Source organism: Eurosta solidaginis, chromosome 3 (assembly GCF_040869045.1).
Source record: "Eurosta solidaginis isolate ZX-2024a chromosome 3, ASM4086904v1, whole genome shotgun sequence".
NCBI lineage: Eukaryota > Metazoa > Arthropoda > Insecta > Diptera > Tephritidae > Eurosta > Eurosta solidaginis.
In genome coordinates, this window is record NC_090321.1 from 95993240 (window position 1) to 96112270 (window position 119031).

A 119031-nucleotide genomic window follows, 5' to 3' on the forward strand; every position below is an offset into this window, starting at 1 on the left:
CATATTTATGTACATATAAAAATCTTGTGTGTGTCTATATGGTTAGGACTACGGATTGTGATAGGGGTAGATATATGAATGAAGATAGAAAAAGTTAAGATAAAAAAGTGAAGGACGATATGAGAAGGTAAAAGCGAACGATTCAAGGTTCGATTCGAGCTCAAGGCCAGAACAATAATTTTTTTCCAATGATAATTATTGTTATTTTTTAATTTTTCTAAATTTGAAAAATTGTATTTTGTTTTTGGAATAGTAAGTAGACAATTTTTCAGACAACCTGCCATAGCTGTGCAGATAGATCCATTTCGAAAGGTGCTAAGCCTTCATCATCAGTACGCTTTAGGCATGCTGTGCTAACCATTTAGCTATACAGCGGTGGTTTGTTTGACTGGCAAATTTGCTACTTCTATTCCTTTTTACCAGCTTTATTTATTCAGTGTTGCGCCATCTGGTGCAAATCACTGATAATGCTGGATTTTTGTTTATTGTCAATTACTTTGTTTGACATTATTGACAAAAACAATTGGTAAAAGCGAACAAAAAAGAAAAAAGGAGTGGTGAAGGGGCAAAATAATAAGGAGCTGAAATGATTAGGGATTGACCCCTTCCCCTTCGATAGATACACGCAAGTAAATTTTTTAAATATAAACGTCCTTTAATTAAGGGCTATGCACGCCCATAAGGTTTTGTTTTTGTGTTCTTTAGAGACGTCCAAATTTCTTCTACACTGGAGTAACATTTGCAAACCATGAACCTAAAGCTCTCGGTGATTGTATCCCTACTTTCAAAAATATAGAGTCGAAAAGGACATTTTTAGCTATGAGTAATATTATGCTTTTTATTTGGGAAATGAAATATTTACATGTGCAGTTTTTTAAAGAGTTGATATGTATCTAGACCGTGTTCTCTCTCCCTCGCGGGTGTACTGAGTAGAGTCATTTGGATCTCTTTCGAATTCATGATCATCTTCAACGATATCTACGTCCTCTGCCATACCAGCTTTTGCCATGATGTTGTGCAATATGACGCAGCTCGTAATAATAGCAGCAGCTGTTTCGTGAGAATAATGTAGCACTCGATGCTTAAGCAAGCACCTAAAACGCGACTTCACAACACCAAATCCTCTTTCTATACAATTTCTTCCAGATGCATGTATCTTATTAAACTTCCGTTCTTTCGTGGTACTTGGGTTTGCAACTGGTGTGAGAAGCCATGGTTCCAAAGGGTATCCTTGATCTCCAATGAGCCATGATTCCCTTTGGTTGGAAGTAGAACTGGCGTTATGCTTGCGTATCAAATACTCGCGTAGGTCAGACGTTGCCCATATGCCTGAGTCATGTGTCGCTCCTGGAAAGTTGGCATTTAGAAATGTAAAACGCAAGCGATGATCGCATACCTTAAAATAATTAAATTTAATAAATTGTAAATATTTTTAACAAAAGCAGAAAATACCGCTTCAACATTAATGCTGTAGTAGCCTTTTCGGTTTAGGTATTGGCTTAACGGACGCTCCACATTGTTTGAAGGCGGAGCAACAATGGCAATGTGGGTGCAATCAATTGCACCTATTGTACTTTTTATGCCGAATTTCCGGAAAAACCTTAAATAGTACAAAGATTTTCGTTATAGATTTATCTGAAAAATTTCATTAGCACGCATACCCTGTTTTAACAATATTCTCTTCTTCGACTGTGCGGGGAAACTCGATTTCACTGCCCTTAACTCTCACAATTAGGTTTGCCACAGATTTCAAACTTCTGGAAAAAGAAGCCTGGCTCATAGGCATAGTGTAATTGTTGCCCACGCATGTTTGGTACGATCCATTAGCAAAGAAGTTCAATACCGATAGAATACGGATCGTTATTGGCAAGGAGGTTTGTTGATCATCGTGCGGTTCCAAGTCATCAATAAGGCGACGGCACAAAGAACGGGTCAAACGGAAATGTTGAACGAACACATTTTCACTTAAGGCAAATGGATTGCTGGCATCTCTCAGGGATTTTAAGTACCTCGAGCGATCTCTATTTTCCTCATTTTCCTCATCTTCACACAATAACAGCAAAAGTAATAAGTCTTCTTCCATTTTAATTCAGACACAAACACGCAATAATGCAATTTTTAGCGCAAATTTGAATTGTCAAGAGGGTTTAAGATATTGACAACTTGTCAATCAAAGAGCTTTTTATATTTGACACAGAATAGAAAATACTTGATAAATAATCAAACTTGACAAATAAGCAAGATGGTGAATTTGTCAAGTGCACAGAATAGGCCTGTTAGTCTTATGTAGTGCTTATGCGCTTATGCCCACAGAACTATTAAGCGAGGTGGGAAATGCCTTTTTACAGAAAAAAGGGCTAAATCTATAAAATGTGTTTGATTCACAGTATAAAAGCCTTCCGCGATTTACAACCAGATTGACTGAATTTTGTGTGTGTTAGTGCAGTCGGGTGGCTTCGTGACACACGTATTTGTTGTCGGCTACACGTTGATGAAAATCAAAAATTTTTGATTTTTTCATTTGACGCTAGCTTATTTGATAGTCGCGGGGTGTGATTGACAAAACGCAGAGTTGTATTTAGTTTGTGTCGACATTCAAAATGAACAAGTGCGCGGAAGAACAGCAATTCATATTACAATGTATTGAAAATTATCAATGTTTGGCAGCTTTATGGAATATAAAGCTTTTATTATTATTTAATAAAATTTTTATTAATTTTTTTATTATTTAATAAAACTGCTGTAGTTGCAAGTAAAAAAAGTCATCATCCGATGACGACATATTCATGTCCGAACGCTACGGTTTCTCAATGCAAATGTTGATTGATGGCTTTTTATTTGATAGTTGCGGGGCAAGCGTCAAATACCCGACACGCACACATACAAAAATTCAGTCAATCTGGTTGTAAATCGCGGAAGGCTTTAATATTTGCATAAACACCAAAAAGGTTCGTTGAGTTCGGAATTCCGTCTACATTGTTTCAGAAGAAAAGGTTTGTAAAGAATCGAAGTTCGCGAGGAAACAATAAATTTCAGTTTGTTCAGAAGAAATGGACCTGCAATCGGCCCATGCCCTTAATTGAAAGTCGATGCTTCAGTTAGTATAGGAAAACGAGATCTTTGTTAACTCAAAGGTAATTGGCTAACTGAAGACGGTGAAAACTTCAGACAAAATTCTCAAAAGATGGTATAAGAATCGCAATAAACAAGGAAACAAGGCTAGAAACTGTAGTATGTCATCTATATTTCATTACCTGTTTCGCACATATCATTTTATGGATTCAGTATATTTGAGTGCACCTTATAATTTGTTTAAAGATTTTTTGACAGCAGCTGCAAAATACAACTCTGTGCTCATTCTCTTTGTTCTTTTCATCTTCTCTGCAGACGAGAATTTGTTAAGAAGCGTACGTTTTGGTAACATGTATATTAATGAATATCGTAGTTGAAAATCATTACTAATCCCGTGAATAATTTGATAAAAAGGTAGAATTTAGTGATCCCAATCTTGTAATATGAAGAAATGTTGTGTTAAATAGTAACCTCCTCAAAATCGTGATAGTTTTTGAGTTTTCGCATGATTGTGAAATGAGTAACAGATGGGGGAATCTAATAGTAAAAGGAGCACAGGCGTTCTAGTTTTTCTCAGATACTATTAAACATGCGTCGGTGTGGTATCGACTACCAGAAACAACCATAAACTATACCATCGTAATAGCATTTATTTGCAATGTGTAGAAAATTACAGTTTATAAAAAGACTCTTACTAAGCGCTCATAAAAAAATACAATTATAGAAGAATGTCAATTGTTTCTATATATTAACTAAGAATTTTATTTGTTTCCTTTGTAGTTTTTGCACATGTTAATACTTAATTTTGACGTTGAATTCAATCATCACAAGTGCATATCACAACTGCCATTAATGCTCTTACAAACGTCGGTTTCTTATTGAAACACAGGAAGTCATTTACATTAGCAAAAAAGTTCTTGGGCGTATAATTACTCGCTATAACATAAAGAATTTGTTCTATAAAAACTGTGTTGACGCCAGCCTCATGATGTCTTCTAGTTCACAAACAGCTGAACAAAACTCAGCAGATCCACCAGCAGCTAAGAAACGTAAGCTGCTTGAGTCTATCGGCGGGGTTACAAACCAAAGCACCCCCACCAAGGGCTCCAAAAATAACAATAAAAACAACGCGGACAACGGTGACGGTGATAGTCACAATAACGAATGTGGTGTAGAAGGAAACGACGTTGACGTCTCCATTGATGAAGCCGGTGAAACGGCGTTAACACCAAAAGTAAACGTGCCATCTCACTCGATTTCAATAAATGATGGCGATGGTAATGGTAATAGAGTTGGCTCTTTTACTTCTAATCGCGGTTTCACTGGTGGGAAAAGTAGCAATGGCAATAACATTGTTAAAGATAGCGGCAGCAGTACGTTGCCAGCAGTGAAGAAAGGAAGCGGTCAAAGTAGTCACCAAAGCGAAGTTCCTGCTTCTGAATTGTGTGAAAGCGTAGTGACCAAAAAAGTTAAAACTGAAGAGTCAGAAAATTTGGTAAAGTTGCAAGAAAATTCGAAAGTGAGTATTTTGGCAACAACTTCAGCATCAGTTAGTGCAGCAAACGCCAACGTTAATAAAGCAAACTCAAACGTTAGTCGGACAAGTACGGGAGTTGTGCACGAAGGAAGTAATCAAATGGCTGGCGGTAATCAAACTACCAATTTTGGTTCGCGCGGCGCATCAGATATAGATGAATCGCTATACTCCCGCCAACTGTATGTACTTGGTCATGATGCAATGCGTCGCATGGCAAACTCGGACATATTGTTGTCTGGCCTTGGCGGTTTGGGCCTGGAAATAGCCAAGAACGTAATTTTGGGCGGCGTGAAATCGATCACACTGCATGACAAAGCAAATTGCACTGTGAGTACAAATAAAAAAATATGTAGATATATGTAATTGGTTAACGTGAGTTATGTATGTATAATTAAACTGTTTTTCTATTTTGATATTGAGTTGCCTTAAAAAAACGATATTGACGTTGAAAAATCAATAGCAACTTCTCCATTTTGCCTTTTCCATCCATTGCAAAGAAATAATTCACTTTTGATTATTGTTATTTATTCTTGGCCTATTAATTTGTTTATGATAACTGATATACATGCCTGAAATTTCTGAAGCATTTTCGCTTCTTTAAAAAGGGGGTGATTCTTTACTTTAGCTCACAAAAAAAAAGGCTTTACTTTTCCGCAGTTCACTGCTTTGCTTGAAATCGTAGAAAGATATATCTGTATATATCTCCAGTTTTACCGTCGAAACTCCAAAAATATATCCCTTAAAAGAAATTTAGGTTGTTTTAAAATATATATACATAAGCACATATGCACGCACATGCATGTAGAAGGGTGCAATGGCTTTTTGAAGAATTGGAAGTAAAAATAAAGCTTTTTATTTGTAAATGAATTGCTTAAAATGTAAAGAATGACCTCTATTTACGTCTACTTGTTTGGCATTGGGCAAAATTAATCAAATTATCTGCTTATATGAAGTTTTCTACAATTTAACTAAATGAAATTTAGCAAAAGCGAAAAATAAACGAAAGGCAATCTGATGATTCATTGCTACCAACGTTGTGATGGTTGCCAATCAGGTTAGAATGAGATGAACAGGCGGATTAACAGAGTCATCCATCTTGTCTAATATGCAAGAGTGATGCAGATGCTCCCATGTTTTGCTGATGGTTTTTTTTACGCGGGTTGCTAAATAGACTGGTGTATGAGATATTAGCCGCGTTTTTTTACACGTATATACGTCTACGTTTACGCGTAAAAAACGCTTTGTCATTGGTGATGTTTGTCGTATCGCTGTAGTCGTATCCCTAACGTAACCCTATACGATACATTGTGATCGATTAATGGAAAACGCAAAAAATTACGAACATATTCCACAAAAAATAAGTCTCTTAGTCATAACGTAGCCAAAATAATGAATAAAATCTACAAAAAGTTATTAAATTAACCAACTCAAATATTTTTAGGTTATGGATATGGCGAAAAACCAATTGGTTGGCTACGACACGGTTAAGACCTTAGCGTTACAATATGGCACCAATAATCGATTACATTGATTCCCATAAGGTTGGTCGAATCAGCTGTTATAAGGTTACCGATACGGTTACCGATAACGCACCAATGTCCACACTTAGGTATTGCTTAGGAGCCCCATGTGGAGGCAACTAGCTATAGAACATGTACCGAAAAACGGAGATACAAACCTCTGTAGGACATAGTTTATAAGCTATAGCTGAATCGGTTGCGGTGAATAGTGGACACACACCATTTGTAGAGGTGAAACATATGTAGGCATATATTTCATTTGCATCTGAGTATAATGCGTATTGAAATTTAGGAGTACTAATTTCCTGCGCAGCAATTTCAGAATAGTAGATAAAGTGGCTTAGCAGTCCATATAAAGATTAAGCGTAAGCGTATATAGGAGTAAAAAAACACAGCCAATTTTTTGTTTATAAATCATTTGCAAGGAAGGGAACGTACCCATACTACGTGACCCATTTTCTACAACTTTTTATCCCCTTCCCCCCTTCGGTGACCTACGATAGTATATTTAAGATCCCTCCCCCTTTAGTTTTCAGTATGATTTGAAATTATTTTTTTGCTAATTTGAAAAAAAAAAAAAAAAAAAAATTATTTGATTTATATTTGTTTTTATTAATTCGGCACCCGCGGGTTACGCGAAGCGTGCGTGCATAATATTAAGAAGAAACAAGTAAATGTGTCTAAGTTCGGGTGTAAACGAACATTATATTCTCAGCGTGAGCTTCAATTGTACATTTCATTTCAGATAAATAACCATTCTACATAACACGTGGCACCGCCCAGCTTTTCGTTGTGGTTTCCAGTTGATAATTTGTTTTTTAATTTACTTTTGTATTCTAGTCTGTAAGGTTATTCTAATCATAGACTGAATATATTATACATTATACATTATAAAAGAAAAATGTCTCCCCATTTCACCTTACAGTAAAACTTGACAAGTGAAATATCATTGATTCAAAACTATTTTTTTGCTAATTTATAGCACCCTCTTAAACTTGTTTTTTATCTTAGTTGCCGTGATCTTTAACCGATCCCGTCCAATTTTACTAAAAATATTTTCTGTTATAAGGAAAATATGTGTACACAATTTCATTACGATGTGTTATGCCCCTATTACCGTTTACAACTCAACTCTTGTTGGGTGGAAATTTCTCAACCTCTCAAAAAAAAAAAAAATGTCGGTTGAGTTGTCTAGTCTAACAACTTTTTGTGGCATTACCGTTTACAACCTTGTGTTGGTGTAGTTGTCAAAGACGTCGAAATCTTACAACTGATTACTAGCAGTTGTCTCATACAATTTTGCAGTTGCTTTGAAAAAATGTTACGTTTTAGAAGACGGCTCACCACCTAATTTTTAGCAAAAATTTTCAAAGTTGGTAACAAAAGACACGTTTCGACCTCCGATTTAAGAATCCGAAAACAAAAATTAAAAATTTTTTTTCTGTCATATCAATCCGGTTCAAATTTCCATGTGGTTGTATTTTGCCAGACTTTTTGTACACACTAATGCAGAAAGGCGTTGGATCCACCCAGGGTTATTTTTACAAATCACGGCCAAAGACCGCCAACGCAGAAAAATATTCTGTGCAAAAAATCGGGCCTCATATTTCGGACCCTCGGGCCATTTTGTGGGTTTTTGTAAATATTTTTCGACAGAAATAAAATTTTTAATTTCCGCTTTCGGATCCTAAAAATGGAGACCAAAACGCGCCTTTTGATACCACCTTTGATAAGAGTTAGATGGTACATGGGCTCAAAAAAAGTTACCAAAAAAAAAAAACAAAAAATTTAAAGCCGGTATTTAAACTTTTTTAATCAAAAAATAATCAACAATTCTGTACACATTTATAGAAAAAACAACGTTTAAACGAAGGATTACATTGAATAACTTTTTGACTTTATGGAGCGATATTCCGAAGTCGGACGAGGCTGGCCGCAGTTCGCATGCAGCCAATATAGGTGAAATTATGCGAACGTGACTCCCATTGATACTAATCACTACTCCTGCGATCCCCCAGCGTACGGGGTCCGAATATACCCACGGTAGGTATGCCTGTCGTAAGAGGCGACTAAAATACCAGATTCAAGGGGCTGTGTAGCGCAACCCTTCAGGTTGCCAGCGCAATATATAGCTTCTCCAAACCCAATTGTCAACCTCACCTATCCGCGGCGAATCCTGTTTCACTAACAGACGAGGCTCTGGCGACCCCAAGCTCCTCATGGAACTTGGGGGTAGGGAGGAGGGATGGCCTGAAGGTTTAATGTGGCCACATAAATCGTTCCCGAGATGGTCGGGCTAGCACCTTAATGGTGCTGTGTTACCGGAGCTTGCCAGATCTGTATCCGGCAAAGGACCATCACATCGATAACACTCCCCAAAGCCTTCGGGGAGCAACCTTATCGCTACAACAACACTACTCCTGGGAATCCTCTTTTAGAGTAAAATACAATTTTTCCTCTTTGGGTTTTAATCCCCTTCGCACAAATATGCTCCTCAATAATATGTAAAACCAATCCAACTCCAAAATCATTTTTGATAGCTGCCATCACCAAGAAGTATGAGTGTGGCGCATAATTTTAAAATAGGGGTTCAGCCTTCCCTCGAAAGCGTTTGCGGAAATGGCCCTTAATTTTGTTTAGTAATGAGCAAAATGCTTCCTTTCAAATCTGCAAAATAACTTCATTTGAAGCTCATCTTTTGTCAAATTAAACATTTTCTTACTTGGTGCTTGGTAGTTCCAAGGGATTGGAATGAATGTTTTCCGTATTAGCGGCATGTCAATTGCCAACATTTTCGCTATTATAAAATAGATTTCATATCATTTAATATCTTGTAATACAAAATCACTTTTGCAAATGCTTATATTTCCGCCACAAATTGATCAGCTGTTCATTTATCTGTCAAATCATCACTTTCCTAGGTTGCCAACACCAATTCAACTTCAACTGAAATAAGTTGTAATTCGTAACACCAAACAGGAGTTGAGTTCTCTGAAAGTTGAGTTGTTTTGATTACAACCCAACTAAGTTGAGTTGTACACCGTAATAGAGGCATTAATTTTTTTTTTTATAACTCCCGAAACATAGAAAATTGCTTAGTCATAAACACACATTAGTGTTATAATTCAATTTACAAAGTAAAATTATATTGATACAAAGCTCTTTTTCGCTACGATATAACTTATTATTTTCGTCTACGACCCTTTTAAAAATCGTTTATATAAAAGTGGGTGTGGTCTTAAACCCATCGTCCATTTTTTCTAAAAATTATTCTTGCTATAGGAAAAATTTGTGAACCCAATTTTAATACGATCCGTTAATTTTTCTTCGAGTTATGATTCCCGAAACATAGAAAATTACTTAGTCATAAAATGGGCGGTGATTATTCTTCCAATACCCTTTTGAAAATCTTTTATATAAAAGTGGGCGTGGTCCTTAACCGATTTCGTTAATTTTTCTTCAAAGCATTCCTTATAGTAAAGGAAACCTCTCTGCCGAATTTTGTTACGATAGGTTTAACCATTTTTGATTTATGATTTATAATATTTGTAAATCTGGTTTTATCACAAGTGGGCGGTGCCACGCCCATTTAACAACTTTTTTTCAAATTTTTATCAAGAGTCTCAATATCAGTCCACACGGCAAATTTCAACATTCTAGGTGTATTATTTACTAAATATCAGGTTTTTTGTGTTTTCCAAAATGTTATGTATATAAAAAGTGGGCGTGGTTATCAGATTTCGCTCATTTTCAACACCAATCTATCCTGGGTCCAGGTAAGCTCGTGTATCAAATTTGGTGAAGATATATCAATATTTACTCAAGTTATCGTGTTAACGGACAGACGGACGGACATGGCTCAATCAAATTTTTTTTTTCGATGCTGATGATTTTGATATATGCAAGTCTATATCTATCTCGATTCCTTTATACCTGGACAGCCAACCGTTATCTAATCAAATTTAATATACTCTGTGTGCAAAGCACGCTGAGTATAAAAATGTATTTAAAAAAATATTCGAACAACTAAATTTAGAAAGTCGTTTTCTGTTTGATTTCATTTCATCTAACTCAAATTAAACGAATACGCTTCCAGCATCAAGCCACTGGGATACATCGTAGATTACGGGAGCAGTAGCATCAGGAGTTTCCTCAGACGTGAATATTTTTTCTTCGTCGTCCACTTCATTACCGTGCATGTTTTTCTGATGATTTTTCATGGAAATTTTTGACTAGTGCTAACTATTACAATAAAAAGATTTCAAAAATATTAGAAAATAACACTTTTACTTTAAATAAAATGCACACTTAAACTGATAGGCGCATAGTCATAGTCATAATAAAATAAGTTTTTAATTTAATTGCAGGTTTTTGGCATAATTTTCTATGAGAGAAAAAGCTGCACCTAAATTTAAAACCTATTTTATTTTGACTATGAGTATGCGCCATTGAGTACAAAACCTGTCAGCTTTAAGTCAGCTGATATCACAACACATGTGCGTCACTATTGCCACCTGTGAGTTAGAATCGCAGAACGCCGCGCGCTATAATTTAAATGTTTTTGGAAAAATTGCAAGATTTTCTAGACTGCGTGACAAAGTCTAAATCCCTCCCCTCCCCCTTGTGACCAGCTGTAATACTTAAAGACATCCCCACTCCCCCCTAAAGGGGTCACGTAGTTTGGGTACGTTCCCTAAACGTAATATAATCGATACTGCCCTTGCTTAAAAACTTCAATGTAAGCTTATAACAAATTGGTTATAACAAAATTGCTTTTTTAAACGATTATTTTTATTATTTAAATAATTTATGCATATAATATATGTACACAGTTACACTACAAACGGAAATTGATAGTGAGACCTATCATAGTGTATGGAGCAGTTGCGTGGGCATCAAGGACAACCATGGTGGCCGTACGAAAATCACTCACGAAGCTTCAACGCTTAGCATGTATCTGCATTACGGGAGCCATGCGAACATTCCCGACGGCGGCAATAGAGGTGCTGCTTGAGTTAACGCCTCTACATATAATAATTGAGCAGACAGCCAGGAGTACTTTAGTAAACATAGCTAAAGAGGGATGTGGTAGGGGCAAAGTGATACAGTCACGGAGCATGGCGAAGCTGCAGGAGCAGATCCCACTTATCCAACTTCCCAGAGATGATACGAGGAAGATAATTAAGTTTGAGAAGTGCTTCAAAATAGAGCTGGGGAACAAATGTACGTGGGACACCTCCAGGATTGAGCGCTTTACCAGGAAGACACTATAATATGGTACATCGGTGGCCCTAAGACACCGGAGGGCATAGGGCGGGAATCTTGGGCCCCGAACCAAAATATCCCCACCACTCGGAAAATATCCCAACATTTTCCAAGCCGAAGTTGTCGCCATAAGCCGGTGTGCAGAGATAAATTTACAGCGGGGATATACCAATTGAAAATCGCTATACTCAGCGACAGTCAAGATGCGCTCAAGGCATTATCTTCAGTTGAGATTAAATAATCAACAGTCCTTGAGTGCGTAGAGAGGTTAAACAGTTTAGGAGTTAATAACACCATCCGTCTAGCATGGGTACCTGGACACAGAGGAGTAGATGGTAACGAGCGAGCGGACGAGCTTGCCAAGTTGGCAGTGGCCGAAAAGCCAATAGGACCCGAGCCTACGGTGCCAATAGGGTCACATACAATAAGGGACGAGTTTAGACAAAAGGAGGCGTGCCTTAGAGAACAACGCTGGCGCGAAAGTCCAGGACTTCGGCACGCAAAGGCAATAATAGGAGGGTACAACTCAAAGCGATATAAGGCTATGATTAACCTCCAAAAAAGTAGCCTTAGGATTTTAACAGGTATACTCATAGGTCACTGTAGGCTAAAGAGCCATATGCATAAATTGGGCATATCTCTGTCGATTCTGTGATTTTGAAAATGAGTCTGCAGAACACATCCTGAAGGATGCAGTCGCGAGACGAAGACTTAGGATCCTAGGATCATCGAAATTAGAAAATAGTCACATACACTCTCTGATGCCGAGAACCATTCTGGATTTTCTCAGAGAACTCGGGTTGGATGAGGTGTTGTAAAGATAATGAGGTCACAATAGACCAATAGGTCGCATCTATTTATCTATCTATCTACAGTCGGAAATTATTAGAACAAGATGAAAAAAGTTGTTTTTGTCAGTTTATCGTATCATTTATTAAAATATTATCATCAACATATTCGCAGCAGTTTTGCACACTCAACTTAGTTCTATGATCCGAAGACATTTTTAATGAATTTTACTGAAAGTTTCATAAAAATTTATAAGAAATCACTGAATATTTTACTTTACGCACTTTTCATGAAAATGTCCAACTTTTGCTTTGATTACTGCAGCGCACAATTTCAGCATTCTTTCGAAGAGTCTTTGAAGTGTTTCATGTGGAATATTATTCCACGCTCCGTTTAAACAATCCCAGAGGTCAGGAAGGCTTGTTGGCTTTAGATTTCTCAAACGACGATCCGACTCTTCCCACAATAGCTCGATGGGATTTTGGTGGCCACTCCATTGTATCAAGAGGGGCGTTCCATTGAGTTATCGAGCTCTGGCTCACGATCACATCTCATTTGAACGATCTGGATCAACTTATTGAGAGCTGGTAGCACTTATATAAAACATCTGGGCGCGTATTACGTGTTATGATCAGTGAATGAAACTCATTTTCACACTTTTCCTAAAACGAGTACTATTTGTTACTAGTTTAAATATGCCATTAATTCGATCCACCATTTCAGAGCTATTGGGATTTAAAAATGAGTTTCGATCACGGATCTTAACACGTAATGCGGGCCCAGTTTTGTTGAAAATAAAAAGAAACGTACACAAAAATTTAAGATACTGATAGAATTATTAACATTTAAATAGTTTCGCACGTAAACAAATTATTTATTTTCCTTACACTTTCTTCAAGTTGGAAGAAATAACCGTGTTATTGCTTTTAATTATGGCGAAACCTTTTATGCATACACATATGTACACATATTTATTTCAGTGCTACCATGGCTCAACTATATGGTTGGCTCATCTCATGAGCTGATTTTATTTATGTCAGAAGGACATGGCAAACTCAAAATGAAACCAACACATCGACAACATTTTTTTCGCTTCCCAAGGCAGTCGGTTCTATGTACCGGAGCGACTCGGGATTTTTCCTGACCAAGGACTATCATTTCAGTGTAACCCCATTTAATTTGTTGCGTCCCTCCCACAAATTGTCATCCTCCCAGCAACTCCTCGCAGCGGGACTGCGCCATACTCTATTGCTCCAAGAAGGTATCGAACCCAATCCGGGTCCGTCTCCTGATTCCGGTCCTGAGAAATGGTTTGGCTGCGTTTGCTGGAAAAGAATCTTTTTAGGACGGTCATACTCTTGTGAGTGTGTCACGTGCAAGGGATGGTTACATCGGACAGGTTGTTCTGGGCTAGATCCCAAAACCAGACGTCCTCGTAACTTTTATAAATCTTTCGTGGCTCCTTGCTGTTCACGCCCAAGGGCGTCCCGTAGGCTGCGCCTTAGGGCACCCCCACTACCTTCCAGCAGCTCTGCTGCTCAGCAAGCCACAGCAAGTACCCGCTGCTGCTCGCGTCCTACGGCGCCACCAACTCATACGGCCGCTCCCACTCATAACTACAATGTCCGTAGTAGAGCGGGTAGCTACGCCGAGTATCAGCCCCCGCCCGTCTTGTTGTTGTTGTTGTTGTTGTTGTAGCGATTAGTTACTCCCCGAAGGCTTTGGGGAGTGTTATCGATGTGATGGTCCTTTGTCGGATACAGATCCGATACGCTCCGGTAACACAGCACCATTAAGGTGCTGGCCCGACCATCTCGGGAACGATTTATATGGCCACATTAAACCTTCAGGCCATCCCTCCCTCCCCACCCCCCCAAGTTCCATGAGGAGCTTGGGGTCGCCAGAGCCTCGTCTGTTAGTGAAACGGGATTCGCCGCTAGAAGGTGAGGTTGACAATTGGGTTGGAGAAGCTATATATTGCGCTACACAACCCCTTGAATCCCAACCCCGCCCCGTCTTCTTCCCCTTCTTTTCCGGCAACAATCGTGTAGGTCAGGGAAACAGAATCTTAGTCCCTACCACCTTTTGCACCGTTTGCCAGCACAGAATATATATGTTTGCCACTTTCCTAGATGTTCTGGTCTCCGCGACGGGAACCCCCCGACGGGCTTCATTGCGCCATGTTGCCAGGCCGCAAACCCAAATACACCGGGTACCCCAGGGCCACCACAGCAATTGCATCCTAGCCTTTCACAACCCAGGCGTAGTCACCCGTCACTCCTGGAGTGACGACGTCTCTCCGCTGCACTTCAGAATTCTGCAGTTAAACTAATGGATTAACTGGCAAGATCACGGAGATAGTCGATTCCAACAGACATGCACATAAACATAAATTCAGCGCGTCACCAATTACCATCACCACCAAAGAGGTTGAGGATGCCATCGGTCATGCTATACCATCCAAAGCAGTGTGCCCAGACGGCATAGCCATGCCGATGCTTAAAAGCCTAGGGAAAGAGGGTTTCAAATATTTAGCGCATGTCTTCAACCTGTCTCTTTCCACCTTTGTCATTCCCGAAAAATGGAAAATGGCCGAGGTGGTCCCGCTACTAAAGCCTGGGGAACCAGCTAACATAGGAGAGTTGTTGTTGTTGTTGTAGCAAATAACCCCGACCGATCGCAAATTGTCATCAATATCCTCTAACGGGAGTCCAAGGAAACTTGCCGTTTCAACAGGGGTGGACCATAAGGAAAGGGGTGTTAGAGGCGTTGGTTCCACATTACAATTGAAGAGATGGTTGGTGTCATGTGGGGACACATTGCAAGCGGGGCATACATTTTGTATGTCGGGGTTGATTCTGGATAGGTAAGAGTTTAACCTGTTACAGTATCCAGAACGAAGTTGCGCAAGAGTGACACGCGTTTCCCTGGGGAGTATGCGTTCCTCTTCCGCGAGTTTTGGATAATTTTCGTTAAGTACTGGATTCACCGAGCAATTCCCGACATAAAGGTCCGACGCCTGTTTATGGAGTTCACCAAGGACCTGCTTGTGTTTTTTCACTTCATACGGCTGGGTTCTCAGGTGCCGTATTTCCTCAAAATGCTCACGGAGATGACTCCTTAAGCCCCTAGGAGGTGCTGGTTCATCAATCAGATGTCTGTTGGGATGCCCAGGTTTCTGGGTATTCAACAGGAACTGTTTGGTCAGCATCTCATTTCTCTCCCTGGTGGGGATAATTCTCGCCTCATTATGCAGATGGTGTTCTGGGGACATAAGAAGACAGCCCGTGGCAATTCTGAGAGCAGTATTTTGGCAGGCCTGTGTTGTTGTTGTTGTTGTAGCAATGCTCGCCCCACCTAATAGCCGCGACCGATCACAAATTGTCATCAATATCCTCTAACGGGAGTCAAAGGAAACTTGCCGTTTCAACAGGGGTGGACCATAAGGAAAGGGGTGTTAGAGGCGTTGGTTCCACATTACAATTAAAGAGATGGTTGGTGTCATGTGGGGACACATTGCAAGCAGGGCATACATTTTGTATGTCGGGGTTGATTCTGGATAGGTAAGAGTTCAACCTGTTACAGTATCCAGAACGAAGTTGAGCAAGAGTGACACGCGTTTCCCTGGGGAGTATGCGTTCCTCTTCTGCGAGTTCTGGATATTTTTCTTCAAGTACTGGATTCACCGGGCAATTCCCGACATAAAGGTCCGACGCCTGTCTATGGAGTTCACCAAGGACCTGCTTGTGTTTTTCCGCTTCATACGGCTGGGTTCTCAGGTGCCGTATTTCCTCAAAATGCTTACGGAGATGACTCCTTAGGCCCCTAGGCGGTGCTGGTTCGTCAATCAGATGTCTGTTGGGATTCCCAGGTTTCTGGGTATTCAACAGAAACTGTTTGGTCAGCATCTCATTTCTTTCCCTGATGGGGAGTATTCTCGCCTCATTATGCAGATGGTGTTCTGGGGACATAAGAAGACAGCCCGTGGCGATTCTGAGAGCAGTATTTTGGCAGGCCTGTAGTTTCTTCCAGTGGGTGGTTTTTAGGCTTGGCGACCATATGGGTGACGCGTAGCACGTAATCGGCTGGCTAATTGCTTTGTATGTGGTCAAGAGCGTTTCTTTATCTTTTCCCCAGGTACTGCCAGCAAGGGATTTGAGGATTTTATTACGGCTCTGAATTCTTGGAACAATTGCGGTTGCGTGCGCACCAAAATGTAGATCCTGATCAAACGTCACACCCAATGTGCGTGTCTATTGGCTCTCCGTCTATCTTTGTCGACCGTAGGATGCATTATATATTGACGGCAGAAAGCGCTCGCGCATTTTTTCGCATCCGACAGCACCTTATCGCCAAAGGCGATGGAAACTTTGTCTTTGTGCTTAGTCGGATTCGATAGGGACTTTACGGTGGACCAAAGTTTACCTACACCGGTAGAGAGGTTACAACCTCTTAGGTGCTCTTCCCATTTCGCCCGCTTGTGTTCGTCCACAAGCAATCTGATGCGTTGGTTTATATCCCCTATTTGGGGGTCGCCTGGATCAAGCTGTCTTATAAGGTCGCGTTCCCTCGCTAAGCCCGCGGCCTCCCCCGGGAAGTGGGCCGGATTTCGGGAATTCTCCCGGCGGGAATGAAATGTGCCGAGGCGGATTCAATGACCTTACGGAAGGCACGCTCCCCTTGGCGGGCATCAGTCGGGATAGGGAGGGCAGCAAAGCTGCTGTCTGTTGCAGATTTATATTCTTTCCACTTTCCTTTTTTGAAGTTTATGAAAGTGCGTTTTTCGGTGACGATGAAGTCGGCGGTACGCTCGAACGAAATAAGTATGGGCAGGTGGTCGGATGCCAATGTTACCATCGGCTGCCAGTTGACGCAGTTTACGAGTTCTGCGCTCACGATTGAGATATCTGGCGAGCTATGACAGCTTCCTACCATACGTGTGGGGGCGTCTCCGTTTATTGTGCAGAACGTCGTTTCGTCTATTTGATCCGCCAACATCTCACCCCTACTGTCCGCCCGCAAGTTTGAATGCCATAGGTCGTGATGGGCATTGAAATCGCCTAAGATAATGCGATTGTTGCCAGTGAGTAAGGCCTCGATATTAGGGCGGTATCCACTGGGGCAACAGGTGACAGGAGGGATGTAGATGTTGATGATTTCTAGATTTGCATCGCCTGACCGGACAGATAGGCCTTGACGTTCTAAGACATTGTCACTGCGGTCGATGCCAGGATCAAATATATGATATTGCACAGAGTGGTGTATAATAAACGCTAGGCCGCCTCCATTTCCGCTCTCGGGGTCTTTCCTGTGGACATTATAACCAGAGCAGGTCTGCAATGCAGATCTTGCTGTGAGTTTAGTCTCTTGAATCGCAGCAATGCGGATGTTGTGCCGCTTCATGAAATCGACTATCTCCATAATCTTCCCAGTTAGTCCATTACAGTTGAACTGCAGAATTCTGAAGTGCATGAGGGGTGACGCCGCCACTAGGGGTAAGTGAGGGGTGACTACGCCTAGGTTGTGGAAGGCCAGGACGCAATTGCTGTTGTGGCCTTGGGACTGGGCGCCCTTGGGCAAGCATTGGGGTACCCGGATGATTTGGGTTTGAGACCTGGCAACATGGCGCGATGAAACCCGTCGAGGGGTTGCCGTCGCGGAGACCAGAACATCTAGGAAAGTGGCACCACCCAAGGCAGGAGCTGCATTGAGCGGATGTCGCAAACCTATATAATCTGTGCTGGCAGACGGTGCAAACGGAGGCAGGGACTAAGAGTCTGTTTCCCTGACCTGCACGATTGCTGCCAGAAAAGAGGGGGGGAGAAGACGGGGGCAGGGGCTGATGCTCAGCATTGCTACCAGCTCTACTACGAAGGTAGTAGTTATGAGTGGTATCAGCTGTTTGAGTTGTTGGCGCCGTGGGGCGCGAGCAGCAGCGGGTACTTGTTGTGGCTTGCTGAGCAGCGAAGCTGCTGGAAGGTAGTGGGGATACGCTTAGGCGTAGACTACGGGACGCCCTTGGGCGTGAGCAGCAAGGAGCCACAAAAGATTTATAAAAGTTACGTGGACGTCGGGTTTTGGGATCAAGCCCAGAACAACTTGTCCGATGCAACCATCCCTTGCACGAGACACACTGAACAGAGTATGACCGTCCTAAAAAGATTCTTTTCTGGCAAATGCAGGAAAACCATTTCTCAGGACCGGGGTCAGGAGACGGACCCGGATTGGGTTCGATACCTTCCCGGAGTAAGAGAATATGTAGCAGTCCTGCTGCAAGGAGCTGCTGAGAGGATGACAATTTGTGGGAGGGACGAAACAAATTAAATGGGGTCACACTGAAATGACAGTCCTTGGTCGGGAAAAATCCCGAGTCGCTCCGGTACATAGAACCGACTGCCTTGGGAAGCGTTGGCAGGCCTGTAGTTTCTTCCAGTGGGTGATTTTTAGGCTTGGCGACCATATGGGTGACGCGTAGCACGTAATCGGCTGGCTAACTGCTTTGTATGTAGTCATGAGCGTTTCTTTATCTTTTCCCCAAGTACTGCCAGCAAGGGATTTGAGGATTTTGTTACGGCTCTGAATTCTCGGAACAATTGCGGCTGCGTGCTCACCAAAATGTAGATCCTGATCAAACGTCACACCCAAGATTTTGGGGTGTAGGACAGTCGGTAGCGTAGTGCCATCGACGTGGATGTTCAAAATGGTCGACATTTGGGGCGTCCATGTTGTAAATAAGGTCGCGGAAGATTTAGTCGGTGATAATGCCAGGTTTCGCGAGGTTAAAAAACTCGAGAGATCAGGAAGGTATCCGTTTATTTCATTGCATAGCGCATCGATCTTTGGGCCTGGGCCTGTGGCCATTATTGTGCAGTCATCGGCGTAGGAAACGATTGTGACTCCTTCCGGTGGTGAAGGTAGCTTAGATATGTAGAAATTAAACAAAAGTGGGGATAGGACACCACCCTGTGGCACCCCTTGTTTAATTCTCCTTGGTTTTGATGTTTCGTTTCTAAATTGCACCAATGACTGCCGACCACCCAGATAATTTGCGGCCGCCCTTTTAAGACATGGGGGAAGGGTAGACCCTTCCAGGTCTTGCAGTAATGAGCCATGGTTGACCGTATCAAAAGCTTTTGATAGGTCTAGCGCTACGAGTACTGTTCTGTGGTGGGGGTATTGATTTAAACCGCAATTTATCTGGGTGCTAATGGCATTTAGCGTGGTGGTAGTGCTATGGAGTTTTCTGAAGCCATGCTGATGAGGGGCTAGCTGCAAATTTGCTTGGAAATAAGAGAGCAAAATGGCTTCAAGCGTCTTTGCCACTGGCGATAGGAGAGATATCGGACGATACGACTCACCTATGTTAGCTGGTTTCCCAGGCTTTAGTAGCGGGACCACCTTGGCCATTTTCCATTTCTCAGGTATGACAAAGGTGGAAAGAGACAGGTTGAAGACATGCGCCAAATATTTGAAACCCTCTTTCCCTAGGCTTTTAAGCATCGGCATGGCTATGCCGTCTGGGCCCACTGCTTTGGATGGTTTAGCACGACCAATGGCGTCCTCAACCTCTTTAGCGGTGATGGTGATTGGTGACGCGCTGAATTTGTGTTTATGTGCGCGTCTATCGGCTCTCCGTCTATCTTTGTCGACCGTAGGATGCATTATATATTGTCGGCAGAAAGCGCTCGCGCATTTTTTCGCGTCCGACAGCACTTTGTCGCCAAAGGCGATGGAAACTTTGTCTTTGTGCTTAGTCGGATTCGATAGGGACTTTACGGTGGACCAAAGTTTACCCACACCGGTAGAGAGGTTACTACCTCTTAGGTGCTCCTCCCATTTCGCCCGCTTGTGTTCATCCACAAGCAATCTGATGCGTTGGTTTATATCCCTTATTTGGGGGTCGCTTGGGTCAAGCTGTCTTATAAGGTCACGTTCTCTCGCTAAGTTTGCGGCCTCCGCGGGGAAGTGGGGCCGGATTTCGGGAATTCTCCCGGCGGGAATGAAATGTGCCGAGGCGGATTTAATGACCTTACGGAAGGCACGATCCCCTTGGCGGGCATCAGCCGGGATAGGAAAGGCAGCAAAGCGGCTGTCTGTAAAGGATTTATATTCTTCCCACTTTCCTTTTTTGAAGTTTATGAAAGTGCGTTTTTCAGTGACGATGAAGTCGGCGGTACGCTCAAGCGAAATAAGTATTGGCAGGTGGTCGGATGCCAATGTTACCATCGGCTGCCAGTTGACGCAGTTTACGAGTTCTGCGCTCACGATTGAGATATCTGGCGAGCTGTGACAGCTTCCTAACATACGCGTGGGGGCGTCTCCGTTTATTGTGCAGAACGTCGTTTCTTCTATTTGATCCGCCAACATCTCACCCCTACTGTCCGCCCGCAAGTTTGAATGCCATAGATCATGATGGGCATTGAAATCGCCTAAGATAATGCGATTGTTGCCAGTGAGTAAGGCCCTGATATTAGGGTGGTATCCACTGGGGCAACAGGTGGCAGGAGGGATGTAGATGTTGATGATTTCTAGGGTTGCATCGCCTGACCGGACAGATAGGCCTTGACGTTCTAAGACATTGTCCCTGCGGTCGATGCCAGGATCAAATATATAATATTGCACAGAGTGGTGTATGATAAACGCGAGACCGCCTCCATTTCCGCTCTTGCGGTCTTTCCTGTGGACATTATACCCAGAGCAGGTCTGCAATGCAGATCTTGCTGTGAGTTTAGTCTCTTGAATCGCAGCAATGCGGATGTTGTGCCGCTTCATGAAATCGACTATCTCCGTAATCTTCCCAGTTAGTCCATTACAGTTTAACTGCAGAATTCTGAAGTGCATAAGGGGAGACGTCGCCACTCTGGGGGTAAGTGACGGGTGACTACGCCTGGGTTGTGGAAGGCCAGGACGCAATTGCTGTTGTAGCCTTGGGACTGGGCGTCCTTGGACAAGCATTGGGGTACCCGGATGATTTGGATTTGCGACCTGGCAACATGTCGCGATGAAACCCGTCGGGGGGTTGCCGTCGCGGAGACCAGAACATCTAGGAAAGTGGCACCACCCAAGGCAGGAGCTGCATTGGGCGGATGTCGCAAACCTATATATTCTGTGCTGGCAGACGGTGCAAACGGAGGTAGGGACTAAGAGTCTGTTTCCCTGAAAGAGGGGGAGGGGGGGAAGACGGGGGCGGGGGCTGATGCTCAGCATTGCTACCAACTCTACTACGAAGGTAGTAGTTATGAGTGGTATCAGCTGTTTGAGTTGTTGGCGCCGTGGGGCGCGCGCAGCAGCGGGTACTTGTTGTGGCTTGCTGAGCAGCGGGGCTGCTGGAAGGTAGTGGGGGGGGGCGCTTAGGCGTAGACTAGATGCCCTTGGGCGTGAACAGCAAGGAGCCACAAAAGATTTATAAAAGTTACGTGGACGTCAAGCCCAGAACAACCTGTCCGATGCAACCATCCCTTGCACGAGACACACTGAACAGAGTATGACCGTCCTAAAAAGATTCTTTTCCGGCAGATGCAGCAAAACCATTTCTCAGGACCGGGGTCAGGAGACGGACCCGGATTGGATTCGATGCCTTCCCGGAGTAAGAGAATATGGAGCAGTCCTGCTGCAAGGAGCTGCTGGGGGGATGACAATTTGTGGGAGGGACGAAACAAATTAGATGGGGTCACACTGAAATGACAGTCCTTGGTCGGGAAAAATCCCGAGTCGCTCCGGTACATAGAACCGACTGCCTTGGGAATGCGAACATAGGAGAGTCATATCGCCCGATATTTCTCCCACCGCCAGTAGCCAAGACGCTTGAAGCCATTTTGCTTCCCTACTTCAAAGCTAATTTGCAGCTAGCCTGTCATCAGCATGGCTTTAGAAAACTCCATAGTACCACCACCGCGCTAAATGCCATTAGCACCCAGATAAATTGTGGTTTAAATCAAAAGCCCCACAATAGAACAGTACTCGTTGCGCTAGACCTATCAAAAGCTTTTGATACGGTCAACCATGGCACGTTACTGCAAGACCTGGAAGGGTCTACCGTTCCCCCATGTCTTAAAAGGTGGACCGGAAGTTATCTGGGTGGTCGGGCGGCATCGCACAGTGGGGGATTTTGGCCATAAATAAATTTAAAATTAAAGTGTTAGTAAATCTAAATTTTTTTTACAGTGATCGACCGGCTACTATAGGATAAGAAAAAAAAATTGTAGAGCATTTCAAATTGCTTAAGGATAAGCGCCACCAGGATCTCAAAGTTGGGCAAAAATGATGCCGTTTTATTTATGACATATAAAACCCCCTCTCTATCTAATTTGTTTGTTAACATAAATATTTTCTTTTTATTATCTATTAGAAAAAGGATCATTCTTGTTGTTATCAATTCAATCTGAATTTCTATGATTTTTCAAAAATTGATAAAAAAATTATGAACATTTTTTTTTAACTTTAAAATCCAAAAAAAAAAAACAAAAAAAAACCTTTCCAAATTTTTTTTATGTTTTGAAACAACATCTTCTTTATAAAATTCCATAATCAGCAAGGAAATCCACTTGCCCGACTTGCTTTAATAAGTTCTCTCCCATTAGACTTAAATTGCATTTGTGTAAGCCCATTTTTTATGCATTATTTGTCATAAAAAAATTTATATATAAAATAAAAGTGTGTACTTCACTATTTCCGTATATTATAGAAAATAGCATGTTTTATGAAGTTCAGAAAAGAAATTGTAAATAACTTTACAACTTTAACTTATTATATTTTTTTACGGAGTAAAAAAAAATTACGAAAAAATGGTAAATTTTTGGCATCAAATAAAAAAAAAATAACAAAAAACACCTCTCCAATTTTTTGATATTTGATAGCCCCAAGTATGGTTTATAAGAAATGAAAGTAAGTTTTAACATTCACTTGCCCGATTGATTTTGGTAGATTTTTTTCGAATGGTGTATTAGCGCGTGTATTCATTAGGCATAGCTTTGGGAAAGAGACATTTCATGTGCAATTGTTTGTTTTTTTTTAACAGCTTACTTATTAACTAATGAAATATTTAATAGAATATGTGCATACATATATTCATACTGACTTTTCTATGTATATTTGTAAGAAAACAAAACAACATCCCAGTAAGCACAATAGAAATAGAAATTTCCGGAGGAGCTACAATAAATTACACAAGTAAAAAAAACTAATTAAAATTTTTGTTAGACATTGTTTTGAAGGTTGCGTTAGAGCAAGTATTTTTTAATATAACCTACCTCAGTGTTTGTTGGGTTGCGGCTAAAAAGAATTTGTGCATTCTACTGTTACTTCATAGGCACAAAATGCATTAGCCAGGGTCGTAAAAAAGTGGGGGCTGTGTTTGGGGGTCAAAACCACTAATGGTTAGTATGTAAAAATAAAGCATTACAATGAGTATCGATGTATAACCGTATACCGCTATCATGATTATTGTTAAGAAGTTGAACAGTAAAGAAAAAATATGAAGGTTTCGTATTTGTATGTTCGTTACTTTTTTGTTCCATCACTTTTATTGTCTTACCCCCCTTTTATTATAAAAAATTCTGTGCTTCTGTCTTATTTTGGTTTTTAGAACGATGTGAAGTGATAAAAGAAAATTTAAAGTGAACGTGTTTATAAAAAGCATATATGTAATACTCCTATATTGCTACAAAAGACTAGGTACATTCCCAAACATCAGAGTGCCGATATATTGCTTTTTAAACGTTTTTGTTTTTGTATTCAATAACCGAATGTACCTAAATTTAAATTTTTTCTTGTCACACTTATGCTGCTACAATCCCAAAAATTTTATAGGCTGTCTTGTTTTGATTTCTAATTCAAAACACATTGCGACCATTTTCTATTAGCAATATAGGAGTATTACATATATGAGTAAAAAGTATAAATTTAATATTATCAAAGCCTTAAACTTGTTAAAAGTAAGTCATTATTATTTTATTTTATTTGTACTTCATAATTTTATTATTTAGTGATTACTTCTGGCTAGCTTGAAAAAATGAAAAGCAATGTGAAGTGAAAATGATGACAAATCATATTAAAAACAAGGCTGCTATTTTACCAAACTTGGAAAAGTTAAATAGTGAAATGAAGTTACTTCATTTCAAGTTAAAAAATATGTGGATTGCTGCTAATAGGGACAAATCAAATTTTTTAAAAAAGTATACTGGCTTTCTCAACACCGACTTTAATTTAACCAAATATGCTATGTTACAATACATTTTACATAGTCACAAAGTGAAGTGAAAGAAAATAAATCTTATACATACATATGTACATATGTATGTATGTATACAGTGCTGTGCAAAACGGAAATTATCCCATGAGCGATTTAGTACATCTCTGACTAAAAATATACAACCAATTTCAAAAAAATTACTACAAAATCATTTTAATTAAATTATAAAAGCAAGTATTTAGAACAGCACTGTACATACGTATATATGTAATTCCAATTTATTGATAATTTTAAACTCGTTTTTTTGCTTTCGTTGTTTAGTTAATCTGTAATTTAACAACGTGAAATTAATAATTTACGGCCACCGTGGTGTGATGGTAGCGTGCTCCGCCTATCACACCGTATGCCCTGGGTTCGCACCCCGGGCAAAGCAACATCAAAATTTTAGAAATAAGGTTTTTCAATTAGAAGAAAATTATTCTAAGCGGGGTCGCCCCTCGGCAGTGTTTGGCAAGCGCTCCGGGTGTATTTCTACCATAAAAAGCTCTCAGTGAAAACTCATCTGCTTCGCAGATGCCGTTCGGAGTCGGCATAAAACATGTAGGTTCCGTCCGGCCAATTTGTAGGGAAAATCAAGAGGAGCACGACGCAAATTGGAAGAGAACCTCGGCGCTAGATCGCCTTACATTTATTTTTATTTTTTAATTGTTTAGTTTATGTTTGATTTCACTTTTTCAGAGTTTATAGTTAAAAGTTTATGTACAGATTGTTACTATTAAATCTTAGGAACCAATGGCAACAGATAATGAAGCTTCCACTTCTAAGCGCGGTCGCCCACATTCGAGCAGTGAATCAGAACGTAAAAAACGAAGACGAGTTGCGGAGCTATGTAGCAATTACAGTTCCGATGTATTGGCAAAAGCTGCTACTCAAAAGTGCCAACTGAAATGCCAATTAAATAATATAGAAATATCCTTTATAAACGGGACTTTAGCCATCCATGTATATCGATTTAGGTTACAGCAGATCAAAATATATGGACATGCGTTTATATAACCTTAAGATGCTGGGTGACAAATTTTACCCAAGTTACGATAAATTAAGGGAAACTAAGACTGACTGTTACCCACCCAACATATCAGTGAGTGAAATCGGCGCAGAAGTAAAGTTACAATCTCTTCTGAACCACACTGTCCAACGTATAATTGAAGGGCAGCGACGTTGAATTGAGATAATTAAGGTTAATGTAAATTACTTATTGTAAATTCTGGGTAAATGCGTTTGATTCCTGTCTAAATGAATGCAGGTTAGTCAACTAATTCAAAGGATGTTTACTGCAGATGGAAAATAACTGTAAATTTCAAAAATTTATGGCTAAAATTTCCAAAAATTATTGCAATAAAAATTCGAACGTTGATTGCTCGGCCAAAAGAACATGTAGAATTTTTTCGAGTATGCAGTCTTGTAACCCGTTTAATTTTAGTATAATAAAGTGCTAAACTTAAGTTCGTAGGAAGTCTCGCTGATTTTTGGCAATTTTTTTTCTGGATCCAAGCGCACTTAGACCCTTTTGGCTCCAAAAATTGTTGCAATAAAATTTCGAACGTTGATTGCTCGGCCAAAGAACATGCAGAATTTTTTCAAGTACGCAGTTTTGTAGCCCGTTTAATTTTAGTATAATAAAGTGTTAAACTTAAGTTCGTAGGAAGTCTCGCTGATTTTTGGCAATTTTTTTTCTGGATCCAAGCGCACTTAGACCCTTTTGGCTCCAAAAATTGTTGCAATAAAATTTCGAACGTTGATTGCTCGGCCAAAATAACAAATTTTCGCGAATTTGGCATACATTAGGCATAGTGACATTATATTCAGTATTTACAGAAAATATACAACGTACAGTTCCAGTTGAGAAAAATTTCCCTATTTTTAACCCAGATATGCCTAAAGACTTATTAATAGAAGAAATCTTTAAATTTTTCTTTAATTACGATACTTAAATAGATATTAGAGGAAATCCGGAAAGAAACTTAAAAAAGGATAATTTAAATCGGTTTTATAGGCCGTCCTTTTTTACAGGACACCAATAATTTTTTCGTGTAATTTTGCAAAACTTTAATCACTATCATAATATTTTGTTTATAAACCATTCTATCTTGTCAAAAGAAGTAGTTCTTGTTGAAATTTGCATATTTCATGGTGGACGATTTGGGCTGTGAACCACCGTGTGTCAGCTGACTAAACGTCAGTTTCATTTTATTTTATTTTGTCACTGCTATACGATGATGTATTTTCATGTAAGCCTGCTTTTACATTAGTCAAGTATTGAACCCAAGTCCGCGGCACAGACGAGAGAGGGGAGTGGCTTCTTCACCTCTTTCATATCAGCGAGACTTCCTACGAACTTAAGTTTAGCACTTTATTATACTAAAATTAAACGAGCTACAAAACTGCATACTTGAAAAAATTCTGCATGTTCTTTTGGCCGAGCAATTAAATTTTATTGCTTAGAGGAGCGCACTTAGATCCTTTTGGCTCCAATCATTAATGCAATAAAATTTAGTACGTTTTTGGCCTGGCAAATATATGGTACTAAAATGTCCAAAATGGCTTGGATCGCATTGTCAACAAATAGACACTATATTAAATATATAAAATATGGGTATAACTCAATTTAAAAAAAATGTCACTTAGATTCTTTTGGTTCTGAGCCCATTAATTGGTTCGTTGGAAATTGAAAAATTAAACATGGCTAATGGAAAGGAACTTACTTTATATGGTAAATGGGGAATGGAAGGATCTTCAGGCCAGCAAACGTTTAGGCAAAGGTGGAGTGGTACTGTAACTGAACCATCCACATCTGCTCAAGCAAAGCTTTTAAATGATCAACAAAACTTGACGGATAGTAGCGTTTTTATTATAAGTTGTGTGCCCCTTCAACTCACTTTAAATGAAAATAACTATAAGTTATGGGAAAATGAACGACCATCATCAACACGCTTATGCCGTCCAATAAAATTTCAATTCAAGAAAGAGACAGTGGAAGATACGTTAAGAGAGTTCAATTTTTACTCCGAAGAAATAACAAATTTAGAGTCAATATGTATTTTAAGAGAAGCGTTAGCATTTACAGTTACATTCAAATTACAGTGCTCTATTTATGTATGTTTGTTTAATGGTGTGTTCAGTTTATGCTTATATTTAAGAATTCATGAGCTTAACACCGGCTTATAATAATTGAATTTCAATTATTATATTTTCCAAGAGAAACTGAAAAGAAACATTTACTGGCATATTACGATGGAACCATTTCGAAAATCGCCAACGTAATCATCATCAGGCAATTTTGTAATGTTATCAAAAGTTTCACCGGGATTCGAACCGTGAATCACATGATGAAACTGCAGTTACCTTTACCCACTAGGCTATCCTGCTGGTATTTGTTTTCATGCTTAATTCAGTTTTTCTCATTTCTACACTAACAACACAATTGAGAAATTTTTTCTCTATATTAATTTGTGTGCCATGTTGATTTGTTTTTGTAAAGTTCTTCTTCGTTGCGAATGAGAAGCTTTGTAAACTCGGGCTCAGTTTTACATATTTATGTATGTTTGTTTAATGGTGTGTTCAGTTTATACTTCTATTTAAGAATTCATGAGCTTAACACCGGCTTATAATAATTGAATTTCAATTATTATGTTTTCTAAGAGAAACTGAAAAGAAAGAAACATTTACTGGCATATTGCGATGGAACCATTTCGAAAACCGCCAACGTAATCATCAGGCAATTTTGTAATGTTATCAAAGGTTTCACTGGGATTCGAACCGTGAATCACATGGTGAAACTGCAGTTGCCTTTACCCACTAGGCTATCCTGCTGGTATTTGTTTTCATGCTTAATTCAGTTTTTCTCATTTCTACACTAACAACACAATTGTCTCTATATTTTGCCTCTATATTAATTTGTGTGCCATGTAGATTTGTTTTCGTAAAATTCTTCTTCGTTGCCAATGAGAAGCTTTGTAAACTCGGGCTCAGTTTTACATATTTATGTATGTTTGTTTAATGGTGTGTTCAGTTTATACTTCTATTTAAGAATTCATGAGCTTAATATAGGATAATTATAATAAAATATTTATTCTATAAATATTTTATTGAATTATTTGAATTTGTTTAACAAAATTTTATATTCTAACAAAATTTTCTTATTTTGATAACTTCCAAAATTTTCATTTAAAAAAGGTAACTTAATTATTTTAAAAAAATTGAAAAATTACAAGTAAGAAACAAGTAAAAGTATTAATATAAATAAAATAAACAACTTATTCTATAATGGCGATCTTGTCACAATAAAATAAATAAATAACAATAGATCTGTACTATATTAAGCAGCTGTCGAGCGCTACATTAGTCAAAAAAGTTAACTCTATATCAACGCTTTTCAAACAAACTGCTACAACTAATATTTGCAAATAAATTAAACTTGAAAATAAATTAACATAAAATTATAAATATATATGTATATATACTTTCAATAATGACATTTTGGAAAGAAGAACTTTTACATCAATAAAATATAAATTTTGCTCTGTTTCCTACAACTATCCTCCTGTATATATAAGTGCAACACCATTGTGAACAGCGTGTTATCTAAAATGTGCATACTTTCAAAATTAAATGAATGAAGTGGAACACCTACATACCTACTTTATTATTATGTGACAAAAAGTCAAAATCTGTATATCTTTATATATAAAAATGTGCAATTTTCGATCGTGTGCAAAGATACAGATATAAAATATATATATTTATATAGATAAATAAATAATATGCATATATAAATACCTTACTTATATATTAAATAGAAGAAAATCTGCTTTTTGCCGGAATAATAAACGCATTATAGTGGCTACTTTTAAAATAATTTCCACATAAGAGTGGTACCAACAATGAAGTATAGCAGTAACACTACGTCACTCTCAAATACTTTGTGTCTATAAACGTCTTATTTATTATATTAGAATATTATTATTTTTACTGTTGCTGTTACTACGTTTATTATAATTATTCTATAATGGAAATGTGGAGTTATATACTTTACTTAGATATACTATATTTTTATAAATTATTTTTGAATTAATTTATTTTGAATAACATTAAATGTAGGGTTTTCTACTTGAGTTAAATATACTTTATTTTTGTAAATTATTTTTGAATTATTTTATTTTGTATATTATTTCAAAATGAAAATTTTATTGATAGTTATATATATAGTAATTTAAATTAATTTAAATATCTTTACATTTTAAAATTTTTAAAATAAGTATCAATACAATTTTCATTTTGAAATAATATACAAAATAAAATAATTCAAAAATAATTTACAAAAATAAAGTATATTTAACTCAAGTAGAAAACCCTACATTTACCAATATATATAGTAATAACTATATATTTTAATAAATCTTTATTTATTACTTAATTTAAATATCTTTACATTTTTAAATTTTTAAAATAACTATCAATAAGATTTTCATTTTGAAATAATATACAAAATAAAATAATTCAAAAATAATTTACAAAAATAAAGTATATTTAACTCAAGTAGAAAACCCAACACTTAACACCGGCTTATAATAATTGAATTTCAATTATTATGTTTTCTAAGAGAAACTGAAAAGAAAGAAACATTTACTGGCATATTGCTCTATGGTGGATGGAAAAGTTTGCAATGCCCTGACTGGCCAAAAGTCAACGGCATCATGCAACATTTGTGGAGCAAAGCCATCTGAAATGAATAATTTAGAAAAAATTAAACAGTTAAAGGTAATTAGAAAAATTAAAACAATCCAGTTTAAATGGTTTGGTTAATTAAATTTTTAAAGGTAAACACTGCAAATTTTCAATTTGGTCTTTCAACTTTACATTGTTGGATACGTTTTATGGAGTGCGTTTTGCATATATCCTATAATCTGGAATTTAAAAAGGGATTTGCATCAGGAGAAAACAAAGTGAAAAAAGAGGAACGAAAGCGACAGATTCAGAATAAACTTAAACAAAATCTATCGATTTGTGTAGATTCTGTAAAGCCTGGTTATGGAAGCACAAATGATGGCAATACTGCCCGACGTTTTTTTTTTTTTTTCAGAAGCGGAAATTGTTTCGCATTGCACTGATATTGATGTAAACAAAACGATTTAGGAATATTTTACAAGTTATATGTTGCGGGAGAGAATTGACACGGAAAAGTTTGAATCCTACACCAAAGAAACAGCAGAGATGTTTGTTCAACTTTATGGCTGGTATAATATGCCTCCATCTGTCCATAAAGTTTTACTACATGGAAGGCAAATAATAGAAGCTATAACAATTCCAATTGGGCGATTATCTGAAGAGGCCCAGGAAGCGTCGAATAAAGTATTTAAAAATGCCCGGCATGATTACGCTAGATGCTCGTCTAGAGTCGAAAATAATGAAGATGTATTTCATTATCTTTTGATTTCATCAGACCCCCTTATTAGTAGCTTACGCATTAAAGGAGATAAGCCATCTAAAGAACTGGCACCAGAAGCGCTGGAAATGCTTATAAATTGAATATGTAGCTTTAAGCATATTTTAAAAAATATATATGAATGAAACTAACTTATATATGTAAGTAATGGTGCAGATAACCAAATTTCGGTAATTTTTGTAAAGGACATCTTGAAAAAAAAAAATATGAAATGGGTGTAACCCCTTTCAAAATATGATAATAAAACTTTTCTTTAATTTCATATGCTATATGTGCTTATATATCAATTTTGAGCATTCCAACTTCATTGGTTTTGAATATATTGCAATTTGAACGTTTTTCAAAATTACCGTTATATGGGGAGGGGGAGTATTTCTGGACGGATTAAGCTCATTTTAGCAGGATTTACTATTATTCATCAAAGAAGCATGTGTGCCAACTTTGAAGTATGTAGGTCGACTTTTACTGTTTATGGCCAACTTTTGTATGAACTGCCCCCACTGTGCATCGGTGCAATTCAGAAACGAAACATCAAAGCCAAGAAGAATTAAACAAGGGGTGCCACAGGGTGGTGTCCTATCCCCATATTTGTTTAATTTCTACATATCAAAACTACCTTCGCCACCGGAAGGAGTTACTATCGTTTCTTACGCCGACGACTGCACAATAATGGCCACAGACCCGGGCCCACAGATCGATGAGCTTTGCAACAGAATAAACGGCTACCTCCCTGATCTCCAGTTTTTTCGCCTCGCGAAACGTGGCAATATCACCGACTAAATCATCCGCGACCTTATTTATAATTTGGACGTCCCAAATGTGGACCATTTTGAACATCCACGTCGATGGCACTACGCTACCGACTGTCCTACACCCCAAAATCTTGGGTGTGACGTTTGATCAGGATCTACATTTTGGTGAGCATGCAGCCGCAATTGTACCGATAATCCAGAGCCGTAATAAAATCCTCAAATCTCTTGCTGGCAGTACTTGGGGAAAAGATAAAGAAACGCTCATTACTACTTACAAAGCAATTGGCCAGCGGATTGCATGCAAGACTACTCACTGGAAGAAGCTACAGGCCTGCCAAAATACTGCTCTCATAATCGCCACGGGCTGTCTTCTTATATCCCCAGAGCACCATCTACATAATGAGGCGCGAATACTCCCTATCAGGGAGAGAAATGAGATGCTAACCAAACAGTTCCTGTTGAATACCCAATACCCAGAAACCTGGGCATCCCAACAGACAACTAACTGATTGATGAGCCAACACCGCCCAGGGGCTTAAGGAGTCATCTCCGTAAGCATTATGAGGAAACCTGAGAACACAGCCGTATGAAGCCAAAAAACATAAGCAGGTCCTCAGTGATATCCACAAACAGGCGTCGGACCTCTATGCCAGAAATTGCCTGGCGAATCCGGTACTCAAAGAAAAATACCCAGAACTAGCAGAGGGGGAACGCACTCTCCCTAGAGAAACGCGCTTCACTCTAGCTCAACTTCGATCTGGGTATTGTAATAGGTTAAACTCTTACCTATCCAGAATCAACGCCGACATACAAAATGTATGCCCTGCTTGCAATATGTCCCCACATGACACCAACCATCTCTTCAATTGTAATGTGGAACCAAAGCCTCTAACACCCCTCTCATTCTGGTCTGCCCCTATTGAAACAGCAAGGTTCCTTGGACTCCCGTTAGAGGATATTGATGACAATTTGTGATCGGTCACACCTATTGGATGGGGCGAAGCACATCTACAACCACAACAACAACATTTTCTTACTACACATAAAAGCTGCTAAGTTTTATGTTTTTATTTCATTACTCAGCCAGAATTTTTTGAAAATTTTCATCAAAACATTTAAATATCATACCCCAATATGACTAAATCCGTTAAAATTTAAAAGCATTTTCTGTTCGAAAATGAATGTATCGTCGGGAGTACCATGTGGGAGTAAATGTACCTTAAATGTGATTATTCTTGAATAATCATTTATGGTTCCTATTTCGAAATGCTTTTTATTTATATTTGATATCATTGTAAAATTGAGCTTTAATTGTTTTACAGTAATATTTAACTGCTTTTCACAGTAATTTTCTGATCATATTCGTGAACATATTTCAATCGTTTTGGTTGAGATTTTTGAAACATTTTTGAATGTGATTATGATGCATATATCGTTAGCTTAATGTGAAAATTTGCTAAGTCAACTTTTACGAATTTTACAGGAGACGAAAAAAACTGAATAATTTTTGAAATAACCTTTTTTCAAAACTGTGAATTAGGATACCTTAATTGCAATGCTTTTGAGTGGAGAAGCTCTGAAAAAGATAAATAAAAATCATATATGCCAACCCAGCAGCTATTTTATGACTAAGCACAATTTCCGCACTCAAAACTAATTTTTTCCCCTGACTTAGCACTTTTTGCTCAATATGTTTCCCCAACACTCCTCCCCTTTAATGATTGAAACATAACACTAAAACTATATATTTCACAAAAAATACTATTTATTTGTCAAACTATTTCCAACGGTTCTGAGCTGGACTCTTTTGCCGGATGGCAAAATACAATAATTTATATTTAAACTCAAACATATACTGTGTTGTGTCCTAATCCATAAAAAAAACTGCCACATACTTTATCTACAAACTAAATGTTAAATCTCTTAATCGTTGTCCAGAGAGTAAACACTTGGGTGTAATTTTTGACTCCAAACTCTCTTTTAGTAGTCACATTTGTAGGGTTTATAATTTTACTGTATTTAAACTTTGTTAAAATTAAAAAAAATACATTTAAGTTGTTTTTGAATTGTTGCATCAAACAAAGAAAATTTTTGATTATTAATATTAATATTTTTCGTATTTAAATAAATGGATTCAATATTTATAAAATCTAAGAATACAAATTAGAGTCTATAAATAAGTACACCACAATTGGCGATCCTGCCAGGAGGATATAACTAAACATCAACCTTTAAACAAACAAGTAAGGAAGGCTAAGTTCGGGTGTAACCGAACATTACATACTCAGTTGAGAGCTATGGAGACAAAATAAGGAAAATCACCATGTAGGAAAATGAACCTAGGGTAACCCTGGAATGTGGTTGTATGGCATGTGTATCAAATGGAAGGTATTAAAGAGTATTTTAAGAGAGAGTAGGCCATAGTTCTATGGATGGACGCCATTTAGGGATATCGCCATAAAGGTGGACCAGGGCTGACTCTAGAATGTGTCTGTACGATATGAGTATCAAATGAAAGGTGATAATGAGTATTTTAAAAGGGAATGGGCTTTAGTTCTATAGGTGAACGCCTTTTCGAGAAATCGCCATAAAGGTGGACCAGGGGTGACTCTAGAATATGTTTGTACGATATGGGTATCAAATGAAAGCTGTTAATGAGTATTTTGAAAGGGAGTGATCCTTAGTTCCATAGGTGGACGCCGTTTCGAGATATCGCCATAAAGGTGGACCAGGGGTGTCTCTAGTTGTACGATATGGGAATCAAATGGAAGGTGTTACTGAGCATTTTAAGAGGGAGTGGGCATTAGGTCTATAGGTGGACGCCTTTTCGAAATGTCGCCATTAGGGTGGGCCAGGGGTGACTCTAGAATGTGTTTGTATGATATGGGTATCAAATGAAAGATGGTAATGAGTATTTTAAAAGGGAGTAATCCTTAGTTCTATAGGTGGACGCCTTTTCGAGATATCGCCATAAAGGTGGACCAGGGGTGACTCTAGAATGTTTGTACGATATGGGTATCAAACGAAAGGTTCTACTGAGCATTTTAAGAGGGAGTGGGCATGATGTCTATTGGTGGACGCCTTTTCGAGATATCGTCATTAGGGTGGGCCAGGGGTGACTCTAGAATGTGTTTGTACGATATGGGTATCAAACGAAAGGTGTTACTGAGCATTTTAAGAGGGAGTGGGCATTAGGTCTATAGGTGGACGCCTTTTCGAGATATCGCCATTAGGGTGGGCCAGGGGTGACTCTAGAATGTTTGTACGATATGGGTATCAAACGAAAGGTGTTACTGAGCATTTTAAGAGGGAGTGGGCATTAGGTCTATAGGTGGACGCCTTTTCGAGATATCGCCATTAGGGTGGGCCAGGGGTGACTCTAGAATGTGTTTGTATGATATGGGTATCAAATGAAAGATGGTAATGAGTATTTTAAAAGGGAGTAATCCTTAGTTCTATAGGTGGACGCCTTTTCGAGATATCGCCATAAAGGTGGACCAGGGGTGGCTCTAGAATGTTTGTACGATATGGGTATCAAACGAAAGGTGTTACTGAGCATTTTAAGAGGGAGTGGACATTAGGTATATAGGTGGACGCCTTTTCGAGATATCGCCATTAGGGTGGGCCAGGGTGAGACTAGAATGTGTTTGTACGATATGGATATCAAATTAAAAGTATTTATGAGGGTTTTAAAAGCGAGTGGCCCTTAGACGTATATGTGAAGGCGTTCTCGCGATATCGACCAAAATGTGGACCAGGTGATCCAGAAAATCATCTGTCGGGTACTGCTAATTTATTTATATATGCAATACCACTAACAGTATTCCTGCCAAGATTCCAAGGGCTGTTGATTTCGCCTTGTAGAACTTTATCATTTTCTTCTACTTAATATGGTAGGTGTCACACCCATTTTACAAAGTTTTTTCCAAAGTTATATTTTGCGTCAATAAATCAATCCAGTTACCATGTTTCATCCCTTTTTTCGTAGTTGGTATAAAATTATGGCATTTTTTTCATTTTTCGTAATTTTCGATATCGATAAAGTGGGCGTGGTTATGGTCGGATTTCGGCCATTTTTCATACCAAGATAAAGTGAGTTCAGATAAGTACGTGGGCTAAGTTTAGTAAAGATATATCGGTTTTTGTTCAAGTTATTGTGTTAATGGCCGAGCGGAAGGACAGACGGTGGACTGTGTATAAAAACTGGGCGTGGCTTTCACCGATTTCGCCCATTTTCACAGAGAACAGTTATCGTCACAGAATCTATGCTCCTACCAAATTTGAGAAGGATTGGTACATTTTTGTTCGACTTATGGTATAAGTATTCTAGACAAACTAAATGAAAATGGGCGGAGCCACGCCCATTTTGAAATTTTCTTTTATTTTTGTATTTTGTTGCATGATATCATTACTAGAGTTGAATTTTGACTTAATTTACTTATATACAGTAAAGATATTAAATTTTTTGTTAAAATTTGAATTTAAAAAAAATTTTTTTTAAAAAGTGGGCGTGTTCTTCATCCAATTTTGCTAATTTTTATTTAGCACATATATAGTAATAGTAGTAACGTTCCTGCCAAATTTCATCATGACATCTTCAACGACTGCCAAATTACAGCTTGCAAAACTTTTAAATTACCTTCTTGTAGAAGTGGGCGGTGCCACGCCCATTGTCCAAAATCTTACTAATTTTCTATTCTGCGTCATAACGTCAACCCATCTACCAAGTTTCATCGCTTTAACCGCCTTAGGCAATGAATTATCGCATTTTTTCGGTTTTTCGAAATTTTCGATATCGAAAAAGTGGGCGTGGTTATAGTCCGATATCGTTCATTTTAAATAGCGATCTGAGATGAGTGCTCAGGAACCTACATACCAAATTTCATCAAGATATCTCAAAATTTACTCAAGTTATCGTGTTAACGGACGGACGGACGGACGGACATGGCTCAATCAAATTTTTTTTCGATCCTGAATATTTTGATATATGGAAGTCTATATCTATCTCGATTCCTTTATATATGTACAACCAACCGTTATCCAATCAAACTTAATATACTCTGTGAGCTCTGCTCAACTGAGTATAAAAAGAATGTGATATATTAAATATTTATTGTACGCATAAAGATGTACTACCACAAACAAACATAATTTATTAGTGCGCCTAAAATCAGGCAGAAATTCGAAAAGACCAAAAATTGGTGTGACCATCAGTTTAAATTCAGTTCTATAATTTTTTAATTTACAATATATAATTTTTATCAGTTACGCCATATTGTTGAACGACACCGGGAAAATAAGAATTGGAAATAAGTATTTAAACTAGAACTACAAAACAAAAGCAATATCAAAGCAGAAATTATAAAAGAAAAGAATATTAAAAACAAAAGCAACTACAACCAAATTGTGTAAATTGATTTGAGTGTTTCTAACAAACAAAATTAATTGATAGATAATATATAAAACTGCAAAACCACCCCGTTTTAAATCTTAAATTGATTACCCAATTTCATCAACTAAGCCCCACGCCCTTTTAAAATACTCATTAACACCTCTCATTTGATACTCATATCGTACAAACAAAGTCTAGAGTCACCCCTGGTCCACCTTTATGGCGATATCTGGAAAAGGCGACCACCTATAGAACGAAGGCCCACTCCCTTTTAAAAATACTCATTAACACCTTTCATTTGATACTCATATCGTACAAACAAAGTCTAGAGTCACCCCTGGTCTTCCTTTATTGCGATACCTGGAAAAGGCGTCCACCTATAGAAGGCCCACTCCCTTTTAAAATACTCATTAACACCTTTCGTTTGATACCCATATTGTACAAACGTATTCTACGAGTCACCCCTGGTCCACCTATAAGGCGATATTTCGAAACGGCGTACACCTATACGATTAAGGCCCACTCCCTTTTAAAATACTCATTAACACCTTTCGTTTGATATCAATATTGTACAAACGCATACTAGAGTCACCCCTGGTCCACCTTTATGGCGATATCTCGAAAAGGCGACCACCTATACAACTACCACCACTCCTTTTAAAAACCCTCATTAATACCTTTAATTTGATACCCATATCGTACAAACAAATTCTAGGTCCACCCCTGGTCCACCTTTATGGCGATATCTCGAAACGGCGTCCACCTATGGAACTAAGGATCACTCCCTTTTAAAATACTCATTAACACCTTTCTTTTGATACCCATATTGTACAAACAAATTCTAGGGTCACCCCAGGCCCACCTTTATGGAGATATCCCGAAACGGCGTCCACCTATGGAACTTAGGATTACTCCCTTTTAAAATACTCATTAGCACCTTTCATTTGATACCCATATCGTACAAACAAATTCTAGAGTCAACCCTGATCCACCTTTATGGCGATATCCCTAAATGGCGTCCACCTATAGAACTATGGCCCACTCCCTCATAAAATACTCTTCAATGCCTTTCATTTGATACACATGGGGTTTCCCTCGGTTCATTTTCCTACATGGTTATTTTCCCTTATGTTGTCACCATAGCTCTCAACTGAGTATGTAATGTTCGGTTACACCCGAACTTAACCTTCCTTACTTGTTAAATTCTTGAATTTTTTAAGGCTCTCATTCTCTGCTAAAGCTCTAAATTCACAATTAATTTGCTCTATTTTATCAAATGCAGATTTCGGAAACAAGTCCATAACTAAAGCCACAATACTATTTGTTTTACCGCTTAAAATACTTTCTAGTGAAAGCTTTGCAGCCCACAACAAAGTTTTGTCATTAAAATTTATTTGCTTTAATAAAGTACTACAAAATAGTATATAACATTGTTTATCACAGCTCTTAAATATGTGTACGTCATCTTTTTCGAAAAGGTTGTTTGATAGAATAATATCCACATTAACACAGCAGTAAACTTCATTTGGGGTTAAGTGATTTTCGTCTGAATCAATATTTAATAGCCAAATAGGCCTGAAGTCTAAATAAGATTTTTTTATAAAATGTTTAATTTGATAATAAGTAAATGTATGGAACATCTTCAGAGTGCATTTCTATATTCACATTATTCATTGAATTCAAACTATAAGAAAGAAATGTAAAGTATACTTTTTAAATAGGACTTTGAAAATTTTCAGATATAAGATTAATATTTTGATTACAGCTTCTAAAGATTTAAATAATACTTGAGGGCATCCCATTGCTCAAGAATTCTATCTATGACTGCTTGTCTAGAAAGCCACTTTGTGGGGGCGTACTTTAGTATAATATGCATTTCTGTACCGAAATGTTATTGAAAACTCTGAAAGTTTGCCCTCCTAAGGGGGCTGTTACAAAAGTGATAGTTTACGTCTATTAAAAATGTATCAATTGTGTTGGGAAATACATCACAAGCGGCCATTGAAGCTAAATTTAAAATGTGACAAATATATCCATTAACATGCAGATTTGGAAGAAATTGCTTGCACTCCGCTTTTTGCTCCCATCATAACCGAGCAATTGTCGGCAGTGAAACCTATTAGTTTTTCAAGTGGTATTGAATGGTTTTTCAAAGATTTAATAATGGCATTAAAAATACCCTTCGTGCTACTATCGGTCAAAGGTATCAAATCTAAAAATCTATTAATGCACTTTTTATCAAAAATTCGAATCGAAACTGCCAAATTTTTTGATATACATATCAGACTGGGTCAATTTATTGACCGATATCGCGACATCGATTTTTCGATAGGATTTGGACTCAGGAAAAAAGTTCCACTACGCATACCCAAAACTGTTATCACCAACGTTTTTACAACCGTTTTTTGAAAAAAAAAATAATATTTTTTGGGTTTTGGGGAGTGTTTTGGTCGAAAAATTTACCCTTTCGCCATTTTTTTTCGCAGGCTCGAAAATAATTTTTTTTGGGTATACGTAGTGGAACTTTTTTTCCTGAGCCCAAATCCTATCGAAAAATCGATGGCGCGATATCGGTTAACTCTCGTCCATACAAATCGACCCAGGTTAACACATATATCAGTCGTTTCATATACTATTAGAGAGTAATAATTCTTCTGACAAAATGCAATTATGGATTTATAATTTTCTGGCCCTGCTATTTGAGTTATTATTTTCTGTGCTTTAATTCTATTGATGCAAAATTTGTTTACAATTTTAGAATCAGTTATGCTATTTTTCATAAGCATATTTAAATGATCCCTAATTGCAAATGGCAAATTGTGCTCGGCAACAAAACAACTTAACTATATATTTTCTTCGAAAAATTTAAATTTTTTTTTTTGTACATTCAGAGCTGCTTTGCAAATGACGTGAAGTGTAGTGCTGTATTTTACAAAAATCTACCAAATATATCAATGTAGTACCAACGTACTTTCGGGAAGCGAAATGTACCAAAAAAGTACAAATGTACCATGATTATCATCACTGATCTGCAGCATTGATTATTGTATTTGTATTTTATTAAATTTTCCTAGCACAACAATTTGGCAAAATTATTTTATGGTGCTAGTCAGGACAGTGACAGAAAATAAAAACGAAAATTCAATAACGTAGATAAACGATAGATAATTTGCAAACTAAGACATAATGGTTACATTTTAAATTTATAGAGCTTAGCCTAGGGACGCAGAAATAGAAATAAGAATAGAGGAGACTTTGTAATGGCAGTACGGGAATAATTATTATGTTCTAACCTTAGAGAAAATAGGAAGATGGCGAGAAAAACGGATAGAAGATCAGTAAAGAGAGTCAGTTGAAGAAGGAGAGGTGAGTCATTTATAAAACAAGATTAATTATTTTTTGAAATGCAGTGCATTACTTATTTGTCCTATTCTAGCTGGAAGGGAGTTCCAAAGACGGATCGAAGTAACGAAGAATTGTCGTTCAGAAATTAGCATAACGACAATTCTTCGTATTCCAGTATCATAAAAAATACTACATTAATGCCGCTCTGAAATATGAAATAACATGCAGGAAAACAACGCCTGCGGTCTGTATTTGCTTTTGTGGGAGGGTTTATTTTCTTTTCCTGTCAACGCAACTGAATAGGTGAACCTTCAGATTATCCCATTGTCCACTACTAAGGAATATGGATACGGAAATGAAATGATTGACGGCCTGGAACAATGTCATGAAATCGCGGAATAGTATCTAGGAGGCTTATAATACGAAAGCTAGGGATCGGCGGTACACGGTCCCGAGACCCAACATTTATCTATGTAAACGAAGCGTTAAGAGGTAGGTTCATTGAGCAGAAAATGGTGGCTGGCGTAAAAATATAAAGCGGTAGAGGTTTTACGGCAACGATGCTTAAAAAAATCATAGCTTATAGAAATTAATTGTTGGAAAAAAAGAAGGCCTATCAAAACTTTATTTTAAACAGCTCTGGCTGACCCTGGAAACGTTTTGACAAGCATGAAATGGCCGTATGATCAACCTCTCCTCTGGCTAACCCTTTTTATACTCTCTTATTTCCTATCCACACTGCATTTTCTAGTTTAACTTAATCGGCCCATTTAAATTCCCTATTCCTTTCATTCTTCCGTAAATCTTCTCGTTTTACTTCTTACTCTTCCTTCTCTTGCTAAACAAATTAAATAGGATTACACTGAAATTATAGCCTTTGGTCGGCCAAAATCCCGAGTCGATCCGGTACATAGAACCGAATGCCTTGGGAACCGTCCTTTTCTTGCTCTTATCCAAGTCTAACTATCACTATTACTCTTAATCTTATATTATTCTTACTCTTCCTGTAAACATCGTTTTTTTTACTAGTTTATCTCAAACCATTATTCTTATCCATAGTGGCATAGTGTCCATGTTTTTAGGCCCCTTCATGCTCCTGATCTTCAAACGGCTGAATTCTTAAGTGACTTAAGATGAATTCTATGTTCATGGGAGGCGGGGTCTCTTCAATAAGATGTCAGTTGGGACGCTCAGGTTTCTGTGTTTGTTTTAGGCTCGGCGACCATATTGGGGCGCGTAGCATAGACTTGAGATTTTGGTTACGGCTCTGAACTTTGGATACAAGTGCGGCTGCATACTAGCCAAAATGGCGATTCTGATCGAATGTTACACCCAGTATTTTTTGGATGTAAGACAGTTGGTAGCGTTATCCATCGACGTGGATGTGCAATATGGTCGACATTTCCTTTGTATATTTTGTAAATTAGGTGTCCGAGGATTTGGTCGTTGACAGTGTCATTCTTTGGAAGCTCGGCCTAAAATGCAATTCCAAATATAATATTATTACTACAATCAGGATTAAACAGACTTTACTTACAGTATTCCATTTTGCGTCAGAAATACTTCGAATTGAATAAAAAGTCTTATAAAACTTACATCTGTAAGACGAGAAAGAATATTTTCTCCAACCCAAAGTCTTTTTATCGTTTCGTAAATTCTAAACGTAAAGTGCAAGGATTTCCTTCAATCAGGAACGTACATCTAGCGATAACCTTAGTATTTCAAACTCCTTTGCCAATATTTTCAAATCCCAACTGTTCTGCTAAGATTAATTCACAACCCCACAATTATCGATGATGTTTTACTTTATCTTAAAACGTGAGAATAATGTTTTAATATGGTCCTGATTGTATTCCTACATGTACACTTAAAAAATGTGCTGTCCACATCTATGAGCCACTATCTGACTTGTACAATCTTTCTGTAAAGCAAGTCGTTTTTCCACCGGCATGGAAAAAGTCTTCCATACCTCTTCATAAGAGTGCAGGTCTGACATTGAAAACTATCTGAGCATTGCAATACTTTCCGGTATTCCAAAATTGTTCGAAGCTATCGTTACCGATCAGCTTACTATAGTTAAATAACTCGCTACAAAACGAGTTGTGCTTAATACCGGAGACACGAACCTCTGTGCTACGGCGTGTTGTTTAGTTTGTGTAAACTATATTTATGTTATTTATACTGATTTCAGTAAGGCGTTGTTAACAAGCTTATTTTCAACACCAGATATGCTTAACAAACTATTCAAGTCTATTTCGTTTCGTTAAAGCGCAAAGTAATTGTTTTCGTTTAATAACTAAATGAACGAAACGAAATTCAACCATTAACGCAGAAAACGAAATGAATCAACGTAATAAATCTGTGTTTGTTGCTGTTGTAGCAGCCGAGCGCGTTCGTATGTATGTATTTGTGCTTGATGCAAGCGGATAAATTATTGTGACGAATACTAGCAACACTAAGGGGTACTATCATCTCTAAACCGATACTGAGCAGTGACTTGTATGCACATAACCAAATTAATCATTATGTCTACACATATGTTCATACAAGCAGCGGAGAGCAACGAAAAAACACATGCATATATCTGAGATACTCCCAAAAGTAGGCAATAATGTTTGCAAGTATCACTCACATATACACGCGCATATGAGAAGCTATACACGTGCATCTGTAGTTATAATTTTATAGCTAGTAACTAAGTAAATTCTGGAAACGCCTAGAAATATGTCAACGAGGAAACCAAAAAGTATAAAAGAGCGCAATCTGAGCAATCAGATTCAGTTTGATTTAAGCACGTTATCTGTTGAGCAGTAAAAGTGTTATTGTGAAGTACTTTAATAAAGACCATTTTGCATTATTAAATAGTGGAGTTATTTATTCAACATTTTAGTGATTCGAACATTAGTAGAAGGTTGCAGATAAGCGGAATTTCCCAAAATTCGTTACATTATAATAAGAGCCACCAGTTTGCTACGAGTGGCGAGTAGCTCGCTGGAAATCAAAAAATTTATGCCGAATCTTTTCTATGTGGGACATTTTTGAATCGTCTCCTATACAAGACGTTGCTAGTGGAGACAATGTTGTGAGCATGGTTCGACTATATGGTTGGCTCATCTCTACAGCAACAAGATAACTTTGTGCAGATTGTCAAAATCTGCGTGTTAGGCGAATAGAATAGAGAGCAAACATAAAACTTTGCAATTCCGGTGTGTGTAAAAAATAACTTAAAGCTACCTGCTACTGCTGCTCGTGTATTGAAAATCAACGATTGGATCTCGTATATGTTAAAAAAACGAAATGATATTATTTCGTTTATTACATAAACGTTTATAATCTGAATCGTCCAAACAGAAACGATTGCTTTTTTGGTTAACGTTAATATTAGTGTTACAATGCATCCTTGGTTTCAACCTTCATATTAATGAATGAATAAATAATTTGTGTTCTTGCATTTACAATCCGCGTTATCAAGGTCATGTAGATAGGTTACAATTAATTCAAAAACGGTTTTTACTTTTTGTCTTTAGGGACTTTCTATGGGATTCCTTGTATAACCTTCCCCCTTATATCAATCGGCTAAAACTTATTAATCTTCCTACCCTTGCAAGTCGTATAGAGCTGCTTGGAGTAAATTTATGATCAAATTAGTAAACAGCTTGGTTTCTATTCCTAATTGATGCCTAATGTTTTCTAAGAGGGATATTTTTAATTGTCTCGCATTTATCCACGCCGTGTGGGTACCGTGTGCAACTGTGATTTTTGGAAAGAGAATTAATTAATTAAATACAGTTGGAAAAATAAACAAAAATACCCCACGAAAATGTATAGAAGACATTTTATGCACATCTCGCCAAAAAAAAAACCAGCGACTACCTCGAAGAAAACATTTAGCAAATGGCTACATATAACGAGTGACGTCTCTTATTATATTGTGACGAATATTCACATCACTAAGCTATACTATCATCCCTAATCCGATACTAAGCAGCCACTTATATGTACGTAAACAAATCAACCATCATTTACACATGTACATACAAGGCAACGGAGAGATACTCATAAACACATGTAATCATCAGCCAAAGTAGTACTCACATATACACACGCATATGGCTATGCGAGAGACTATAAACTAAAAATTCACACGCATATAGCTGGTAAGCAAGTAGAAGATTCTAGAAGGAGAAACGTCTAGACATTTGGAGCAATATGCCGTCAAGGCAACAGAGAGTATAAAAGCAGAGCAAGCTGAGTAGTCAGTAAGCAGTTTGATTTAAACACGCAATTGGTTGTGAAGTAAGAGTTATTGTGAAGTACTCTCAAAGTAGTATAATAAAGACCATTTTGCATTACTGAATATTGGAGTTATTTATTCAACATTTTAGCGATTCGAACGTTTGCAGAAGGTGCAAAATAACCGGAGTTTCCCAAAATTCATTACAATATTTATCTTCTTTGTCAGTAGTACTTAATCTACCTTATTAGTGTTTTACTTAGCTGATAAGTCTAACAATTCTCTGTAGCTAAGTAATTTTAGATCTCGACGCTTAACAAATCCCTGCCTTTCAACCACTCGGCAAACAAAACTTACAAATCCGTGCGTCTTGCAGATACGCCCCTCGTGTCGGTTTGACGGGCTTTGGAGGCTAAAACCGTTGGGAACTATTATTATTATAAGAAGAAGATTACTAGTAAATTATTCAATTTATTTATATTTAATACTGTGTTAATTCCAGATTCGCGATTTGTCGTCCCAGTTTTATTTGAGCGAAGCAGATATAGGCCGAAACCGTGCTGAGGCATCATGCAATCAGTTGGCTGAGTTGAATAGTTACGTACGTACGACAGCCTATACTGGGGAACTAAGCGATGATTTTTTGCGTAAATTTCGTGTTATTGTTCTTACTGATTCCGATAATGCTGAACAACATCGTATTGCGGAATTCGCTCATGCTAATGGCATTGCATTGATTATAGCTGAAACTCATGGCTTATTTGCAAAAATCTTTTGTGATTTTGGTGAAAATTTCACCATTTACGATCAGGATGGCGCTCAACCAATATCCACCATGATCGCAAGTATTACTCACGATGCCCAAGGTGTTATTACTTGTTTAGATGAAACGCGTCATGGCTTGAATGATGGCGATTATGTTACATTTAGCGAAGTTCAAGGGATGACAGAGCTGAATGGTTCTGAACCAATCAAAATTAGTGTTTTGGGCCCATATACATTTAGTATTGGCGATACAAGCCAATTTAGTGAATATATTTCTGGTGGTATTGCTACGCAAGTAAAAATGCCTAAAACGGTTAACTTCAAATCACTTGAAGAATCTGAAAAAGAACCAGAATTCTTAGTGTCTGACTTTGCTAAATTTGATCATCCAACTTCATTGCATATTGCGTTTGCTGCTTTACATAAGTATATTGAACAGATTGGCCAGCCTCCACGTCCTTGGAATGAAGAAGATGCTCAAAATTTTTTACAAATGTGCAAGTCTGTAAACGCCAACATAAATGATAACGTAGTATTGCTGTTTGCTAAAACGTGTGCTGGAAATACTTGCCCTATAGATGCAGCGATCGGTGGCTTTGTTGCTCAAGAAGTTCTAAAGGCCTGCACTGGCAAGTTCACACCAATCTATCAATGGTTATATTATGATGCTATTGAATGTTTGCCTGCCGAAGGCGTTGAAGAAGCGGATGCTCAGCCAGTGGGCTCACGTTATGATGCACAGATTGCGATTTTCGGAAAAAATTTCCAGGAGAAATTGGGCGATGTGAGGTATAAACACCTATCAAATTTCGTGTAGTATCTAATAATTGAATTTAAACTAAAATTTAATAGGTATTTTATTGTTGGTGCTGGCGCTATCGGTTGCGAATTGCTTAAAAATTTCGCAATGATTGGTGTTGGGGCTGGAAATGGAGAAATAGTGATAACTGATATGGATCTGATTGAAAAATCAAATTTGAATCGCCAATTTTTGTTCCGACCACATGATGTTCAAAAGCCAAAGGCGAAAACAGCTGCCAAGGCTATTAAGAAAATGAATCCAGGCATCAAAGTCACAGCATATGAATTGCGTGTTGGACCTGAAACAGAAAGAGTATTTTCTGAAGAATTCTTTGGAAAACTGAATGGCGTTGCCAATGCATTAGACAATGTGGATGCACGTATTTATATGGATAGGAAATGCGTATTCAATCGTTTGCCTTTAGTAGAGTCTGGAACTCTAGGCACAATGGGAAATGTACAAGTGATTGTACCATTTTTAACTGAATCTTATAGTTCATCTCAAGATCCACCAGAAAAGAGTATCCCTATTTGTACATTGAAGAATTTCCCAAATGCAATTGAACATACATTGCAGTGGGCTCGCGATATGTTTGAAGGTGTATTTACCCAATCAGCGGAAAATGCTGCACAATATTTATCAGACCCAAATTTCATTGAACGCATTATAAAATTACAGGGTATTCGACCCTTAGAGGTTTTGGAATCAGTTAAGGTGGTTAAAATATATATATATGATAGTTAAGGCCGGTCTCACAAGTGAACTTTATAGTTAATCTGAATTTGGCAGATAAATTTTAAAGTTCACATGTAATAACGATCCTTATAATGCTAATTATCGCTACAACATGTTAATAATTTGAAAAATCTTTATTTAATATTTTAGAAAGCGCTTATCGATGAAAGATCCAGCAATTTCTTAGATTGCGTAAAATGGGCTCGTAATCATTGGGAAGAGCACTATGCAAACCAAATTAAACAGTTGTTGTATAATTTCCCACCTGATCAAGTAACATCGAGTGGGCAACCCTTTTGGTCCGGTCCAAAGCGCTGCCCCCAACCACTAGCTTTTAATATCAACGATCAATTACATTTAGATTATATATATGCAGCTGCCAACTTGCGCGCGGAAATATATGGTATTGAACAAGTTCGTGATATACAGCAAGTAGCACTTCTTGTTAAGGATATCGCGGTAAGTTTAGTTGACTAATACATACAAATCTGATTAATCAAACACAAAACGAAACGCTTTTCTGTCTACCGCATGTGCATGTTTGTCCATAATAACTTTGGTTTCTCCCCATTTTGTTAAAAAATACAAGTAAGGAAGGTTAAGTTCGGGTGTAACCGAACATTACATACTCAGTTGAGAGCTATGGTGACAACATAAGGGAAAATAACCATGTAGGAAAATGAACCGAGGGAAACCCTGGAATGTGTTTGTATGACATGTGTATCAAATGAAAGGTATTAAAGAGTATTTTATGAGGGAGTGGGCCATAGTTCTATAGGTGGACGCCATTTAGGGATATAGCCATAAAGGTGGATCAGGGTTGACTCTAGAATGCGTTTGTACGATATGGGTATCAAATGAAAGGTATTAATGAGTATTTTAAAAGGGCGTGGACCTAAGTTCTATAGATGGACGCCTTTTCGAGATATCGCCGTAAAGATGGACCAGGGGTGACTCTGGAATGCGTTTGTACGATATGGGTATCAAATGAAAGGTGTTAACGAGCATTTTAAAAGGGAGTAATCCTTAGTTCCATAGGTGGACGCCGTTTCGAGATATCGCCATAAAGGTGGACCAGGGGTGACCCTAGAATTTGTTTGCACAATATGGGCATCAAACGAAAGGTGTTAATGAGTATTTTAAAAGGGAGTGGGCCTTAGTTCTATAGGTGGACGCCGTTTCGAGATATCGCCATAAAGGTGGGCCAGGGGTGACTCTAGAATTCGTTTGTGCAATATTGGTATCAAACGAAAGGAGTTAATGAGTATTTTAAGAGGGAGTGGGCCTTATTTCTATAGGTGGACACATTTTCGAGGTATCGCAATAAAGGTGGACCAGGGGTGACTCTAGTCTTTGTTTGTACGATATGGGCATCAAACGAAAGGTGTTACGGAGTATCTTAAAAGGGAGTGGGCCTTCGTTTTATAGGTGTTCGCCTTTTCGAGATATCGCCATAAAGGTGGACCAGGGGTGACTTTAGAATTTGTTTGTATGATATGGGTATCAAATGAAAGGTGTTAATGATTATTTTAAAAGGGCGTGGGGCTTAGTTCTATAGGTGGACCCCTTTTCGAGATATCGCCATAAAGGTGGACCAGGGGTGACTCTAGAATTCGTTTGTGCAATATGGGTATCAAACGAAAGGAGTTAATGAGTATTTTAAGAGGGAGTGGGCCTTAGTTCTATAGGTGGACGCCTTTTCGAGATATCGCCATAAAGATGGACCAGGTGTGACTCTAGAATGCGTTTGTACGATATGGGTATCAAATGAAAGGTGTTAATGAGTATTTTTAAAAGGGAGTGGGCCTTCGTTCTATAGGTGTTCGCCTTTTCGAAATATCGCCATAAAGGTGGACCAGGGGTGACTCTAGAATGAGTTTGTACGATATGGGTATCAAATTAAAGGTATTAATGAGAGTTTTAAAAGGGAGTGGTGTTAGTTGTATATGTGAACCAGAACATCATCTGTTGGATACCGCTAATTTTTTTATATATGTAATACCTGCCAAGATTTTAAGGGTTTTTTATTTCGCCCTGCAGAACTTTTTCATTTTCTTCTACTTAATATGGTAGGTGTCACATCCATTTTATAAAGTTTTTTCTAAAGTTATATTTCGCGTCAATAAAACAATCCAATTACCTTACCATGTTTCATCCCTTTTTTCGTATTTGGTATAGAATTATGGCATTTTTTCATTTTTCGTAATTTTCGATATCGAAAAAGTGGGCGTGGTCATAGTCGGATTTCGTTAATTTTTCATACCAAGATAAAATGAGTTCAGATAAGTACGTGAACTGAGTTTAGTAAAGATATATCGATTTTTGCTCAAGTTATCGTGTTAACGGCCATGCGGAAGGACAGACGGACGACTGTTTATAAAAACTGGGCGTGGCATCAACCGATTTAGCCCATTTTCACAGAAAACAGTTAACGCCATAAAATCTATGCCCCTACCAAATTTCAAAAGGATTGGTTAATTTTTGTTCGACTTATGGCGTTAAAAGTATCCTAGACAAATTAAATGAAATAGGGCGGAGCCACGCCCATTTTTAAATTTTCTTTTATTTTTGTATTTTGTTGCACCATATCATTACTGGAGTTGAATCTTGACATAATTTACTTATATACTGTAAAGATATTAAAATTTTTGTTAAAATTATACTTAAAAAAAAATTTTTTTTAAAAGTGGGCGTGGTCCTTCTCCGATTTTGCTAATTTTTATTAAGCGTACATATAGTGATAAGAGTAACGTTCGTGCCAAATTTCATCATGATATCTTCAACGACTGCCAAATTACAGCTTGCAAAAGTTTTAAATTACCTTCTTTTAAAAGTGGGCGGTGCCACGCCCATTGTCCAAAGTTTTACTAAATTTCTATTTTGCGTCATAAGTTCAACTCATCTACTAAGTTTCGTCGCTTTATCGGTCTTTTGTAATGAATTATCGCACTTTTTCGGTTTTTCGAAATTTTCGATATCGAAAAAGTGGGCGTGGTTATAGTCCGATATCGTTCATTTTAAATAGCGATCTGAGATGAGTGCTCAGGAACCTACATACCAAATTTCATCAAGATACCTCAAAATTTACTCAAGTCAATCAAATTTTTTTTCGATCCTGATTATTTTGATATATGGAAGTCTATATCTATCTCGATTCCTTTATATATGTACAACCAACCGTTATCCAATCAAACTTAATATACTCTGTGAGCTCTGCTCAACTGAGTATAAAAATAAAATAAAAAACGATAATAATAGGTCCAGCTAAATTAAGACCAAGTAGGTACCATACAAAAAAAGGTGTGAGAGTCCGCCCCTTAAATTTGAAGGTTATGTTGAGAGGGGTTTGGAAAACATTTTTTTTATTTTTCTGATCCTACGAAATACAGATGAAATTGTTTTTGTATTGTTACTTTATTATTTAATATCAGATTTTTTAAACTGATACATCATTATTTTAGTCTTGGAAGTGGGCATATTTGCTTTTAATATCCTCTCGAGCTATAAATTCGTTTTCACTTGATTCGGTCCACAAGCATATAACTAATAATTGCAAACCAAACATGTTTCTCATGATGATTCCTCTATGTGTTCAAAAAAGGTGCCATGGTGGATCGTGCCAAAAGCTTTTCACTGCTCAATCAAACCTGGCACCGTCCTTGAGTTGTTGTGTTAACAGTGATTTCTCATTCAATAGGTCCGACTACTCACAAATTGTCATCAAAGTCCTCTAACGGACGTCCAATGTAACTAGCAGTTTCAACAGGGTTGGACCATAGAGAAGTTACTGTTAGAGGCGTAGGTTCCACATTGAAATTGATTGGTTTCATGTGTGAACACTACCCATGAAAGACATTCATCCCAATTCTAAATATCCCCTCAGAATTTTGCTCTCGCGGATTCTTTTATTCACGCGAAAAAATAGGAATAGGAATTTCGAATTTTCGAAGTCAGCTGTTTTGTCAATTGAAAAGTTTAATTATTGTTGCGAATTCGTTTGCAATTAAGAAATAAAATATAAACAATTAACAGTATTGCATTTCATAGGGTATTCACTGAAATGAGCATTGAATTGGTGCCACAGCAACATCAACAGAGGAGCATACGAAGCAGAAGACGGCGGGACAACACAAATCCGCTGGAGTTTCCTGCTTCCATTCAGCAAAGAAATTTGCTGGCGGCCAAGTCGAGTTGAATTCGTGTTTCGTCATATGCCAAAATTTATTTAAGCCTTCTTAAAAAATCCTTGGGCAATTTCTGGATGGCTGCATCAAATATACCAAGAGACTTCCGTTGCTTATGATATACTTTTCGACTTAAAATAAGGAAAATTGTGGTAGAATGTACATAATTTAGCACAAATTTGTACAAATAAGTGTTTTTTCTTAAAAGAACCAATTCACTTCAACTATTTTGATGTATTCCCTTTAATTTAACAAGTGAAAAACTCCTAGGAAATGGCAGAGAAATCTCCTCTCACTCACATTCATAATACCTACTTTTTTCCTATAGCTGGTTTCCGCTTTTTCGAACAGTGTTCAGAATAAGAGGAAAAGAAGAAGTGAAAAAACTCACAAGAAATTTGTATTTAGAATAAGAGGAATGAGATAAGGGAAAAACTCGCAAGGAATTTTTGTTTAGAATTGGGCTGATTCATTACGTGTGTCGGGGTTGATTCTGGACAAGTAAGAGTTTCGCCTGTTACAGTATCCAAAACGAAGTTGAGCCAGAGTGAATCGTGTCTCCTTTCTATTCTGCTTTCTTGATATTCATGTTGTAGCGCTAAAGACTTTTCCCGAAGGCTGTGGGGAGTGTTATCGAAGTTATTGGTAATTTTCCGGGTATAGATCCGGTACGTCCCGGTAACAAACACCATTAAGGTACAAGCCCGACCATCTCGGAGACAATTTAATATCACCACATTGAACCTTCTAGGCCATCCTTCTCCCCACCTCGAGTGTTCGATCTTCAAAATTGAGACGACAAAAATGGTTCTTTAATAATCCGTTTTTTTTATCTGGCTACTCCATTACAAAGAAAAATGTCAAGATATACCAGAAATAGCAAACAAAAACACACTTATAGCTTCGTCACATAAGCAGTTTTTCATATAGATGACTGTAACACAAGCTTATGCATTATGAGTAGATAGCACGTATTTTTATGCAGAACGGTAGATTGAGCGACACTGACGCCATCTGATATGGAAAAGTAGCCAACTCTCAAATTTTGTTGCAAGCCTGCCGAAATACTGCCCTCAGAACCGCCACGGGTTGTCTTCTTATGTCCCCAGAACACATTATGAGGCGAGAATAGTCCCCAGAAACCTGGCCATCCCAAAAGACATCTGATTGATGAACCAACACCGCCCAGGGGCTTAAGGAGTCATCTCCGTAAGCATTATGAGGAAATGCGGCTACAACAACAACACCTGAGAACACAGCCGTATGAAGCCAAAAAACACAAGCACGTCCTCAGTGAACTCCATAAACAGGCGTCGGAGCTCTATGTCGGGAATTGACCGGTGAATCCTGTACTCAAAGAACAATATCCCAAACTTGCAGAGGAGGAACGCATACTGCCTAGGGAAGCGCGAGTCACTCTAGTTCATCTTCGATTTGGATACTGTAACAGGTTAAACTCTTACCTATGCAGTATCAACGCCGACATACAAAATGTATGCCCTGCTTGCAATGTGTCCCCACATGACACCAACCATCTCTTCAATTGTAATGTGGAACCAACGCCTCTAACACCCCTCTCATTATGGTCCACCTCTGCTGAAACAAGTTTCCTTGGACTCCCGTTAGATGATATTGATGACCATTTGTGATCGGTCACATCTATTGGATGGGGCGTAGCACTGCTACAACAACAACAACAACAACAACAAAACACTAGTAGAAAATACGTTAGACTGCAGCCGCTTCAACTTTTATATTAACAGCCAAACAGAAACTAAGGAAATAATCGCGCATAACACAGTATCTAAAAGACTTTCAAGTGTCACGTGCCTTTAAATTAGGCTTGAACAGTGCTCATGCCCTGCCTAGAAGCAGCAAAAGTCATAGGTCCTAGAAAGCTTTTAGTATTTGCCAAGAGTACGGAGTCATTTTATAAGATAAGGTTTTTCAGTTTGGTCGTTAAACAAACTTCTCGTAACACTACGGACTTATTCAGTCTAGTGAGGTCCACATGGACCGGCCAGTTAAACCTAACTTAACCTTATTTATCCAGAATCAACAAACTATCTTTTCAATTGCAAAGTGGAACCAACGTCTCTAACACCCGTTAAGACTGCAAGTTTCCTTGGACTCACGTTAGAGGATATTGGTAATAATTTGTGAGTGATTGCACCTATTGAATGGACCAAAGCACTGCTACAACAAAATTGACATCGCCCACTTAGAGGTTAAAGAAGCTATTAAATATGCTAAACCATCTAAAGCAGTAGGCCCCGAGGGCAGTGTTGAGCATTAATCAATCAAGTTTTATAATAAATTTGTTAATTGATTAAAAAACTTATTTCAGTTAATTTAATTGCAATTAAATTAATTGAATTAATATTAACTGCAATTGAATTTTTACTGGTATGTTGCAATGTAATTATTTACAACTAAATTATTCACAATTGAAAAAATTACAAAGTTACTGAAAGTTTGGCATTTGCCAATCTGTACTTAATTGTTCGGCTTTTTCCATTTAAATTCAATTCTGTTTTCAGCTCTCAAGAAAACAAAAAAGCTTTCGCTTTGCAATGGCGAATTAAATGCCTTTCATCGCCAGCGGTGATTTTGCGATATCTGCTGGTTGCGGCATATGGTACGTCGAAAGTTTGATTGGATCAGTTACTTTATCTGAATATGACTATTCCATCAGTAGCGGTCACCGCCGTGGTGTGGTGGTAGCTCGCTTGCCTACCATATCGTATGTTCTAGTTTCAAGGCCTTGGAAAAGCTACATCTATGAGAAAGAAATTCTTTTAATTAGAAAATTTGTTTAGCGGGGTCTTCCATCAAACACTCCGTGTGTATTTCTGCCATGCAACTGTTTGCAGATGCCATTCAGATGCGGCATAAAACATATAGGCCACGTTCCCCCAATTTGTAGGACAATTACAATGTAGCACGAAGCACATTGAGGAAGCTCGGCCTAAATCTTTTTGGAGACATATCGCGCTTGTTTTAATTTTTTTTAAGTCACCAAAAAAAATTTTTCAAATAAATACATACATGCATACATACATACAAACGGACATATGTGTATGGACATGGATGTGTATCAAGGTTTATTTATATCTTTGCAGGTGCCAGAGTTCAAACCACGCTCAGGTGTAAAAATTGAAACCAATGAAAGCGCTGCAGCAGCCGCAGCTAATAATTTCGATAGCTCAGACGTAGATCAGGATCGTGTAAATAAAATTTTAACAGAATTGCAAGCTCTACGTGAAAGCAAGGTTCCGCTTATGGTTAAACCCTTGGAATTTGAAAAGGACGATGATAATAACCTACATATGGACTTTATAGTTGCTGCGTCTAACCTGCGTGCTACTAATTACAAGATTCCTCCAGCTGATCGTCACAAGTCGAAGTTAATTGCTGGGAAAATTATACCGGCTATTGCAACCACCACATCACTTGTTTCTGGTTTGGCTGTCCTAGAAGTTATGAAATTAATTTTAGGGTAAGTAAATATAGAACTAAGCTGCATTCTTTGATAAAAAAAAAAAATTCCTCTTCGATTTACAGACACCGGTCTATGGATAAATTCAAAAATGCCTTTGCGAACTTGGCACTGCCTTTTATTGCATTCTCGGAGCCTATGCCCGCTGCAAAGAACTCATATTATGGCAAAGAGTGGACGCTGTGGGATCGGTTTGAAGTTGCTGGCGAATTGACTTTACAAGAATTCCTTGACTACTTTGAAAAGAAAGAGAAACTTCAAATAACGATGTTGTCGCAGGGGGTATCGATGCTTTATTCGTTCTTTATGCCGAAGGCTAAATGTGCAGAACGTTTGCCTCTGCCAATGACTGAAGTTGTCCGTCGTGTATCAAAAAAACGTATTGAGTCACACGAACGTTCATTGGTCTTTGAAATATGCTGCAATGACGAGGATGGTGAAGATGTGGAGGTGCCGTATGTGCGGTATACTCTACCTTAAATGTATGATTATTATATCAACAATGCACTGAGCGATCAGCAGCAGATGGATTTCGATTGAAACCATTTTCGGTTAAATATAATTTGAATAATTAACTATATACGAAGTAATATTTTATGTTCGAAAGGAGGTTGTGTTAGTTTTGCCCCTCTTTTATGATTTCTAAATATAAATTTTTTAATGTGAAAATAATCAGAAATCAAAGTAATTCAATGGAGGACAAATTTATCAAATTAAAGGACGGAAAAAGAGTTTACAAAGCATCAGGAAATATATATAAATATGTATTTGCAGCAGTTCGACTGCGATTTTTCAGAATCAATTTATTTTATTTGAATACAAAAATACAAACAATAATTAGCTTCATAAAATATTTATAATGGGGGTTTTAATAATAAATGAGATTAAAACTTTGGCAGCAGGTATACCGTGTTTTTTCATAGGTAGTGAATATTTTTTTTTTTAACCCGCCAATGGTGACCTACTGGTCTGTGAGACCGGTTGTGCAAAAAAATCGTATAACTTTCTTCTCCATTATTCTTTTTTGCTGCGGTTTCGAGTAGCTGCCGCATTGCACGTCCCCAACCTGTTGTGTGAGACCGTGAGTCACCGTATATGTAAGTAAAATAATCAAGGATTAATTTTATATTATTTAAAATTTGTATTATTATATACCAATTTTTGTTCATTTTATAAAAGTTTCAATTATCGAAGGACTAATTAACGTTATTTTCCTTAATGAATATGTGATTTTTTATTTTTTTCTTAATATTAAAAAATGGATTGCTAAAACATTGTTATTTTTAATGCTCTATTTAAAAACATTTGTGAATTTTAATATTGAAATAAAAGAGCTTAAATTGATTAAATATCTTTGCTTTATTGTCAAAGTGCCCAAATAAAAAAAAAAAATGAACTATTAATAACACGTTTCGAAAAATCTTCAGTTGAAAACCCCGGTGCATGAGACCGGCGTCACCATTAATCAAAGTCAAATTTGCGTCAACATTGGCGGGTACCATAGTGCATATCAGTGGAGCATTCCACGGTTGTCACCGTATAAATCGTACGAATTTTTTAGTTTTCGATCTTAACTAAAGGCAAACTATTGAGTGCATTGATGTTGTGTGGTTTACGGCGCCTTGATGTATTTCTGCAACATAGCATTTAAAACCAAATCAAAATATAGGACACGACGATAGAGCAGATTTGCTCGGTGTTGTAGTTCAGCAACAAAGCATTCTAACGGTAAAATGAGAGAATGATCGACCAAATGGAAATGTTATAAATACATACTGTGGTGAATATTAGCATCACTATGCTAAGCACTATGTTATTAAATCACAATAACAAAAACATTAAAGCAAGCCACACTTGTGTACATGAACATATCAATCATCATTTACACACATGTATAGAAGGCAACGAAGAGATATCTCACACAAACAGATGTAGTCATCAGCCGAAGTAGTTACTCACACATACACACGCATATGGCTATAAGAAAAGCATAAACTACAAATATGTATTTATTTTTGTTTGGTTTTAAGATTATAATGGCTGAAACATTCGTTCCGAATACGCCAGCTTGTACTTTTTCCTGGGTTGATTGATGTAATTAAATGCATGAAATTGCCAGATGTGTTGTTTGTTATCGGTTTTGGAGTAATTTGTAGTAGTATTTTGCGCTTAAAAAAATACAAGCAGAGTGTGGTGGACGGTATTGCACCACTACACGCATTTTGATATTTGTAATTATTATTAATATAATTAGGTGCGTAATTTTGCGATAATCTAAATCATGAAGAATGTCATAGAAATTGGCATTACCTTTAAAAATTTGGTAATTACCTATATTTTGCCTGAGCAAAGGACAATGAAAGGTTCTGTGAATGAATTTGTCTGTCTGGCCACATCCACAGATGTTAGAGTTACGTGCTTTGATTTTGCATATATATTCATTATCGTGCGTGTATCCAGTTAGTATTCTATTGATAATTTTGGTTTCCTTGGCTCCTAAGATTTGAGCATGAAACCAGGTTTTGGTTGGTTTATTATTAAAGATTTTTTGAAATAGATTTGGTTTATTTTCAGAAAATTTAAGGAATTCCTCATACCAGCTGTTATAGATTTCATTTTTAAAAATTTTGAGTGCCTCTTCAATGGTTAACTTAACATTTAAGGTATTACCTGATATCACGGCATTTTTGGCTATCTCATCAGCTTTTTCATTACCTTTAATTCCTGTGTGGCTAGGGGTCCATACAACAATTACACGATAGAAATCCTGAATTGTATCAAGTATTTTGGCAATTATATGATTGATTGTTTGTTTTACTTTTGGACATTAGTTGACAGACAATGAGGCTGTCTGTGAAAATCACAATTTTCTCATATTTTAGCTCTTTAGCCCACTCAACTGCTATCAGTATTGCTACTGCTTCCGCAAAATTTGAGGAGGACTTGAAATTTAATTTAAAGGAGTATTCGACCTTGGGTGTCTGATTGTATACAGCCATCAATACCAACAGATGTATCCCTGAAAAAGATATTAAAATTTGTATTCTTATAATCTAAAATCATTTGACTATATACAGTTTGTATTGCAATTGGAGTAGTTTCAGTTTTTTTTTTGAATTTAACGTGTTGGTGATTATTTTTAGATTTTTGCAGTTGAATTGCATATTGATTACTTCCACGTTATCAAATATATGCCTAAATTGATTATAGACAAGACTATAACTTGAATTACAACTGAAGTCATTTGCTAAATTCTCTCTTAGAATTTCATCTATGCACATAATACTTAGTATTTCCTTTGCAGTAAGCCACTTGGCTCTTTCAGCTGGAGAAAGTTCATTGGCAATGGCAGGAGTAAGTCCTAGGCATTTTCTCAAGAAACTGTTTTGGTATACCTGAATTTTTTTTAAACCGATTTTGTGGAATTAGACATAGAGGTGCTACAGTATTCTATCTTACTTCTGACTAAGCTTTTGTAATAGTTAAGAGCTATTTTGGGATGAAGTCGTGCTTTTATTGTTGTGATACATTTAAAGAGATTGTCACTTTTTGTGAATTTTTGATCACTTCTTCATAATGTTCGTTTACCGCCAACGATGCACTCAATCTTCTTCCAAGAAACTTTAGCGTATGAACTTGTTCTATTAAATGGTTATTATAGCTGACTGACAATTTTTTACCACCTTTTGCAAGGTACATAATTTTTATTTTTTTTCTATATTAAAAGAGATAAAGTTGACTACATAACCCTCCAAATTCATTACTTTTATCTCGTAGATTGTTTGTATTATCGTCTATATATTTGTGCCATGACAGTGATGAAGTCATCAGCAAATTAAAAAATTTTGGTATTTGCATGTAGGTTACGTTAGGTTATGAGGTAGCTGCCCTGATAAGGATAGCTCACTTGGACAACACGAAGGTCCGTTGTGATGCCACATACACCAAAAATAACGGTGACTTAGATCTAGCTACTTAGAGAATCGTTGGGTAGCAGCGATAAAGCTCCGAATGATACCGATCTCAACTTTGGATAAATCCTCGGGAGATCCAATTGAGTCGCGACCGAAGTACTTTCGCCTAGTTCTGGCAAAAGCTGGGCAATCAAGCATAAAGTGATTTGGTGATTCCACCTCATCATCCTCCATACAGCTGCAGCAGGATGGAGTTTCCAGTATATTGAGACGTACCGCATGGATACCCATGGGACAGTGCCCTGTCTAAACCCTAATAACCATTGATAGGTGAGCCTTAGTGAACCCAATTATTTCAGCAGACCTGCCATCCACTTTCGGCCAGAAAGATCTTGCTACTGTAATGTCCTTATATGTATTCTGTCATGTCACCCTTTTATAATACCATGCTTATTATACCATGCATTTCTGACAGATGGTAAATGTCACTTGCTGGCGGAAATACAGCCAACTTCGCTTTTGCTCTGGTTCCTTCTTCTTCCGTCAAAGAGAAAAGTTGAAAAATAATCGACAGCAACAATAAAATCTTAAAATAAATTATCAATCGTATTATTTTAAAAGACAAGATTTCAGCCTCAGGTGTGGGGTGTTTCCCTACTGCTCCTACATTAATATTTCGCTATTTGAAGATTTTGGAAGAAAAAAAAAACTTAACCTATGAAAGAAATGCATAATACACGTTCCAATATTAAAGCAGCAGTCAGCGGTAGTGCTATTCAAAGCAATAAAGCTGGCCAAAAACCTGCAGATGTGAAAAATGTAACTGCTGCCTCCGTTTGCAGTTTTCCTGAAGCATCCAGTGCTTCAGCCGCCACCGATGCCACTTCTGTTCATACCGCTGCCACTACCAATTCTGCCGCTGCCACTACCAATTCTACCGCTGTCGCTACAACCACCACCGCTGCCAATATTATCAATTTTGCCGCTGTTGCTACAATCACCGATGGTAGTACAACCACAACCGCTACCACTACAAATTCCGCTGCTGTCAGTACGACCACCACCAATGCTATTCCAAATGCCATTACTTTTCCTACTGCCGTTTCTGCAACCAATAGGGCTATTGTAGCTGCTAGCCCTGAAATCGACGCTGGTGATGGCTCATTTATGTTTAACGTCGACCGTGTCACTCCTGGCGTTTCAGTGCCCGCTGTTAGCTACAATGCAACCCAAATGGTCCCGTCCGATGAGGTAAACCACCTTCAGCAGCAGCTAAAAATGTTTAAATTAAAACGCGAATTAGCAGAGCTGCAATCTCTAGTGCCACAACCAGACATTCATTCTGAGATACGCCTCCGTAAATTTATTCATTTTGAAGAGCTCGATGCAGCGGTCCCCAAATTCGACATATTTAAGTGGTTTTTGCTATTTGAGGACTACGCCGACGCTAATAATTTTAACGAACGACATAAGTGCTTAGCTCTGAGGTGATGTATATCTGGCACAGCTAAAGAGTTCGTATTGAATCAAGGGCTTGCAGATTATCCAACACTAAAAACGTTACTAGGTGCTATGCTCAAACGCAATTGCTCCGGCAAGAGGTTTGCCGCCAGCTACGAGCCCGTAAATTAAAATCGTTAGAATCTTGCGTCAGTTACGTTGTTGCAATGCAGTAAATCGCCGCACAATCAGACATAGCAGAGCAGGAGTTAGTCGATTTAATCATCGACGAAATCCCGGACCATAGCAACAGCATAAGCATTTTATATGGCGCCAACACGGTGAGTGACTTAATCCGACGTATGGAGCGGTATGAACAACGGCGGCAGAATGCTACTTTGCGTAGGCCGCCGAATACTTCTTCGATACGTACCGAAATAAAAGGGTGCTTCGGAAGATCTCTCTGCGGTACGCTGTTTTAACTGTTCACGTTTCGGGCACTACCAAAGCAGCTGCCGGAAACCACAGCGGCCAGTCGGATCGTGCTTTACCTGTCACCAGCTTGGACATATGCACCGCGATTTCCCGAAGAAAAAGAGCCAGACGACCAGTGTTGCAGCTATTTCCAGTGATGAATATGATTATCTAGAATCTAAGCAAGAGGTAAGTGTGGCCTTTTATGAAAAAAATCGAGGTAGATGGTCAGGGTTTACAAATACTATTTCTCTTTTTGATTCCGGCAGTTCAATTAGAATTATACGGAAATCGATTGCTGAACGATTTCTGAAGCTATCAAATATTGCAAAGCCTACGAAGTTCGTTGGAGTCGGTAGAAGCAAAATTCATTCTTTTGGCATTATACTGTGTGCAGTAAAATTTCAAGAAACCATTAAACACATCAACATGCAGTTCCAGATGAAACATTAACTATACCTTTAATTCTTGGTCGAAACTTTTTGACACAATTTAATATTCACTTAATAAAAGTAAATCTCCCCAGCTCTGAATTTAATAAAGGGGAAAATAATGTATTGAAAATAAATGAATTTAATAAAGAGAAATGTAAACCTTATGCATCCGATTCGATTAATTGTGAAGCTGATGATAATTGTGGTAAAGTATCGGTTGATAATAAGGAAATACTAGACAATGTGTGTGAGTAATTCGATCAGGAATACGATGAGAAAAGGGACTCAGGAAAATTTAAAGATTGTTCAGATAACGAATATGATTTGTTTGATTTAGCCGTTAGGGATATAGGTGCAGTCGATGAAAGTGTAGTCCAGTCAAAGGTAGACATAGGACCAGGTTTAAATAAATGTGAACGTGACGCCGTAGCGCAGATCCTAGTTAGCGATTATTTGTTCCCCACCTCGGTTGACTATAAAATGGGTATCCGTACGACTGATAATAACCCGTTTTATTGCCTACCGAGGCGATTGTCTTTAAAGATAAGGAAGAGGTGCAAAAGATCACCGATGATCTTCTTGAACGTCAGATAATACGCCCGAGCAGCTCTTCCTATGCTTCGGCCATAGTTTTGGTGAAGAAAAAGAGTGGTGAAACCCGTATGTGTATAGATTATAGGGCTCTCAATAAGAAAACAATTAGGGATAATTTCCCACTACCCCTGATAGAAAACTGCATTGATTATATGTCAGGGAAAAGTGGTTTACACTTCTTGATTTAAAGGATGGGTTTAATCAACTAGCAATGGAGGAGAATTCTATTCCACTGACTTCTTTCGTGACGCAACACGGGCAATTTTAGTATCTTAGAATGCCATTCGGGCTTAAGAATGCGCCAGCCAATTTTCGGAGATTCGTTTATAATATCTTTCGGGATTTGATCGATGCTAAGGAAATCTGCGTTTACATTGATGACATACTAATCACTTCCCGTGACCTTGAAATCCATATCGAAACCCTTAGGAAAGTACTGAGGAGAATTTATGAGAAAAATCTAGAGCTAAAGCTTAGAAAGTGCAAGTTTTGTTACAACATAGTTGAATACTTAGGTTATCGGGTTACCTCATCGGGAATACAACCTTCAGAGTCCCACATTAAAGCAATTGCGAACTATCCAATCCCTAGGAATCAAAAAGACTTATTACGCAAAGATGCCGAATTCAATTTTTCGGAATACTGCTTAAAAGCCTTTAGGGATTTAAAGGAAATCTTAGTTAGTGCACCGTTATTGGCGATTTATGATCGCCATCGTGAAACCCAACTTCATTGTGATGCAAGCAGCTTAGGTTTTGGGTCTGTTCTACTACAAAAGTAGGATGATGGAAAGTTCCATCCAATTGCATATTTTTCGAAGACAACTACGCCGGCCGAGTCCAGGTATCATATCTTCGAGCTGGAGACTTTGTCAATCATTTATGCCCTCCGTAGATTCAGAATATATTTAGAGGGTGTGCCATTCAAAATTATCACGGACTGTAATTCACTAAATATGACCTTAAACAAAAAACAAATTAACCCCCGAATCGCCAGATGGGCACTAGAATTGGAAAACTTTGACTATTCTATACACCATAGGAGCTGAACTAGTCTTGGGCACGTAGATGCCCTCAGCAGGAGCCTATTGTCAGGAAAAGAATGCGAGTGCATCAACACCCATACTATAAAACCTGAGTCGTTGCCCAACTATAAAGGTAATAGGGATTATAAAATCGAAAATAAACAAATTGCTGTCGTAGATTTGGACGATATAGACATTCAGATCCATATCGCGCAGAATAGGGACGAGAAGTTCAAAGAACTTATGAATAAGTTAGAGAAGGGTGTGGTTGCGGGATATGAACTCGTAGACGGATTGGTATGTCGTAAGGTGGACGAGAAGGTTATGCTTTGCGTTCCTACAGAAATGCAGATAAACGTAATTCGTACCATACATGAAAAAATAGGTCACTTAGGTACAGAAAAGTTGTTCAAGCCAAAAGGCTTGCAATGGTTGGGAATCGCTGGTGTTCTCCCAATTCAGCAGTTCCCTACAAAGCAACTCTGTCACGGGAAAATCACCAGTGATCACTTGCATACTAAGAGAGAAGTAACTAATGATTGGCTGGAGTGATGAGTCTTTTGATAACCGTCATAGGAATCGCATCCAGCCATCGGCGTGTCCTACAGGTAATTTATAAGTGATTAACTTCCTATTGTACCTACAAATCTTACTATACTTACTTCCGTTGTATATCTATGTATTTATCCTTTTAAATACACTTTTATCATTATTATAATATGTTGCTTTTCATTTCTTTTGGTACCAAATCTGCCGTGAGTTCGTACCGTCATTTTCGATCCCCGCCCGATCATTTGGTCCTTCGAGCCGTCGAACTGCACGGGATTTTGTTGTGGAAAAGTAAACTAAAACACATATACAATTACAGCAAAGAGAGGCAAAAAACGAAGACATCAACACTAAGAAGAAGAAGAAGAAAGACTAACAAATTAATTTCGATACGAACAAACAAATATTCTTCAATCAAAAAATCATAAACAGGTGCGTGTAATATAATTAATTTGTTGAGCAATTAGGTTTTTTCTGGTGTAAAAAATATACTTACATATGTGCAAGTGAAAAATTAAAAACTAAACAGAAATTGTTTTATTAGTGCTAATAGCGATATTTTAATTAGTCACATACACAAGTGCACAAGTGAGAGATAAATACGATCGCCCGCAGTAAAGTGTTCGCGACTTTCTCAGCCAATTTTCGGCAAAAAGTAAAGTGAATTGTTTTTAATTTTCGGTTTGAAAAATAATTAAATTGATAATAAAATCGATCGTATTTATCTGTTCTGGCAGTGTATTTTAATTATTTCCACGTTTATTTGAAATTGGATATTCAAATCGTTGAATATCATAATCGGTAATAATTTGTTAATTTGGTTTCGTTCACTCTGAGTTCTCGCGGTTTATCCACTAATACAAATTTACGTTTAGTGGAAATTAATAATCTTTTTCGAGTCTCGAAATCACTGGTTTATTTTTTCCTACTCGCAAAATAAATAAACCATATTTAAATTTTCACGTCTACGTAAATTATATTTAACTTAAATTTCAGTATTTAACTTAATATAGCATTTGGTTATCGGTCATTTGTTTACTTTGTATAGTTAACAAAATCATTTGATTTAAATATTTGCGTACATACATACGTAATTACAATAGGGGGATTCATGAAAGCATATAAACTTATAAGGTGTAAAATTATATCAATTTACACACGCGGTTATAAGAACGCACCTAGTAATACTCTTGATAAACTTGATTTTTTATCAGCTGTATTATTGCAAAACAAAATATTTTTGATTGTTATACAAATTAAAAAATGCCAAGATTAAGTGAAAAATCAAAACTAAAACGCCTTTACTTGCTGATGTTGGAGATTTCTGATGAAAATGCCTGCTGTAATGTCTGCAAGGTTGCATTCCTTTGAGTTTAAATGATTTTTCATACAAAATTTGAAAGCTCGATTACGCACTAGATAAATTTATACGTTTACACACTTTATAAGGCATTTATACGGTTACATGAGTCCCCCTAATATTTCAACTACCATTTCCATTGCCTTTGTTATTTTCTCGCTCTTTAATTTTGTTAGCGCGGGTTGTTACTTGTGTAAATATATATACAAGGCACATTTGTAGGAACATACAGCCCAGTAGGAAATTTTTACATTGACCCCGTAGGAAATTTTTCAAAAATTAACTGAATTAAATTCGAGAAATTTTTTCAAATTTTTATTTAATTGGTGGCGCTTATCATTCCCTTTGACGTTTTTTCAGTATTTGGGTACATTCCAATATTCGTCATATTTACTCGATCGTTTTAGTTCTCGGCATATAAAGAGTTGTACTTTTGAGAGTAAATATGGCCTTAAGTTACTTTACTAGGTGTTCAGACCAAATTGTTGAATTCAATGAAGCCTTTTTAAAGGAAAATTCGAAAACCTCCTTGGAAATTCGAAAAACAGAATTAATCGACGCTTGGTCGAACACAAAGCTAGCATATGAAAAATGCTTACAATGCTTGAAGAGTGAGGTTGAAGTAGAAGCGGTCAAAGCAAAGCAGTCAACATCTCTTAGGGATTATATATCCTGCTTGTCACGCATTACTGAATGCATCCAACAGGCCGAATCAAGCGTTGCTCCAGCCACTGTCCCTGCCCAAGTAGCCACATCCTCAAATAGTTTGCGTTTACCAACATGTGATACGGAAATATTTCATGGTGATTACGTGTCTTGGCCATCCTTTCGCGATCTATTCTCAGCGATTTACATTAAAAATTCGCGACTGGAGGTGGTCGAAAAACTTTACCACCTGCTTCAGAAAACAAGTGGTGAAGCAAAGGAAATCGTCCCGAAAGCCCGGCTAACCAATTTAGGCTTCCAAATTGCGTGGTCTAACTTGAAGGCGGCATACGAAAATAAACGGGTGTTGGTCAACAGTCATCTAAAGGTGCTTTTCTCGCTTCCAGTCATTCGGACTGAAAGTGCAACAGCGTTAAAGGAGCTTCATCGGAGCATTAATGGGTGCTTATCTGCCCTGGAATGTATGACGTCAAGGTCAAGGACTTAGGGACCCAATTCTAATTTATCTGTGTTCGAATCGCCTACCGGAAACAACGCTCGGGTTATTGGAACAATCCTTAGCGGACAAATCGGCTCTACCGAACTGGAGTCAAATGGATACATTTCTGACGCAACGATACAGGACCTTGGAGTCGATACTGGATGTGAAAGGTGCACCTTCATCATCGTCGACAACCCTTTCACATAAAGCATCTGCACAATAGGGCAATACGGGAGCCCAAAAGAAAGTAGGGCTTGCTACCAATGTTTCCCATTCAAACTGCGTATTATGTCCTAAACAACAACATCCCTTACGGTTATGTACAACATTTTTAGCTCTTCCAGTAAATGATAGGTTTTCGGCAATTAAAAAGCACAACTGCTGTTTGAATTTTTTTGACAAAAGGCCACTCAATGAAAGGCTGCAAGAGCCAGTTCGCGTGCTCCAAGTGCAAAAGTAGACATCATACTCTACTCCACAGAGTGCCCTCTAACACTCAACCTTCAAAAGACCCCACAAACGCAACTACTTCACAAGCCTTTCACACTAATATACAGTCCACTTCTTCGCATAGTAGTCCAACATCGAAAGAAGAAAATTTGAAATCGTCGAATTTATCTTCAGCTCTACTAGGAACTGCGATGGTTCATATTTCCCACTTAGGGTCAACATATGTCGCTCGAGCTTTAATTGATTCAGCTGCCGAAGCATCGTTCATCTCGGAGCGACTTCGGAAAATTTTAAAGCTGCCATGCTCAAAAATCAACGCGGTTATTTCGGGACTTAGTCAAACAGTTTGCAACAATACCTCGAAGAGTTGCTCGTTCGTTTTGGGCTCACCCCGTGACCCAAATATTTTCATAAATGCCAATGCTTTCGTTTTACCAAAAATCACTGGCAACTTACCTTCAACCTAAATAGATGAATCGATACTAGATCAACTGCCTAAAAGTACCTTTAGCAGATTCTAATTTTCTTCAAAGCGGTCCGATAGATGTTTTGATAGGAGGGGTTTATATCCCAAATTAATGTTAGGTGGCGTAAAGCGCAGTTTAAATAACAATTTCCTGTCCCAAGAGACCGTGTTCGGGTGGATCATCACTGGAGCACCTTCCCCTGCACAGGTTTCTTGCTTTGCTACCAAAGTCTCAAATGGGGGGGGGGGGGGGGGGAATATCTCGTTAGATTGTCAACTGCGCAAGTTCTGGGAACTGGAAGAAGTTTCTAAAAGAACTCTTCAGTCTGCAGAGGACTCGTTTTGCGAAGAACTGTACTCGAAGACTATACGAAACCCGGATGGTAGATATGTCGTGTCGTTGCCGTTTAAAAGTTTTTATCCCACGGATTTAAAATTAGGTGCATCTCGGCCAATCGCGTTGCAGCAGTTTTATCGCCACGAAACAAGATTGTTAAAAACCCCTTCGTTAAAAGAAGAATACGCCAATGTTGTTAAAGAATACCTTGAATTAGGACATATGGAGCGAGTAGGAGCTCCAAATTTCGAACATTCACCTATCCACTTTTACCTCCCACATCACGCGGTTCTGAAACCGGAAAGTACTTCGACGAGGTTGAGAGTAGTTTTCAACGCGTCATGTAACTCTTCGAATGGCGTCTCGTTAAATGATATTCTTCATGTAGGTCCGGCTCTGAAATCGGATTTAACTCTTCTTATAATTCGGTGGCGGCTGTACAAGTTCGTTCTAAGTAGCGACATACAGAAAATGTATCGGCAAATTCTGGTCAAACCTAAACACAGACCTTATCAGAGGATTATTTTTAGGGATGACCTGCAAGGTAGCATACAAGACTGTCAACTTAAAACAGTCACTTTCGGAATAAATTGCGCGCCATACTTGGCAATTAGAACACTTATTCAATTAGTTCAAGACTGTCAGGATTCACATCCATTGGCAGCTCAAATTCTCCGGAACTCCATGTACGTAGATGACGTATTAGCTGGATTCCACGATATAGCCACAGCTTTACAAGCGCGAGATGAACTTATCGAATCATTAGACAGCGCTGGCTTGTCCTTGAGGAAAGGGTCCTCAAATTCCAAAGATATTCTGAGAAATCTTCCGCAAGAGCATCTGTTGGACAAAGACTTCTTGGAATTAGACGAAACAAGTACGACAAAGGCATTAGGAATTCGATGGAATGTTAAATCAGATCGGTTCTTCTTTAAGGTTCCGGTCCCCTCGTTGCAGGACACGTATACGAAACGCGAAGCATTGTCTCTTATAGTAAAGCTTTTTGACCCAGCAGGTTGGCTAGCATCAATCGTGGTGCTAGCAAAAATAGTTATGCAGCAAATATGGTCTGACGGTACTCCCTGGGATAAGCCCTTATCTCCTCAAACTCTTTTCAAATGGAAAGCATTTTTAGAAAATTACCAATTTGTAGAAGAAATCGAAATTCCGCGATGGGTATGTTATTCTGAGGAATCACCTTTCCAAGTTCATGCCTTTTGCGATGCCTCGGAAAAGGCATACGCGGGGGCGACATATTTAAGAGTAGAAAACCAGGGAATCACGTCTTCTAATCTTTTACTGGCCAAAACAAAGACCGCACCAATCAAAACCATTTCACTTCCCCGTTTAGAGCTGTGTGGTGCTGTTCTGGTGGTCGATATGCTTCAATCACTTCTAAAGGAACTTCCATTCAAAGTAGACAATATATACTGCTGGACAGATTCTACCATCGTTCTCGCGTGGTTAAGAAAAAGGCCCTGCTCTTGGACCACCTTTGTCGCTAATCGAGTGGCAAAGATCCAAGATACTCTCAGCGTTAGGCATTGGAGTCACGTTGATTCCAAGGATAATCCCGCGGATCTTGGTAGCAGAGGAACTTACCCACAGCACTTATGCTCGAATAAGTTGTGGTGGCACGGCCCCTCGTGGTTAGCCAAAAGCGTAGAACAGTGGCCTTCCTTGGATGTAGATATAGACGACATTACGCTCGAAGCGAGGGGATTAAAGGCACACACTTCACAAGTGTCGAAGCAGGAGGATCCCTTAGAAAGATTTTCGTCGCTTCCGCGTGCACTGCTGGTCTTAGCATATGTGTTTAGGTTCTACAATCGAACTAACCGATATACCCGACGGTTTCATTCTTACCCCTCTCTAATTATTTCTGGAGAAGAAATTACTAAAATTCGAGTTCGGCTCATAATACTTGCCCAGATGAATCACTTTCCAGAGGAACACAATAATCTTACCGCTAAAATTGCAATATCGCCAAAGAGTAAAATTCTCTCCTTAAACCCAAACTTATTCACAAGGGCTCTCTTCATGGCGGAAATCAATTGGTATTTCGGTTACTGCGCCAACAATATTGGATTCCGAAAGCCAAAAATTTCATAAAGACCGTCATTCATAATTGTAAACTATGTGTTATACATAGAAAACAAAATCAATGTCAAATTATGGCGGCTCTTCCGAAAGAACGGACCGTACTTTCCAGACCCTTTGAAAATACAGGTGTAGATTTCGCAGGTCCATTCGACATTAAAAGCTTTTCGGGAAGATCTTACAAGATGACTAAAGGTTACGCTTGTGTTTTTGTATGCTTTTCTACGAAAGCGATTCACTTAGAAGCTGCCAGCGATCTTTCAACTGAAACCTTTCTAGGCGCATTTTCAAGGTTCATTGCAAGAAGAAGCTGTCCAAAAAATATCTTTTCGGATAATGGAACTAACTTTGTAGGCGCATCCACCGTTCTTAAAAGGGACTTTAAAAAATTCATTATCACAACTCAAGAGTCTGTGTGCAACGTATATAGCCTTCAAGAATTCTCCTGGTATTTTATCCCGGCAGGAGCTCCTCATTGGGTGGTCTCTGGGAAGCAGGGATTAAAAGTACCGCTGCTTCTCATGAATTCAGCTTTGAAGAATTTCAAACCCTTCTTTGTCGCGTCGAAGCCTGTCTAAATTCAAGACCGATATCACCTAATTCCAACGACCCCGCTCATTGCGAAGCTCTCACTCCGGGTCATTTTCTAACTGGGGGGCCAATACTCGCCCCACCGGAACCCTCAATCGAAACAAATCCAATCTCATTAATCAACCGATGGCAAAAACTTAAGGCTCTTAGTCAACAACATTCGCTTCGCTGGAAGGAGGAATATTTAAAGGAACTTCACAAACGTCATAAATGGAAGTCCCCTCAAAAGGATATTGCCATCGATAACCTAGTTGTAGTTCGCCATGAAAATCTTCCACCTAATGAATGGCGCTTGGGTAGGGTCACCAATATATACCATGGAACTGATAAAAGAGTTCGAGTGGCCGACATTCGCACCCAGAAGGGAATGATAATCCGCCCCATTGTAAAGTTAGTTGTTTTACCAAACTAACCTTTAGCGTTTATCATCTCTTTTAATCCAGGCTATCCGACAGCCCAAAACTCCGTGTTCGGATGGGACCTTTCTGGCCCATGTGTCCTTTAAGGCACAGCGACCCCTTAATGGGTACCGTTTCGCGTCTTCCGCGTTCGCGTGGGTCCTATCCGGCCCGGGTGTCCTTTCAGGCACAGCTACTCCTTAATGGGTACCGTTTCGCATGTTGCAATTTTTATTAAGTCAGTCTAAGTATTAAATTGAATTGAACTTAATACATGAATTATACTATCTGGGTTATTAATCATATAAGTCGCCGTTACATTGTAACCCCTACGGGGCAGCAATTATGAATTTATAACGAATTATGAATTAAAGCACATTGAAAAAGCTCAACAATTGATTATTATTGCACGCATGCTAGGATAGAGACTAGTACATTCTTATAGTTGAATTCATATAAATAATACCTTCTTTCACGTTACCACCTTAGGGAGCTTCTCCTTTAGTAGTTGCAATTCCTCAGTATTGCAAGGCCGGCGGCAATGATGAAGCCGAAAGGCTTGCAGTGGTTGGGAATCGCTGGTGTTCTCCCAATTCAGCAGTTCCCTACAAAGCAACTCTGTCATTGGAAAATTACCAGTGTTCACTTGCATACTAACGCCCCGATTCTGAGCGTTACCGGTAAAATAGTACCCAGAACATTATGTAACCGAATATCGTTACCAGTTATTTTATCCGCGATTCTGGCCCAAGTGGTAACGCTGTCATCACCGAAAAACTTACCAGTGTCTGTGGAGAAATTGGAAAGGTAGTTTTCTTCGCTTTCACGGTTGCCTCTTTGGTCCATTTGGACCAAAAATGGTCCCTTCCAACCCCATTTGGTCCGCTGGTCCCTTTTCTTCAATTTTTGTCTTTTTATGCAGTGTACACGATTGGTACTTTTATTTCTTTTTCACTCAGGTAAAAATTCACAATATTGCCCAAAAATTCGCCTCACTTTCGTTAGCCCCCATATAAAAAATTGCTCAGTCAATAAAATGTACCAGAAAAATAACATTTCACCTAGGGATATAATTTATGCCAGGCTATAAAAAGAAAAATGTTGGCAAACACATTGTCGTTAATTGTTGATGAAATAACCGACTAATCAAAAAAAACTCTTGTTTTATAATATTAAGAACGGCTAGATATTTCGATCGGTTATGCAACAGTATGTAAAATATATGAAAATAAAAATTGCTTCTCGCCTAGCATAGCACTCTGCCGTTAGCCTAACACTTTCAAAACTTATACAAAGAAATTCTATGCATTACTTCTCGTTTGGCACGTTGATATTTAAATCTTTCTCACCCAGCTCAATTAGTTCAAGGAATTCCAGGACTATTGTGGTGTTAAGCTACGCAAAGTAATTGAAAATTAAGTATCTTGGCACAAGAAATATTTTAACTCGAAGACAGAAAGAAGCAAATGCAAAAGAGATTTGATTTCGGAACAAATGTTTTGTACAAAATTATTCCTATACGTGCTAGCAGAACCCCTGAGGCCTGGGATCAAAACTCACACTTACTGAATCTAGGCTCTGATATGAAGTTTAAACGTTAAGGGAAAAAGTAAGCATCTATAACAAGTAAGGAAGGTTAAGTTCTGGTGTAACCGAACATTACATACTCAGTTGAGAGCTATGGTGACAACATAAGGGAAAATAACCATGTAGGAAATTGAACCGAGGGAAACCCTGGAATGTGTTTGTATGGCATGGGTATCAAATGAAAGGCATTAAATAGTATTTTATGAGGGAGTGGGCCATAGTTCTATAGGTGGACGCCATTTAGGGATATAGCCATAAAGGTGGATCAGGGTTGACTCTAGAATGCGTTTGTACGATATGGGTATCAAATGAAAGATGTTAATGAGTATTTTAAAAGGGAGTAATTCTTAGTTCCATAGGTGGACGCGGTTTCGAGATATCGCCATAAAGGTGGACCAGGGGTGACCCTAGAATTTGTTTGTACAATATGGGTATCAAATGAAAGGTGTTAATGAGTATTTTAAAAGGGAGTAATCCTTAGTTCCATAGGTGGACGCCGTTTCGAGATATCGCCATAAAGGTGGACCAGGGGTGACCCTAGAATTTGTTTATGCAATATGGGCATCAAACGAATGGTGTTAATGAGTATTTTAAAAGGGAGTGGGCCTTAGTTCTATAGGTGGATGCCGTTTCGAAATATCGTCATAAAAGTGGACCAGGGGTGACTCTAAAATGTGTTTGTACGATATGGGTATCAAATTAAAAGTATTAATAATGGTTTTAAAAGGGAGTGGTGGTTGTTGTATAGGTGGTCGCCTTTTCGAGATATCGCCATAAAGGTGGACCAGGGGTGACTCTAGAATGCGTTTGTACGATATGGGTATCAAATGAAAGGTGTTAATGAGTATTTTAAAAGGGAGTAATCCTTAGTTCCATAGGTGGACGCCGTTTCGAGATATCGCCATAAAGGTGGACCAGGGGTGACCCTAGAATTTGTTTGTACAATATGGGTATCAAAAGAAAGGTGTTAATGAGTATTTTAAAAGGGAGTAATCCTTAGTTCCATAGCTGGACGCCGTTTCGAGATATCGCCATAAAGGTGGACCAGGGGTGACCCTAGAATTTGTTTGTACAATATGGGCATCAAACGAAAGGTGTTAATGTGTATTTTAAAAGGGAGTGGGCCTTAGTTCTATAGGTGGACGCCGTTTCGAAATATCGCCACAAAGGTGGACCAGGGGTGACTCTAGAATGTGTTTGTACGATATGGGTATCAAATTAAAGGTATTAATGAGGGTTTTAAAAGAGAGTGGTGGTAGTTGTATATATGAAGGCGTTTTCCAGATATCGACCAAAATGTGGACCAGGGTGACCCAGAACATTATCTGTGGGATACCGCTAATTTATTTATATATCTAATACCTACCAAGATTTTAAGGGTTTTTTATTTCGCCCTGCAGAACTTTTTCATTTTCTTCTACATAATATGATACATTTTATAAAGTTTTTTCTAAAGTTATATTTCACTTCAATAAAACAATCCAATTACCTTACCATGTTTCATCCCTTTTTTCGTATTTGGTATAGAATTATGGCATTTTTTTCATTTTTCGTAATTTTCGATATCGAAAAAGTGGGCGTGGTCATAGTTGGATTTCGATAATTTTTCATACCAAGATAAAGTGAGTTCAAGTAAGCACGTGAACTAAGTTCATTAAAGATATGTCGATTTTTGCTCAAGTTATCGTGTTAAAGGCCATGCGGAAGGACAGACGGAAGACTGTGTATAAAAACTGGGCGTGGCATCAACCGATTCCGCCCATTTTCACAGAAAACCTTTAACGTCATAAAATCTATGCCCCTACCAAATTTCAAAAGGATTGGTTGATTTTTGTTCGACTTATGGCGTTAAAAGTATCCTAGACAAATTAAATGAAAAAGGGCGGAGCCACGCCCATTTTGAAATTATCTTTTATTTTTGTATTTTGTTGCACCACATCATTACTGGAGTTGAATGTTGACATAATTTACTTATATACTGTAAAGATATTAAATTTTTTGTTAAAATTTTACTTTAAAAAAATTTTTTTTTTAAAAGTGGGCGGGGTCCTTCTCCGATTTTGCTAATTTTTATTAAGCGTACATATAGTAATAGGAGTAACGTTCCTGCCAAACTTCATCATGATATCTTCAACGACTACCAAATTACAGCTTGCAAAAGTTTTAAATTACCTTCTTTTAAAAGTGGGCGGTGCCACGCCCATTGTCCAAAATTTTACTAATTTTCTATTCTGCGTCATAAGTTCAACTCATCTACCAAGTTTCGTCGCTTTATCTGTCTTTTATAATGAATTATCGCACTTTTTCGGTTTTTCGAAATTTTCGATATCGAAAAAGTAGGCGTGGTTATAGTCCGATATCGTTAATTTTAAATAGCGATCTGAGATGAGTGCTCAGGAACCCACATACCAAATTTCATCAAGATACCTCAAAATTTACTCAAGTTATCGTGTTAACGGACGGACGGACGGACGGACGGACGGACATGGCTCAATCAAAATTTTTTTCGATCCTGATTATTTTGATATATGGAAGTCTATATCTATCTCGATTCCTTTATATATGTACAACCAACCGTTATCCAATCAAACTTAATATACTCTGTGAGCTCTGCTCAACTGAGTATAAAAATAGCGCTAACAAAATTGCCTAGTTTCATTTATGATTTACTGAGTTTTCCACATACATAGTTCGGCCACACCAGAACGCAAATTTTGAACCGTTTCTTACTAAAACCTAACTGCACTATATATTTTATTTCATTGCAATCAACAACATAATGCTGGAACCAAGATCTTTGTGACCAAAACTAGGTTCACAACGTTTGGTTGGTGAAAGACATAGACTTATCCTATGTCAAAATATAGTACCATTTTTGGTTGCATGCACATATATTTATTTGCTCAGCTTGAATTAAAGGAAAGTCTTCACTATGTTTAGTAAAATTTTATATACAAACATCATACAATTTTGTATTTTATACTAATAAAATAAAACAAAAAATTGGTCGTTTTTTTCGATGAATTTTGGTCCCAAATGTAAACATGGTGTGGTATTCGCTTTACCGAAAATGTTTCACTTGTAGATACGAGGTTAACGAATAAATGGGACGATGTGTATGTATATGCATATTATGCATGATAAATTTCTACATACATAGGTATATTGTAATTTATTCTGTGAAAATACATAATGTAAACAAATATGTATAGCAAGAGGCAACACTTTTTATACTCTGTTGAGCAGAGCTCACAGAGTATATTAACTTTGATTGGATAACGGTTGGTTGTACAGGTATAAAGAAATCGAGATAGATATAGACTTCCATATATCAAAATAATCAGTATCGAAAAAAAATTTGATTGAGCCATGTCCGTCCGTCCGTTCATTAACACGATAACTTTAGTAAATTTTGAGATATCTTGACGAAATTTGGTACGTAGATTCCTGGGCGCTCATCTCAGATCGCTATTTAAAATGAACGATATCGGACTATAACCACGCCCACTTTTTCGATATCGAAAATTTCGAAAAATCGAAAAATTGCGATAATTCATTACCAAAGAGGGATAAAGCGATGAAACTTGGTAGGTGCGTTGAACTTATGACGCAGAATAGAAAATAAGTAAAATTTTGGACAATGGGCGTGGCACCGCCCACTTTTAAAAGAAGGTAATTTAGAAGTTTTGCAAGCTGTAATTTGGCAGTCGTTAAAGATATCATGATGAAATTTGGCAGGAACGTTACTCCTATTACTATATGTATGCTTAATAAAAATTAGCAAAATCGGAGAACGACCACGACCACTTTTAAAAAATTTTTTTTTTTAAGTGAAATTTTTGCAAAAAATTTAATATCTTTACAGTGTATAAGTAAATTATGTAAACATTCAACTCCAGTAATGATATGGTGCAACAAAATACAAAAATAAAAGAAAATTTCAAAATGGGCGTGGCTCCGCCCTTTTTCATTTGATTTGTCTAGGATAAATTTAATGCCATAAGTCGAACAAAAATTTACCAATCCTTGTGAAATTTGGTAGCGGCTTAGATTCTAGGACGATAACTGTTTTCTGTGAAAAAGGGCGAAATCGGTTGAAGCCACGCCCAGTTTTTATACACAGTCGACCGTCTGTCCTTCCGCTCGGCCATTAACACGATAACTTGAGCAAAAATCGATATATCTTTACTAAACTCAGTTCACATAATTATCTGAACTCACTTTCTATTGGTATAAAAAATGGCCGAAATCTGACTATGACCACGCCCACTTTCTCGATATCGAAAATTACGAAAAATGAAAAAAGTGTCATAGTTCTATACCAAATACGAAAAAAGGGTTGAAACATGGTAATTTGATTGGTTTATTGACGCAAAATATAACTTTAGAAAAAAACTTGGTAAAATGGGTGTGACACCTACCATATTAAGTAAAAGAAAATGAAAAAGTTCTGCAGGGCGAAATCAAAAGCCCTTGGAATCATGGCAGGATTACTGTTCGTGGTATTACATATATAAATAAATTAGCGGAACCTGACAGATGATGTTCTGGGTCACCCTGGTCCACATTTTGGTCGATATCTCGAAAACGCCTTCACATATACAACTACCACCACTCCCTTTTAAAATTCTTATTAATACCTTTAATTTGACACCCATATTGTACAAACACATTATAGAGTCACCCCTGGTCCACCTTTATGGCGATATATCGAAAAGGCGTCCACCTATAGAACTAAGGCCCACTCCCTTTTAAAATACTTATTATCACCTTTCGTTTGATACCCATAATGTACAAACGCATTCTAGAGTCAACCCTGGTCCACCTTTATAACTATATCCCGAAAAGGCGTCCACCTATAGAATTAAGGCCCACTCCCTTTTAAAATACTCGTTAACACCTTTCATTTGATACCCATATCGTAAAAAAATTCTAAAGTCACCCCTGGTCCACCTTTATGGCGATATCTCGAAAAGGCGTCCACCTATAGAACTAAGGCCCACTCCCTTTTAAAATACTCATTAACATCTTTCATTTGATATCCATATCGTACAAACAAATTCTAGAGTCATCCCTGGTCCACCTTTATAGCATTATCTCGAAAAGGCGTCCACCCATAGAACTAAGGCCCACCCACTTTTAAAATACTCATTAACACCTTTCATTTGATACCCATATCGTACAAATTAATTCTAGAGTCACCCCTGGTCCACCTTTATGGCGATATCTCGAAAAGGCGCCCACCTATAGAACTAAGGCCCACTCCCTTTTAAAATACTCATTAACACCTTTCGTTTGATACCCATATTGTACAAACGCATTCTAGAGACATCCCTGGTCCACCTTTATGGCGATATCTCCAAAAAGCGTCCACTCATAGAACTAAGGCCCACCCACTTTTAAAATACTCACTAACACCTTTCATTTTATACACATATCGTACAAATTAATTCTAGAGTCACCCCTGGTCCACCTTTATGGCAATATCTCGAAAAGGCGTTCACCCATAGAACTAAGGCCCACCCCCTTTTAAAATAATCATTAACACCTTTTATTTGGTACCCATATCGTACAAACTAATTCTAGAGTCACCCCTGGTCCACCTTTATAACGATATCCCGAAAAGGCGTCCACCTATAGAACTGAGGCCCACTCCCTTTTAAAATACTCATTAACACCTTTCATTTGATACCCATATCGTACAAACAAATTCCAGAGTCACCCCTGGTCCACCTTTATGGCAATATCTCGAAAAGGCGTCAACCCATAGAACTAAGGCCCACTCCCTTTTAAAACACTTATTAACACCTTTCGTTTGATACCGCTATTGTACAAACGCATTCTAGAGTCACCCCTGGCCCACCTTTATAACGATATCCCGAAAAGGCGTCCACCTATAGAACTAAGTCCCACTCCCTTTTAAAATACTCATTAACACCTTTCATTTGATACCCATATCGTACAAACAAATTCTAGAGTCACCCCTGGTCCACCTTTATGGCGATACCTCGAAAAGGTGTCCACCTATAGAACTATGGCCCACTCCCTCTTAAAATACTCTTTAATACCTGCCATTTGATATGCATGTCATACAAACACATTCCAGGGTTACCCGAGGTTCATTTTCCTACATGGTGATTTTCCCTTATTTTGTCTCCATAGCTCTCAACTGAGTATGTAATGTTCGGTTACACCCGAACTTAGCCTTCCTTACTTGTTTACTATTATCTTTACTTATTTGCGCTTACAATTCTTTAGTTTTCAGTTTTGCCTTTTTCTAAACAACAGCTGTTGTGTGGTTATTTCGATGTAACCACCTACTTTTGTGGGTAAAAAATTATCCGGCTATTTTCGCAGGTAGAATACCAAAAGGGTGTAAAAGTTGCCGCATGATTTCGTTACCATGGGGAAGAATGTTGTTACCACACTAGAATCGGGGCGTAAGAGAGAAGTAACTAATGATTGGCTGGAACGAGGAGGCTTTTGATAATAAGATCGGAATCGCATCCAGCCACCATCGCTTCTTACAGGTAAACTATAAGTTTTTCTATCGGATCAACTTTCTATTGTACCTATAAATCTATATACTTACTTTGCTTGTATACCTTTGTATTTATCCTATTAAATACATTTTTATCACTATTCTAATTCGTTGGTTTTTATTTCTTTTGGTATCAAATCTGCCATGAGTTCGTACCGGCATTTTCTTCGTTCGATCCCCGCCCGATCAAAAGTGCAGATACGTAAAACTTATTGGTTCGAAAACATGAAAGATAAAATAAACAAATTCATACAAAATTGTATAAAATGCATTTTGTACTCTGCACCAGCTCGTTCTAATGAGCATAATATGTTTAATATACCCAAAAAGCCTATACCTTTTGACACTCTTGATTTGGACCACTTTGACCCCTGCCGGCAATTAAGTCGAAACGCAAGCACATACTCGTTGTTATCGATGCTTTCACGAAGTTTGTCAGGTTGTACCCCGTAAATTCTACTAGTACTAAAGAAGTGTGTTGTTCTCCAGATAAATACTTCAGTTATTATAGCCGCCCCAGGCGTGTCATAACCGATCGAGGTACTTGCTTCACCTCTCTCGAATTTAGTGACTATCTACTGAAGAGGAACATAGGCCATGTGAAGGTAGCAGTGGCATCGCCACAAGCCAATGGTCAGGTCGAGAGGGTGAATCTTACTGAGTCCACCGAACTTCACATTTGTCCCAGATAGAATATGCCATGAACAACAGTGTCCACTCCACAACGAAGCTTGCACCAAGTGAACTGCTCTTTGGGGTAACCCAACGGGGATGTATTGTCGATGAGTTTACGGAACTTTTAGAAGATAAGCTGTCCACTGAAACTACTAGGAACCTTGATGGAATCCGACAGCGCGCACTAGGAAATATAGAACGACCGCAAGAGTACAATCATCAGTACTTCTTAAAACACTGTACCTGCCAAGTCATATTCGATAGAAGATTTTGTTGTAATAAAACATGTAGACACAACGGTAGGAACTAACAAGAAACTTATTCAGAGATATAGGGGTCCATACGTTATACATAAAGTGTTGCCCAACGACCGCTATGTTATAAGAGATATAGAAAATTGCCAACTGACACATTTCCCGTACGACGGCGTTGTCGAAGCCATTAAAATTCGAAAGTTGTGCTTGCCAACTAATATTGTAACCGAATCTCCGCAGTCATCAACAGCTTAAGGCCACACCACCTGAATGAATTGTAAACTGACTGAGGTCAATCAATAAGTCAGATTGGCCGAGATGTAATGTCCTTATATTTATTCTGTCGTCACCCTTTTATTATACTATGCTTATTATACCATGCATTTGTGACATATGGTAAATGTCACTTGCTGGCGGAAATGCAGCCAACTTCGCTTTTGCTCTGGTTCCTTCTTCTTCCGGTGAACATCAAAGAGAAAAGTCGAAAAATAATCGACAGCGACAATAACATCTTAAAATAAATTATCAATCGTATTATTTTAAAATACAAGATTTCACTACCCTGCAAAACGTGGTGTCCACCCATCGTTTGCTGAACTGACTCGGGGCCCAGCTATAGAGGAGCAATTCAGAGTTGGCCAGCGGGATCCCGAAATCCCTACAGCCATCTTCATCCGGTTCAGTTGTATCGATGCGGGCTAAGAGATCCGCTTGACAGTTACCCGGGATATCACTATGGCCCGGGGCCCAGATAATCTTAATTGTAAAATAATTCGATGCAATCGCAAGCGAGGTCAGGGACTCCCAGACCACCCTCGATCGCACTGTAGTTGGGCTCAAGGCCTTGATAGCCGCTTGGCTATCAGAGTATATGTTAAATTCCCTAACCGTAGTAGCACTGGATAGCATTCCATCCACCACATCCTTAATCGCAGCAACTTCCGCTTGGAATACACTGCAGCGAACAGCCAACTTAAACTTGCGGTTTACATTTAGCTCTTGACAAAAGACCCCCACCAACATTTCCATCCAGCTTCGACCCATCCGTGAACCTGTTAACCGGTCCCATGTCCCAGATAATTCCTCTTGCCCACTCCTCTCTCGGTGGAATGACTGGGGTGAAGGTTGTATCGGCATACAATAGTCCGTTCTGTCCGGGATAAAGTCGAAACTGGTAAGAAGGCTAGAGTGTCCCCGGTCAGAAAGCCCATATCCCATATCACAAAGCCTGACCAACGACCTTGCCGCGGCCGCCTTTCCCGCAATATCTACTGGGTATATGTTCAGCATGACGTTCAGTGCCAAGGTAGGTGTTGTTCTGAGAGCGCCACTGATACCGATCAGCGCCGTCCGTTGCACTGACACTAACATTTTGGAGGTGCTCGCCGTATCCAGTGCTTTCCACCATACCAGCACCCCATATAGCAGAATCGGTTTGACCACCATCTCATAAAGCCAGTGTACTACTCCTGGCGAGAGTCCCCATCTCCTTCCGATAGCCCCTCTGCAGCAGTACAAGGCAATGGCGGCCTTCATGGCCCGATCTTCCACATTGGGTCTCCAGGACAGTTTCTTGTCCAAATATTTAACCCTATCAGAAAGTACCAACGGCACCCCTCCAATTGAGGGAGTTCTGAAATCGGGCATCTTATATCTCCTTGTGAAAAGAACCAATTCAGTTTTTCCCGTGTTGACCGCCAATCCACATGATTCAGCCCACCTAGCCACAGTATCCATGTAGCCCTGCAAAATATCGCGCACGGTGCCAAGAAATTTGCCTCTGACTAGGATAGCGAGGTCATCTGCATAGGCAACCACCCGACAACCATTGGCTTCCAGCTCCACAAGAAGCTCGTTGACTACCACAACCCAGAGGAGAGGAGACAGGACACCCCCCTGTGGCGTGCCCCTGCACACACACCTTCCTCTTAATTAAGGCCCCTCCACACTCCGCTGCGACAATTCTGCCGCATAGAAGTTTGCTAATAAATTCAACCAGAGCCGCCCCGACTCCTAAACCCACCAGAGCTCTTTCGATTGCCCCCGGTAAGACATTGTTAAAAGCCCCCTCGATGTCTATAAAGGCACCCAGAGCATACTATTTGTGTTATAGGGACCACTCTATTTTCTTTACAATCTAATGGAGAGCCGTTTCCATCGATCTGCCCTTGCAGCACGCATGCTGTGAAGCCGACAGTAACCCCCGAAGTATCCTTTCCCGTAGGTACAGGTCAATAAACCGCTCAAACGTCTTAAGAAGAAACGACGAGAGACTGATTGGCCGGAAATCCTTAGGTGATGCATGAGAGCTTCTGCCGGCCTTCGGAATGAAAATAACCCTAACCGTGTGCCAAGACTTCGGGATATAGTTAAGCCTGAGGCAGTTAGTATAGATGATGGCCAACCAGGGGCAGGAAATCCCCAAAGACTTTTGAAGTAGCGCAGGAATGATTCCATCCGGGCCCGGAGACTTATAGGGCTTGAAAGACCCTATAGCCCAGGTTATTTGACTTTCCCGTATTGGAATGGCAGGCACTTCTGCATGGCCAACGACCGCCACCATGCAGGCGAAGATCCCTCCGCAACTGGGACATCCGGAAAATGATTGTCCAGTAAAAGCCTTAGGGACTCCTCGCTACTCATCGACCAGCTCCCACCATCATCTCTCAGATAGCCCAGAGGAGCGGGATTCCTAGAGAGTATTTTGCATCTTCTATGGAGTGTACTTTTTTTTGTACATAAATTAAAAAGTATTGGAGAATGGCAGCTGCCTTGAGGTAGTCCATCATGAATTTCTATTGAGTCTTTACCCAATTGAAGTTTTCTTAATGCTAGAAAGTTTGTAATCGATTCTATATAGGTGTTATGAATTCCTACCTGCGTCATTATTGATTTTAACTGAAGTAAACTAACACAGTTATATGCATTGTTAATATCTGTCGAACACAGTATGACTTTAAGTCCTTTATTTTTTAACATTGCAACTTTGTGAAGTACATAATTGATACAGACTGTTGCCGATTTATTTCTCCTATATGCAAAAGAACGAGCTGGAATTAGATGAGTTTCTTCAATAAAAGTAGATAATCTGTCCATAATGACAAGATTTGTAGATTTGAGAAATACAGAAATGAGCGCAATTGGTCTAAAATTTGTGTAAATGTTTAGATCTTTGTCCTTTTTTGGTATAGAAACTACTTTTATGTCTCGCCATCTATCTGGAATTTGATTTGAAAGAAATGCTTGATTAAGTACAGTACGTATATTATTTAACGATTGTTCTGGTAAGGCTTGAAGCATTTTATAGGTTACCCTATCTATACCTCCAGCAGAGTTCCGTTTTTATACTCAGTTGAGCAGAGCTCACAGAGTATATTAACTTTGATTGGATAACGGTTGGTTGTACAGTAGGCCGGGTCGATTTGTGGGGATGCAAAAAAATCGACCATTGCTCTGTGAAAATCATATTCTAGGGATCAAAATAAGAAACTTTGCCGAAGGAACCATACCTCTAAAACGAATTCTGATGTCGCCCCCTTTGGGTCGTAGGGGCAAATTTTGAAAAATCCCACTTTGAAATGCCTATGTTTTTTCTTTTTGGAGTTTATTTTTCTCTTTAGAAATTTATTTAGTCAGAACATATGTAAATGAAAAAATGAACTTAACTTAGTAATAGAAAAGAAATTAAAAAAAAATTATTAGAAATTAGCGTTTTTACAACCCCCTTTTAAAACCAAGGCATCACTGTGATGCATTTGCATGTCGTAAACATAGTTGTGAGGGTTTTTTTATTCAACCGTTTTAAAAAATGAAGGTATCACTGTGACACAATTGCAGATCGTAAAATTGCTTGTGTTGTTTTTTTAAGCCACCACAAGACACATCAGGTAGAATTGAAATTGCCCCTACCCAAAAGTTCGGCTCAAGGGGGGGGGGGGGGGGGGGGGCATCAGAATTCATTTTAGAGGTATGGTTCCTTTGGCAAAGTTTCTTATTTTGATCCCTAGAATACGATTTTCACAGAGCAATGAGCGATTTTTAAATCGACCCGCCCTATTGTACAGGTATAAAGGAATCGAGATAGATATAGATTTCCATATACCAAAATCATCAGGATCGAAAAAAAATTTGATTGAGCCATGTCCGTCCGTCCGTCTGTCCGTTAACACGATAACTTGAGTAAATTTTGAAGTATATTGATGAAATTGGGTATGTAGGTTCCTGAGCACTCATCTCAGATCGCTATTTAAAATGAACAATATCGGACTATAACCACGCCCACTTTTTCGATATCGAAAATTCCAAAAAACCGAAAGAGTGCGATAATTCATTACCAAAGATGGATAAAGCGAAGAAACTTGGTAGGTGAGTTGAACTGATGACGCAGAATAGAAAATTAGTAAAATTTTTGGACAATGGGCGTGGCACCGCCCACTTTTAAAAGAAGGTAATTTAAAACTTTTGCAAGCTGTAATTTGGCAGTCGTTGAAGATATCATGATGAAATTTGGCAGGAACGTTACTCCTATTACTATATGTATGCTTAATAAAAAATAACAAAATCGGAGAACGACCACGCCCACTTTAAAAAAAAAATTTTTTTAAAGTCAAATTTTAACAAAAAATTTAATATCTTTACAGTATATAAGTAAATTATGTCAACATTCAACTCCAGTAATGATATGGTGAAACAAAATGCAAAAATAAAAGAAAATTTCAAAATGGACGTGGCTCCGCCCTTTTTCAATTAATTTGTCTAGGATACTTTTAATGCCATAAGTCGAACAAAAATTTACCAATCCTTGTGAAATTTGGTAGGGGCTTGGATTCTGGGACAATAACTTATTTCTGTGAAAAAGGGCGAAATATGTTGAAGCCACGCCCAGTTTTTACCGTCTGTCCTTCCGCTCGGCCGTTAACACGATAACTAAACTCAGTTCACGTACTTATCTGAACTAACTTTGTATTGGTATAAAAAATGGCCGAAATCCGACTATGACCACGCCCACTTTTTCGATATCGAAAATTACCAAAAACGAAAAAAAATGCCATAATTCTATACCAAATGCGAAAAAAGGGATGAAACATGGTATTTGGATTGGTTTATTGACGCAAAATATAACTTTAGAAAAAAACTTTGTAAAATGGGTGTGACACCTACCATATTAAGTAGAATGAAATGGAAAAGTTCTGCAGAGCGAAATAAAAAACCACTGAAATCTTGCCAGGAATACTGTTCGTGGTATTATATATAAGTTAATCCGTTATGGGTTTAAAACTTAAAAAAAATTATTTTTTTGCCGGCTTATGCCGGTGTTTTTCACTTTATTACTTTTACATGAGCAAAATACAACTGAAATACAACTGAGATACAACTGAACTTCAACTGAGATGCAACTGAACTTAAAACTATATTAGTATGGCTTTTTATTAATTCTTAGCGACGGCCCAATTGCAGCGGCGTCGCATCGTTGTTGGTATTTTCATATGTTGCAGTGGTATCGTATCACTGCCAATGTTCCCATCCGCTGGTGACGCGCGGTTGACGTTTGTTGGATGCTCGTATAGAAATATGAAGCTAAGGTATGCGCAGTACTTGCAGTGTGAACTATGTTCCCACGGAGCGGTAGTGAGGCATCAGCATTTATTTCATATGCATGCGCGTTTTGTAACTGGAGTGAAGAATGCAGGTGGCTTATGTTGTTGATATCATGTCACCAGTAATGTTCCCATGATGTGAATATGCTTAGTCAGCGTTTATCGCATTCTCGTGTGCTGCGATGTGACTTAGAGAATGCAGGCAACCCACTATGTGAATGTTTGTGAAGTTTGAATGTGTGTGGTGTTAACTCCTCCCCTCTTAAAGACGGTTGTCCTCGATCGTCTGAAAAATTTGAAAAGTCCTTACTTCGGGTACTGGGACTTGGACTTGCCTGGTTGTTTCTTGGCTCTGGCTGCCTTGAGTGATTGATTGTAATGGTTGCTCTGTAGGTTTATTTGTTTTTTTCCTGCAGTGCCTCCTGAGGCTGGCAATGACAAGGATAACTAGGATTATGGTAATCCCTGAGAATATTCGGTTGGCCGTGTTTTCTGTTTGGAGGGACTGGATTTTTATAGTGTTGTTCAAGTGTAACTCGCTAAGGGCTTCGAGTGACAAAAGTTTGGTGAAGCTATCCTCCCTTGGATTTGGCTGTGCTATTGCTGGCATCACCCTTAAAGGAGGTGTTTCGAAATTCCTATAAGTTCTGCCGTTAGCTATTACCGTCTCATTTTTGAAGTTCAGTATATAGGTGCCATTTATTTTGCGCATATCTCCGCTGATACTTATATTGCCATGGTAATCGTTAAGGAATAGTATTCCTGGGGCAATTAGCTCGTCTCTTGGTATGTGGTGGCAATTTATCATGGGGCACGAAGAATTAAGGCTTTTAATTAGGTTAGTTATACAAAAGTCATTTTTTAAATCTAACAATTCGTCTTGCTTACCAATGCTAATTGAGTTATATTTTTTACAACTAGTTTTTATTCCGAATATTTCTTTTTTATTTTGAATAATATTATTGAATTTTAAATTAATCATTATATCTTTTTTTATTACTGATTTTATAATAAAATTGTTATAAATTACTTCTGTAGTTAATGGAATTTTCAAGACGTACAAAATAGAAGTTGAGTTGCTTAATACGCTAACTTCGGCTAATTCTAGAGCCTCTTCCATTGTGTTGAAGGGCATATTTTCCTTATTAAACTCCTTAATGGATATTTCAATTTCTTTCCTATTCAAAATCATGGAATTTATAATACCTAATCTAGCCCATTGTATGGCATATTTTATGTTAATTATTTCTTCTTTTATAAGCCTAATTTTATTTTGTAAATTTAAAGCGATTTCGTTTACAATTACCTCTTCGTTCTGAAAGGTACTTAATATATCGTTAGTGATTTTCGTTAGATTATTTATCTGCTGCTTAAAAGCATTGTTTATATAATATTGCTTATTATTATTGTTAATTAGTTTTTCTAAATTACCATTTATCATAATTAGGTCGTCATGATCTGGGTTTCCTGCCAGGTATTTCCAGGCAGTGCCAAGGATATCTAGGGATCTTCTTTGTCTGGGACTATGAGGGGGCTCTACGATTTCCAACATTTCAATAGCTTGTTGGGCCTCGTGTTGCAAGGTGGGATAAATAGGATTTTCGGTGGTTAAAACTTTGTCTATCATCTCAGTAATGTTTTGCAGAACTTGACGGTAGACTGCGGTATCAATGATGTGGATAAAGTTAAGGGTGCCATCCTTGATTTTGGAGAAACCATTATCGATGGTTATTAAGTGGGATGAGGAATAGTCGTGAATTTGGACTTTTCCCTGGGTAGTGCAGGCGAGTAGGCTGGAGAGAAAAAAAAAATAAAAATTTTGGGGATACGACCATTTTATGAAATTTCCTTACTCTATTTATTCGAAGTTTTGTGAAATTTATTTGTTAAATCGTTCGCCTATGGCGTGTTAATCGATGGAAAATTCGTTACATGGAGGTAAGATAAGAAATGAGAAAAAGTGATTTTTCTTCTTTAAAAATTTTTTTTTTTTTTTTTTGTTATATTTTTATCAGCTCCTTATCAGCCCTTTGTGCACCGTCTTCCCTGATTGGGTTATGACTGTGGAGTTCCTGTCTTCTCTGACGACCTCCTTCCTGTACCTTGGTGTAAGCTTATTGCCTACTCTTTTGTTTATTCTGACATAGATGATGTCATTGGGACTGTAAATTTTGAAGATTGATCTTTTTTTATTGTGGAATTCTAAATCTTTTATTTGTTTTTCAGCTAAGTTTTTTATGTTTTCTTGCCTGTGGTTTTCCAATTGTTCGGGGTCGGTACTTACAGTCCTTCCGAAAAATACTTCTATTGGTTTTCTCTTAATTGTCGAATGGATGGAATAATTGTACTTGCAGAGTGATCTGTTAAGTAGATCTTCGAAGCTATCGTGCGTCCTTTCACTTTTCACGCATCGCATTATTTCTGAAAGGGTGGAATGGAAGCGTTCAACCTGGCCGTTGACAGTACTGGTGTAAGTGGGTGTCTTGTAAATCTCTATTCCGTATTGGCTTTCGAGCATAAAGGTTATGGTTACAGAGTTTAAGGATTTTTCGTTATCAATAACGATTTTTTCTGGGATACCAAAAGAGGTTAGCAATTCTTGAAGGGGTTGTTTTATATCCTCTGTCGCCCTTGATCTAAGTACTTTCGCTTGGGCGTATTTAGAGAATTTGTCGATGGCTGTGAGGATAACCTTATTGTTTGTGTGATATATATCGATATGGACAATGTGTCCTGGGTAATTGGGAATTGGGGTTGCTTGTATGATTGGGGGAGTCGGATGTCTTTCGTACTTATTTTCATTGCATATTTTGCATTGTTTTGTGATTCTTTTTATTTTAGCAGTCATTTGCGGGAAATAGCATTTATCTAAAAGCTGTTTTTTATTTTCTATTGCATTTCGATGAGCTCTATTATGCTCCTTTATGATTTCTGTTTCTTGTTCCGCTTCGTTCAAGATATCCTTTATGAATTTGCGGGTATAGAGTACTCTGTATCTGCTAAAATGAGTTTGGTATATTGTTTGGATTTTGCCCAGAATGCTATCTTCGGTTCTTATGCAGTTTGTTGTTGAAGGATTTAAGTATCGTTTAAGTAGGGTGGTGAGAGTTTCCTCCGTAAAATCTCTTTCGATTATGATATGACGGTGGTAGGTGGGGAAAATTATCTTAAATTGGTATGAAGGAATTTCTCCTACTGAAATAAAAATTTGGTTCTTGAATGCATTGATGGGTGCATCGGTGTAGGGAATAAGGGTTTGACCTGAACTTTCGTCGCTGTGTTGGGTGGGTGTCAATGAATTTATTTCTTGTGGTGGCCTAGAAAGTGCGTCCGCTACGACGTTTGTGTGGCCGGGCTTGTATTTGATCTCATAGTTGTACTCCTCCAAGATGGCTTTCCATCTCTTCAGTTTGCTATTGTTGTTCTTGTTGCTGAGGGCATATGTAAGAGGTTGGTGGTCTGTGAAAATTTTGACTACGGCAGGGCCGTAAAGATAGCTTCTCAAAAATTTGAGGGCCCAAATGATGGCTAACATTTCCTTCTCATTTTTTGCGTAGTTTTCCTCGGCCTTTGATAGGGTTCTAGATATGAATAGAATTGGTTTATTATCTTATTCAAGCACTGCTCCTATTGCGTAATTGGAGGCGTCGGTAGTTAGATGGAATTCTTTACCAAAATTGGGGTATTGTAACATCACGTCGTTGGACGTAAGCGTCCTTTTTATTTTATTGAAGGCATCTATTGCTTCGTTGTTCATGGTTATTGCTGTTTTTGCAGATAAATGTTTACTCATTCGCCCTGCCTCCCCTCTTAAGATGAGAGTAAGGGGTTTTGCTATTTTGGCGTAGTCCCTAATGAAACGTCTGTAAAACCCAGACATGCCTAGGAAAGATCTGAGGTCCTTTAGTGTTTTTGGTATAGGTACCTTTTCTATTGCTTCAATCTTTAATGGATTTGCTCTAATGCCGTCTGCAGTGACTATGAATCCTAAAAATTCTACTTCCTGAGCGAAGAATTTGCATTTGTCTAGCTGGATTTTCATATTGGCTTGCTCTAGTGTATCGAAAATTATTTGTAAGGATTTAGCATGGTCTTGTTCTGTCTTGCTGAAAATTATGATATCGTCTATGTAGACGTAACACAACTTCCCTATGTGTTGCCGTAGTATATCGTCGAGGGTGCGTTGGAAAATTGATGGTGCGTTTTTCAGTCCGAAAGGGAGTCTAGTAAATTCATATTTTGCGTTGTTTATGGAAAATGCGGTTTTTTCGATATCTGATTCTTTCAGGGGTATTTGGTGGAATCCGCTTTTCAGATCGATGACGGAAAAGAACCTATTACGTCCTAGTTGCGCTAGTACTTCGTTTATTTCGGGGATGGGGTACCTGTCTGCAATAGTAACCGAGTTGAGCTTCCTGTAGTCAATTACTAGCCTGTATTGTTTATTTCCTGCAGAGTCTGGTTTCTTGTTAACGATCCAAACTGGGGAATTATAGGGGGAGTGAGATGGTCGTATAATCCCATCTTCGACAAGTTTATTGACCTGTTTTTCAACCTCATTTTTTAGAGACATTGGATAAGGGTAATATTTGGTGTAAATTGGAGAGTCGTTTGTTGTACGGATTTCGCCGACGATTCTAGTGGTGTATGTTAGTTTTTTATCGGGTTCGGCGAATAATGTGGGGAACTGTTGCACTAAATTACCGATAATGATTTTTTGTTCTGGATTCATATGTTCAGTTTTTATTTCTATGTTGTTCACTGACTTAGAAATTTGTTGCTTAATGGGGAATTTTATTTTGTTTTCTATAAGCATGTAGTCGTTAGAGGTGTAAATAACAGCTTTGAGTTGTTTTAAGCTGTCGTTGCCAATTATGGCGTGAAAGGATTTCAGGGTTGGTAGGATAAAGAACTTTAGCTTTTTATCTCTAAGGCCAAAAAGGTTAAGTTCGGTATGATGTGATACCCTTATTTTTCCGCCTACGGAGTTTGCAAAGAACACGCTGTCATTTGGTTTAGGGTTTGTAACTAACGCGGGCTGAATGTAATTTTTGTTTGAACCAGTGTCGATAAGGAATTTAAGTATTCTGCCATCGCTTGTTTTACATTCAAAGTAAGGAAGGGATGAGGGAGTTAATCTAAAAAATGAACGTCCACGTATTCGTTTGCGTCGTCTTGGCGATACTGGTGCTCCTGTTGTTCGTAAGTGTTGTAGTAGTCCTGCCATGATTGTTCCTCGCTCTCCGGATCGTATGTGTTGGTGTCGCCTTCGTATTGGCCAGAGTCGGTTGTGGTGGAATCGAGGGTTGGGGAAATATGGTTTACACGTTGAACTTTGTTCGGGAAATTCCTAATATGTTGATGGGATTGCGTGGGCGGTGGTCGTTTCGACGTAGCATTGTTGTCGTTAGGTCTGTTGATGTAGTTAACATTCCTCGTTTTCAGCGACTGGTCTACTTCCATTGGTACCGGCGGCTTTGGCTGAGTTGGTCTTGGAGGTGGTTTATTGTTAAGAGGTCTACCAGGAGGTACACCTTGCTCATAGTAGTACTGAGGATAGGGCTGTCGGTATATGTGTTGTTGGTATATGGGTTGTTGATATGAGGTATGCTGGAACTGTGGGGGGAACTGTATCATGGGAGGGGTTGGTTGAGGTATGTGGGCGAGCTGTGGGTAGAAGGGATGATTTCCGTGTTGGAACTTCCTTGCGGGAATAGAAGGTTTTTGGTGGGTGTCGAATGGGGTTGAAGGTGAACTCAATATCTTCGGGAAGCTATATTGGTTGTTAGCATGTATGGACCTAAAGTTTTGGTTTTCTAATTTAGTGCATAAATGTAATGCTTCGGGTAAGTCGGCAGGTTCTTTCATGCCGAGGAGCCTGGAGAGGTCGCCTGATAATCCTCTTACGAAGGTATCTAGTGCTTTATCGCGATATGTATTGGTGAGTACACGCATGGCTTCGTCGTTAATTTCCATACAGGAAATTTTATTGAGGATGAGAGATAGGTGCTTGTAAACTTCTGCGTAAAACTCCTGTACCGACTTCCGTCCTTGGATGAGACAGGTCATTTGGTACTCGAGGGTGCTGAGATCCCTCTTGTCGGCGTAGTGCGTTGTAAGACAACGCGAAATTGCCTTCCAACTGAGCGGGGTGTTGTATGCTTCGAGCGCGGCATCTGCACCACCGACAATTTTGTTTCTGATAATGTTCAGGATACCAAAATACCTTGGAGTACCTACACTGGGTTCGTAAATTTTTAGTACTCTTTCTACGCTCTTCTTCCAACTACTGAACTCAGTAGGGTTTCCGCTGAACTCTCTTAGGGAACGGACGACGTCAGGGATCTTGTCCATGTCGGAAATGCTATTTCTGAACCTCTCGTCAATTGTCTGATCAGTTAGCAAAGGGGGTTGAGCACTGATTCTAGTCAGGACTGAAGCGTCGGTCTGAAGGATTTCGGCTAGGGTGCTTCTTACAACTTCCCTAAATTCCTCGGTCGTTGTTACGACTTGGGGAGGGGAAAGGTTTGCAGGTGCTGTTGAGGCAGCTGTTGCTCCTGTATTTAGGAGTGGAGGCCTAAGTATATTATTCTGAGCCATTTTTCTCATTCGCTTACCAACCTCGCAAGTTAGTAAAAACAAAAATTGTTTAACGATAGCCGTTCACTTTCACTTTCACTTCACTTAACTTAGTTCTATTTTTATTGGTTAACTATATATTACTCTAATTTAATTATTTCTTACATTAGTCCCACGGCGTAGAGGGTTTTTGGTCCTTTTTGCATCTTTTCTCGATAGTTATAGAAATTCTCTGCTACTCTGGTTCCCTCGATGCGCACTCTGCGTGGGTGCGTGACTTTCTTCTACTGAAGCTATTCACTTGTGGATTCCCGTTGTCGCGATGAGTTTTCCGCGAATCTGTTTGCGAGGCACTGCTTTAGGGCCTTTTGGAGCGTTAAATTCGCGGGGCACTACTTTAGGGCCTTTTAACTCGCGACTGGGCCGTTGGGCGCCAGTTAACCCGTTGTGGGTTTAAAACTTAAAAAAAATTATTTTTTTGCCGGCTTATGCCGGTGTTTTTCACTTTATTACTTTTACATGAGCAAAATACAACTGAAATGCAACTGAGATACAACTGAACTTCAACCGAGATGCAACTGAACTTAAAACTATATTAGTATCGCTTTTTATTAATTCTTAGCGACGGCCCAATTGCAGCGGCGTCGCATCGTTGTTGGTATTTTCATATGTTGCAGTGGTATCGTATCACTGCCAATGTTCCCATCCGCTGGTGACGCGCGGTTGACGTTTGTTGGATGCTCGTATAGAAATATGAAGCTAAGGTATGCGCAGTACTTGCAGTGTGAACTATGTTCCCACGGAGCGGTAGTGAGGCATCAGCATTTATTTCATATGCATGCGCGTTTTGTAACTGGAGTGAAGAATGCAGGTGGCTTATGTTGTTGATATCATGTCACCAGTAATGTTCCCATGATGTGAATATGCTTAGTCAGCGTTTATCGCATTCTCGTGTGCTGCGATGTGACTTAGAGAATGCAGGCAACCCACTATGTGAATGTTTGTGAAGTTTGAATGTGTGTGGTGTTAACTTATATAAATAAATTAGCGGTATCCAACAGATGATGTTCTGGGTCACCCTGGTCTACATTTTGGTCGATATCTGGAAAACGCCTTCACATATACAACTACCACCACTCCCTTTTAAAAGCCTCATTAATACATTTAATTTGATACCCATATCGTACAAACACATTCTATAGTCACCCTTGGTCCACCTTTATGGCGATATATCGAAAAGGCGTCCACCAATAGAACTAAGCCCCACACCCTTTTAAAATTCTCATTAACACCTTTCATTTATACCCATATCGTACAATCATATTATAGAGTCACCCCTGGTCCACCTTTATGGCGATATCTCGAAAACGCGACCACCTATAGAACTAAGACCCACTCCATTTTAAAAATACTCATTAACACCTTTCATTTGATACCCATATCGTACAAACAAAGTCTAGAGTCACCCCCGGTCCACCTTTATGGCGATATCTCGAAAAGGCGACCACCAATACAACTACCACCACTCCCTTTTAAAACCCTCATTAATATCTTTAATTTGATACCGATATCGTACAAACACATTCTAGAGTCACCCCTGGTCCACTTTTGTCGCGATATCTCGAAAAGGCGTCCACCTATAGAACTAAGCCCCACGCCCTTTTGAAATACTCATTAACAACTTTCGTTTGATACCCATATTGTACAAACGCATTCTAGAGTCACCCTGGTCCACCTTTATGACGATATCTCGAAAAGGCGTCCACCTATGGAACTAAGGCCCACTACCTTTCAAAATGCCCATTAACCCCTTTCATTTGATACCCATATCATACAAACAAATTCTAGGGTCACCCCTGGTCCACCTTTATAGCGATATCTCGAAACGACGTCCACCTATGGAACTAAGGATCACTCCCTTTTAAAATACTAGTTAACACCTTTCATTTGATACCCATATCGTACAAACAAATTCTAGAGTCACCCCGGGTCCACCTTTATGGCGATATCTCGAAAAGGCGTCCACCTATAGAACTAAGACCCACGCCCTTTTAAATTACTCATTAACACCTTTCGTTTGATACCCATATCGTACAAACACATTCTAGAGTCACGCCTGGTCCACCTTTATGGCGATATCTCGAAAAGGCGTCCACCTATAGAACTAAGACCAACGCCATTTTAAAATACTCATTAACACCTTTCGTTTGATACCCATATCGTACAAACACATTCTAGAGTCACCCCTGGTCCACCTTTATGGCGATATCTCGAAAAGGCATCCACCTATAGAACTAAGACCCACGCCCTTTTAAAATACTCATTAACACCTTTCGTTTGATACCCATATCGTACAAACACATTCTAGATTCACCCCTGGTCCACCTTTATGGCGATATCTCGAAAAGGCGTCCACCTATAGAACAAAGACCCACGGCCTTTTAAAATACTCATCATTAACACCTTTCGTTTGATACCCATATCGTACAAACACATTCTAGAGTCACCCATAGTCCACCTTTATGGCGATATCTCGAAAAGGCGTCCACCTATAGAACTAAGACCCACGCCCTTTTAAAATACTCATTAACACCTTTCGTTTGATACCCATATCGTACAAACACATTCTAGAGTCACGCCTGGTCCACCTTTATGGCGATATCTCGAAAAGGCGTCCACCTATAGAACTAAGACCCACGCCCTTTTAAAATACTCATTAACACCTTTCGTTTGATACCCATATCGTACAAACACATTCTAGATTCACCCCTGGTCCACCTTTATGGCGATATCTCGAAAAGGCATCCACCTATAGAACTAAGACCCACGCCCTTTTAAAATACTCATTAACACCTTTCGTTTGATACCCATATCGTACAAACACATTCTAGAGTCACCCCTGGTCCACCTTTATGGCGATATCTCGAAACGGCGTCCACCTATGGAACTAAGAATCACTCCCTTTTAAAATACTCATTAACACCTTTCATTTGATACCCATATCGTACAAACAAATTCTAGAGTCAACCCTGATCCACCGTTATGGCGATATCCCTAAATGGCGTCCACCTATAGAACTATGGCCCACTCCCTCATAAAATACTCTTTAATACCTTTCATTTGATACACATGTCATACAAACACATTCCAGGATTACCCTCGGTTCATTTTCCTACATGGTTATTTTCCCTTATGTTGTCACCATAGCTCTCAACTGAGTATGTATTGTTCGGCTACACCCGAACTTAACCTTCCTTACTTGTTTCTTATAAATAGCTTGATAGAGCTCATCAAAAGTGATCATTAATTCATTAGTGGGAATGATTTTCTGATTAATTGCAATGTTGTGTTTGGAGGCCGGAACTTGATCTTTCATGGAAGTAAGATAGTCCCTGTTATTGTCTTCAATCCATGCAAATTTGTCTTTGTTTTTGTAATCACCTCCCATAGCTTTAACAAATCTCCATGCTTCATTCGTTGTGGGGTCTTCATTTAATCTCCCTATTTTTTTTTTTTTTTCAAAGCTTTCTTGTTTGGCCTTTTTAACTTGTTTTTTTCCAATCTTTTTTTAAGTCAAGATAATTTTGAAAAATTTCATTTTATAAAAGCTATTTTTTGAAGTCGGAACAATTTAGCTAAGCTATCATTCCACCACGCTTTTGGGCTACGTCCTTCAGCCAAAGTGTACGTAGCTGCCTGCAACTCTTCTTTAAGACAATTATTAATTTGTTCAAAGTCTGCTTCAATATTAAGATTGTGTAGTCCATTCATTAGTTTGGTTTGTGATAAACATTTACTCAAATATTTATTTATTTATTTAATTCATTCAGTCTAAAAGTACATGCTTTCTTACAGAGTAGTTAAAAATAGAAAGCAATTCAAGCTTAAACTTATATAAGCTGTTATTAAAATTAAGAACACTACTGAATCGATTTCCTAGACGTATAGTCCTATTTATAGGTTCATTCATAGCATAATTCGTTTTATGAGCTATTTCGATAAATAATCTGTTATGCCGAAGATGAGGCAATGGAATATATGGAATGGAACAAATTAGATAAATCAGAGCAATTCGTGCTAAAGTTTATTACATTATAGGCAAGCATGAGTGAGATACAAGTTCTTCTGTCGTGCAAAGCCTGAAGACCAAGCAATTTGCGCCTGCTGGTATACGATAGGAGACCGCCTGGCAAGTGAAGTATCCGTAAAGCAATTTACGTAAACATTTTTTGAACTCTCAATTTTATAGGAGTTAGATTCATAGAAAGGATTCCATATTATTGAGCAATATTCAACACCACTATATATAAAGTGCTTTCAACGTCATAGGGTCCTTAAAGCCACTGGTGTTTCGTCTAATGAACCCAACCATTGCAAAGGACTTTGAAACAATGAAGTCAATATGAATGGCAAAAGAGAGTTTGGAGTCAAAAATGGCACCAAAATTTTTAATATCTTGACAACGATTAAGAGATTTAGCATTTAGTTTGTAGTTAAAATATGTCGCAGTTGTCTGTTTGGAATAAGACACAACGCAGCATTTGTATTTAAAAATAAATTATTGTCTGCGCACCAACCGGTAAAAGAATCCAGATCAGATTGCAAGTGAGTGCAGTCAGAGCTATTACGGATCGTTAGAAATAGTTTGACATCGTCCGCAAACATGAAACAGAAATTCTATTACCAATGTTATGAAGTAAAATGTGAAAAAATGGAAAGAGATAATTTTGAGAGCATTAAAGAAATTGAAGAAATAAAGACCATAAAATTGTGTCATGTGGTATAAATATAACAATATCCATATGTTTGTTGCTGTTGATGGTTGTATTTTTTTTTTTTTTTGAAGGGAAAGAATATTAAAGTAAAAGTTGTTAGCAAAAGGATTAATAGTGACATTAGGAGAGTTATGTTATTAGAAACTAACCCCAAGGTAGAATTAATTGTTAAAAAAATTAACTCACGAGGGTTGTAACTCTTGAGGTGGGAGAGTTATGTGGAATGGCCCCTCTCCAATACAAACATATGTGAACGGGAAAACATGTATATTTTGAGACATACGTATTGTAATGAATTTTGGGGAATTCCGATTATTTAGCACCTTCTGCAAACGTTCGTATCGCAGAACTGTCAAATAAATAACTCAAATATTCAGTATTGCAATATGGTCTTTATTAGCCTACTTCGAGAGTAGTACAATTATATTACAATATCACGTACTTCACAAAAGCGTGTTTAAATCAAACTGATTACTGATTTCTCAGCTGGCGCTGCTTTTATACTCTCGGTTTTCTCGTTCACCCATTTCTCCTAAGGACTAGTCATTTCGCGAAAATTTGTTCGAAAACAATTGTATCTCATGCTTGGTTACTAGCTATATACATGAGTTATCATCGTGTTTATCTTCTTCTGTTTCGTACACCGAAGCACAGCTAAACTTTCCGTCACTGATGCTGAGCTTTCGCCTGCTATGTCGGCTAAACGTTTGCCTTCTTATGCTTCAGTTTGTAACAACGCAAATAATAACATCGATGCAAACGATAATTGTGATCGCCCTCTTGTACAAAATTCTGTTCCCACTGGCAACAATTTCACGTCGCCTTCGAAAATTGACGAACCAGCTGGTGCAAGTGTTGTTATTGTAAACGTAAATGTACTTAAGAGTTTTTAAAAATCTCTATCTAAATTTTACAATCTGTGAACGTAATCAGAAATTATTTTTGATTACAGTATTTCTGTTATCGCAACTTTGATTTAGAATTTTTTCATGAGCATTGAGAATTAAAAGCGCATCGTCATCAATATTCACTATTTTGGTCTTATTATTTACTCTTTATATACAATCATTTCTATTAATACAATTTTGGCTTCTTTTTAAGTATTTTAAGATCATGGGGGGTTCTTGTTGTTGTAGCGATAAGGACACTCCCCGAAGGCCTTGGGGAGTGATCGATGTTGATGGTCCTTTTCCGGATGTAGATCCGGTGCGTACCGGTATCAAGTACCATAAAGGTACTAGCCCGACCATCTCGGGAATGCCTTGGTATGACCACATGCAACCTTCTAGGCCATCCCGTCCTCTCACCCCCTAGATCCATCAGGAGTTCGGGGTTGCCAGAGCCTCGACTGTTAATGAAACAGGATTCGCCACGGGTAGGTGAGGTTGCAAACTGGGTTTGTGAAGCTATATATTGCGCTGGCAATCCCTTGCGAGGGTTGCGTTACACACCCCCTTGAATCAATTTGGTAATTTAGTCGCCTCTTACGACAGGCATAGCTACCGCGGGTGTATTCTAAGACCCCTAACTCGTGGGTTACACTCTTGTAAGTGTGTCACGTGTAAGGGATGGTTATAACGGCCCGGATACACTTCTACAAATCTTTTCTGGCAACTTGCTGATCACGCCCAAGGGCGTCCCGTACTCTGCGCCTTCTGCTTTGCAGAGCTGCTCTGGGTATAACGTCCACAGAAAAGACCGCCAGGGACCGTGCCCTGGAAATGTCAAAGTATATCTGTCCGGTCAGGCGATGTAAATATAGAAATCATCAACATCTACAGCCCTCCTGCCACCTTTTGCCGCAGTGGATACTGCCCTGAAAACAGCGCACTAATAACTGGCGATAATCGCATTATCTTAGGCGATTTCAATGCCCATCACGATCTGTGGCATTCCAACCTACAGGCGGATAGCAGGGGCGAGATGTTGGCGGGCCAAATAGAAGAAACGACGCTCAGCACGATAAACGGAAATGCCCCCATCCGTATGTTAGGAAGCTGTCGCAGTTCGCCGGATATATCAATCGTGAGCGCAGGACTCGTAAACTGCTTCAACTGGCAGCCGATGCTAACATTGGCTTCCGACCACCTACTTTCCTTTCGCTCGGGCGATCTGCCGACTTTATCACTACTGAAAAACACACTTTCATTAATTTTAAAAAAGGAAAGTGGGAAGATTACAAAACTTATACTGACATTCGTCTTGCTGCCTTCCCTATCCTGACTGATGCCCGTCAAGGGGAGCGTGCCTTCCGCAAGGTCATTGAATCCCCTTCGGCTCGATTTATTCACGCAGGAAGAATTCCGGAAGCCACATTTTCCAGCGATCTCGGCAACCCCCAAATAAGGGATATAAACCAACGCATCAGATTGCTATCGGATGAACACAAGCGGGCGAAATGGTAGGAGCACTTAAAGAATTGTAACCTCACTGCCGTTAAGTCCCTATCGACCCGACTAAGCGCAATGACAAAATTTCCATCGCTTTTCGCGATAAGTGCTGTAGGATGCGAAAAAATGCGCGAGCGCTTTCTGCCGACAATATGTAATGCATTCTATGGTTGACAAAGCCAGACGGCGGGCCAACAGACGCGCACACAAGCATAAATACAGCGCGTCCCCCATTACCATCACTTCCAAAAAGGTTGAAGATGCCATCGCTCATGCTAAACCATCTAAAGCAGTAGACCCAGACGGCATAGCTTAAAATACTAGGCAAAGAGGGATTTAATTATCTAGCGCATGTCTTCAACCTGTCACTGCCCATCTTCTTCATCCGCGAAAAATGGAAAATGGCCAAGGTGGTTCCCCTATTAAAGCCTGGTAATCCAGCTAACATAGGAGATTATTAACGTCCGGTATCTCTCCTATCCTCAGTAGCCAAGACACTTGAAGCAATTCTGCTTCCCTATTTCACTGCAAATTTGCGTCTTGGCAATCATCAGCTTGGCTTTCAAAAACTACATAGCACTACCACCGCAATTACCAAGGCAGTCGGTTCTATGTACCGGAGCGACTCGAGATTTTTCCAGACCAAGGGCTGTCATTTCAGTGTAACCCCAATTAATATTGGATGGGGCGAAGCACTGCTACAACAACAACAACAACAACAACAACCGCGCTAAACGCCATTGACACGCCGATTACTGCACAATAATGGTCACAGGCCCGGCCCACACTAGAGATATACGCCGCCGATAAACGCAGCCGACGCCGAATGTCAAAAATATGGACTCGGCGGCGGCGCGTTACTATATTTCTACTCGTTTAAGACTTTCGAAAGTTGGTCGGATATGGTCGAAAGTGGTATCAACGAAATTGCGAAATTTAACTCTTTCTAACTTCTCAAAAGTTATTTAAAAAAACAGGCGTTTTCGAAGTCAGCTTAAAACGGACTTTGCGTCACCCAATTCACCAAATTCTTAAAACAAAACGCTAAAAGAAAAGTTATATAATAAATTCTTACTCTACATGAATCTTATCTGGTTGATAGCTTTCTACGTATAAATCTTAAGCAAATTAATAGCATCTTTAATCAACTAAATCGATTTTTAGATCTCATATTTACTACTGTTAACATCAATTACTCTTTATCCAATTGCATTTCTCCAATATCCGATGAAGCTGTTCATCATGCTCCATTAGATATTAAGCTAACTTTCTATGAGTTTCTACCCTTAAACCATACCGATTCAGTCGCGTTTAAGTTTGCATCTTGTGACTATCCGAGTTTGAATAACTCTCTCAGTGAATTCAATTGGGCTGAGTTACTTTCAGATCTAGATATTCAAAATTGCTTCTCTAAATTTAAAGTAATTATGAATGACTTTTGTCTAAATAATATTCCTTTAAAAAAGAGGGCTGTTTATAAATCTCCTTGGTACAATTTGCGTTTATAAAGCTTGAAAAATCTTAAAAATATTATCTTAAAAAGTATAAAATATCTCATAATTACGCATATTTTGTAAAATATCAGCATTTTCAAAAAAAAAAAAAAAAAATTAAGTATTTAGATAAAAAGCTTTATAAAAGGTATATAAATGACACTGAGCGCAACATTGAAACTAATTCAAAAATGTTTTGGAATTATGTTAAATCGAAAAAGGCTTGCTCAAGTATACCTACCTCGGTTGTTTATGATAACAATAATGCTAGTACCCCAGTTGAGGCTGCAAACCTATTTGCAGACTTTTTTAAGTCAAACTATGTGACTGATGGTGCCCCCTGATTTTTCTGCTGAAATCCCGTCATTCTTGAACTTTGGGAACTTGGAGATTTCTTCAAAGGATGTTATTGATGGTTTAGCATACCTTAAGCCTTCTTCTAAGACAGATGTCGATGGTTTCACAGCTATTTTATTTAAAAGTTGTGCAGCATTAGTTAGTCCACTCGTGATCGTTTTTAATAAATCTCTATCCGCAGGTACATTCCTAAATGATTGGAAACTGACTTCCATAACGCCGTTTTTCAAAAATGGAAGTAAAAGTGATGTTCGCAACTATAGGCCTATAGCGAAGCTCTCATGTATCTCAAAACTTTTTGAATACATCATCATCATCATCATCATCCTCCTCAACTCCTATTGGAGCATAGGGCCTCGACCACCGACTTAAATCTTATTCTGTTAGGTGCAGTTCTTGTGATGTCATTCCACGTATATCCTGCGTCTTCGAGTTCTTTATCCACAGTTCTGCGCCAAGTTTTCGCACGTGCACCAGGTCGTCGGCTTCGTTGTGGATTCCATCGCAATGCTTGTCTGGCTATATTTACTGGAGGTCTTCTGAGAGTGTGACCAATCCACGACCATTTACGCTTGGTTATTTCTGTGGCAGCCTTAGGTTGATTTGTTCTAGACCATAAGTCGTCATTTGAAATTCCTTCCGGCCATCGAATTTTCAGGATTCGGCGCAGACATTTATTAATAAAAACTTGTAGACGTTTCTTAATTGAAGTTGAGCTTTTCCACGTCTCGCAAGCATAAAACAGTACTGATATATGGAAGTCCATATGTATCTGAATTCCTTTATACCTGTACAACCAATCGTTATCCAATCAAGGTTAATATACTCTGTGTGCAAAGCACGCTGAGTATAACAATTTCTTCTAGATTCCAGGATTTTGAACAATAAAAACACTGTTTATAGGAAGGAAAATTTTTAACTCAACCAATTTAATCTTTAGTAAATTTCTGGCTAGAAGTTCCAAATTAAAATTTCAATGCCCTTAATGATGAAAAATATTTACACAGCATTTAAAGGCGACATTTCTATAGAAATGTCGTACTATTAGCTTTAGTTATATATTATATGTTTATGATATGTACAGAGCGTGCACTTAATTAGTTTTATTTGTTTCCAAACTGTTAATATGTTTATGATATGTACAGAGCGTGCAGTTAACTAGTTTTATTTGTTTCCAAACTGCTAATATGTTCTATCGTATGCTGCTACAAAACCAGAGTTAGAAGCTGTGCAATAAATTTTGTGTAGCAACACTGCTCGGACTTAAGTAGGATGACATAATCAAGATCTTGTTCAAAGTGTTCATCAGACCTTAATTTGTAATAGATTAAAGAAACTTTCCATCTTTCTTATGTTCGTAAAATGTATGGGTTTTAAGCGGCTTCTACAGGAATTTAGAAAACGAGTTTACGTCGCCTCAAATAAAACAACCTTGCTCCTGTGACCATTTTAATGTTTTTGCAAGAGAATTTGGGGTCCCAACCGCGATAAAAGTAACTTTTTAAATATATTCTAGTATACTAGCCTAGATAAGTTATATTTGGATCGGGCGCTATGGAGTTCGGCTAAGCCCTCACAGCAACGACAAGGTGCCTGATATAGTGAGGGAGTGAAGTTTCGTAAAGAGTAGTAAATTTATTCTTTGTAACCGAGACGTTCACTGCCGATCTTTTTCTTCAACTTGTATGGATTCTTTGAATTACATCAGGATCCCTATCTTGTTCTACATAAAATCATTTTTTTTTAATAACAATAGCTCAAAAATAGTAAATGCAACAAATAACATGGTGAACTAGAATACATAGTCAAAGAAAAAATCAATTTTGCTGCTAAGGCTTTGATAAACCCAAATCAACATGGATTTGTGTCAGGTCAGTCAACAGTTTCTAATTTAGCTGTGTTCAATGAATTCTGCACTTCTTCATTTTCTTCTGGACTTCAAATTGAGTTTATTTATACAGATTTTTCTAAGGCTTTCGATAAAGTCTCCCACAAAATTTTACTTAGTAAGTTGGCCTGCATAGGATTTCACTCATCTTTCTTATTGTGGAACAATTCATATTTAATGAATAGATGCTGCGTAGTTATGATTGATGGTGTGTCTTCTACCCATTTTGTTGCCTCTCCAGGGGTCCCCCAAGGTAGAATTTTAGAACCACTCCTATTTATACTATTTATTAACGATATAAGTGATTGTTTCTTACATGCAGAGTTTTTGCTTTATGCCGACGATTTAAAATTGTGTTTGATGCAAAGTTTAATTTCAACAGTCATTTAAATGGTATAATTTCGAAATCATATTCTCTTTTGGGTTTCATTCGTCGCAATTCGTCTGAATTTGCCCACCCTTACACCCATAAACAACTCTTTACGTCGTTTGTCCGGTCAAACTTGGAGTATGCAGTCTTTATTTGGCGTCCATATGATCAGCTTTCGATCAATAGGATCGAGCGGGTGCAAAAAGTTTTTCTGAAACACGCATTACGTTCCCTTCGGTTTGAGGATCCAGCTCCCTCGTACGATGCTAGACGTATGCTAATAAATTTGGATTCTTTGGAAAAACGACGGAAAGTTCTTTCACTCGGGTTCATGTTTAACGTTATTAATGGCGTAATTGATTGTCCAGTTTTACTTGAGAGTATTAGTTTTAATGTTCCGCGAAGAAATCTGCGTACATTGTTCCCCTTTTGTTTAGAATATTTTAAAACAAAATATGCGAGTATGGCGCCTATTGCTCGGGCATTGCGTGAAATGAATGCTTTATTTTCAATCACAAACCATGTTGACTTTGCTTCCTCAAAATCACACTTTGTAAAAACACTTAATGCAATTTGTTAGTAAAAAACTTGTGTTTTATATTATTCTATATAATATTTACTTCCCTGTTTGGGATTTATCAAAATATATTGTTCTAGTGTGTAAGGTATTTGGTACTGTAGACTTAAATAAATAAATAAATTTATAGGCTCACTGCATATTTTTTTCAAAAAATGAATAATGAATAATGAATTCAAATAAAATGACCCAAGGCGAATATGTTTTCAAATCGTCCTCAAGTTAAAAAAGCAAATTACCCATAAAAGGTGCCGATTTAAAAAAAAATTGTATATTGCGATTGGCTGAAAGAATAAGCGAAATCAGTGATGCAAAATCCTTTAGTACGTTCTAGGGGCATAAACACTCCTTTGAAATGATTTTTACCTCATACTTAAGTTGAGGATATATGTAAGTATGAGAAGGGTTTGAAAAATCACTTGGGCTTACATACAAACATCTGTTGTTCATTTGCGAAACTATACAATAACGTCTGAAATGTTAATTTTGATTTTCACACTTCATCCTTCAACACCCAAGCCTCTCGGTTTGACATTTCCTAAAGTTGGCGGCCCTATCCAAAACTAGTCCCTTGGAGTGAATCACATTGATTACAGCCTATCAACCAAGCTTAAATATCACCCACACGTTACGGCTCCTTTTACAAATGTGAATATGTAGGCACATATTTACCAGGAGAGGCTTTATCCTTTGCAAGAACACTCAAAGTGGTGAAGCAAAAGCTTTCCCAAGACAGTCGAATTAATGATTGTTTGTGCTACTACCCTAAAGTAGTGGACAGTGGCACTAGTCTGAAAATTGAATCTGTCATCCATAATGAGCTCTTATATCGTAAGGCCGGAAAACAGCGGTTAACATCTTTCAACTTAAAATCGGTCGACTTTCATTCTAAAATATCGTTTTGATTTAACAAAGACTATTGAAATCAATGTTGTGAACACAAACGTCTGCAAACTTTGGTCTACATTTAAAAAAAATTATCCAGGGTCTTTGTGAAATTTGTTATGTAGGATTACACTATTTTCACCGATAAGTTACGTAATAATATCCACTTGGATTGTTTATGATTTCGAAGGCGGCGGCCTTGGCCGAATAGTTACTCCCTAATATTTTAAGGTGTTTCTCTGGTAGTGCTCGGCAGCATAAATAAATAATTGTAAGCCGCGATAACCTCCGAAGAAATTTTAGGCCAATTTGCGTCGTGCTCCTTTCGATTTTTCTTATAAATTGGCGGGACGGGACCTACTTGTTTTATGCCGACTCCGAACGGCATCTGCTTTGCTCGGTTCGTGAACCCAGGATCTTCGGTGTGGTAGATGGAGCACGCTACCATGACACCACCTCGGCAGCATAGCGCGACAAAAAAAATCAGTTAGAAAGTCTTCGGTGTTACACCTAGAGCTTCTAGGAAAGTGCCGACGACGAAGGTATGAGTTCGAAGTCGCAGTCCTATAACTTCTGTGCTGGCATGTGGTGTGAAGGCCAGGAGGCGTGGTAGTGACTGGTGGTGGATAGGATTACTACTGTGGCCAGACTCATGGCATGGATATATAAGGCAGTTATTTGACCAATTCTGACATATAGGGCACTCGTATGGTGGAAGAAGGTAGAGGTGAAATACATAATTAACACGCTAGGGAAAGTTCAACGATCTGCCTGCGGAGCGATAACAGGACCAACTAGGTCGTGCCCCTCGGAAGTTTTAACCGTGATATGCAATGTTCCACCGGTAGATCTCTTTATCAAGGAAATGGCATCTCTAGGGGCTCTATGTCTTCGGGAGCTGGCCCTTTCGAGGGAGCGTACATACGGTCACGACCCCATCCTGCTCAATATTTACGGCTCCCGCATCACGTCAAAAGCGGACCACGTATGTCCAAGGGCAGCCTTCGACACAAACTACACAATTTCTTCCCCACAAGGAAAGATTGGAAAGATGGGGGGATCATTCAGAGATTCGACATCCCTGTTTTCACGGACGGAGCGGGAATATTTGCGAAGTGGGAGCGGGAGTATTTGCGACTGTCCCGCCTACGTCCGTATGTATGCGGCTTCCCGACTCGGCAAGCGTGCTGAAATTTTCGTTATCCAAGTGGCGTGTAAAGCGTTAATGGATATCAATAATAACGGTAACATGGTAGCCATTTTCTCTGACCTGGTTGGGCAGTGTAGGGAGAGCGCCACGATTCTGGCGAGTCGACAAATCGTTACCCTGATATGGGTGCTGGGTCATCCAAACATACAGGGTAACTAGATGGCGGATGAGCTGGCACGGAGTGGAGCAGCTCCAGATGTCTCAGGAGCGAACGAGGTCCTTGCACCCTTGGGACACATCAAGGGCTCCCAGCACTGGTTGAGCGAGGCCAACAATACGTGGAAGCGGTTGCGGTCCTGTAGAGTTTCAAAGTGCATATGTGGCCATTATATAACGGAAAACGATCTAAAGCTGTCCTTAAGTTGAAGGGCGATATCCAGAAGGGATATATCCAGAGTAGTTTCTGTGCTCTCGGGGCATTGGACAATTGGGGTACATGCAGCACGGATGGGGCTGGAACACAATACCTCCTGTCGCAACTGCAAGCGTCCGGAGGCGGAGAAAACGGTTGAGCATATGTTGTGCGAATGCCCAGCACACTTTTGAAGCAGAATAAAGTATCTTGGAAAGCCCTTTTTCAAAAGCATCCCAGAACTCAAGGATGTTAAGGCCGGAGAGCTTCTCAAATTTATAAACTCCACGTGATGGATATAGGGGGACGGGTTTCCCTGAGGCGCTTGAAAATTCTTATTAGTCTTCTTACAACACCCTGTTATTGGTTAACTCACGAGTTGTTGTATCAAAATGGTGCATGAGCGCTAATTGGAGTCAATTGGGACTCGCCACTCCAACTAACCAGCCAACTATTGCCATACATGGTTTTTATACTCAGTTGAGCAGAGCTCACAGAGTATATTAACTTTGATTGGATAACGGTTGGTTGTACAGGTATAAAGGAATCGAGATAGGTATAGACTTCCATATATCAAAATCATCAGTATCGAAAAAAAATTTGATTGAGCCATGTCCGCCAGTCCGTCCGTCCGTTAACACGATAACTTGAGTAAATTTTGAGGTATCTTGATGAAATTTTGTATGTGGGTTCCTGGGCACTCATCTCAGATCGCTATTTAAAATGAACGATATCGGACTATAACCACGCCCAATTTTTCGATATCGAAAATTTCGAATCATTACCAAAGACGGATAAAGCGATGAAACTTGGTAGGTGAGTTAAAGGTATGACGCAGAATAGAAAATTAGTAAAATTTTGGACAATGGGTGTGGCACCGCCCACTTTTAAAAGAAGGTAATTTAGAAGTTTTGCAAACTGTAATTTGGCAGTCGTTGAAGATATCATGATGAAATTTGGCAGGAACGTTACTCCTATTACTATATGTATGCTTAATAAAAATTAGCAAAATCGGAGAACGACCACGCCCACTTAAAAAAAAAAAATTTTTTTTTAAGTCAAATTTCAAAAAAAAAGTTAATATCTTTTCAGTATATAAGTAAATTATATCAACATTCAACTCCAGTAATGATATGGTGCAACAAAATACAAAAATAAAAGAAAATTTCAAAATGGGCGTGGCTCCGCCCTTTTTCATTTAATTTGTCTAGGATACTTTTAATGCCATAAGTCGAACAAAAATTTACCAATCCTTGTGAAATTTGGTAGGGGCTTAGATTCTAGGACAATAACTGTTTTCTGTGAAAAAGGGCGAAATCGGTTGAAGCCACGCCCAGTTTTTATACACAGTCAACCGTCTGTCCGTCCGCTCGGCCGTTAACACGATAACTTGAGCAAAAATCGATATATCTTTACTAAACTCAGTTTACGTAATTATCTGAACTCATTTTGTATTGGTATAAAAAATGGCCGAAATCCGACTATGACCACGCCCACTTTTTCGATATCGAAAAATGAAAAAAATGCAATAATTCTATACCAACTACGAAAAAAGAGATGAAACATGGTAATTGGATTGGTTAATTGACGCAAAATATAACTTTAGAAAAAAACTTTGTGAAATGGGTGTGACACTTACCATATTTAGTAGAAGAACATGAAAAAGTTCTGCAGGGCGAAATCAAAAGCCCTTGGAATCTTGGCAGGAATACTGTTCGTGGTATTACATATATAAATAAATTAGCGGTACCCGACAGATGATGGTCTGGGTCACCCTGGTGCACATTTTGGTCGATATCTCGAAAACGCCTTCACATATACAACTACCACCACTCCCTTTTAAAACCCTCATTAATACCTTTAATTTGATACCCATATCGTACAAACACATTATAGAGTCACCCCTGGTCCACCTTTATGGCGATATCTCGAAGAGGCCCACTCCCTTTTAAAATACGCATTAACACCTTTTGATGCCCATATTGTACAAAAAAATTCTAGAGTCACCCCTGGTCCGACTTTATGGCGATATCTCGAAAAGGCGTCCACCCATTCCCTTTTAAAATACTCATTAACACCTTTCGTTTGATACCCATATTGTACAAACGCATTCTAGAGTCACCCCTGGTCCACCTTTATGGCGATATCTCGAAAAGGCGTCCACCTATAGAACTAAGGCCCACTCCCTTTTAAAATACTCATTAACACCTTTCATTTGATACCCATATCGTACAAACAAATTCTAGAGTCACCCCTGGTCCACTTTTATAGCGATATCTCGAAAAGGCGTCCACCTATAGGACGAAGGCCCACGCTCTTTTAAAAAACTAATTAACACCTTTCATTTGATACCCATATCGTACAAACAAATTCTAGCGTCACATCTGGTCCACCTTTACGGCGATATCTCGAAAAGGCGTCCACCTATAGAACTAGGGCCCACGCCCTTTTAAAATACTCATTAACGCCTTTCGTTTGATACCCATATCGTACAAACAAATTCTAGAGTAAACCCTGGCCCACCCTGTTATTTATCTTTTTCAAAGCTTCTACACTCAAAAGTATTGCAACTAAGGTATCCTCATTCACAGTTTTGAAAAAAAGGCTATTTCAAAAATTATTTATTTTTTTTCGTCTCCTGTAAAATTCGTAAAAAGTGACTTAGCACATTTTCACATTAAGCTAACGATATGTTATTCATAAACACCGATTTTTATATTTTAATTATCATTCAAAATAGAGGACTGTAGACTCATGACGGGTATACTGACTGGACACTGCCATCTGACGTCGCATGCCTTTAAATTAGGCTGGGTCCGTGATAGCAGATGTAGGAAGTGCGGATTGGAGGAGGAAACGATCGAGCACCTTCTGTGCTCGTGCCCTGTGCTTGCCAGGCTAAGGCTCCAACTATTAGGAGTGATAAAGCTGTCAGATCTAGAAGCAGCAAGTGGCTTAAGTCCTAGGAATTTGCTAGTATTTGTCAAGAGGATGGAGTTATTTTATAACATAGGTCCTTGTTGGTGATAGGGTTTTCAACTTGGTTGTTAAAACAAACTTCTGGTAATACGACGGACTCATTCAGTCTATAACCTATATTTTGTTTTGGTTTTTGGCAGCAGAATGCACATGCACCATTCAGGAGGATACCCTTGCTGAGCCCAGAAAATCTGCGAAAATTAGATGTACTGGTCAGATCCAGCAAACGAGTATGTTCTGTACTGGCATATGATAAACTTGTAGACAACAAAACGTTTACTTTCCTGTCCAAAAGGGAACTGGTGCTCGGCACTGCTGCTAAAGAAGAATAGACGTAGTCATATCAATTCGTTCCCGGGTTACTCGGGGAAAGCAGTTTTAGCAGTACTTTGCCTGTTTCAATTTGCACATCCATTCACTTCTCATAATGGATTAAACAGTAATCTGCATTTATTCGTTTTTGTTTTTGTAGCACGCCTAATTTACTATCTATTATCCCAACATCTATCAATTATCCCTTGTTATAATCATCGGGTACCCCCGCCACCGGAAGATTCCTTGGCATGGTTCACTTGAATTTATTTAACAGGTCCTGATTCTGGTTATCTGAAATCTCCTTGAGTATCTTGTATTTATAAAGCACTTTTCCGGTTATATTAAACACTTTTTATCTATCCTTTCTGATATTCGTTTCTTTTTCATTCTAGGTAATTTGATTTGACGATGTGGGCATAGCAATATTCCAGCTGTGGTTGTAAGCAGAACGTACATTTGCTCAAACTACAAGAAAACTGCGACAACTATCCCTCGGCCTTTATAGTATCACATATAAGGCCCTGCCACGCATATTATGGGAAAGGGTCAAGTTCAAAGGCTCAACATCACCTACAAATCGACTTTAATAGCACGAATTGGGGCTGCATATATTCCTGTATTATATCTACAACACTCATATCTGTGCAAACTGATGCTAACAACACCACCAGCGCAGTGATTAAGACGATAATTGGTGACCAAGTTATCGGTGACGATTAAGTAATCGATTAGGTAACGAGTACCTGTCTTGTAGGGTAATAACGAAGAGCTTGTACTGGAGTACCTCAACAAGCGGTACGAAAATATAAAATTTACAATGGAAACCGAAAAAGAGGGAGGAATCAACTATCTAGACCTCACGATAAATATTGATAAAGAAGCCAAAAGATTTAACTATGACATATATAGAAAGCCAAAGGCCACCGACACAATAATATATACTACCCCCAACAGCATAAAAATGCAGCATTAAGGCATTTGGTACATAGACTTGAAAGAACACCTCTTACACAAGAGGCATATAAGAGAGAACTTGAGGTCATATATAACATCGCTGCAAACAACGGATATAAAAAACACTAGTAGATAGGCTTAGAAGGACAAATGGAGAACCAAAAAGAAATAATAAAAAGGAAAATAGTAGCTGGGCGACTATGGCATATACTGGAAAAGAAACATATAAATTGGCAAACTTCTTTAAAAAATACAACATTAACACAGCATTCAAAACATCGAACAACCTAGGGCGAAAACTAAGAACTAGCACTAACTCAGAGGATCCGTTTAGTAGCCACGGCGTATACAAGCTTACCTGCGGATGCCAACATAGTTACATAGGACAAACAGGACGGCAAATAAGAACGAGGTTCAAAGAACATATTAGAGATTACAACAAAAAAATACCGAATCCAAACATTATACCAGAGTCTAACTTCGCGAATCACATGGTCGAGAATGAATGTTCCCCAGCAAACATCATTACAATAGTTAGGGTTCTTCACATACAAGAAAAAGGTCGACGTCTCAACGTACTCGAAAACAGCGAAATTTAAAAACAGAAAACATTCGACGGTAGAATAATAAACGAACAGATAAACACAATTTCTGACACAATATTGGAGCCTCTAAAACTTGTTTGTAAGAACAAAGTAATCACATAGGTACAACAGACAAACACACAACAACAAATATACCCAAAACAATTAACGCACCAAAACAACAAACTCACAAAGAAGGTCAAACGACTAAAATTACGGATTTTTACCTTTCTCAGTCATCCACACAAATCGATCAGTAGAAACCACCCTCAGTTCTGAATGAATACACAGCACATACACATAACTAAATATACACAAGCATCAATTGTGACAATACCTGCTCATATACCTATGAACTATAAATACAGGACAAACGACAACAACAGATCAGAACGGAAATCGACACTGATGATGGCACAATGACGAAACCGGTTTGTCTCAAAGCCAAATTTGATAAGGGATGACGGAAAATCGTTCCAATATACATCATTTATCCACCCTGCCGGAATATCAACAAAACAAAATAGCTCAGTAATTTATTTTCAATTCACAATAAATTTTACGATCCACATTATGTATTTTTAGCTCACAATCATGGCGGAACAATACAAGGTGGCAGCATGGTGACATATCTACAAACATAAATAAAAATCCCATGTACTTTGTTTTTATAAATTCGATGGACGAATGTCAAAATCGTACGGCGCCGGATGTTGATGTAAATAAAAAATAAATAAAAAAGTTTATAATCAGCTGTTCCATGCTGACAAGGTGGCACAATAGATTTTGAACTGCCAAATTGGTTGCCAAACATATAAAAATAGTAAATAACTGCGATGGACCCAATTTTATTATTTTGTTTGAGTTCCAGTAATAGCGAAGGCGATGAAAAGATAGTCCGAAGGCGGTTAAGAGAGTGTACTAACCCTTTGGACTTATCGAACAAAGCGTTAGTATATCATTTATATATTATTTCTTTGTAACACAAAATTCCTGCAGTTGGTTGAAGAGATTTCGCTTAACTTAAGAAGCTTTTAGTTACTTTCTGGAAAAGTTAAATTTGAAGCAAGTTGTCTTTGCTACCAGGTATACTGGTGGTATGTGCAGAATGGCATACAGTGCAGCATTGATAGTATGCATTCCCCCTCTTAAATTTTGGAGGTAGGTTGTTTTTTGTGTGGCGTTCCACCACACAAGAACTCCATTGTATAGAATTTTCACCCCTATTCTGCATTTCGACTTGGATTGGAATTTTTTCAATTTGGCAAATTTGGTATTCTGTGTTCCAATCTCTTTCGATCCAACTTCGAATCGTTCGATTTTGCGTATTCTGCATTTCGATCGTAGTTCCGTTTTTCTAAGTTGCAAATTAGTTGGCGGAAAAATATTTTCTTTTATTTTTATACTCAGTTGAGCAGAGCTCACAGAGTATATTAAGTTTGATTGGATAACGGTTGGTTGTACATATATAAAGGAATCGAGATAGATATAGACTTCCATATATCAAAATAATCAGGATCGAAAAAAAATTTGATTGAGCCATGTCCGTCCGTCCGTCCGTCCGTCCGTTAACACGATAACTTGAGTAAATTTTGAGGTATCTTGATGAAATTTGGTATGTACGTTCCTGGGCACTCATCTCAGATCGCTATTTAAAATGAACGATATCGGACTATAACCACGCCCACTTTTTCGATATCGAAAATTTCGAAAAACCGAAAAAGTGCGATAATTCATTACAAAAGACCGATAAAGCGACGAAACTTGGTAGATGAGTTGAACTTATGACGCAGAATAGAAAATTAGTAAAATTTTGGACAATGGGCGTGGCACCGCCCAATTATAAAAGAAGGTAATTTAAAACTTTTGCAAGATGTAATTTGGCAGTCGTTGAAGATATCATGATGAAATTTGTCAGGAACGTTACTACTATTACTATATGTACGCTTAATAAAAATTAGCAAAATCGGGGAAGGACCACGCCCACTTTTAAAAAAAATTTTTTTTTAAAGTAAAATTTTTACAAAAAATTTAATATCTTTACAGTATATAAGTAAATTATGTCAACATTCAACTCCAGTAATGATATGGTGCAACAAAATACAAAAATAAAAGAAAATTTCAAAATGGGCGTGGCTCCGCCCTTTTTCATTTAATTTGTCTAGGATACTTTTAACGCCATAAGTCGGACAAAAATTAACCAATCCTTTTAAAATTTGGTAGGGGAGTAGATTTTACGACGTTAACTGTTTTCTGTGAAAATGGGCGAAATCGGTTGATGCCACGCCCAGTTTCTATACACAGTCGTCCGTCCGTCCGTCCGTCTGTCCGTTAACACGATAACTTGAGTAAATTTTGAGGTATCTTCATAAAATTTGGTATATATGTTCCTGGGCACTTGATTGAGCCATGTCCGTCCGTCCATCCGTCCGTCCGTTAACACGATAACTTGAGTAAATTTTGAGGTATCTTGATGAAATTTGGTATGTACGTTCCTGGGCACTCATCTCAGATCGCTATTTAAAATGAACGATATCGGACAATAACCACGCCCAATTTTTCGATATCGAAAATTTCGAAAAATCAAAAAAGTGCGATAATTCATTACCAAATAGGCATTAAGCGATGAAACTTGGTAGGTGAGTTGACCTTATGACGCAGAATAGAAAACTAGTAAAATTTTGGCCATTGGGCGTGGCACCGCCCACTTTTAAATGAAGGTAATTTAGAAGTTTTGCAAGCTGTAATTTGGCAGTCGTTACAGATATCATGATGAAATTTGGCAGGAACATTACCCTTATTACTTTATGTCTGCCTAATAAAAATTAGCAAAATCGGACAACGACCACGCCCACTCTTTAAAAAAAATTTTTTTTAAATTCAAATTTTAAAAGAAGAGTTAATATCTTTACAGCATATAAGTAAATTATGCCAACATTAAACTCCAGTAATGATGTGCTGCAACAAATTACAAAAATAAAAGAAAATTTCAAAATGGGCGTGGCTCCGCCCTTTTTCATTTAATTTGTCTAGGATGCTTTTAATTCCATAAGTCGAACAAAAATTAACCAATCCTTGTGAAATTTGGTAGAGGCTTGGCTCCTAGGACGATAACTGTTTTCTGTGAAAAAGGGCGAAATCGGTTGAAGCCACGCCCAGTTTTTATACACAGTCCACCGTCTGTCCTTCCGCTCGGCCGTTAACACAATAACTTGAGCAAAAATCGATATATCTTTACTAAACTTAGCACACGTACTTATCTAAACTCACTTTATCTCGATATAAAAAATGGCCGAAATCCGACCATAACCACGCCCACTTTATCGAAAATTACGAAAAATAAAAAAATGCCATAATTCTATACCAAATACGAAAAAAGGGATGAAACATTGTAACTGGATTGGTTTATTGACGCAAAATATAACTTTGGAAAAAACTTTGTAAAATGGGTGTGACACCTACCATATTAAGTAGAAGAAAATGAAAAAGTTCTACAAGGCGAAATCAACAGCCCTTGGAATCTTGGCAGGAATACTGTTAGTGGTATTGCATATATAAATAAATTAGCAGTACCCGACAGATGATTTTCTGGATCACCTGGTCCACATTTTGGTCGATATCCCGAGAACGCCTTCACATATACATCTAAGAGCCACTCGCTTTTAAAACCCTCATTAATACCTTTAATTTGATATCCATATCGTACAAACACATTCTAGAGTCACCCCTGGCCCACCCTAATGGCGATATCTCGAAAAGGCGTCCACCTATAGACCTAATGCCCACTCCCTATTAAAATGCTCAGTAACACCTTTCGCTTGATACCCATATCGTACAAACATTCTAGAGTCACCCCTGGCCCACCCTAATAGCGATATATCGAAAAGGCGTCCACCTATAGACCTAATGCCCACTCCCTATTAAAATGCTCAGTAACACCTTTCGTTTGATACCCATATCGTACAAACATTCTAGAGTCACCCCTGGCCCACCCTAATGGCGGTATCTCGAAAAGGCGTCCACCTATAGACCTAATGTCCACTCCCTCTTAAAATGCTCAGTAACACCTTTCGTTTGATACCCATATCGTACAAACATTCTAGAGTCACCCCTGGCCCACCCTAATGGCGATATCTCGAAAAGGCGTCCACCTATAGACCTAATGTCCACTCCCTCTTAAAATGCTCAGTAACACCTTTCGTTTCATACCCATATCGTACAAACATTCTAGAGTCACCCCTGGCCCACCCTAATGGCGATATCTCGAAAAGGCGTCCACCTATAGACCTAATGCCCACTCTCTCTTGAAATGCTCAGTAACACCTTTCGTTTGATACCCATATCGTACAAACATTCTAGAATCACCCTTGGTCCACCTTTATGGCGATATCTCGAAAAGGCGTCCACCTATTGAACTAAGGATTACTCCCTTTTAAAATACCCATTACCACCTTTCATTTGATACCCATATCGTACAAACACATTCTAGAGTCACCTCTGGCCCACCCTAATGGCGATATCTCGAAAAGGCGTCCACCTATAGACCTAATGCCCACTCCCTCTTAAAATGCTCAGTAACACCTTTCGTTTGATACCCATATCGTACAAACATTCTAGAGTCACCCCTGGCCCACCCTAATGGCGATTTCTCGAAAAGGCGTCCACCTATAGACCTAATGCCCACTCCCTCTTAAAATGCTCAGTAACACCTTTCGTTTAATACCCATATCGTACAAACACATTCTAGAGTCACCCCTGCCCACCCTAATGACGATATCTCGAAAAGGCGTCCACCTATAGACCTCATGCCCACTCCCTCTTAAAATGCTCAGTAACACCTTTCGTTTGATACCCATATCGTACACACATTCTAGAGTCACCCTTGGTCCACCTTTATGGCGATATCTCGAAAAGGCGTCCACCTATTGAACTAAGGATTACTCCCTTTTAAAATACTCATTACCATCTTTCATTTGATACCCATATCATACAAACACATTCTAGAGTCACCCCTGGCCCACCCTAATGGCGACATTTCGAAAAGGCGTCCACCTATAGACCTAATACCCACTCCCTCTTAAAATGCTCAGTAACACTTTTCGTTTGATACCCATATCGTACAAACATTCTAGAGTCACCCCTGGCCCACCCTAATGGCGATATCTCGAAAAGGCGTCCACCTATAGACCTAATGCCCACTCCCTCTTAAAATGCTCAGTAACATCTTTCATTTGACTCCCATATCGTACAAACACATTCTAGAGACACCCCTGGTCCACCTTTATGGCGATGTCTCGCTACGGCGTCGACCTATGGAACTAAGGATCACTCCTTTTCAAAATACTCATTAACAGCTTTCATTCGATACCCATATCGTACAAACACATTCTAGAGACACCCCTGGTCCACCTTTATGGCGATATCTCAAAACGGCTTCCACCTAGGGAACTAAGGATCACTCCTTTTCAAAATACTCATTAACAGCTTTCATTTGATACCCATATCGTACAAACACATTCTAGAGTCACCCCTAGTCCACCTTAATGGCGATATCTCGAAAAGGCGTCCACCGATAGACCTAAGGCCCACTCCCTCTTAAAATGCTCAGTAACACCTTTCATTTGATACCCATATCGTACAAACAAATTCTAGAGTCAGCCCTGGTCCACCTTTATGGCGATATCCCTAAATGGCGTCCATCAATAGAACTATGACCTACTCTCTCTTAAAATACTCTTTAATACCTTCGATTTGATACACATGTCATACAACCACATTCCAGGGTTACCCTAGGTTCATTTTCCTACATGGTGATTTCCCTTATTTTGTCTCCATAGCTCTCAACTGAGTATGTAATGTTCGGTTACACCCGAACTTAGCCTTCCTTACTTGTTTTTATTAATTTATAACAGAATTTCAGCAAAAAAGTAAGTAAAACTTGTTAAGAAATTAGAAGGCTTGATGATGATTATTTTTTATATGTTTGCAGGTCAAAATCACCATGTCGATGTCGAAGTCCTTGGACGTATTTGCCCCGCAAAAGTAACACATACTTGAAAGCATCCTTATTAAGTCGAAAATCCTTTTTGAACCTAAATAAGAAAATAAGTCATTAAACTTTACCACTTTTAAGTTCAACTTCTTACAATTCGTCACTCATCTCAAATAGATTACACAAATCTCGCAATATTTGCCTTTCCATTCTCGTTGGGTCCAGTTATATGCCAAAGCAAGCTGCCGGAGTAGAGGAAGGTGAAGCGAAAACGTAAACAATCCTTGCGGAAAGAATAAATATATCTACATAAAGTATTTTAGGCCAGGGCAGTGAAATTAGCATCCATAAACTTCTGAAAATGTCAACTATATTCGTACAGGAATCCGTTTTAACAAAACTTGGTGGCCACGGCAGTGAATTGGCCAAAAGAAGAACAAAGCGCACTTACAATTATGAAAGCACTTCACTCTAAAAAATATAACACGGCGGCAATATATTCAGCCCTATTCTGCATTTCGACTTGGATTGGAATTTTTTCGATTTGGCAATTTTGGTATTCTGTGTTCCAATCTCTTTCGATCCAACTTCGAATCGTTTGTATTCTGCATTTCGATCGTAGTTCCGTTTTTCTAAGTTGCAAATTAGTTGGCGGAAAAATATTTTCTTTTTATTTTTTTATTAATTTATAACAGAATTTTGACAAAAATATAAGTAAAACTTGTTAAGAAACGTAGAAGGCTTGATGATGATTGTTTTTTATATGTTTCCAGGTCAAAAACAACATGTCGATGTCGAAGTCCTTGGACGTATTTGCCCCGCAAAATTATCTAACACATACTTGAAAGCACCCTTGTTAAGTCGAAAGTTTTTTTGAACCTAAATAAGAAAATAAGTCATTAAACTTTACCACTTTTAAGTTCAATTTCTTACAATTTGTCACTCATCTCAAATGGATTACACAAATTTCGCAATATTTGCCTTTCCATTCTTGCCTGGCAATTTTCGTATCCGTTGCTTTCCAACTCCATAAATAATGCCGCGGCTATTGATTCCATTATAATAGACAGCTATAATTTGTGTCTGTTCGTTGGGTCCAGTTATATGCCAAAGCAAGCTGCCGGCGTAGAGGAAGGTGAAGCGAAAACGTAAACAATCCGTGCGGAAAGAATAAATAAACCTTTATAAATTATTTTAGGCCAGTGCAATGAAATTAGCATCCTTAAAATTCAGAAAATGTCAACTATATTCGTGCAGGAATCCGTTTTAACAAAACTTGGTGGCCACGGCAGGGAATTGGCCAAAAGAACGACAAACGCACAATTACAATTATGAAAGAACTTCACTCAAAAAAATATAACACTGCGGCAATATATTCTATTGCTTTTTTTTGTACAAAATGGCGTGGATAATAATATATAAACGTTTTTCAGTGTTTTTTTACAAATTTTCTTTAATTGATTTTGTTCCAATGTTCACACATTCCGTACCAACAGCTGATTTCGAAAAATAATTTGCTCTTCCTCTTATCTTTACGATTCCGTCGTAATGCAGAATACCAAACTTCGATTGAAGCGGAGCGTAGAACGGGAACGTAATCGAAATGCAGAATAGGGGTGATTATATTGCTTTTTTTGTACAAAATGGCGTGGATAATAAGATATAAACTTTTTTTAGTGTTTTTTACAAATTTTCTTTAATTTATTTTGTTCCAATGTTCACACATTCCGTACAAACAGCTGATTTCGAAAAATCATTTGCTCTTCCTCTTCTCGTTACGATTCCGTCGTAATGCAGAATACCCAACTTCGAGTAGAACGGGAACGTAATCGAAATGCAGAATAGGGGTGGTTGTCGCTGTAGCAGTGCTTCGCCCCATTCAATAGGTGCGACCAGGAACACAACAAATTAAATGGGGTTACACTTAAATGACAGCCCTTGGTCGGGAAAAATCCCGAGTCGCTCCGGTACATAGAACCGGCTGCCTTGGGAAGCGATTGTATAGAATAGGGCTTACAATCGCTGTAAAAACCCAATGAGAAAGAGTGGGCGATAAGCCCCACGTACACTCCAGCATTCTTTTACATGCATAAAGTGCCGTTGAGGCCTTCTTCACCCTCTCCTCCACGTTGAACTTCCATGATAGCTTACTGTCTAGGATGATTTCGAGATATTTTGTGCAAGGTTTCTCCTGTAGGGTCACCCCTCCTAACTCAGGCCAAGTCCAATTTGGGATCTTGTATCTCCTTGTAAACAAGACCATATCCGTCTTCTCCGCGTTGGCTTTCAACCCGACATTAAAGGCCCAGGTATGAATATCCCGAAGCGCCCGATCCATCAGTACTAGCTACTAAATTTTTTAAAAAGTCAGAGCATGATCCCGATCTTTTAAATCGTTGATATAGCCTTGACTTAATGTTATTTAGTCTAACAAGTTGTCTTGAAAACCACGAGTTTTTGGTGTTTTCAGACATACATACCGTAATGGAAAGGTAGACATCATTCAAAGAAGTTAACGGGAGTACTATAAAATATAGAAGTTGCTGACTCGACGTGAATACACGCATAAAGATCCGATCAGCCGTGGGTAGCAATCAGGTCATTCATCGAATTTCGCCTTATAAAAACATCTTGAACGGGATCGAGATTTACCTTCTGTTGCACCGAACAACACAGTGCGGTGTGTTCCCACATGACACGAACTATCTTTTCAGGTGCAATGTGGAACCAAAAAGTCTATCGAAACCCTTCACGTGGTCCCACACCATTGAAACTGCTCGTTTCCTGGGACAATAGTCAAAGGAACTTCACGA

General features: G+C 38.5%; 3 protein-coding genes across 3 annotated transcripts; 2 read left to right on the plus strand and 1 right to left on the minus strand.

Annotated features, from left to right (window-relative positions):
- Positions 1-684: 684 nt before the first annotated feature.
- LOC137246548 (putative nuclease HARBI1) lies at positions 685-2273 on the minus strand. Its single transcript, XM_067777641.1, has 3 exons — positions 1662-2273; positions 1453-1600; positions 685-1396 (listed from the first exon to the last, which is right to left on the minus strand). The coding sequence occupies exons 1-3, from the start codon at positions 2081-2083 to the stop codon at positions 875-877; spliced, it is 1092 nt and encodes a 363-aa protein (XP_067633742.1). The 5' UTR covers positions 2084-2273; the 3' UTR covers positions 685-874.
- Positions 2274-3376: 1103 nt separating this feature from the next.
- On the plus strand, positions 3377-55491 carry Uba1 (ubiquitin-like activating enzyme 1). Its single transcript, XM_067772831.1, has 7 exons — positions 3377-3486; positions 3853-4936; positions 45104-46155; positions 46219-46882; positions 47054-47362; positions 54210-54586; positions 54652-55491. The coding sequence occupies exons 2-7, from the start codon at positions 4058-4060 to the stop codon at positions 55064-55066; spliced, it is 3696 nt and encodes a 1231-aa protein (XP_067628932.1). The 5' UTR covers positions 3377-3486; positions 3853-4057; the 3' UTR covers positions 55067-55491.
- Positions 55492-55640: 149 nt separating this feature from the next.
- Positions 55641-110935, plus strand: LOC137244192 (antifreeze protein Maxi-like). Its single transcript, XM_067772832.1, has 3 exons — positions 55641-60603; positions 109081-110757; positions 110812-110935. Exon 1 carries the CDS (start codon positions 59218-59220, stop codon positions 59989-59991), a length of 774 nt encoding a protein of 257 aa, XP_067628933.1. The 5' UTR covers positions 55641-59217; the 3' UTR covers positions 59992-60603; positions 109081-110757; positions 110812-110935.
- The last annotated feature ends 8096 nt before the right edge of the window (positions 110936-119031 follow it).

Coding starts and splice junctions, on each gene's coding strand:
- LOC137244192 (XM_067772832.1), top strand. CDS start 59,218: ATGAAAGAAATGCATAATACACGTTCCAATATTAAAGCAGCAGTCAGC.
- Uba1 (XM_067772831.1), top strand. CDS start 4,058: ATGATGTCTTCTAGTTCACAAACAGCTGAACAAAACTCAGCAGATCCA. Junction 47,363..54,209: donor TTCTTGTTAAGGATATCGCG/GTAAGTTTAGTT, acceptor ATATCTTTGCAG/GTGCCAGAGTTCAAACCACG. Junction 54,587..54,651: donor GTTATGAAATTAATTTTAGG/GTAAGTAAATAT, acceptor TTCGATTTACAG/ACACCGGTCTATGGATAAAT.
- LOC137246548 (XM_067777641.1), bottom strand. CDS start 2,083: ATGGAAGAAGACTTATTACTTTTGCTGTTATTGTGTGAAGATGAGGAA. Junction 1,601..1,661: donor GAGAATATTGTTAAAACAGG/GTATGCGTGCTA, acceptor GTACTATTTAAG/GTTTTTCCGGAAATTCGGCA. Junction 1,397..1,452: donor ACAGCATTAATGTTGAAGCG/GTATTTTCTGCT, acceptor AATTATTTTAAG/GTATGCGATCATCGCTTGCG.